General features: G+C 50.0%; 8 protein-coding genes across 11 annotated transcripts; all 8 read left to right on the forward strand.

Moving 5' to 3' along the window:
* Positions 1-7,797: 7,797 nt before the first annotated feature.
* Positions 7,798-9,430, forward strand: Hoxc12 (homeobox C12). Its single transcript, XM_006981815.3, has 2 exons — positions 7,798-8,401; positions 9,192-9,430. Exons 1-2 carry the CDS (start codon positions 7,798-7,800, stop codon positions 9,428-9,430), a joined length of 843 nt encoding a protein of 280 aa, XP_006981877.1.
* Positions 9,431-25,246: 15,816 nt separating this feature from the next.
* Hoxc11 (homeobox C11) lies at positions 25,247-28,592 on the forward strand. Of its 2 annotated transcripts, none has more exons than XM_006981814.4 (2): positions 25,247-26,119; positions 27,377-28,592. In XM_006981814.4, exons 1-2 carry the CDS (start codon positions 25,438-25,440, stop codon positions 27,607-27,609), a joined length of 915 nt encoding a protein of 304 aa, XP_006981876.1. In that variant the 5' UTR covers positions 25,247-25,437; the 3' UTR covers positions 27,610-28,592. The 2 variants fall into 2 exon arrangements, 1 of the variants encoding a protein (XP_006981876.1); XR_013046604.1 differs by lacking the exon at positions 25,247-26,119 and adding an exon at positions 26,592-26,993 and having other exon boundaries at positions 27,377-27,503.
* Positions 28,593-32,550: 3,958 nt separating this feature from the next.
* Hoxc10 (homeobox C10) lies at positions 32,551-42,421 on the forward strand. Its single transcript, XM_006981813.4, has 2 exons — positions 32,551-38,271; positions 41,318-42,421. The coding sequence occupies exons 1-2, from the start codon at positions 37,524-37,526 to the stop codon at positions 41,593-41,595; spliced, it is 1,026 nt and encodes a 341-aa protein (XP_006981875.1). The 5' UTR covers positions 32,551-37,523; the 3' UTR covers positions 41,596-42,421.
* A 9,592-nt stretch (positions 42,422-52,013) lies between these two features.
* Positions 52,014-55,372, forward strand: Hoxc9 (homeobox C9). Its single transcript, XM_016000372.3, has 2 exons — positions 52,014-52,740; positions 54,436-55,372. Exons 1-2 carry the CDS (start codon positions 52,203-52,205, stop codon positions 54,678-54,680), a joined length of 783 nt encoding a protein of 260 aa, XP_015855858.1. The 5' UTR covers positions 52,014-52,202; the 3' UTR covers positions 54,681-55,372.
* Positions 55,373-60,923: 5,551 nt separating this feature from the next.
* On the forward strand, positions 60,924-64,562 carry Hoxc8 (homeobox C8). Its single transcript, XM_006981811.4, has 2 exons — positions 60,924-61,590; positions 62,903-64,562. The coding sequence occupies exons 1-2, from the start codon at positions 61,155-61,157 to the stop codon at positions 63,193-63,195; spliced, it is 729 nt and encodes a 242-aa protein (XP_006981873.1). The 5' UTR covers positions 60,924-61,154; the 3' UTR covers positions 63,196-64,562.
* A 4,554-nt stretch (positions 64,563-69,116) lies between these two features.
* Hoxc6 (homeobox C6) lies at positions 69,117-82,017 on the forward strand. 2 transcript variants are annotated; one of them, XM_076556970.1, is made up of 2 exons: positions 69,117-80,116; positions 80,827-82,017. In XM_076556970.1, exons 1-2 carry the CDS (start codon positions 79,717-79,719, stop codon positions 81,156-81,158), a joined length of 732 nt encoding a protein of 243 aa, XP_076413085.1. In that variant the 5' UTR covers positions 69,117-79,716; the 3' UTR covers positions 81,159-82,017. The 2 variants fall into 2 exon arrangements, with proteins under 2 accessions (XP_076413085.1, XP_006981871.1); XM_006981809.4 differs by having other exon boundaries at positions 69,122-80,116; positions 80,851-82,017.
* A 1,278-nt stretch (positions 82,018-83,295) lies between these two features.
* Hoxc5 (homeobox C5) lies at positions 83,296-99,079 on the forward strand. The gene is made up of 2 exons (XM_006981808.4): positions 83,296-84,721; positions 85,404-99,079. Exons 1-2 carry the CDS (start codon positions 84,268-84,270, stop codon positions 85,616-85,618), a joined length of 669 nt encoding a protein of 222 aa, XP_006981870.1. The 5' UTR covers positions 83,296-84,267; the 3' UTR covers positions 85,619-99,079.
* An 879-nt stretch (positions 99,080-99,958) lies between these two features.
* On the forward strand, positions 99,959-106,261 carry Hoxc4 (homeobox C4). 2 transcript variants are annotated; one of them, XM_076556971.1, is made up of 3 exons: positions 99,959-103,925; positions 104,177-104,621; positions 105,101-106,261. In XM_076556971.1, exons 1-3 carry the CDS (start codon positions 103,452-103,454, stop codon positions 105,454-105,456), a joined length of 1,275 nt encoding a protein of 424 aa, XP_076413086.1. In that variant the 5' UTR covers positions 99,959-103,451; the 3' UTR covers positions 105,457-106,261. The 2 variants fall into 2 exon arrangements, with proteins under 2 accessions (XP_076413086.1, XP_076413087.1); XM_076556972.1 differs by having other exon boundaries at positions 99,959-103,541; positions 103,690-104,621.
* Positions 106,262-138,619: the final 32,358 nt, after the last annotated feature.

Genomic DNA, 138,619 nt, shown 5'->3' on the forward strand with positions numbered 1-138,619 from the left:
CATCACCTACAACAGTAGATCCTCAACCTATAGTTCTCTCCAGGAAAATTTCATAGCCATTTGGATTTTCTATTCTATTTAGATAAGAGAACGTCACATCTTAATACCCAACTTAGATGAATTTGTATTGGGAAAAGGAAAGATGGGGGTCTGCCACTGAAAAGGTCTGAAAGCAGGTAAGTGAGAAAAGTTCGTTAGTGAATAATTTGTAGTTAGCTTGGTGGTAGAGCTAACTAGCATGTTCAAGGCCCTGGATTTGCTCGCTAATAATGGGGGAGGGAGTCTGTTTCTAGAGTGTTAGGAAGGTAGAGAAATGACTGGCGCACTGGTAGCAAGAGTAGAGGAGGCAGGAAGCTCAGCTTAGGCTCCCATCGTCCTTGTCCTCCTACCCCAGGGGTTCACAGCCAGCTCAGGCCTGGGATTGCAGTTGGGGTGGTCTTGGCACAGTTTGACAGAGCAGCTTGGAGCTCGGCTTTCCCAGGATGTGCTCTTTTCTTTGTCCCATCGACCTAAAGCGAGAAGGCTGAATGCCCAGGACTCTTGAGCTCCAGTTTGTCAGACCAGCTCCATTTTTATTCTCTAGAAATCCTAAGAGCCCCTGTCTTCCAGGAGGTCTGGGGCCTGTGTGGATGCTGCCACTAATTTGTTTTCCTTGTCGCGTCTGTGCCTATCTCCCTATCTGGTGGAGTTAATGAGATCGTTAAGTTGTCAGGTTAAGAGACTTTTAAAAAGCAATATAGCCTAAAACAATGTTATCTCAGATTAAATCTTTACTGCAGCAATTTTTATTTATATATAATTTTTTTTCCTCTTCTGAGACACAGAAAGACTGGAGGCATCAGGTTGGAAATCAGAGTCCTCCCGGCTCCCTTTGCCTGATGGAGCTGAAGCTTTTAAATTTCAATGTAAATAAATGTTTTTTGGGAGGTAACAGCACACACACACACACACACACACACACACACACACAAACACACACACACACATGAAGCCTGAGAGACAAAGGACCTGAAGAATTCACCCTCCTGGAGTCTATGCTACTGAAGTGACTGCTAGTCCTATTCTATACTCAACTCTGGGCTGACCATAGAGAACCACACACTCGGCAGTGGAGATTTGAAAGGGAATAGGTGAATGTCCCAGGAACAAGAGTCACTGTTAATTTTATTTCCCTTTCTCTCCCCACCAACAACCTGACTCTCTCTTCAAAAGCCCCTAGACCTCTCCTAAGACAAAAAGAGTTGTTTAGACAGAGAAAGGAAACAAATGGAGAAGAAACTTGGGGCTCTTCTGGTATGAGTCCTCAGATCTCTTGGTTATCCTGATATTCCTATAACACTTTGTAGACATAATGAAAGCTGAGGACTTCGTGCATAAAGATAAGTTTAGAGTTCTCCAAGATAGACCTCCACTTCTGCACAAAACCTACACTTAATCAAAGGGTCAAATCTTAGCTGGTAAGGTAGCACACCTGAAGTCCAACTCTGCCTTGGTGTTGAGGTAGGAGGGTTGATTGAGCCTAGGAGTTCAGGGTCCACCTAGGCAACATAACCAGATGACCTTTTCACACAGGAAGATAAAAACCTTCCTATGAGGAAAAAACCACTCTAAGGTCCCAGAAGCAGTTAAAAAGAGAAGAAGCCTTGTATGGGCTCCTGAGGACACACTGGACACTGGAAAGGCAAGCCAAGTTTGCGGGCATACTCTGTGCCCAGTGTGCCCCGGTGTGTCCAGGGTTCTTTGTATTTTCAAACTCTCAACCAAATATATCAGCTTGGTTTTTGAGGATTATCATACCTGGATTAATTCTGGAGATGCACCTCTAATCAGAGTAAATAAATGTTGTATAAAGCTGTGTGATCTTGTGTTCTAGGGAGGTAACGATGGGAAATGTATTCTTTCCCTGGTTGAACTGGCTCTTTCCTTCTTTCAATAGATAATACCATCATTGGAGAACCATGTGTACACCAGTGCCTTTGAGCAGTGGAGATGGTCCTCCTGCTTGCATGTATGTGAGTGTTGTTAGCACACTCAACTCAAGCTGTAGAGTCCTTTTGTCTTTATTTACACCCATCAAAGAAAATCTTTCTCTTCAAGAACAGTCTCCTAAGATTTGGTTGGAGTAAGGTTTTTGTAAGCGAATGTAAGGGCACCTCAGCGAGGTAGCAAAGGGCTAAGAACACAGAAGTTTCCTCCTTGGCAACAGAGGCTCCAGTTTTCATAATTCCACGGTACCCCCAGCTTCTCCAAGTCCCAAGGCCAAAGGCTGCGGGTACTCTCCTTTCAGGGTCACTTTGCTATGATGCCAGGTTGAACTTGGGATGAGTGAGGGGAGAAAGCTCTTCTCTGCCCACAATAATCCCATCTAGTGCTAGAAGATGGGCCTTCCCGGCAAAAGTCTCAGAGTGAGGAACCCACCTGAGAAAACAAGGCCAGCAACTCTCTCGGCAGATCCCTCCATGACTGCTCTGAAGACCATCTTCTCCGGAGTTTGATCCACAGGCGTCTAAGTCAGCAATCGGGACCCATGTAGATGCATAGCACTTTCATCTCTGTAAAAGGTCCTCTTATTGGAGCTGGGGTCCCTGCAGCAGCCCCCTCTGAGCACCCATCATTTTCAAATGAAAATTTTCCCACCCAGAATCCTCCTGAGTCCTGGCATGGTACCAGAGCTCACCTTCAAGAGATCTCCAAGAGCAGATGTACGGTGGTGGGGAGTTGAGGGGCCCTGGGGAACGAGGGGCTTCTGGGAGGAGGGGGAGGAGGAGGGGGCCAGAGCTTTTTCACAACCAACCAGACTCTTCCTCTTTTAGCCTTGACCGTGACTAGGTCCTTCTGACCTTGACATCACAGAATCACCGGGATAGGGGGGAGGGTGGAAAAGGCCTTGATCTTCCGGTGGCCAGAAAAAGGGAGGGCCGCTTGCCCCCTAGACGCGCCACCCTTCTTCCCGCCGGAGCCCTCCGCCTCTGTTTACACACGGAGGAGGTGTCGTCTCCAGTCTAGACAGGGGCGCTAATAACGCCCATAAAAGGCGGCCTCTCCAGAGAGGCTCTGGTAACTCCGCTCCTGAACGCCTGCCGCTGACTGCTCCCTCCGCCTCTGGCGCCCCGCCTCTCAGATACCTTGGCCGAGCCCGTGGGCAGCAGTGTGTGTGGGGGGAGGTGTTTCAGAAGGTTTCTAGAGGATGGTAACCCCTACCCCTCGCCCTTCTGAGCCTCCTCAGTCTCCAAAGGTAAGTGGACCCCTGCACTTCCAGCCCAACCAGTATATGTGGGGGGTGTGGTAACAGAACATTCTCTCACCCCCAACAACCTCCTGGGCTACTCCCACCTGAAACATACCCCTCTCTCCGCACTGGGACGATGGGTTTTTGGAAACAGCCGAGTAGCTGTGTTTGGCAGAACCTAAGCATATCTCTGTCCTCTCCAGGCCTGGGCCTGGCCAGTGGGCACTATCACGGACAAAGGGCTAGGCTGAGGAAGGAGGGTTACTGAGAGCAGTTCTGCCCCTTCCCCAGCCCAGCTTCGAGGTGCATGAAACCAGGCCTGGGGCTCTCCCCTGGTTACAGTAGCGGTGGGTGTGGCATTTATAGGCGTGTTTTGGTTTTTGGTTTGGTTTTTTTTTTTTTTTAACTCGGTCCCCACACCTTTCCTGACACTCAGTAATTCACTAGGCGAGGAGATCCTCTGCTGGCGGAGGGGGAAAATGTCAGAGCTGACAGTCTAGTTAATTGTTAGCACTACAGGAAAACCTCGGAGAATATAAGAGGAGATGTCTCTCATAGAGGTGCACATGATGGGGAGTCTTCCAAATGTTCACTCCTAGGGGTCTCACCACCTCCCAGTTTTCTGAGTGGAAAGTGAAAACTGAGCTGGGGTATTTTGATGGAAGGGGACCCAGAGGAGCCTGAGCCTGAAAGACTGCTTGAGCTTCCAGGGTTAGTCCAAGCCTCCACTTCCAGGCTGTAGATCCCTAGAAAGCAGCCACGGAGCAGGCGATCTCCCAATTTGATGCTTTGGTTTCGGGCACTTGCAGGAATGGTGGAGGCCAGATGGACTCCATCCCCTAGAGGAACCAGTGAAGAGTCCAATTAGGAGAGAGGGAGAGCCCTCCCTCTACCCTATCCCGTAGCCTTATCTGAATGTGAAAAAGGTCCATCCCAAGCCTGAATAGTCCCAAAGGGATCAGATAGGGGGCATCGAGTGAAGAGAGCCCTCCCCCCCCCATCATTTTTCTTTTCCTTCGTAGAGCTCCTGCTTACGTCCCTACAGGAGCCGGTCCCTGCCTCATTTGCATATGCAGCGACCCCCTTTCTGCAAACTAGGCAGTGACCTTGAACCGGGTCTCCACGGCCTCAGCTCCCTCAGCTCACCGAAGAGAACGCAAAAGAGAACCCAATTCTCAGTTTAGGATTAGCAGAAGAGCCCAAATGCAGCCTCATCACAGCCGCTTTGCCTGGACCACTAGAGCCTGTGGAGATTTTATAATTAACTTCTGTCTACCCCACAGCTGTAGAGGCCGAAGATGCGGGAGGGATGGAGGCATAGAGAGGTATGGGGAGGTAGAGGGACATCCTGCTGGTAAATGATCCTGAAGGAGGCTAGCTGCCTTTCTTGGGTCTTCAGGGGAAGCCTTGGACTATATCCTTGCCTTCAGCTTTAATTAACCCCTGAGTTAATGAACAGGGCATGCCTGAGTCTGGCCAGCTGTGACGGAAGCCAGACATGCCACCCCTTCGAGCCCCGAGATTTGATGAATGTAAGGGAGAGTTCCGAAGCATCAATTGTTCCTCTGTTGACCGATGGTGATGATTTTGCGTGTGGGCGGCGGAGTGGCAGCGGATTAAACCAGACTAAACACAGCTACCGAAAGCCTTGGACTGCCATAACCTTCCTGGTCCCTCACTTAGCCTCAGCCGGCTCTTGGGGAACAGCTTTTGATGAGCTGGATTTAGAGTTGAAGCGCACCCTAGCCTCCCGCCGGGCCTGGGGATCCAGATTGGGAGTGGTGTTTTTGTCCGAGCCCGGTTCAGAAACTGGTCCGCTAAGCTGCGCGTGCTGCCAGGTTACCTAGAGGCATACAGAGCTATCGTGATGCTCAGGGAAACTGGACGCTTAGGTCGCCAGGGTCCTCAGGGTCGCCTGAAAACCCTTAAATTTACAAAGTCTTGAAGAGCAGGACTCTGGTAACAGGGATTTTGCTGAGGACAGTAGTCAGCTTTCCTTGACAGAAATTAGCATGTGTTCCTCGGAAGGAAGCCTGTGCCAAGTCTGAAACCTGGAGAAAATGGTTCTGTCAGGGTCAAATCATGCTGGGAGAAATGCGTCTCTGAAGAAGGAACCCCTCTCCTCCCGTTCTCATTTCCCCTGGCGTTGCCTCTGCCGCCCTGTGGCCGCAGCTCGAGTGCTCAGCAGTGGTGACCCAGTAGAGCAGCGAGAAAAGCTCCTGGCCTGAGATTTTTGAGCTGTAGAAAGATGTGGAGAAGCTAAGACCTTCTTCTTGAGGTCCCTTTTCACGGAGATTAGGCGGTTAGCATTGTCCGAAGGGAAACCAGAATGGAGAGAAGACTCCACCCAACAAAGGCTAGTGGCTAACGGCAAAGCCAGCATCCCTCACACCAACAATAGCGGCAGAGCGCCGAGGCCTGGAGAGCCTGGGCGGAGACCTCGCTGCCAAGCGTAGTGTTCTGATTGAAATCTGTAATATTGAGATCACATCCTCTTTATCTTTATGATCAAAATGACCTTTAGATAATTTTTTTAAACTAGATGTTCATGTGCACGCAAGGAGTCTTGAAAACGGAGAAATAAATGAAATTTGGGGATGCCGTGACGTGAGATCTGTGGCTGAGGTATAGATACTCCTCTCTGCAGCCTTACAGCCCCTTAATCAATTACGCACAAAAAGACCACTGCAGGCCGGATCTCCTTCTGATTCTGAGTGAAGGTTGACTGCAGAGGCTGGCATCCCACCGGCTGGACCTCGGTGCTTCCAGCTTGTGGGCCAGGCGCTGGGCGGGCTCCTGGGGACGGGTGGGGCCAAGCAGGCTGCCAGGAAGGCTCGGGCGGGGGAAGGAAAACCGGCCAAGCGGGGCGAGGGGCGGGCGCCAAGCTGCGGGCTGCTAGCTGCGCGGGGCAGGGCGGCGCCCGCGGGGACACATTTCTGTCGGAGTGAGCAGCTATGGTTTGGGATATGAAATCGCTCCGGGAACAGTGGAATTCAAAGAATCTGCGTTTCTTTCTGCCGCGTCCTGCACAGGAGAGAGGGGCAGGAGAGAGAAAAGAGGGCGATGAGAATCTTCTGCGATTCGGTCTGCGTTTTGTAGCTTTGGCTAATTCCCAGATATTTCACTTTTACCTGCATTCCTTCATATTCTCTCTCTCTCTCTCTCTCTCCAATTCTCTGAAAAAAAAAAATCGCCATGATCTTTTTAACGTGTATACGTTGCCAAACTATTTATTCAACCTTGAACAACTGAAGCTCAAAATAATCAAAAATGGGAGTTTCTCTGCTATGACACTAATAAAATGCATCTGATTTGAACTGTTTTTTCTCTTGCTGAGCTGCTCGGTGCCCCAGCTGAAATCTCAGTGTGGATTTGCAGATGTTCATTGTCGTCAACAGCGAGCGCTAGCTTCTCAGCCTTCTCTGGACCTTCTTTGCACCATAAATGGAATTCTGAACCCCCAACAGGACGCTTCTCCAAGATTTCCCCCCACTCTTGTCCCACCTCAGAACGCAAGCCACCCCTGGCCTCTGCGCTGCTCCACAATGGCCCCAGCAGCCAGCCAGCAGGTTGTGGGGTGACCTCCTTGGCTGTAGGAATATGCAATCTTTCAGGCCAGCGGGTTTCTGCTGAGCGCTGACAGCCTCTGTCACAAAGACCGGGAGACTCCTAGAAGCTCCTCAGTCCCTAGAAGTCACACCGGAAAAGTAGTTCAAGCCGCCCCCCAGATTTTCAAGAGCAGGCAAACGGGTCCACACTGGCTCAGCACCTTCATTTGTTCTTCTTCTCTCTGCCTCCGCTTTCTTCCTCTTCCGGTGAGGGGAGGCTAAGGTGGCTCCAGGCTGGGGTTGGGGTTGGAGAAGAGATAGCATTATCATTTTCCCCTAAACAGCTCTTCATACCCTAAGAAGGAAAAGGCGACGGAGGGAACGCAGCAGCGCGGCAGGACTGAGAGATAGCTGTAGGGAAACCTGTTCTCACCCCCACTTCGCCTCTACTGTAAATAAACCCCGAGCCAAAGGGCTCATCCGTCTCCTTAAACAGCCAGTAAACTTTATATGACACAATATCTAATAGTAATTTATTGGGGGAGATATTGTAAATTCCAACGGTTTTAGTTAATAAAGGAGCTAATTAAAGAGGGACGGGCTGTACTCGGCCAGCTGTTGGTGATAAGATAATACATCTGGGGGGGGGGTGTGCGTTGCAGGGTGCAGAGGTGTGTATGTGCGGATATTTTGGGTGTCGCTTTTTTTGGTTTCGCCCCGCGTCAGACGATCGCTTCCCAGTCTGCGTTAAGGTTTTATATGATTTTTAAAAAACCAGAATCCAACGAATAAATCTGCTCCTGTCTGTCTCTCCTCCCCCCCACCCCACCCCTAGGATTGGGGAAGGGGGAAGTTGGAGTTAGTGCGGGGAATGTGGGTGGGGGGTTCGGTTGTCCCCACCCCTCCCCCTGGCGGTAGCGCCCACGTGAGTAAGGCGGCCAATGGGTGGCTTGTGCAGGTTTAACTATGTTTAATGTCAGATAGCAATAAAGTAGAAGCTGCCGGTCGGGCCCCGCGGAAATGGGCGAGCATAATCTCCTGAATCCTGGGTTTGTGGGACCGCTGGTGAACATCCACACAGGAGACACCTTTTACTTCCCCAACTTCCGCGCGTCAGGGGCGCAACTCCCCGGGCTGCCTTCGCTGTCCTACCCACGTCGCGACAACGTGTGCTCGCTGCCCTGGCCGTCCGCCGAGCCGTGCAATGGCTACCCGCAGCCCTATCTCGGCAGCCCGGTGTCGCTCAACCCGCCTTTCGGCCGCACGTGCGAGCTGGCTCGCGTGGAAGATAGCAAGGGGTACTACCGCGAGCCGTGCGCTGAGAGCGGCGGCGGGGGCCTAAAGCGGGAGGAGCGCGGGCGCGAACCCGGAGCAGGGCCCGGAGCAGCGCTGCTGCAGCTGGAGCCGTCGGGGCCGCCTGCTCTCGGCTTCAAGTACGACTACACGGCGGGCGGCGGTGGTGGTGACGGCGGCACGGGACCCCCTCACGACCCACCCTCGTGCCAGTCACTGGAATCCGACTCCAGTTCGTCCCTACTCAACGAGGGCAACAAGGGCGCCAGCGCGGGCGACCCTGGCCCTCTGGTATCGCCGTTGAACCCAGGCGGCGGGCTCTCAGCCAGCGGTAAGGACCCCAGCCCACTTGTGCGGCTTACTCTGACAGGACCTATTGCCAGTGTTGGCAGGGGAGACCTGAGCTGGGGCTGCCTGGGGTGACAGAATGCATGGTGAGCTAGCGCTTCTTTTAAAAAGAAGTCGGGAGGGGGGGGGAACCCTATAAACATGTAAATATCCCCATAAAAGAACTGGAGAGATTTCCTTTTTCGCTCCCAGTGGCTGTAGGGGGCAGGGAGCTCCAGAGAACGGGGATCCTGACTGGGACTTCCCCAGCCTAAGGGTAAAGAAGTGGAGGAGAGTCCATTCCTATTTTCCAGAGCGCCTTCCCTCCTGCTTTCCCATAGGCCTCCACTACTCCTATTTCTTATTTTAAGAAACACACCCAACACAATTTATTCTTTACCGCTCGCCCACGTCTTTTCTAACTGATGGGGATCTGGTAGTCCCTGATGATGTAAGGAGACCAGGCCAGGAAATTTAAATAGTAATAATAACAATAATAATGGAAGAAGAAAATGGACAGGAGATGTTGGAAGAAGTGAGGAGATAGAAAAGCTGTGGATACTACTGTGGGAGGTAGAGTTGAGGCACAGAGTGAAAGTGGCGGAGGGACTGATGAGGTGATGGATTGCTGAAGATGGTCTGGGTAAAGGCTCAGGATGCCTAGAGAAGAGAAGGGAAAGGAATGGTCTGGTCCGGGTGTGGGAACAGGGTGAAAGGGTCAGGGAAATGGCCCAGGGCACTGAGCTAGTCACCCCCTGATCCTCTGGCCAACCCTGCGGTTCATCTCCACCCAGGCGCGCCCTGGTACCCGATCCACAGCCGCTCGCGAAAGAAGCGTAAGCCGTATTCGAAGTTGCAGTTGGCGGAGCTGGAGGGCGAGTTTCTGGTCAACGAGTTCATCACACGCCAGCGTCGGAGGGAACTCTCGGACCGCTTGAATCTTAGTGACCAGCAGGTCAAGATTTGGTTCCAGAATCGGAGAATGAAAAAGAAAAGACTTCTGCTGAGGGAGCAAGCTCTCTCCTTCTTCTAGGAGACAGGACACGCGTGCTAGCCCCAGACTGAGCTTGCCTTGGTGAAGCAAGAGGGGCGCAGCCTGGGACACAGTCCCGCTTACAACGCCAGGCCTCTGGCAGGCTCTCCCTGGACGTCTCTTGTCTGTTTTGTTCGTGGTTCCCTCCCACACACCCCCACCCCCAGCAGGCCCTGCGGGTCCCGAGAGAAGGGAATAAACCTAGCCTGAGAAGGCAGAAGCCCAGAGGGGCAAGGGCAAGCTGGGACACTGTGGAGGGGTGGTGCATTTGAGGCCGGACTGGAGTGCCGGGCCTCCCGCTGAGGTAGTGGGAAAGTAGCAGCTCAGACACACAGACACACACACACACACACACACACACACACACACACACACACACAACCTTCCTCCACTTCCCTTTCTGGTCTTAAGTCTGTATACTTGGAGGACCAGACAAGGTTGGTGGTAGTGGAATCAAGGTGCCCAAACTCAAACTCATAATTGATGGAGTTGAGAGGTGGGAGCTAGAACAGAGAGGATCAGTGGACAGAGTTGGGGGCGGGGGTAGAGAACTGTGGCAGAGTTAGAGGAAGCTGGGGACCGACCAAGGAGGAAATGTGGTATGAGAGAATGGTCCGGGGTCTGCACGTCTGAGTCCTCCAGGCCTGAGCACTGGGTTGGCTGAAGTGTCTGCATTTGGCAGACTACCTTGAAGGAAGTAAATTAATCAGCTTTAGGTCCTCTCCCGGAGGGATCTAGAAAAGTCTCAAGGACCTCAGCTGGCTGCTAAGTTCCCCCAGCTTGTCCCAGGCAAACACAGCTCACAGGTGTGCTAGCCACTCTTTCCTTCACTTATGCGGCTGCGGCTGCGGCTGCGTGCGGATTGGAAGCGGCAAAGCGGGAACTGAGAACCAAACTCACACGGAGGGGGGTTCTGTAGCCACCCCCAGAGACCCCCACCTGGCCCTCCAGGAAGCCCAAAGAGGTGGTGGAAGGGGTTGAGGAGAGCGGCATTGATTGGCAGGGAGTGTTTCCGGCAACTACAGCAGCGGCCCGCTGATTCTCTCTTCCCGCTGGCGTTCACGGTCACGGCCGGCCGGCCGGAGGCTGGACCGGCGTAATTTACGAGGCGGGAGGAGAATCTGCCCTTAAAGGGGCTACGGACAGCAGAGGCCCAGCTCAACCCGATTCCCAGGCTGGTGACAATGCAGGAGGGAGAGCTGCAATTCCCCACCCAACTCCTTTCTCTCTGTCCCCTACCCGCCCCCAACATCGCCCTTTGTCTCAGGATCCGCTGCCTCCGCCTCCCGCCCAGCTAGCCACCGAGTACAGGGGCCAGAGCTGAAGAAGGAGGGGCGCATCTCCAGGTCCAGTTGGAGACCAAAAAGGAAGGCTTTTTATGCATAGATCCTTTCAGCCTCCAGCCCCAGACCCAAAGTTCCGAGGCTAGCCAGCCGGCTCTGGAAAGAACAGTCGAGATAACCCACCAGCCCTCCTGCACCCTGTTTTTACTCTTCCCATCTGCTGTCTTACTCCAGTGGAAACACAGGGCTGAGAAGCAGGAGACTGACAGAGCTAAGTGCAGCTTGGGCAGGGTGAAACTGCCCACTGAGGTGAGGGGAGTCTTCCCACTCTCCAAGGGCAAGCCACAGAATGTTGGGTTCCCCCAGTAGCACATGGCTTCAAGTTTGTTTACAGGGTTGTTCAGAGACACAAGCAAATGTATATACACACAGATGAGCCCAACAAACCATTGGGTCCAAACCCTCTCCCCTCTACACTTGCAAGCAGGCAGCTTCTTGGTCTCCATTTGGCTCAATAGAGAGGAGATACAATCACATGCCTTGATCCTCCATTGGGCACCTGACACATCTTGCCATCCACTACACATGTTCATCTATGTACAAGTTCCCAGAAAACATCTCACTCCAGCTGTCCACACAATCTCTGTGGGCTAGCTGTAGGGATGAAGTGCTATTTCCCCCCCCCATCTGTATCCCCTTGTGCAGCTCTCCAGTGACTGGTGGGCTCTAGAGTGTTGGATTCAAGCTCCACAACTCCGATTTGATTCCTAAAGCCTGGTAGGAAAGAGACTAGAAGACTCCAAAAGGAAGGGGGCAAAGTAATGCAATATTCTCTTTCCTTTGCTTTAAACTTGACTTCTGTGAACTTCTTTGTCGGTATCTGTCCTGTTGATTGTGTCTCTAGTACCTACTGTAGTTCCTTGGTAGTCAGCATCCTCTACCTCTGTCCCCAGATCTGTGTAGTGTACCCCCCTATTCAAGCATCTGTCTTTAGCACGTTTTCCCTTTATATAGTCCTTGTACAGAGCTGCTTCATCATGTTAATATTAATAATTAAAACATGGATGTATGACGATGTGATGTTTTGAAAACCATTTCTAAAACCATACTCTCTTCTTCCTAGAAGGAACAGGAGCCCTGGGCCCTTAGCTATTTATTTTATTTTTCTCCAGTTCAGGTGAATGACAAAAATAACACATGTATAATAATAAAGAAAGAGCAGTTGCATGGGTAACAAAAATATATGACCAACCAAGATCTGTTGATGAGCTACCATATCTAGTCCCAAGCAATTACTGACAGAGAAAATTGGGGGGCGGTAGACTGGGGAAGGAGAGGAAGTTCTGAAGAGTCACTGGGCTGTAAAAATTAATGTGGACAGCCTGGGGGGGGTGGCTTCAGAAAGAAGATCTGCATGGCAGGAACTGAAAAAAAGCAAAGCCAGGATAAGGGGGCAGTGAGAGTTTCCTGGGGACTGGCATGTGGTGATTGGTGGACCTAGAGCTGCAGCTCTGTGGTTCGAATCTGGTAACTTCACTCTGAGAAGATAGTTTGTGTGCTGTGAAACAAGCAGGCTAGGGACAAGAGAAATAGTCTAGAGCTGGTGAAGCAGTCTCCAGTTCTTGAAGCCAGCAACCTCCTCAGGGCCTCTCCAGAGCCAGCGCTTTCTCAAAGCTGGGGTGGGATGCATTGTTCCCCTGAAGAAGCAGCACCTCCACCCAATTCTTCTTCCTCTAGGAGATGCCTTCCGCCTGCCAGGACACTTGAGCCTCCCTCTTGCTCTCCCCTCAATTACCCTTTCTAAATCGTCTGACTCCAGTCTTAGGAGTCTCCTTCAAATTTTTCCACCTTCTTTCCAGGCATGGAATAGCAGGGTCGCCCAGTGGAGTCAGCTATTCCTCCAGCACTGGAATCTCTCTCTTCCTTCCTTATGGCCCTAACCAGAGAGAGCAACACATTTACACCAAATCCTATCCTCCCTTTACGCCAAATTCCCAACTCCCTTGTAGAGCCTGGGCGCAGGTAGGAAGGAGACCTAAAGCCTTGGGGAGCTCATATAAAAATCCCGTCAGAGGGAAGGAGGAAACAAAAGCTGGAGGAGGGGCTGGTGGCTGCTTCTGGATCTGAATAAAGGGGAAGGGATCTGAAGCCTAGAGAATCCAGGCAAATGACTATTCATTTCTTGTGATATATACATAGGAAGGGCCAACAGTGGGAGAATTTCTGGCCTAAAACGGGAGGTAGGGGTGTTAAGGAGACCATGAGTAGTAACGTGTCTTTAATTTATTCCCTTGACATATTCCCAGACACTTCCATTATGAAATAGAGGGCACCTTGTTGGATGGTGTCTATGCCGGCTCTCAGATTCAATAAACTGAGGAAGTTAATTAAGAAAAAACACTACAGCCCTCTTCTCAAACTAAGAAGCAATACTTGGGTCTCTGTCTAGGTGGGCATTGCATCAATGTTACAACTGTTTGTCTAATTTAAGCTCCAAAGTCTAATTTACTCCAATTTTAAGACAAAGTATCTTGTGCCTGTAACTGGGTCTTAAAAGAACAAGAAAACAGAATTACTTGAATAACCTAGGTAGAAAAATAATTGCTCTACTGCGTGTATGTAAACGTCTATCATCCCAAATGAGATCTGTATTGGATCTGATCATTCACGATCTTCTGCACGCTGATCTGCATTGCCGAAGCCACTATCTATCTAGCGGACAGGAGATGGGCTCCGGCAGGAGACGGGCCCGGCAGTCCGGGTTCCGTGGATGCTAATGCAGCCGGAAAGCCAGCTCCTTGGATCGATGGCTCAAACCCAGAGTTAAGCAGGGACCCGCCGGCCCAGATCCGCAAACAAAGCAAACCCCCGAGACCTTGTCTTCCGGCCAGGCCGAGCCCCCCGCCCTCCCGCGTCGCCCCGGAGAGCCCTCCCTTCGTGTGTAGGAAAGCAGGAAAGGGTTTGCAGAGCCCAGGCCGCTGGAGAAACGCACCCTGGAGCCGCCGAACCTCTGCAAAGTGGGCGCCTGGGGGCGCGGAAGGTGGTGCAGAGCGTGAGGCGAGTCACCCGCCCTCGGGCCACAGCCGCGCACACGCCCCGCCTCGGTCTAAAGCAGACGCCTCTCTGTAGCAGCCGGCGTCCAGACAGTTGCTGATTTTCCGCGCAAAGGTCTATCGCCGGACCCTTTCACGCTAGATCCGGGCCTCTTGAGCGGATGAGCGCTGCTGGCCTACTCTTGAGGTTGCCTCTCCCGAGAAGGCCCGAGACAAAGGCGCGTCGCCGCCCTTGGATGACGCGGGCTACTAGACCTCTCCCTACTCAAGCCTTCTCAACGCTCCGGCCTGGGGACAGGGGACTGAAGAGACGGCTCTGAGACCTCAGTCTAATCTTTCCCCTGATTCACCCTGGGAAGAAACCTAGCGCGTCCAAAGCCCTGGCTGACGCCGGTAGCTCCGCGCCCAACCGCGCCCGCCGCTCTGCCCGCTTCCCAGGGCTGCCGGGCCCCCAGGAAGGACGGGATGACCCCTGCTGGCCAGAGCGATGGAGACTTTCTTTCTGGGACCTGGTGCGGCCCAATCTCCAGTCCCTTGAGTTTGCAGGGGACCTTGAAGAACAGCCTGTGTCTGAGGTACTACCTGGTCTGCTGGAACTAAGGTTCTTAACCTTTTCTTAGCCAAGCTTGTCACTGGTGGTTCTCCGAAGGCCTATGTCCCAAGCTGAAGCTTGGCAAAGGAGTCAATAAATTGGGCCTCGAGGAGACCCAATCTTTAGCCAGTGGGAACTAGCCCGTTTCCAGTGTGTGGTTTCCCTGTTCAAGTCAAATCCTTCTTACTGAGAGGAATTGGAGACCAGTCTTCCAATGCCTGTTTCTGCTATCCCCAGTGGAGAACTTCCTTCAAGGACCGGTCTGTGTGGATGGAACCTTGATTGGAAAACTGTCTGTGGGATCATACAGTCCACTCGGGAGCATGGAAAGATGGTCCATAAAGTGTACACTTAGCTCTGTTGAGGCCGCAGCTGATATATGCAAAGAGCCTAAAATGTACAGATAAGATACTTCCCTATGAAATATACACACAGAGGCACTTTCATCTGCATGGCAAAGTGGTATACTGGAAAAAGATGAACGATAGCCTCTATATTTACAGGCAAAAATTTATTTACAAATGTAAAAAGACATGTGCATATATCCTATTTAGGGAATGTACTAGTCTGAGTTCATTCAGTTACATGCTTCTACAGTCCATAACATGAAGCACTATAGCATGAAAATTCATCCGGATATTAATATAGCAGTAAAAACTCAGTAAAAATTGTGTCATGTTCTTACATAAATACAAAGTGTATATGTACCCAGTATATGAAAAAAATCTGTAAATTATATTGGCACATTCTTTGGACTCATTTTTTATTATAAACATTTAAAAATAAATACTAGAATCAGAGTTGAGGGTCTGGGAAGGCAGGAAGCCTCTCTGCCATAGCTGAGTGTGGAGACTAGGGCCAGGTTTAAGAGCATCCTTGAAGGCCAGAAATAAGTGCTGGCATTGGTAATATTGGTAATGACAATCTCCATAGGCTTTTTTCTTCCTTCCTTCCTTCCTTCCTTCCTTCCTTCCTTCCTTCCTTCCTCCCTTCCTCCCTTCCTTCCTTTCTTTCTTTTTTTCCTTTTTTTGTCTAGTATTTCTGTCTTTGAAACAGCCATGTATGTCAACAAGCATTATTCTATAAGTGGTCACTTTTATCTCCCGCCTTGTGTCTCTTGTCTGAAGCTGTGGTCGGTTGAGAACATATTAACTCCTGTTTACAGCAGGATTCCGTATGGAATCATGCCTATATAGTGTTGTTATAGCTATCTGATTAGGTCACATCTTGTGTCACACCATGCACTCTTCTAGGCTAATGCAAACATGTCATAGTAATACTCTATGCAGCCAGGTAGGAAAAGAGTGGATTGTGATCTGGAGAGGTATGTTAAAGTGCTCATGGACTCTTTTAGGTTAAGGTTTGTCAATTAAAAAAAAAATTATAATCTCGAGCCTAGGCAGCATCATGAAGCAAGACCTGAACCTTGGCTCGTTCTGCTCCCAGGCAGGGCAGAGGCTTCAGGCCTTCTCAACTTGGCCTTGCTTTTGATCCTAACAGAGGCCAATCTCTGGGTCTACACAAGCAGCAGAGAAAACCTGTCCCATAACACAAACTTTTGCAGGTCCATTTTCCGACACTGAACTGGGTTGTGATTTGTGAAAAAACAATCTTATTTGAGTCTTTCAAACCTGGGACTCTAATACATATACCTATAGAAAGATTCTTTAAGAGACAGTACACTCGCACTCAGCAGAGAGATTGTTTATGAGCCCACAGGTTCCGTGTAGACGCGGCCATATTTTACAGTCCAAAGGAACCAATTAATTAGTGCCTCCCTGTCCCCCCGCCGCCGGCGACTGCTCGGCTGAGCGCGCGTGTGTGGTGGAGATAGATGTACATGGCCAGCTCGCTGGTCATGTTAACAAGCCTCGTCATAAAGATGAGAATGATAAGGAGAGCAAAGAAGCTCCGGAGGCCTCCAGGAGGTCTTCCAGGGCCCAGCCTCCAGAAGCGACTGCTTTGGCGCCCACTCGGGTTTGTCCGGAGTTCTTCCTTCTGGGCTGGTCACACGGTCCCAGATAACTCTTTCTGTCCTCTGGCCTGAAATTTGACTTTTCTTCAGTGAGCTCCAAATACAAATTTAAAAGACAACGCAAACAAACAAACAAACAAACAAACAAACAAACAAACAAAAAACATGAACCTTTCTTCGTGCGGGTGTGTCTATTTTCCTTCTGCCACTGTTGGGGACGTCCACCGGCTCCTTTCCCCACATTTCTGGGTGGTTCCCTTTGGTCTATGCCTGGCGCTCTCTTCCCTCCTTCGGCTCTTGCTCTCTCTGCCTGGGTTGGTGAGGGCTTCGGCTGGCTCCAACGAGCTTGTAAAAAATACAAATATACAAGTATGCTCCGGTTATCTTGCATGAGAGCGGAGAATGAACACCCCCCAGATAAGCCAGACTCGTGAAAAGAAGGGGGAAAAAAAACACTTTAGGTGTAATTGCTGGTTTGGGTTGTAGCACTTAATTCTGTTTATTCTCGCCGATGTGCATACTTAACAGAGAGATATTGATATTAAAGGGCAAGGGGGAATTAATTTTACTTTTATAGTCATCTATTAAGAGCAGAAGATGATCTGAGTCTCCTTTAAAGGGACCAAAAAAGGGGGGAGGGAGCAAGGAAGGGAGGAGGAGGGAGAAATATGACTGAAAGGGAACAAAGATCTTTGCCTGAAGAAACAATGTAACACTAGACAGAACTATAAAGTCTGGGAATGTAAGAACGCGGGACTCTCTCAGCTCCCCCTCCCTGTGTGGAATCCCGTCCCCTCTACTTCCGGCTGAAACCCCTACCCTGACTACACAGTGGTATTCAAGGAAGAATTCATGCAATTATCCGGATAATTGTAGGGAGAGAGAGAAAGTATTTCCTTTTTATTGTCTGACGCTCTCTGGTGTCTGTGTAAAGGAGAGGGAGGAGGGGGCAGGTGGTGTGTGGGATACAGGGGGGAAAAGGAGAAGGTAGAATCTCTCAGTATACCCTAAGTCCTGCAAAATAATTACCCTTAAATCAAGGAGGTCCCAGGCAAGAGCTTACAGATTTGAAAGTCGGTGGAGAAATGATGAGATCTGGTTGAAGTTCTCTGATCCAGTTTCATTTTCATTTTGGATATTAGCTTGGATTCACTTTGTCTGCATAGGTCTGCCTTCTTTAATACTGTAATCATCACAAGTAAGTGGATAATAGGTAATTATAGGGCGTCAATAATATTATTTTATAACCACGTAAGATATGATTAGAGTTAATGTTGAAGGCTTTGTTGGAAGCTGGAGGCGAGGTAGAGAGGCCCTAGAAATCTTTCTCTTTCCTATTTTTTATATGTGTGGGAATCTCCAGAAATCCCTAGGACTGTAAATTCCTCCCCTGGATGTTTTAAGGGAAATCTCTAGGATTTTAGGGGATATAAAGTCCAAAGACAAGATGATGAAACAATAATTTGATACTCAGCCCCCTCTTAGCCTAGGGGGCAATGGGTGTTGCTCTCACCTCAGTAGGTGGCTTAGTTCTCAGCACAAGGCCACTAGGGTTATGGAGACTTGGAGGGTGAGGTCCGTTAGAGCAAGACAGGAAGGAGCTTATCAAAATCAAGTTCATTGTCAACCCCAAATGGGAACTAGGCCCAGAGTGAAGCCTTCTTTTATCCTCAATTTGTCTTTCCTGGAGTCGACTCCTCAACAACACCCGAGTTGAGGTAAATACCCTGCTGGAGCTAGGGAGGTCAGTTAAAGGCAGGAATCGGGAAAATATACTAATTTTCTTATGGTTGGGAAGAGTTGAGCAATCTGAAGACTACAGGAGAAAGGACGAGATCGCCACAGAAACAGAGAGTGAGGCAATAGAGTGTTGAGAGAAACTGTGAGACCACGAGCAAGGTGGGGATGAACAAAGAGGGACAGCAACAAGAACCAGGAAATAAAACATCAGGAGATAAATAAAAGGAAAGGGCAGAAAAGGAGAAGACTGAAGGAGAAAAGAGGTGCCAGGAAGACGGAGGCGAGCGAGGGTCCGTAGCTGAGGCAGCGGCGAGGAGGGTCATAGCTGCTCTGCAACAGTCTGGGTGGGCGGGAGCACCGGGCAAAGTGAAGGTCAAGTTAGCAGGGTACCTTACAAGGAAGGAGTCGGTCCTCCGTTTCAGCTTTTCTCTCTAGAAGGATTTAGCCTTGGCATTTCTGGTGTTGTAAACGCAGGACTTAAAAAAAAGCCCCCTTCCTTTATTGGGGGTGAATTCTGCAGCCCCGGGAAGCTGTGGACAGGGAAGTCAGCGAATGAATACTCCAGGAAACTTTTCTCTTCTTTTCTGCCTCTGGTTCTGCTCTCTGCCTGCTGGGGCTGCCCCCACCTCTTTCTGCCTTCTGTATCTTTCCCCATTGTCTCTAAGCCTGGGCACGATCTCTTTACTCCCCATCGCCCCTGCGGACTTGTAAATCCCTTCCACTCTACAGCAGCGAGGTGAAGAAGGACTTTAAGAATTGGAGAGAAAATTAAGCATCATAAAGAAAAAACTTCATTTACAGCTTAAATGTCTGTCTGAATATTACAGTTTTGAGCTGAAAACAAAGGGAAATATTTGGTAAGTAGGAATGAGGTCACAGGGATGGGGAGGGCTGGTGTAGTGGTAAGCTTGCATTTGTTTATTTATCAGATCCTGAGGTGGAAGGAAAGGGAGAGAAGGAGAGAAATGAGAAAGGAGCATTTTAACCCGGCAATTACCAAAGAAGTGTGCAGCTGGTGAGATTGGAAGCGAAGTTCCAGCTGCAAGGACCTGGTACTCACCTCGTCCCGGCCGGCTGGTGTGGAGAAGCTAGTTTATTCTGTCTTTCTTGGTTTCAAAGAGCTAGGAAGTAGGAATGAAGGAAGGCCAGGCGCAGGAGAGTAAGGCGGATCCTGAGACAGGCTTTGAGATACTGAGTAGCCCAGTCAGCAATCATGATCGGCAGGCAATCGGTGATGGGAACAGCTGGGAGGAAGGAGCCTAAACCTGGATCCTTGATTCTTTCCTTCCTTCTAGAGGTATCTATGGAGAACTCACCTCCTTTTCCCTGAATCTCATCACTTGTTTTTGGCTCCTCTGTGCTCATGGAGCAATCTTAAAGCCTAATTATTTCTTTCCAAATTGGAATTCTATAGAAAGGGGGAGAGGAGGTGTCTGGATGCTTCAAGAGTGATGATGGCTGAACCCAGGGCTCTCACGCCTCTGCCGCCATCATTTGTGGTCACCTCTACTTTGCCAACTGGAAAACTGACCTCTAGAACCAGCTCCACTCCACTCTACCTACCTGGTTGGGAATGTCTCTAGTCTTGTCTATAAGATACCTGAGGTGGGTCTGAGGCCTGGGTGGCAGCAGCCAGGAGCTGCAGACAGGATCAGTTGATAGAACAATCAGGTTCCTTACCTTAATATCTTCCTACCCAGTATCTTATATGAAAAACAAAAGGGCTTGATCTCATTGTTTCTGGTGGTGTTAGGGATCCTGATTTTTCCACACAATGTCTGTCCCTGGGACCCGAAGAGATAAATGTTTCACCCACAGGCAACCACTGTGTCTTGGAGTGCCTGGATTCTTTGGATATGGGCTGAGGGCGGCCAAGATGGGGACATCTGCTGTCAGGAATCCTCACAGAGGGGGTGGCAGGCTTTCTTTGCATGGCCTAGAATTCTGCTCACAGTATTCCAAATGGTTGAAATGGACTGAGAAGGTCCCTTCTGATGGTCCTTCAGCTTGTGAAGGGGAGCTCCAGGAAGTCAGGGGGTTAGTTATTAGCTGAGATGCTTCCCCCTAGTGTGAGAAAGACAGTCATACCCAGAGGTCACCCTGCAACAGTGTTTTCCATGCCTGTGACAGAAAACTGCCAGACTCTTTGGAGATTTTGAGGAACTTGAAAAAGAGTGAGACAGAGCCAGACATTCTGTGAAGGACAAAGCTGTGACTGGGGTGGGGAGGAGAACCTGAGAGGGGCTGAGAAGGTGTCACCCCAAACCGTTTCCCCAGAGAAGCCAAACACACACAATAGACTCTAATACTGAAAAACACCAGATGATCTGCTTGGAAGGGACATAAACCAGCCAAGCGGATGCGGGTTAATAAAACCCGAAAAAGCCCAGACAGGAACACTTAAAATGCCCAGAACAAAGCACACCATGACAAATTCTCACCCAACACACAAGTACACGCTCCAGAATATTCCCAGGCAGAGAGAGAAAGAGACCTTCCCCATCCCAGGCTTCCTTCCGTGAATACTTAGGTATACCTGCACAGCTCCAAGAACAAATTTGTTTTTGCTTCTAAACTGACCCAAACAAACCCCCAGTGATCGCCGGCAGGCACGGGCTGCACTGCACACACCGCGGAGACAGTCGGTATCCCCAGAGCCTCACTAATGCAAGATCCAGATCCATACCCGGAGATAAAAGTCTAGACAATAGACGGCTGTTTATGACAACGAGGCTCTCCAAGTTTGGGGCCAGGCGATAAATCTCTGGCGAATCTTCCTGTAACTCAACTTCTGGCTGTAGTGAAGAGAGAACCACGGAGAACGACCGCGGAGGAAAGCAGCGAGAGGGGGAGACTTAAAACGAGCAGAAGGCGGCTTCCTTGTGCTGTTCTAGGCCGTAACCTCGCCCACGCGAGGAGGTTCCACTGTGGAAGCTTCAGATGGAGTTTCCTAACACAGGCGAGTCAGGGCTCCTCTCTGTCCGCCCTGGCATTAGGGCTCAGAAGTCGGGCCAATGTGCTGGCAGAAGGCAGGGCCTGGAAGCTGGGACAGATCCACAAACCGTTGTTGCTGGGGGCAAAGGGTCTTTTTCGTAGGTGACTGGGATCTTCTGTGTCACCTTATTTTTTATTCTCTCTCTTTCTCTCTCTCTCTCTCTCTCTCTCTCTCTCTCTCTCTCTCTCTCTCTCTCTCTCTCTCTCTCTCCTCTCCCTCTCCTCCCCCTCCCTCCCTCCCTCCTTTTCCATTTTGGATTGACGAGCTGTTCCCTTTTGCATTTTCGACCCAGGCGTCTGATTACAAGTAAAGAGCCACTGAAGTTGATCTCATAAAAATGCCGCGAGCTCACTTTGATCAACGGAGACTGGGTCCGAGCCTAAGTAGGCGCTAAAGCCGGGGAATGGCCCCTCGGCCAACCCAACCCGGCCTGTGCTCCGCCGCAGCAGCGAGGCGGGAGATCTCCCACAGAAAAGGTATTTTCTGTGGAGTCGCAACTAGCTTTGGAAACTAAGGCCCAATAGCAGCGGCTCCGACTGCTTTTAAGATAGGTTCTTCATGGTGAAGCTGGCTCATAAAACGGGGCTTTTATGGGAGAAATGGGTTTGCATTGCTAGTCCCCGGGGACAACCCCTCGGGGAGGAAGCTGAGTGGGGCAAAGGTTGGCTTTGCTCCTTGCTCCCCTACCTTGTCCATGGTCTGGAGGTTCCTCCAGCGGGTCCACCCGCTTTGGTGGCCTAACCTGAAACCTTGGGCTTGCCGCGCTGACCTGGGCTGAGGAGAAAACAGGCAGTCCTGTGCGTTCTGGATCTCTAAGGACTGGGTGAGATGTGGGTGTCCCGGGTTCAAAATAAACCTCTGGCTTGAAAATCCCCAAACACGCTAAAGGTTTATTCTATGCCTCCTTGTTGCTGCTAAGTGAAAGAAAAATGAGCAAGAAGAGACGCAAGCTGTTCTATCTGGGCTCTTCTTCGCCAGTCTAGCCTGGGGACAAGTGAGGATGCGTATGTGCAGGACTTCTTCCTTCTTTTTATTGACTCCACAAGAGACTGGATTTAAGGCCTCCTTTTTTCCTTCCAGGGTTTTCTTCCTACCTCTATGGGGTGGTCTCTTTCCCTTATCAAGATCTGTACTCCAGAATTCAGGGAAAGGCTGCTCAGAGCTGTTGGGGGAGGCTGCCCTAGGAGCTGCCCAGGACAGAAGTCAGTAGACAGTGCCCCCTTCTGAATCCGACCCTGTTGTTCCCTACGTGGGAGGGAAGGCCGCTGCAGTCTGTGCTAGCTCTAGCCAGACCACCGAGGCAGCGGCAGCCCAGACCGCAGTGGCCTTCCAGCCGCCAAGCTAGCAGGGACTGAGGCCACCAGGAACCCTGAAGGAGGTAGGGTGGATTTGGGTGAAAGCCGGTACTGTAGGCAGATGGAGGGATGGCCGGCACCAACCAGGTGAGGAATTAAAACAAAAACAAACAACAAGGAAAACAGCTGCCTTCAGGAGTGCCTGCAAGTGATGGGTTTAGTGGCCATAGACGGCTCCCTCCAACCAAATGTAAAGGATGCTGTGACTAGAAGCCCAGACTGAGAAGGCACAAACCCAGTGGAGGCTTCCAGGTGGTCTGGACCCAAAGCCAGGCAAGCAGGCCACTACCCCTCCCAAAACATTTTTTTTTTCTAATCAACAGCTTACTGACCACAGAAACCAGGGCCTTCTTTCCTTGACCCCAGCAGCAATTACCAGTTGCTGAGGTTTTTTTTTTTTTTTTAAGTTGTTTTAAATTTTTTGAAAGACCAACACCAGAAAAAAAAATAAACCTCATACTTTGCTTTAATGGAGAAGAATATTCCTTTCCACACATCTGTGGGAGGACCCCGAAGATTCCTAGACATCATCTCCTTAACACCCTTCTTGGGGTTTCAAGAAAATCAGACGGCTCTCTGCAGCCGCCCGCCTCACTTTTATGGTGGCCCAGGAATAAACTTTGGTGGTCAAATTCAAGTGCTCAGGCCCACAGCTGTCTTCTCACAGGAAGCAACCCCCACCCCTTCTTCCAGGCTGTGCAAAACAGGACTTAGGGGATTGGGCCCCACACTGCCCAGGAGATCCAGAGGAAGAAGGAGGTAGAACCTGGTGGGAACATGGGGAAAGCTGGAGCCCAGACTGCCCTCATCTCTGCAAGAGATGGGGTACCTCTGGCCTTCCTCTTTCTGGCTTCTATCACTGTTTGGGGAGCATTTTGCCTCCAGTAAACTCAAGTTTAATGAGGTCAGTGCAAACCCCATAAAAGCCACAGTCCATAGTTCCCCCACCATTATAATTAAAAATGTTGCCCCCAGCTCCTCCTATAAAAAAAGACTAAAGGGAAGGAAAGTGCAACAGATTCTTCTGTTTCTGGCCCCCTCTCTACGGAGATAACCCAGTCTAGTTATCTGCCTTCAGTTAAGATCTGGCCAAGACTATTAAGTCCAAGAAGCAATGCCTAGCACTAAGAGCATTGACACTGGAGGTCTCTTCTGCAGTATTTCAGGACACACTCCCCCCATACACACACCAGAATGAGACCCATTGTAGTGGAGGCAGATTCCACCAAGTGGACAGGTAGAAGAGTTAAGGAGGAGAGAGTTTGGGGGGATATATTTGGAAATAAGCTAACTATTTTTGTATTTTCCCTGTCTGGTTAAGGATTTCAGTGCCTCGCCCTTCAACAAAGAAAATCAAATCAAACACTTTAAAGAGGAAAGCCTATTTGAAGCCAGCCTTAAGGATGCAAAGATAGTTTGAACAACCTTTGATTTTCCCTAAGAGTACAGAGCTGAGTTGCTGGGGGGTGGGGGGCTTCACTCTTCTCCGTTAGCAGTTCTGTCCTGATAGCTCCTTCTTAGGACCAAAGTTACCATTACTTTCTGCTTCTGCCAGCTGTTCTGGCCCCATGGACCCAGTCCAGAACCTTTCAATAAAGTTATTTTCAGCTGCCCAGATGTGTGCTGTAATGGCCAAAGGGATGGGAGGCTAGGGAGGGCAGAGTCACTGAGTATTCCCCTCTGGACACAGCAGTCCAGGAAGGAGGCTTACAGACTTGAGGGAGGGCAGGGTTGGACTGAGAAGCAGGAGGAGGCAGAGAAAAGAAGCAATGAGGGGCGCTGGGGACTTCTGGCCCCACCCTGCCCACAGTGGGACCACAGTTTTATTCCACTGTCTTGTTGATTGATATTAGAGATAGACACCCAGCCTCTCTGCCCCCCTAAGCTCCCAAAATCATTTTTTTAAAAAAAGGACCCCCAATTTAGTTGCCTTAACAGTGGACCCTAATGCCAGGCTTCTTTTCAGCCCATTAGCTGAAGCTGAGCTCCCAACTCGAAGGGCCCCAGATAGAGAAGATAGATGACTCTCATTCTAATCTTTTTCTTTGGGGTTTGGGATTTTAAAATCCACAGTGGATGTAGCTTTCTGCACATTGATTGACAATAAAGTCAGGCATGAAATATTCACCCAGGGCCACTCTCTCATACTAAATATTTAACACAACATTAGAGAAGGTTTTTCCCAGACTTCGCCAGGCACCGGCTGGGCGGCTGGCTCGCTGCTCACCACTGGTTTATGACTAATAGGAGTCCCTAGCCAGCGGCAGCACAGCAAGCTAGGCAAAGTTGGGACATTGGCTCACAGCCTGGCTGCCTCACCTTTGGGAAACTTCAGATACTCTTCTTGGGAACCTGTCCTATAAGGGAGCTCACCTGGCTCTGGCCAGGAAAATAATCTAAAGGACTTCTTCAAACTCTTGTAAACAGGAGCTGATTCTTCAGGTAGAGGGGATAAGAGTCCCTGAGACTTGAGGAGAAGGATTCAATATTCCTGGGGAAATCAGGTAGGAAAAAGTCCTTCCTCTTCACCCAGCGGATCATAAGGAGGAGGCCAGACCCCTAAACGGAAAGCTCTCCTCCTTCCCCCAATCCTGGGGGGTGGGGGGAGCAACAGCTAGGAAAAAAATACAATTACCCCCTCCCAGCCACCGCCCCCGCCCATCCCACCGCCCACCCCACCCCAACCCTCTCTCTCTCTCCTCCTTTGCTCGCTCTATGGAATGGAGAGGAGGGGAGTGACGAGAGAAAAACGAATACAAATCTGCAATTGATTTTCATAATGTTTCTGCGGTGTTTGCAAACCAATCGCCTGAACGTCCCCGATCTTACCTAAGAGAGAACCCCTCCTACGTCTGCGAAGTGCTCCGAACTGATATATGACAATATCTACTTTGGATCACGTGCTCGGGGAGAGAGACTAAGACGGATAACGCGTCATCTCGCCTTCCCAAAATTTCCCCCCTCGCTAGACCGGGTCCAAAACCTCCATCCGGAGCAGTCAGGAGAAGAGAACGATGTTTAACTCGGTCAACCTGGGCAACTTCTGCTCGCCTTCGCGCAAGGAGAGGGGTGCTGACTTCGGCGAGCGAGGGAGCTGCGCCTCCAACCTCTATCTGCCCAGTTGCACTTACTACGTGCCAGAGTTCTCCACCGTCTCCTCCTTCCTGCCCCAGGCCCCCTCTCGTCAGATCTCCTATCCCTACTCAGCCCAGGTGCCCCCAGTCCGGGAGGTCTCCTATGGCCTGGAGCCGTCCGGCAAGTGGCACCATCGGAACAGCTACTCGTCTTGCTATGCGGCGGCCGACGAGCTTATGCACCGGGAGTGCCTGCCTCCTTCCACAGTCACTGAGATCCTCATGAAAAATGAAGGCTCCTACGGCGGCCACCACCACCCCAGCGCCCCGCACGCGGCCCCCGCAGGCTTCTACTCCTCAGTCAACAAGAACAGCGTCTTGCCCCAAGCCTTCGACCGCTTCTTCGACAACGCCTACTGCGGTGGCGGAGACGCGCCCGCCGAGCCCCCCTGCTCCGGCAAGGGCGAGGCCAAGGGGGAGCCTGAGGCGCCCCCGGCCTCGGGACTAGCGTCCCGGGCAGAGGCCGGTGCTGAGGCCGAGGCCGAGGAGGAGAACACGAATCCCAGCTCGTCTGGTTCTGCCCACTCAGCGACCAAGGAGCCGGCCAAGGGAGCCGCCCCCAGTAGGTAGCAGCGGCCGGGAACCCGAGGGCAGCGAGGGAGGGAGCGGAGAGGGAGGGCTGGAGTAGGGGGGGAGGCCAGGGGAGCGCGGACAGCCTCGTGTTTTGGGTCAGTCCGATTTTATGTGGAGTTTTATAAGCATTCAAAGGATTTTATTATAACCTACAAAGCCCTCTCTCCCAACGACTCGACTTTTTACGATGGAGAAGGGGTGGGGAGGGAGGGAAAGGGGCTCTTTGGAAAAGCCGGGTGAGCCCCCCTCCTCCGTTATCTCCTTCGGTCTGTGAAATTTTTAAAAGTGCCACCATTGCGGGCGATATTAACTTTGATCGTGAACTTAGAGGAGCGTTTAAGAAAGGATGGGGAGACGGGCCGCCGGGGGGTTGGGAGGGAGGGGAGGGGTGGAGGGGGGAAGGGGAGGGCGAGGGACAGACCGGGAGAAACCCAGAGAGGGGGAGAGGTAAGGGACAGAAGCGACAGCGGCAGGACTGGAACCCAGAGAGGCGCTCTAAGGCCGCTCCGCTTCTTTTTAAAACGACTTTTTAAAAAATGCTCAAATTACGTGCTCTTTTGGGTCTAAATCCTGGCAAACCGGGGTCTGGCGGTGATAGGGGAGTGGGGGAAAGATCGGAGTTCCTCTGCGCTGAGGGTGTCAATGGCTCTCCAGGGTCTCTGGCCTCTGGGCAGGCCCAGCCAGTGTGCTTAGCCCGGCAGGCAGACGGCGGGGCGTCCCGGGGCGCCAGGGCCTGGCGGGAGGCTCCGGGGTGTCCAGCTGCCTCTCCTGGCTGGTTTCCTGCCTGGATTCTCCACTGCTCTCGCCTGAACTCGCTCCTTCGCGCCGATTCTCCGCGGTTCTCTTGGATTTCTGGAGGAGGGGTATCATGGATTTGCAGAAGCATTAGGAGGGCCACTGGGAAGGGGCAAGGGCAGCACCGAGGAGCAGGCAGAGCACCCCCAGGGAAAGCACGTGGCCCAGGCAGGCTTTCCTCCACCCGCAGACCCTGTCAGCTAGGGCTCTGCCTGAGGGGCAGGGGGCACCAGACTCTCAGTGGTCTAAGCCAGACCTGGCAGTGGGATCGAGGCTTGCCCCAGCGAAGCGGCTACGGAAGAAGAGCCGCCGGCCTAGGGGGAGGGTTGCCCGGCGGCGGGACTGGTAGCAGTGCGGCTGAGCGATCAGCGGCTGGGGTCCGCTGGGGTCGCCTGGGGTCTCACGTGTCTCTCTCCCCTCTCCTCGCACTTGCCCCCTCCCTTCCCTCCAGACGCCCCCCGCACCCGCAAGAAGCGCTGCCCTTATTCGAAATTCCAGATCCGGGAACTGGAGCGAGAGTTTTTCTTCAACGTGTACATCAACAAAGAGAAGCGGCTGCAGCTGTCCCGGATGCTGAACCTGACTGACCGACAAGTGAAAATTTGGTTTCAGAACAGAAGGATGAAAGAAAAAAAACTGAGCAGAGACCGGCTGCAGTATTTTTCAGGAAATCCGCTGCTGTAACTGCAGACCTAGCCCTTTGGGGTGGGGGGAGGGGGAAAGGGGAAAATTTATTTTATTTTATTTTTATTTTATTTTCTAAGTCGTCTTTTTTCCGCGGGTGGAAAACTGGACTGTGGCCAGGGCTGGCCCCCCACTGCCGTTACTGGCACTTCCTCCCAGAACCTCCTTCGCCTCGGGTCTAATTCACTGTAGGGACAGAGACCCCGCGTGGAAAAAGGAGCGAGGGAAGTGTCTGACCCGTGGCTAGTGGACCCTGTTGGCGCCAAGGCCCCAAGACTGTTTATTTAAAAGAAAATACACCTTGCAACAAAGTCTTGCTGCTCCGACTGGGTGAGGGGAGGGGCGAGCACAGGGGCGCCAGAGCCGAACAATCCTTGAACTCCAAGCCTTCCCTAGCCCAAGTGAAAAGATCCGCTGAGCCACCTTGTCTGCGAGACCTCCCGGGCTCCCCGCCCCCACCCCACCTTACCCCTCGGTTAGGGGACTGCTAAATGTGATCCTGCCTTGCTGTGAAATTCCTGTACCTTTGCCCTGGTGTTAGGTGTGCAAAGTCCAAATCCTACCTCCGTCTGAGCCTGGCCCCGCCTGAGCCTAGTTGTTCTCACCCTAAACGTGTAGAGCCCTCTTTTGAAAACTCCTAACTGGTGCATTGAGGTGTCCTAACCTTTTCCCAAGCAGTGTCCCCCCAGATTTATTGCCAGTCTATGCAGTTGTTACCTCCTTAAAAAGAAACAAGACTGGGGTGGAGGAGGCATAGGAAAATGAGGTTGGGCACCTCTCCCTAGCTGGGGCCTGAACTTTTGTAAATAAATTTCATAAGCCTCTCTACCTGGAGAGGAAGGGGGAGGCTGAACCGGAGTGAGATTCTAACCGTCCATGTGCGTGAGTGCGTGTGTAAATGTGCGATCCCCACCCTACTCCTGTCTCAGAGGGATTGCTGTGAATTCTTTTGGTGGCAAATAAAGATATTTCATTCTGTTCAATATTATGATTTTATTTGACCTTTTTATTAACCCCTCTCCTCTTAAAACCCCCTGCGCTCCTAAGACAGCAGAGGTGGTGGTGGTGGTGGTGGTGGTGGAGGAGGAGGAGGAGGAGGAGGAGGAGGAGGAGGAGGAGGAGGAGGAGGAGGCTGCTACAGTTAGGACAGTCTGCTGGTGAGAGCCAGGCATTCTGAGGTGAGGCAGGCCAGTGCTTGGGACACTGGTGCTCAGCTCCACGGGCAGGAGCATGAGGTGGCCAAAGACTGCTCCAGCTCTGGAGCAGGGGACAGTCTATGGTTAGTCCTAAGCTCCTTTTCTCACGTGCAACTCGAGCTGCGTCCAAATGCCCAGCAACGCTTTCTGTTTAAGTACACGTTTGTTGTGGAGTTAATTGTAACCATCATCAAATTTAAATTTATAGGAATTTTCTTGGCTCCACCGCCCTCCTGCCAGATGTCTCCGTCTGTCGTGGTCAAATATGTAGGGCTTAGGGTAGGGCTCTCTCTCTCTCTCTCTCTCTCTCTCTCTCTCTCTCTCTCTCTCTCTCTCTCACTGGAATTTAAATATACAGTTTTAAAGGAAGGAGGGAGAGGGGGGACAAACCAGCCCCTCCCTATCTTTTTCACAGCCTCTAGGGGTGGGAAGGTGAGGCCCATCCCCTTCCTCTTCCCCTTCCCCTTTGGCCCAAATGGTCAAGCTCCTCCGGACAGAACCAGATGCCTAGGCTGGGGCCACCCTGACTTTTATACATTGGGTGTCCCCGAGTTAAATGCCCAAGAGATGTGTTTTGTAGGGATCAGCAATGAGAAGGTCACTGGGGAAGGAGGTGACTTATGGGGGCAGTCTACCCCAATCTGTACTTTCTGCATGTGTTTCTTCTGTGGAAAGTTAACTAATCCCTTTAGTTCTTTCAGTAAGGACATTCATCCATCTCTTCAGAATTTGTTATTTGAGGTAAGAGATTCAGGACCAACTCTCATCTTCCTTCTGTCTTTCTGTCCTATGGAATTCCAAGAAAATGTTTTCATTCATGATGCATTGTTGGATGGAAGGAGAGAGCACCCTGGGTCTCAAGTACAGACACTGCTCTCTGGATGACAGGGATTCCTGTAGCTTAGGTATCTGAATCTCTCCTTTTTAAGTGTGGCTCTTTGAGATTTGCCAACTTAGGTGTATTGTGGCTCACAGTCTTTCATGTGCTCACCCACAAAAATTTTATCATTCAAGGCAGTGTCTTTATATGTGCACATGAGGAGTAAGTAGTGTGGTTGTGCACTTTTGTCTGCATGGAACAAATGTGACCTGATGCACATAGCTTATGTCCTCCTGGTGTGTGAACACTGTCAGTATTTAATGAATGTAGACAGGAATACAACAGAGGGTCCTCTGTGTGTGCATGAGAGGAGGGAATTTCTTGAGATGTGATGTTTATCCACTATATCCAGCTATACCAGGGACTGTTAGCATGCCGGCCATATTTGTGCTTAACAATAGTCAGCCACAGAACAAACCGGTTTTAAAAGGAAACTACTAGCATCCAAGGACTCCTGATTTTAGAGAAAAATATTTAAAACTTGCAGTTATTACTTTCCCACAAATACACAGCCCAGAAAAGAATCTCTCCTCCAAAAGAGATTTCTAAAGGATGAGAGGGGAGTTATCATGAAAGAAAAACAAAGGCTTGTGTGATCTGAACCCAAGAACCTGACATTCTGTGGAGACGTTTTTTTTTTTTTTTAAAAAAAAAGAGGTTCTCTGGCCCCCAAGCAAACCCACCTTCAAACTCCTGGGATGTCCAACCCCCCTTGCTGGCAGGGGCACTCTGGGCTCAGCCCCTTGGGGTAATCCCCTCCAGCCGCAACGCTGCCCTGGAACAAAAGATCGCAGTCTAGACGCCGCCATAAAGCGTCCGCGAGCCTCTAAACCCAGTTTCATTTCGCCCTTAACGACCCAGTCTGGCCTGTGTTAGAAAATGCTTCCGTCCTAAACAGTAAACAAACCCCCAGTGGATGGTCTTGGCTCTCCCAACACACCCCAGACCCCCCACCCCATCATCCCTTTGCCCCACGTTTTCCCTCTTTTCCTCCAGCCTTTCTCAGCTCCCAACTCCCCACCCCCCAAGTAAATAAACCAGAGGCCGAGTTCAAAGTTTCCTGGAGCTAAAGGAGGAATGTTGGTTGTAAAAATCCAAGTTTATAGCGCACGTGGGAGTTTACAAGGGTATTAAGTGGTGTGGGCTGAGAGAGCTCTCTGGGCCCCACCCCCTTTCCACTATGGGCTTTTGGGGGTGCAAGGGGAGTCAGGGGTGTTTGAAATGAGAAATGGGCTGGAGGTAGCTTTGGATTTGGAGTTTCCTTGTCACTCAGACCCTAGGTGGCTGGGGAAAATGCAAAGCAGAGGAGCCATGAAGGTGGCCCTACCACCCCAACTCTGAGAGCAAGCCCCTGGGTTCTAGGTCTCCCAGACACAAAGACTGGAAAGCTTTGCTAGGGGGTGGGGTGGCGATAAAAGGTGCAGACCAGGTGGCTGAAAGTGAAGAGAGCTGGAGTTACTCATAATCAGTTAACCAGAAGGGAAGGAACTACCCGGAGCTCATTTCTTGAGAGGGCTGACAGAAGAGAGGCCTTTCCTCAAGAAGGCAAAGGAGAACTTTGAACTTCAAGGGAGTCAAGGGCACTACCCCAACCCTCCCGCCCCTCGCCCCCGTAGGAATCTGTAGGACAATTCCTCTCCAGGCCAATATTCCCTGAAGTGGGTAGCCCTGAGGTTTTCCTGGTGCCTTAAGGATGGATAATGCTGTTTAGTAAGCCTTCCCTGCCCAGAGCTGGCCAGTATAGTGTGCACGCGACTGCACTCTTTATTATTCATATAAACCTGTAGAAAAGGCAACGCCCTGGAAGTTTTTATAACTTTGTTTGGCATAAAAGTTTTACAAGATTCCCCCTCCTTGAAGAAAAAAAAAAAAAAAAGCTTAGTTTAGGTCTTGACACAGGATGGAATCCTTGAGAAGAAGGAGAGAAAGATGAGCCCTGGGGCTTCATCATATATGTCGGGGTAGTTTTCTTTGCTGAAGACAAAAAGGCTTGAAAGTCAGGTCAATCCTTTCTGGGGTCTACCCTGGACCTGGCTTTGGGGAACTACCCGCAAACAGAAGCTGCAGGTATTCAGGAGAGAGCCCTTTCCGCCATGCATGAGATGCACTATTTATAGATCCACAGAATTTGTAAAATGTCAGCAGTATGACAAGCCTTCCCCCATTTTAGCCTGTTTTGTTGTAGGCTCTATTTTCTCTGTGTCTGTCTGTCTGTCTGTCTGTCTGTCTGTCTGTCTCTCTCTCTCTCTCTCTCTCTCTCTCTCTCCCCCCCCCTCTCTCTCTCACACACACACCCCTTCTACCCACTTCTTGGAGTAGAGAAGTCATATAATCCTGGTTCAAACCCCTAATTTGGGGGTTGGAGCTTTTGCATACACAGCCCTTTGGGGCTTAAGGAAAAAAAAATTCAAACTACCAGGAAATTCTTGCCTAGAGGTTGCAGTTGTTACAGAATCCAAGTAGACAGCGGCCCAGAGGGCTCCAGTTCTCCTGAGTCCTCTACCTAGAACAAAAGTACTTATGTAGGGACATGGCCTTGAATGCCAACTTACATATGACCCTTTGGACCTGCCTTCTACCTGTAACTGGCAGACAGACACTGCTCACTCTCTCACTTCTAACTATAGTGCTGAGAGCACACACAGGCTCAACTTTAGTTATTGCTCAGTTCTGGAGTCAGAACAAAGATAAGGGAACTTTTCTGTAATTATGAGTCTTGAGGACCAAGTTTCTTTTTAGTGGGGTGGAAATGAAGATGGGACCCCTGGAGCCTGGCATTTCAAGGAACCTTTGGTATTGGTGGGGAGGTGCCGACTCCCTTCCCTCTAATGGCGACTCTGAGGCCTGGCCGCCTCTGCTGGCTGACTGTTGTACACTTCGCCTTGTGAGGAGCTGGGCTGAGGCTGAAGGCAGAAGGTCAACTTCAAACTGGAGCAACTAGAATGGGGAGGCATGGATCCAGCCCATCATTTTCCTACTCACAAAACCCAGCGTAACAGAGAAAAATTAAGTAAGCCGGGGTGTGTGTGTGTGGGGGGGATTAAAAGTTGAGGGGCAGGACGGAATTGAAGAAAGCAAAGGATAAAGTTATAGTAAAGAAAGAAGAAAAAAGGGAAGGAAACAAGATAACAAATTAGTCTTGGGGAAAAAATAAAGGAAAATTACAGAGGGGAAAAAGGAGAAGAAAATAATGAAGAGAAAGAGGGAAGATGGAAAAGAAAGAGAGAAAGGAAGGAAGAAAAGAAAACAGAAGGAACAAAAACTTCAAAAAGAAATTTAGCTGGTGAAGGAGGATCCTGTTTTTTTACCCTCAGGAGCAAAGCAGCCCAACCAGTCTACACTGACTGGAAATCTGACCTATGGAGGCAACTCAGAAACAAACCATTAAAGTGGGGACCAGGGCCTTCCCCCCAAGACCTCCTCCCTTTGGGCTCCTCCTCCCAAGGCTTCTCTCTGAGGTCTGTGCGGTCTGGTTTCGATTCCATAGGCCAGGTTAAATAACTGGTTTCAGAAGGGCCGGGGAGCAGTCGGTCTGACGCGGGATAGCGAACTTCAGGATTCAAGGATCGCAGGAAGCACTTTGGGTAGAAGTGAATATTTGAGGCTGTGTACATGCAATTAAGTGCAAGCTGGACATGCGGATAGACGCTATACTCGACAGCCTCTGGGTGCAAGTGTGGGTACAGTGTCTAGATCTGAGAACGAGTCCGCGGCCGGCGCTGCCCGCCCGGGTGACTGCAAAATCCGAAGTAGAACAGAAGCCCTTTCTTTATCCGTCCTCAGCCTCTCACCTCCTTTACCTGCTTGAAACCTTTTCCCTCTGAGCCTCTGAGCATTCCACATTTTGCTTGGAGTTTCCCTGCTCTCAATTCAAGTGGGGCAGAGCTTGGTGCTCTAGAAGAAAAGCGAATTGTTCCTTCAAGATTTGGGAAAAGAACCATTAATCGCGGCCTCCAAAACAAGAAGAAAATCCCAGCAGCCAATGGTGTGATTTTGTTTTCTGTTTTTGCTTGAAGAGATTTCAGTATGCACATTTAAAAAAAAAACTGTATTTAATTATTTTTATTCCAAAAGGAAATACACTCTTCCTCCTTTCTCATCATCTTCAGAATTTCCAAGATCATCCTTAATCTCTCTGGGAAACTCCGTCAATTTTCAGAGGAGAAAACAGGGTGCTTCTGGGGCGATTTGAGGGCTTCAGCCTCATTCCTATCCATGCACAGGGACCCTTAGGGTATCTGCCCCAGAAGAACTGCCGGGCCCTTCTGGAGCCAGCCAGGAACCCCTGAATCCTCTTCTCCTTTGCACACCGACCCAAAGACCGCAGGAGGCCCGGGCGGCCCAGTCCAGCTCTGCAGGGCTGTCCTTCAGTGTCTGGATACCCGGCGGGAAGAGCAAAAGGGGCCTGGTCCTTTCTCTTAGGGCGGGTGGGATTATTGAGACCTAAGAACAGCCTGAGCCCCGCTTTGACCTGCAGCCCCCGGAATTTTCACTTCCTTGTGAGGTAAGAAAAGGGGGAGACCCAGAGTGAGGCTTAGGTGCAGGGCTCTCTGCATGGGGGAACTTCAGGAGATAACCTAAAAAAGGAACGTATAGGGGTGACTTCAGCAACACAGACTTCCCCTGGGACCCAATCCAGTGGCCAAGGGTGCCCTTTGGGTAAGGCCAGTGGGCGCCTGGCAGTGGCAGCAGACTGGGTGGCTGAGGCGGCACACATGCCTTTGAACGCCAGGCCCGGACAATAGGACGGAAGCTGCCTTTGCTCGTGGCCTCAGGAAAGGCGAGCCCAAGGGGGCAGGGCTTGGGACCCAGGCTAGACAAGACTTTCCTGGACTCACACAAATGCTCTCTATCCGGGCCCTCGCTTTCACTTTTTTTTTTTTTATTTTATCTTTTACCTCCTTCAAGACAGATCCCAAAGTCTTGGAAAAGCAAACAAGTTATTCACGTCTGCGTCCGAGAAAGCCAGCGGGTTCTTGCTTAACAGCGCTGGGTTTTCGTTTATCTTGAGTAATTAGAGGCAAACATTTGTCCCAACGGGGGTCCCACTTAGGCTGATGAATTTGATTTCTTGTTTCATTAATGGGCCGTGTTTATCATACTTCTAATTATTTCAACTTTAAACACTATTTGTTCTTGTGAGGAGGTGGGAGTTGAAGCAGGAAGCTTGTCTCCTGAGGGTATTATTTCCACTAATAATGGTAAGAATCCTGAATCAACTCCCTTCCCTCTCATGGCTGAGGTTGGAGGTGAGCTTGGGATGGGGGGGGTGTCTAGCTGGTAGGGGAGAGAGGCCTAGAAGCTGAATGACTTTGCTTCTCTCTTGATAGCTACCCAGTTTCTGTCTGGGGGTGTGTTGTTTGAAGATTATTCTAGAATTTGTCGACTTGATCCTTTTCTGACTCTCACTATTTCCTCTCAGGCGGGGTTCCAATCCCACTGTCCCCTGCAAAGCTCTTCCCTCCCTCGAAACCTTCTATCCAGCCAGCACAGTGTCCTAGATGGAGACACTGTCCCTTCCCAGCTGCTATCACTGGGATAAAAGCTAGGAAGAGCTGAGGTAGTCTAGCCTCACCTGGCTGTTGGAGAAAAGGGCCCTACCAGACTCCAAAACAAGGGACAAGGGCAGGGTTTTGAGAGGACAGACTCCAGGGACAGGCACACCATGGAGGAAAATAAAAGAGACGTGAGAGAGGGGGAGGGAACCCCCCAAAGCCATATAATTCTCAATTGCTTTGGTCTTTAATTTCATCGTCCCATAAATGAGGAAATATCAGTTCCCATACTAAATTTTTATCCCCAGCTGATAAATATGACGGGAAATTTTCTTTGGGTCCTCGTAAAAGGGAACGGTTTCGATCAAACTCGTGGGGAAAGACTTATGCAGATAATACAAACAGAGTGGCCATAAAGTCTCGGCTGTTTCCCGCGGGATGGGCAGTGGGACAAATGGCTCCCAAGATTGACTGCTGCTGGGGACTGTCCCAAGTCTGATCTGGGGCCTAAACAGCCTAACCTTGCCCTGGATAACCCCCAGGCTGAAGCCAGGGCGACCCCTGCAAATGAAAACAAAATTATTCCAAGTCTCCCTTGCCGGCCTGCAAACAAGTCGCACGCTCCATGGATCTTTTGATTTTTTCCCCCCTGGAATAAAGGGACCCCTGGATCTTCTTCTCCATCCCTGGTTGTGGGAATTCGGAGCACAATTCTTTCCTTAGTCCTTTTCCATCATAGCTGGCTGTGGCCTCCAGGAATCGGTCCGGCTTCTTCACTCATCCACGCCGGTGCGCTCGGCCCTGGAATCCTTTCCCAGCTAGGCTCTGGTCCTTCGGAAAATGGAAAACCCACAGCCTCTGCCCAGGGAAAAATGCGGGACTACCGGAAAGACAAGTTATTCTCCGGATTCCGTTTCCTGAGGAAGGGGTGGAGAGTTTAGTTCGCTTTGGAAGAAAGGTGATGGAGAAATCGAACGAACTATTTTAAACACACATTTCCCTCTGTTTCTTCCCTTTAGTAAAACACACACACACACACACACACACACACACACACACACACACACACACACACACACACACAAAATAGACCGCTCCCTCTTCTTTAAAAAATACTTCCGGACCAATCGCTTAAAAAGAACTCTGCTCAGATGAGGTTTAGTTGAATCTTGTGCTCCTTTCCCGCATGCATACGCCACTCCTCCAATCCAACCAAGGCCTGCAGGTTCGGACTTTCTCTCCAGGAATATTCCTTGTTTTAGTAGGGGCAAGGTCAAGCAGAAAAAGAGAGCCACCCGCCGTGGCATGGAGCAAAATACCCTGCCAAACCAGCTCCAAGGCCAAACAAAGCCCAGAGGCCGGAGCTGTTCACCAGTAGGGCCTAGGCTGCAACTCCAGGGTTGGGGAGAGGGTACCTCTAGTCTTCAGCTTCCTCATCCAGTGGTGCCTAACTCCACTGGAATCCTCCTTTGCCCAGAATCCCTTAAATGGCCGTGACCCGTTCCAGGGCCCACTCCAGACACTGAAGATTCCCAGTTAGTCCCCACAAGGAACTTGCAGCTCAACCAACCTCCAAGACTGGTGGTCCGGAGCTCCCAGGCCCAAGGGCCAATCCGGAGGAACCGGAGGCAGGAGAGCAGAAACTTTAGTCCTGCTTTTGATTCTTTAACTTTCTCTTCCACCCTAAGCCCACTGGAGATCCCTCCCCCAAAGCATCACCAGGCTCCCAACCCAAGAGAAGAAGCAGGGGTACGAGTTGAGGAAAGTGGAAGGTGAAGAGATGGGAAGGAATACCTGAATCTTGTCTTGACCTTTTAATTTGAATTTGACTGTTTTGAGCCCTGGTTGCCTCACTCTCTCCTGCGTTTCCCCCCTCCATCCCCCTCTCCCCTGGAGCTACAGGCTGGTTCTCTAGTAAACAAGCCCCACTCTTCCCAGAACAGGCCCACGTCCCTCCACCCACTCCACCACCGCTCCATCACCACCCCACCGCCCCTGCAGCCCGGGGGGCACTTTCTTTGTTCACTAGGAAGGGCTCCCGTGCCCCTACCCCGAGGCAGCTGCTAGGTGGCGCTGTTACTCCACGCTGCGCGCTCCGCCTGCCGACAACTTGACCCCGCTGACGTCACGGCCGTCTGAATCATCAAGGCCATTTTCAAATCCCATTGGTCTAGCCGTCACATGGTGAGGACCGAATGCACGGATAATTATGGAGCTGATATTTCCCCCCTCCCCTTCTTTTTCCTCCCACCCCTCCAACCGCCCCCCCCTTCCCGGATGGGGGAAAAAAGATGTCAGCTCCTCCGCTGTAGTATTGCTCCTTAAAAACCCCTCTCTCTGAAAATGACATGCCCTCGCAATGTAACTCCGAACTCGTACGCGGAGCCCTTGGCTGCGCCGGGAGGAGGAGAGCGCTATAACCGGAGCGCAGGAATGTATATGCAATCTGGGGGTGACTTCAACTGCGGAGTGATGAGGGGCTGCGGGCTCGCGCCCTCGCTTTCCAAGAGGGACGAGGGCAGCAGCCCCAACCTGGCCCTCAACACCTACCCGTACCTCTCTCAGCTGGACTCCTGGGGCGACCCCAAAGCCGCCTACCGCCTGGAACAACCTGTTGGCAGGCCTCTGTCCTCCTGCTCCTACCCACCTAGTGTCAAGGAGGAGAATGTCTGCTGCATGTACAGTGCAGAGAAGCGGGCGAAAAGTGGCCCCGAGGCAGCGCTCTACTCCCACCCCCTGCCGGAGTCCTGCCTTGGGGAGCACGAGGTACCTGTACCCAGCTACTACCGCGCCAGCCCGAGCTACTCTGCGCTGGACAAAACGCCCCACTGTGCCGGGGCCAACGACTTCGAAGCCCCCTTTGAGCAGCGGGCCAGTCTCAACCCGCGCGCTGAACATCTGGAATCGCCTCAGCTTGGGGGCAAAGTGAGTTTTCCTGAGACCCCCAAGTCCGACAGCCAGACCCCCAGTCCCAATGAGATCAAGACGGAGCAAAGTCTGGCTGGCCCAAAAGGCAGCCCCTCAGAGAGCGAAAAGGAACGGGCCAAGACGGCAGACTCCAGCCCAGACACCTCGGATAACGAAGCTAAAGGTAAGGCCGCCTGGGCCGCGGTCCGGCTGGGACGCTGGGGGCACTGGTCTTCATGGTCAGGACTGGGGGCAGGAAGATGAGAGAGGGTTGAGGAGAGGCCTAGGGAACTCGAGGATTCTGAATTGACCCGGGTTTGAGGGTCCTGTTTGCTGAGCGCCACGCTGGTGGCGTGTCATTTAGCAGAGGAAGGTAAAAGGCGACGTGGAGGTGCAAGGCCAGCCCGGCCTTTGCGTGCATAGGCGGAGGAGGTGAGCATTACAGGCAGCCTGCGGGTACCTTTTGCTGCATGAGACCCGTGGCCATTCCTTGGCGTGTGATGGCTTTGGTTTTGCTTTTTCAGTGAGGGTGTCCTGGGGGCTCATGTCCCCAGCTCAGGTCAAAGCGCACAAAAAGCTTAAAATGGCGATCTTTGGGCCAGGGACCAGAGAAGGCTTAGAGATGAGTAATTTCTCTTCAGTGCATTTTCCTAGTTGGAAAAATGTTTCCTATGAAACACAATTTGTTGTTTGTGGGTCCGATTTATGCGTACAGTTTGCGCCCCTGCGATTTCTGTCTCGGCAGGGGCCTTGGGCAGCGAGGCTGAGGCCGGAAGAGGTGGAGGTGGAGGGCTGCCCGCCACATCCCTCCCTCCTCCAGATGCTTGGCTTGAAGATGGCTTTGGATCAGGACATTGGAAATGTTTCTTTCCTTCCTTCCTTCCTTCCTTTTCTTTTCTTTTTTCTTTTCTTCTTTTTTAATCTTTTGAATTTTTTTCTTTTCTCTATGTTTTTCTACTTATGTTTTTCTAGTTACGTTTTTCTCGTTGGTTTTCGAAAGCAGCTTTCAAATGAGTGGTTGGAAATTTTCTGTGTGCGTGGCAAGCAGTTTACTCCTGAAAAGGAGTGAGGCATTGGTTGAATTTCTTTGTGGTTTTTGGTTCAAGAAAGAATATTCAGCCAGAGTTCAAGCTCAGGGTTCAAGATTCATTTCTTCTATAACTGGGGGGCTTTCGGGACCCTTCACTGCTATCTGGGGGGGGGTGTAGAGTTTGAAACAGGAACAGGATTGGGATGCTGAGGGTAATGACTTTCCCTGAAAAGTTGGAGCAAAAAACACCAGAAAAGACCCAATGGGGAGGAATAAACCCGCTCCCCAAGACACTGGCTCCTGGTGGTGGTGTATGAGGCTCATTGGTGTAGAAGTAGGTGAAATATTGAGAATGAATCAGTCTGGGGTGCCCTGAACCTGGTGTGTGGTGCTTTGTATATGTCTGCCGGCGACCTGTGTCTTTCTCTCTCTCTCTCTCACACACACACACCTCTTGTGTTCCTCACACACTCACACATACACATGCACTCTTTTGGCATGAGACGGCAGGCAAAGCCTTGCCCTCTTGGGTCTGCTGTACAAAGATAGCCTTGGTAAATCAGTCCTTAGAGACTTTGAGGGAGTGAGGCACCCATATCACACACATGTCGTTATGTCACATATAGAATGCAAAGGTTTAATTTTATTCCCTTTCTGTAAATCCTGAGCTGGACTGGAGTAGAAAAAAACTTAATCCTAGCTATACCAAGAAGCAAAGTCAAGGTTAACAAGTCCACCTCCTAAGCCCAAACTATACCCACTTTGATAGACTCTCCCTTCTCTCCTTGTCCCCCCTCCCAATAATCTAAGCCCTTCTATCCCAAACTAACACCCAGAGGTTGCACTTTGTGCTCGCCTTTTCCTTCACCCCTTTTGGTGTTTCCACCAGGCCAGAGGCAAAGAGAGCTTTGGGCTAAGGTCCATTTGTAATTTCTTTCCTCCTCTTAAAACCCAACAACCCCAATAAAAAAAATAAACAGGACAGAGTTAGATGTGGAGAGCCTGTAAACAGTTTGGCAAGAAGTTGCAGGTGCAGAGATTGGAGAATAATTAAAGACATTGACATTTTCTAGACTATAACTTCAAGTTTGCATTTCCCCCCCCCCTGCTGTGTCCTGGTTGCCCTAGGGGACTCTCCTCACCACTAATCCAGACAAAATCCAGGACCCAGAATCCCCACTTGACATAAGGAAGAGAGGAAGCAGGGTGCACATAGAGCTGTCAGCAAAGTTATTTGCTAGGTACCAAGTGCTCCCTAGTCTTTGGACTCTATATTCCCCCACTTTAAAAGGTGGCTAGGTTCTCTTCTATTATCTGAAGAGCAAGGCTGTTCCATTTCAGCAGGAATATCTACTAGGAAGAGAAGCTAACAATAAGACAATGGAAACACACACATTATGGCATCTTTTCATATATTCAGGCATAGTTATCCATATCCCTCCTGTGTATACAGATGTATATGCATGTGTATTTGAAAACATACACATCTACCTACACATAGACTCTAGGGGACAGGAATACCTTAGGGAGTCTCCCTTCCTTGACCTTAAGTCCTCTGGTCAGGGGAAATTGTCTGAGGATCCCTCAGCATGCCCCAAAATTGTTGCCCCTGATCCCTGCTACTCAGACTTCTCTGTCTCAGTTATACCTGAAGCTGAGGGCCAGGAGAGAAGGAGGTAGCAAAAAGAAGCTCAAATAAGACAGCAATCCTGTGGCAATTCAGGTAGGAATAAGAGTTGGGGGCCTAGTACAGGGACTCCTGAGATGCCTTTGACTGCAGGGACAGGGGCAGAATCCCTCCACAGAGTTGAAAGGAGTCAAAGCTCTCCAGGAAATGACTCCAAGCTGTGGGGTAGACCGCATTGAAGACGCCTTTTCTGTCTGCCTGGATTTTTTGAGATCTGGAGCAGAATAGAGTTGAAGAAAAGTCTGGAGAGGTTTCAGACAACCATCAGGATCAGGAGAGGCATTCAGAATCTGTTAGGTTAAGGTGGGCTTGACTAATTTAAATTTAGTAAACACTTTGAGGGTAAGAGCCTCTTCTCTTTCTTCCCTATAAGTCTACACCCCAGGCCTGTGAGGGTAGAGTAGTTCCTCCGTGCTTACTCATCCACCCTCTCCCCAAGCAGGCTTCCAAAAGCTGCATCGGAGGGCTTGCTTCTTCCAGGGATACTTATGTAAATAATGTTATTTTTAACAGAGGAGATAAAAGCAGAAAACACCACAGGAAATTGGCTGACAGCAAAGAGCGGAAGGAAGAAGAGGTGCCCCTATACTAAACACCAGACGCTGGAATTGGAGAAAGAATTTCTGTTCAATATGTATTTGACGCGAGAGCGCCGCCTGGAGATTAGCAAGACCATTAACCTTACAGACAGACAAGTCAAAATCTGGTTTCAAAATCGCAGAATGAAACTCAAGAAAATGAACCGAGAGAATCGGATCCGGGAACTGACCTCCAATTTTAATTTCACCTGAGCCAGCGTCATCTCCTCCCCCTCCCCGTCTCTCCTTTCCCCGCCCCTCCTCCCTTTGTGCCTGGTGATATTTTTTTTTCCCTCCCTGAGTATAAATGCAACGCGCCTGCAAAAAAAAAGGCAAAGACCTCAGACTCTCCTTCCAAGGGACCTATGGTTCGTGCTGTGAGGATGCTTCCACCTAAAGCATGAGAAACGGGGTGCTGGGTTTTGGGGTGTTGTGTGTGCCCTCAAAGATGGGGTGGGAGTGTGGCTGGTGTGTGTGTCAACCCCTCACTCACCCACGCACTCACACGCAGCATTCTGTTCTCCATGCAAAGTTAAGATTGAATCTACCCGAGTATAGGGGAAAGAAAGGGGGAAAAATCAACCAGAGAGGGTCTGTAACCTGTAACCTCGGAGAGCATAGTCAGAATTGCTCCTCCTTGCTGCATTTCCCCCCTTAGAATAATAGACAGTCTTGAAAGTTCGCCTAGTATTTGTGTGTTTGTCATAGCACCCAGCGTCTAGACTCAACCCTCCCTGTGTCTCTCCCTCCCAGTGGCTCTGAGAATCTGCTTGAAGTATTTGTACTGCTTTCTGCTTTTCTCCCCCCTCCCAGCACTCTGTATCTCCCATCTACTAACATCTCAGAAATTCCATCCAGAAGAACAAAAAAATTAAAAATAGAACATAGCAAAGTAAAGACACCCCCCCCCCCAAGTTGTCCTGTCCCTGTCTGGGAGTTGTGTTATTTAAAGATATTCTGTATGTTGTATCTTTTGCATGTAGCTTCCTTAATGGAGAAAAAAAAATCCTAATAAATTTCCGGAATCTTAATCCTCAAATGGGTGGTTTTTTTGTTTTTAGTGGCTTTTTTTTTTAAGCGACACCCCCTCCCCCAAAAACACTGAGTGTGTGGATATGTGTGTGTTTTGTGTTTGACTCATCCCTACAGCCTTTCCAGAACGTCTCTTGGCGGGTTTAATGTAAGTGAGAGACCATAACGTTGATTTAAATATTATCCAGGTGACCACAATAAGTCAAGGTCATAAAACAGTAATGTCAGGACGGTCTTGGTGCGCGCGAGAGGTGGATTTTATGATCTGCAAATATAATGTGGTACTGCAGTAAAAGATGCATTTAAAGGTGACTGGAGGAGGGAAAAGAGGCAGAGAGCAAACTGCAATCTTGAGGAGCAGACGGATCTGATTGCCTTCGGTACTGGGGCTGGGTGCACCCCACCACTGCTGGGGGGCACCTCAGGAACCCCCACCCATCTAAACAGAGGAATAAACTTAACCACCGGAGGGGCACGAGGAGCTCAGCCCCCCCTCACCCTCCCTCGACAGCAGCTAACAGAAGCGCCAGCGGCAGCAGGAGGAGGAGGCGGCGACAAGGTAAGAGAATCGGTTTCTTGTTCTTCTCTTGGCGGTGGACTGAGGGACTAGCGGCGTCCCCAGGTGCCCGGCGAGCAGCGGGTAGAGCAAGGAGGAAGGTGTTTGGGGCATCTGTGTTTGCTGGGAGCTCCGGATTTGCCTTTGGCCGCCGGCAGTGGAGGGCAGCGGCTCTGAGCGCCCTCTCCTCCCCTCCCCGGCCCACTGCCGCCGTGGGGTTCGGTGGTTAACGGGGTAAATTGGTGGTTTTGGCTTCTGTATCTTTGCAGGCACTAAGGGATGTTTGGAGGTCCACCCATCAGTTTAGGTGTCTCTCGGTCTGCTTGTATGTTGGGGAAGGATTGGAGCTTGAAGCTTAGGTTTTCTTGTTTTGGCTGGTGTAGGCGTGAGCCTTGTTCATGTTCTTGGTCCTTGCGTTTCCCAGCTGTGGGGCTTTGCCCGGCAAGTGGCCTGACTGAAAGTGGCTCCAGAGCATAGGCGCTGTGGTCCAGGCACCCATGTTTGCTGAGAAGCCTGAGACAGAGAGAGTCTGGGAGGAGAGTACAGGAGAGCCAGATGGACAAGACAGGGGACCTAGCTCAAGAGTGGAAGAATGATCCAGCTCCCCCCAGGGCCAGGGCCAGGGCCAGATGCAGGGGGATAGCTCTACTGCAGTGCTGGGGGTGGGGCAGGTATTTGGCGGCCAGAGGTCCCATCTCACCAGATTTTCCAAACGCAATTTGCTTATACCAGAAACTAATGGAGGCAATCAGATCCTTTGCCCACCCAGCCACCCAAAATCTGCTCTTTAGTCCTTAGGGAGACTGTAAGGGCGGAAAGGGAATCGGGCTGAATTTCTTCCTTCCCCAAGCCCCTTCCCTTCTCCTTTGGATAGATGCAAAGCCAAAACTCCGGCCCTGCTTGCTCAGCTGATCTGTGGCTTAGGTAGTTTCATGTTGTTGGGATTGAGTTTTGAACTCGGCAACAAGAAACTGCCTGAGTTACATCAGTCGGTTTTCGTCGAGGGCCCCAATCCACCTCTCCTAACCCTTCCCTCCCCTGTGGGACTGCCCCACCATCCCCATTCCAGACAGGACAAAGTGGGTGCAGACTGAGGAGGTCAGGCTGTGAGTGGAGGCCATGGGACAGATTCTGGACAGCCTGCTTTGCAGCCATCTCCTTCCCAGCCTGCCCCAATGTCTGCAACCGAGGGAGAGGGTTTTTCTCCCCACCCTGTAGCTATTGTCTCCTGAGTCCAGCTGATAGACAAAGAAGGTCCAGCCAATTCCAAGGAAATGCTGGAGTTTGAGTTTGGCCTGGTGGGCCAGTTCAGTTGGGCAGAAGGGTGGGGCAGAGTCAATAAAGGAGAGGAAAGCTCCCAGAAAGAGGAGGGAGTCCCTGAAATGGTTACTGTCTCTTCCTGCTACCTCTAGAGAGAGAGAGCAGTGCTCCTTAGGAAAGTGGGGATGTTGTTCCAAGAGTTAGGGAACTCTGAGAACAGTGGCTTCTCCTTCCCTCCACAGCTCCATCTCCAGGGAAAAGACACATATGGGAAGTGAGTATGTTAGTGGAGAAACACCAAGTCCAAGTAGAAGCCTTCCCAAACACACCCTGTTGAGGGCAAAAGCCCAGCTCTGGTCTGTCTGGCTGTCTGTTACCGGTAGGCCTTGGTCTGTGCGGCTGCTAGTCTGTGGCTGTTAGGCATTTTGCCTGTCCTTGTGTTCTGTGGAAATGTCTGGGTAAAGAGAAGCTGCCAGCGCCCACCGTTACCATATTGTTGAGAAGGCTGTTGGCGATGATGCTAGGGGGTGGAGGGGAGAAGAATGGGGAAGAGGGAGATCTGAGCAATGAGAAACTTTACAGACCTCTCCCCTGTATTACCCCTCGGCTTTCTTAATTCTGGCCTTGGTTTCTACAGAGAAGGATCTCAAAAAAGGTTTCTTGGTCTTCAAAGGGGAAAAGGGAGACAGATGGCTGTTTTCAGAGACACTGGAAAGGAGAGACCCAAAGGAGGTCAGGTTCTAGGGACTCTGTCCATAATTATGATTATGAAAGCAGGGAATGCAATATACAATCATGTCTCTAACAAACTATCATGGAGAATTTTGTATTCTCAACATGGTGTCCTGGAAGAAAATGGTGTGACCTTACATGTGTGTAGGTCTCTTTTCTATCTGTCCCTCCTAGGCTTTCTGATATCTCAATCTCTCTCTGAGATCAATCTGTGTGCATATCAGTCTGCCTGTCTGTCTCTCAAATTTATTTTGACTTCCATGGACATTGGAGGTGAAAATGGGCATAGATTCTCTCTTTCCCAGCTGAATTGTCAGTCTGTCTATCCTCCATCCTTTGTGGGAGGAAAATTATTCAAATTTCTATGGCTCCCAGGGAAATGGGGAGATTTCCAGAAAAAATAGGCCAATTGATAGTAGAAGATATATAAGGGGATCCCTTCGTTTAGGGGCCCATACAGTCTTTAACACCGAGTCCCCAGGCACATGGACTATTTGGGTAAAGAGATCCTCAGGCTGGAGCAAGGTGCTGAAGAGCACTTGGCTTAGAGAAATCTCCCTGATGGGCCGAAATTTATCAATATAGGGCTTCTGTGCCTCGAGTTCCTTTGCCCCCATTTCCATTTCAAAGATGATAGGCTTAAAGGAGGTGGCCAAAGAGTCAGGGGTCAGGGCGTCTCCTCCCTAGATCCGGAGAAAGGGAGCAAGGTCTCATATGGCCAAGGTGAGGGCCAGTCTGATGGTCAGAGTCCACCCCGGGGGCTCTGGGGCTGTGGATCATGGCTAAGGCGACGGTAATTATTTATTCGCTTCGCTGGAAGGGAGTCTTCAGAAGGAACAGCGTGAAGAGGAGGGAAAAAATTATCTCTCTCGTCTGAGGATATTAAGATGGATTTTTATTTCTTAAAGGACCCTCCCCGCCGAGAGCACATAAGCGTAAACTTAATATATGCTCCGCAGCCCAACTCTAGAAATCGCAATAAAAGTTAAAACCTCCCCTACTGGTTTTTTTTAATTATGATATGGGAAAGGGGAGCAGGATTTATAGAGCTGAACTCTCGGCGTGTGTTTGAGACTTGCGGGAGCTGGAGGAAAAGGCAAGAGCTCGCCAAGGAGAGCCTTGGTCTCTGAGACGTCTCGCCCGCCGCCCGACGGTGGAGGCTCAGCTCAGCCCAGCTAATCCTCTGGTCTCCCTGGGACCTCACCCCGGCAGTCGGCCTTGCCTCGGCTCACTCGCTGGGAGATGCAGCCCTTCTTGGGAACAGGTGACGTGAAGGCGGCAAGCGGGGACAGGGGGAGTATAAACGGGAAGACTAGCGAAAGAGCTTTCTGTGGGTCCCTTGCTGGGGACGAGGTTTGCCCAAGTGTAGCCCAGCAGATGGCTGGATTCGGAGGGGTGTCCGGGCAGGGTGCGAGAGCAGGGACAAGGTGGACTGTGTGTGGACTTCGGCTGCAGACTGAGCAGAGCAGACTCCTGGGCTGTGGTCAGCGGCGAGCTGGGCAACCGGATGTTGAGTCTGTAGGAAGGACCTTGAGGTCTGTTGGGTGTTTGGGCTGCCGGGGGGCGGCAGCCCAGAGTACGGAGGGAGCGTGCAGTGCGCCGGGCGCTGTGGTCAGTGTGGGCGAGGCTGTAGGCCCCGCACACCTCTGCGGTTTCTGGGCTGTGTCCCGGACAACTAAACTAAGATCAGACCAATGATTAGAGCATGAAAATAAATGCAGTTATGGTCTTTTTCCCCCCTCCCTATATAAGCAGTCCTTTCTTTTTTCTTTCGGAGATACCTGGATTTGGTCCAGAGCAGGTTGCCCGCGGGAGGGCCCCGCCAGCGGCAGCGTGCGAGGGAGGGAGGGAGGGCGACGGAGGGAGGGAGGGAAGGAGGGCGGGTGGCGGCGGCTGCGGTGGCCAGGGCTTCCCTCCCTGGGCAGGAGGCGGCTGCCCTGCGTCTGTGGCCGTGGGGAGCCGAGGAACAGGTAACGGAGGCTTCCCAAGGCGGGATTGGACCAAGCCTAATGTACCGAGTCTTCGGGGCCTTTGCCTGAGGTCCTGGCGGGAGAGAAGGTAGGGAAATCGGCGTCAGCCGGGCCTGGCAAGGAGGCCTCGGGATATTCAACCTGTGTATGATTTCAGTCTCACACTCATGTTGTGAGTCTGTCTGCTTTGGGAGACGCCGCTTGCCTGTCTGTCTGAGACTTCTCAAACCCGGGCACTCCTTCCAAAGGCTGAGAAAAATTCGTCGTCGGAATGTATACTTTCATTCATTGGATTCTCTGCAACTCGGCGGGGCTGGTACCCGCAAGTTGGAAGGGAGCTTTCTTCCTGTTTTCTGGACACGGAGTTCTCTGGCTCCCTCCGCCACAGGCTAAGTTTTCCGGTTCTAGGTTCGCGAGTCGCCCTGATGTTTGAAACTAGACAGCTCCCAGTCGGGCAGGGAGGGCGGGGGAGAGACCCGCGGCTCTGGCTCCTTAATTGTACTTCGAGCCTGTATTGTCTCTCATTTCGCCACCTACGCTTCCTCAGTCTGGGCTCCAAAGTCACTGCAAATTTCCTTGCGGTACATACATCACACAAAAGATCAGGTAACAACGTGCTCGGAGCCATTGAGAGTCAGAGCGCGGGGCAGCCCTTGCTCTGGGGCGGCTCCCCCTCCAGCCACTCCCCAGGCTGGAAAACCAGACTGTGTTGGGGGAGCCGGAAATAACCCCGTTTGCTACGGAGAGGCAGGGCGGGGGCGCCGGCGCGAAGGCAGGCCGGGCAGGCCATGGCGTTGGGAGGGCCACGTTCACAGGCCCTGGGGGTTTCACGCTTTCTGAGCTTGGGTGCCTAGCTCCTGGTGTGGTGTGCAGGGATCCCAGATACCCACCTTGCGTGGGGGTAGCACGCGGATCTCCTCGCGGCAGGCAGGAGAGCTCAGTTTCTGCTTCCAGTGCAGGCCTTAGCTAGGAGGAGTTGTGTGTGGGTGTGTTTTTCCCAACAAAGAGGGATCAGGAGAGATGGGGGGGGGGAGTAGAAGGGGAATCAGGGAGGGGGCGGGGAAGGGGAGAGGGCAGCGGAGGGATGAAATGAGCCCATTTCAGGGGAGAAGGAAAATGAAAGCAAACGGTACAAGGCCTCCTCGGTTCAGGGCGGGTGCTGAGGAGCAGTAAGCGGGCTCCCTGCCTGCGGCGGCCCGGATGGCCCGCTGGGGGCACAGGAGAAAGCCTGTTTTAAATTTAATCCGAACTTGACGGTGTGGATTGAACCGGAGGGAGTTTAAATCATTAAAAGGGAGACACCCGGCAGGGGGAGGGGGATGATGACTCTAACCTATCTGTTTGTCTGTCCTTCCCAAGGTGCTAGCTTGATTGTGGTCTCAGTTGCCCAGGTTTGAGGTGATATAGGAAGTGTGCCCCTTCCCCCTCAGGGAACTCCTCTCCTGTGCCCACTGAGATCTGCTGGGGGTGTAAGGTGAACCATAAGAACTCCAGTGGATACAGAACAGCCAGCTAGAACTGGGCTTCCCCTCCCCAACAGTTAGCCCAGCTCCCTCAGGTCTCTCAGGTTGCCCCAGTGGTGCAAAGAAAAATTGAAAGGCGTGGTGTAGATGAGAGAAAGTCCTAGAATAGAATAGAAGATTCAGCAGGAGTAATTGAGCCCCAAGATGAGGCCCTACTTTTGGGCATCCCCACATCTCTGCCCCCCACATTGACAAACCTAGATGTAGAGGAAACCTGAAAGGCCACTTTCCGTCCCTGACCTGCTAGCTTTTAAATGTGAAACATGGGAGTGACAGCCGCACGCAGGACCTGGGCCTAGTGGTCCCTGAACTCCCGGGTCTCTACCAAAGCCCTCCTTAAGGTTACTTCTTTCTGGGAGGCATAGACAGAATGGGGCATTGGTGAGGAGGGGCTGTGGGCGAGGCCTGCTTCCTAGTTCACAGCTGTGTCTGCTTCTGAGTGGGGAGGGTCTGAAGTTCTTGATCCCAAAAGGATGGAAAGGCACCAGTCTCTCTTCTGCTTCCTGGGGGATTTGATGGCAGCAGGGATCTCTGGATGGTGCTCCTGACTGCCCAGCTGCAGCAGCCTCTGCAAGGTTGTCAGGCTGGGTTTGCAGGCTGCTCAGGAGTTGAAAAGAAGGCGCTGTGCAAAGCGAGCAGGAGAGAAGGGAGAGAGGGGAGCCTCTCCTTGCAGTCAAGACGTCTATAAGAAGGGCTCTCTCAAATAGAAGAGGCCCATAATAGAGGGTTCTTAAGGACTTCTGTTTAGGAACGCTGAGGTAGAAGCAGGCCGGCCCTGTGGCTTAGTGAAGAGGCAGAGGAAGAGCAGGCATGATGTCTTTTCCCCCTTCTATTTCTTCCTCTTTGACTAGAATGTGGCTTAGCCCCCAGCAGCTGGAGTGACTGCTGGGCTAATGTCAGATTCTGTGTCCCGGAGGCCTAATATACCCACCGGAGCAGGTCTCCCAGAGGGGCAGGAAAGGAGGCCTCTTACTCCTTTGTGTCCAGACAGAAGTGGCCGCCGCGCCGGGAGCGGTCCCGCGGCAAAGCCCCGGCAAGCAAGGGAACTGCACAATGCCACGGCTGCCACGGCTGCTCCGCCAGCCCGCGCCCTGCCCTGTCCTGCCTGCGCCTCTTTGCCCTTCCTTTCCTTGTGTTTTGAGAGCCTTCCTTTCCTTGCTCTTAGGTCTCTTCATCTTGCCTGCCTTCTTTCCCTTAATTCTCTCTCTCTCTCTCTCTCTCTCTCTCTCTCTCTCTCTCTCTCTCTCTCTCTCTCATCTCTCACATTATCCTAACCCTCCGGTTCTATTTTTCCTCCCTCCAGCCTGGAGACCTGTTTAAATAGGTCTGTCAGGCTCTGACTCTCTTAGGCTCTGTCCCTTGATGTCCTCTTGGCCACAGTCTGGCCCGGGGCCCCACTGAAGACTAAATGTCTGTGCTGAAGCCTGCCAGCAACCGCCAAAGAGCCAGGCAGGGTCCCCAGTCACCCATGGCTGGGGGAGGTGCTGAATATGCTGGGGATTTGGAGAAAGCCTCTGCAGAGGAACTGGAACCTCCTGTCTGTTCCTTGAACTAGTGAACAAGATTTTTTGATTGACAGCTAACATGATTACATCAAGGCCAAAGAGATACTCTGTTTCTTCTTGTAATTTGGATTTTCCAGCCAGTCCAGCCCAAAGAAAAAGACAGTGAAAGCTGAGGAGAATTAATCTGAAGCTCCGAGTGCCTTTCCCTAACCAGACACTTCCCTGCACAGCCACCCCATGCCAAAAAACAACAAACAAGCAAACAAACAAAAAACCCAGCCCTGGTATACCGAAAAGGGAAGAACCAGAGGAGGGGGCCCACAGGTATTAGGGAGGGCTCCTGAGATTCTTGAGTCTCTCCTAAGAGCTGCAGTTGTACCATCTCCCCAACTTTCTTGCCCCCTAACACACATACCATCCTCTAGCACTTCTCCACCTTGGAAGAGATATAGGGAGAGAAATGTAAGAGAAAACCAGCCCCCACTCCCACACTTAGAGTCTGGACTGGTCTTGGGGACTGGAGAGAGGAAGAAGGTAGACTTGGCTGGGTCTAAGAAGCCACATAACCTGCTTCCTTCAGATCTTGCATCCTAGTCTCAGCTTCTATCTATTTCCCTTCCTATAGACGCTCCCCTCTGACCCTGAGACTGTACCCTGATCCTTCAGATTCATTCTGCTCTGCCTTGGTGCATTATGTCTCTAGGGATATCACCTGTCCCTCCATCCCCACAACCAACCTCTGCCCCCTCTTCTGAACCCATACTGAGGATTTTTCTGTCTCTCCAAAGCCCTCCATTTGCTAAACCACCATGGGAGGTCCTGCTGAAAGGCTAGGCTGTGCATGCAACAAACCCCAAATTCAAGGGGGAGGATAGCAGTCAACTTATGGAGGGGGGGTGGAATCCAAGTTGTGTGGTAATTCCTTTCAATCACACAGCCACCTCCTAGATTCTCCCCTCCGACCCCATAGAAATCGCCTTCTCCCATCCCTCTGCTGCTTTTTTCTGTTCCAAAAACAGCCTACAATTTTATTTAATGAAAGACACATTTATGAACAATCAAATGATCCTCATAAAAATTTTATTGAAGGACGTAAAAACAAGCTACTTGCCCACGACCGAGGTCGCTCTCTCGCTTTGCCTGTTCTCACCCTGGCTTTCTGCAGACAGAACCTCCGAGTGACTTCTCTTTTTTGCGGGGCGTGGGGGGGTGAAGGTGTCACAGAGATGGACCTGGGGGCAAAGGAGGGTGAGCAGGCAGATAGGATGGGGATGCTGCCCCACTTAAGCGTGTAGTTCTCTCCTTCACTTCTTCAAGCTGGCAAAGAAACAGAGACAATAAATTTGAATAAAGGCTTATATATCTGTGCCAAAGCAAGAGGAGACTTGTGAAGCTGATGATAAAGGTGTGTGAGATCCTCAAGTTCTACCCCTCCCACCCCACAGACCACCTTTCCCAAGCTTCCCATACCTAGATTTGGGGAGCTGAGCTGGCCAGTGGCAGAACTCTCCCCTTCCACTCCTTCCCTCCCTCCATCCCAGATCGTTCAGTCCCCTCCCACCCTCCCTCCCTCGCTGCTGGTGCTGCTGTTCCTGAAAGAAATACATACATACACCGTATTTAAAAACGCATTTTTAAAAGCCACGTTCCGAACTGACAATCGCAGATCTTCGCTCACTCAGAGACTGCAGGAGCATCGGAGACGACAGAGATAGATTACGTCAAGAAATAGTTCCTCCACCTACCTCGTTCGGCCTCCCCGCCCCTGTGGGGCTCCCCGAGCCCAGCTCAGCCCTGGGGGTCCAAGAACCCTGGCTTCTAAAACTGGCATTTTCACCTTTTTTTTTTTTTTTTTTTTAAATCCTCATGGTAGGGGGAGCCATCTGCTTTTGGCTGCACATGGTCAAGGGGGGGGGGTGTTCCCTGATGAGATATGAGTCGTCCGGGGTGGGGTGTCCAGCGCCTTGGGTCCAGAGTTGCAGATCGCCAGGAGAACACAGGTCGCGGGGATCAGCAGAGAGAAGGGGGTGGTAAAGGGGGGAAAAAGCAAGGGGGAAAAAAGCCCCTGCGCATTGATCCGCGCCGTATTTTTGGGTAAATACGATCACGTGGGGGCTAGGGAACCAATGAGCTGCCGGGAAAAGGCTGGAAAAATAATTACCTGCCTTGATTGTTCTGTGAGCAGATAAAAAGTACATATACAGTTCATACAATAATCTTATGTATGTAAAACCCTGTTACGATGTCGGCGACGGGGCCCATCAGTAACTATTACGTGGACTCGCTCATCTCTCACGACAATGAAGACCTCCTAGCGTCCAGGTTTCCGGCCACCGGGGCTCACCCTGCCGCCGCCAGACCCAGCGGCTTGGTGCCGGACTGTAGCGATTTTCCGTCCTGTAGCTTCGCGCCCAAGCCGGCCGTGTTCAGCACGTCGTGGGCGCCCGTGCCCTCACAGTCGTCCGTGGTCTATCACCCGTACGGCCCCCAGCCCCACCTCGGCGCCGACACGCGCTACATGCGGACTTGGCTCGAGCCGCTGTCCGGCGCCGTCTCCTTCCCCAGCTTCCCGGCCGGGGGCCGTCACTACGCCCTCAAGCCCGACGCCTACCCCGGGCGCCGAGCGGACTGCGGCCCAGGCGACGGCCGCAGCTACCCGGACTACATGTACGGCTCGCCCGGGGAGCTGCGCGACCGCGCCCCGCAGACGCTGCCCTCGCCCGAGGCGGACGCGCTGGCCGGCAGCAAGCACAAAGAGGAGAAGGCCGACCTGGACCCTAGTAAGTTGGGAGCAATTTTCCTTTACAACCGGCACAGGAGGGGAGGGGAGGCCAGGCGGGCGCAGCCGGATTACAGCCTGTCCGAGCGGCGCGGGCAGCGCGGGAGAGGGGCGAGGGCGAGGGGGCGAGACTCAATAAAAGCGAATTACCTTGGGGAGCTCTCAGGGGCAGGAAGGTCTGAGAAGGGGGCCCAGGCAGCCAGGTTGGGAGAGGGCCGGCCAGGGGGACTCCTCTGCCAGAGGCTGGCTTTGAAGGAAGACCCCTGAGTCGCCCTGTTAGCTCAGGCTTTTTGACTCAGTGGTCACTTTCAAAAAATAAAATGCAAACAGGGACAGGGGCTCGGCTGGGGGTGCTGAGGTTCATTTTGTGGTTTGAGAAGGGACAGGGCAGGACGCTTGGAGCAAAAGGAGAGAACTTATCCCTACCTCTCAGCCAGCGTGGGGGTCTTCATCCCACTAGAGGTTTATAAAACAGAAGGTCCATTGAGTTCTCCCCCGGGAGAAGGATCTGGGGGTACGCAGCCTAGGAACTTAGGCCAGGACTTCCAGACATAAGTGGGAGAGAAGTAAGGTCCGAGTCTCCTTAAACTTGAAAACCCACTTTTAAGTGTCCACAGGAGAAAGAGTTGTGAATGGGGATCAGGAATATGGAATGGGGAAGGTTCTTCATATTAAAGAACTACACACACACACACACACACACACACACACACACACACACGAGAGAGAGAGAGAGAGAGAGAGAGAGAGAGAGAGAGAGAGAGAGAGAGAGAGAGATTCTGAGTGTTGCATAGAAGGAGGCTGAGTAGAGTAGGTGAAGAGGTGGGGGGCAGGTGTAGGCTGCAGGGTCGGAGGAAGAAGGAGGAAATCAGGGGAGGGTAGCAGCCCCCAGGGTGTGAGGAAGTGTCTGGGGGGCACCCAGGAGAAGACTTCAGGAAATCTTTTCCTCTAGCTCCATAAGGGGCCAGGGCCTAATTACACCCCTCTGCAGGATTCCCTCCTGCCCTCAGCTACTCCCATAAACCTGAAATTGGAGGCTTGTCTCCTGCAGAGCCTGTCCTGGAGCTGGCAGGGGGGGGGGCAGTGGAGACCAGCAGTGGGGCTAAGATATGGGGGAGCCTTTCTCCAAGGCCAGCAGCTCTCTGAGGAGAGAGGAAGGTTTAACCCTGATAATTCGCCTCAGCAGGGTTGAATTCTGAGCGGGAAATGGACACTGGAAAGAGGTGAGGGTTTAGGGACTCTCAGGGTCAGGAAAAAGACTATGAAATTTCAGGACTTGGTCGTGGGCTGTGAGGATGGGAGGGGGCAGAGGAGGAGGGAAGTAGGGAGGAGAGGGACCTTGCTATAAAAATAAAAAACAAGAGAGAGAAGCGTTTATGGGCCTATGAAACAGTTGGGAATTTGGACTTTTTATGAGGATATTCTCGAATTACTACTCTCGAAGCTGAGGACTGGACTGTGGGGGCTTTGGTAGCCTCAAATTTACTACAGTTTTAGGTGCTGGAAACTGAAGAGGGAGGGGACATGGGGAGGGGAAAGAGTGAAAAAGAAAGGAGGAAAATGCCCAAAGCAAAACGTGTCCAAATTCAGGTTCAATTATTGAGTTTGGGGAGTTTGTAAGCCCGGGGGTGTGATGACAGAGGCCCCAGGCTGGAAGGGGACTCGACTGACCCTTTGCCTATGTTTGGCCCTGCAGGCAACCCCGTGGCCAACTGGATCCACGCCCGTTCCACAAGGAAGAAGCGCTGCCCCTACACCAAGTACCAGACGCTGGAACTGGAGAAGGAGTTTCTCTTCAATATGTATTTAACCAGGGACCGACGATACGAGGTGGCCCGTGTTCTCAATCTCACTGAGCGGCAGGTCAAAATCTGGTTTCAGAATCGGAGGATGAAGATGAAAAAGATGAATAAAGAGAAAACCGACAAGGAGCAATCCTAAGCCTTGCCTCAGCCTGCTGCCTCCGCACAGCCAAGGGAAACACAAAAACCCCACAAAAATGCCCCAACCCAGGCGGGAGAAAACACGAAAAGAAAAGGAAAGAGCAAGATAGAGAAAAGCCCACCGTCTTAAAAAGGAAAAAAGGAAGGAGAAAATGCAAACTCTTGCGATGTGGGAGGGTTAAGTGTTGAGAAATTGGTGTTTAGAGTTAGTTCTATCCAGCAAGGAGGAGGCAGGAAAAACCGCGGTCTCTTCCCCCCAGCGCAACCGAAATAAATGACACACACAAATGTGATTTTTTTCCTTCTTTCTTCAGAGAAGCCAGTATTTGAATTTCTCTCTGTCTCTGTCTTTCTCTGTCTCTGTCTCTCTCTGTCTCTCTCTCTCTCTATGGTATTTGGTTTGGGCCATTCCTTCCTGGGCCTTGGGAGCTCTGCGGGCAGATTTCATACAAAAAAAAAAAAGACACACACAATGATGATTCCCAGCCCAGAGCTGAGGGATGAGGGCCGGACCGTGCTGCCGGCTGGGTCAGGCTGCACAGGCAGGCTGGTGCCTCAAGCTTATACAGAGCAGTGTCCTTCTCACCCCAGTGTCCCCCTCCAGCGTCTGTCCTGTAACGTGCTTCTGTTTGTTACAGTAGAACAACTCTGTTAATATATCGGAGTCACTTAAAAAAAAAAAAATAGAAACCCAACTGCATCTAGTTCTCGTCATTATTTCTCTTCCCCCGTGGTTCTGTGGAGGAGGCAAGGGCTTAAATCCTCTAAGAGAAGCTGGAGCCAGAGAAGAGGCTCCCCCTACCTCAGAAGGGCAAGTGCCTGCAGTTTCTATCCAGGCAGGGCAGAAAGGGGGTGGGGGTTCCAGGGGAGGGGTGGAGGCTGCTGAGGCAGAGGCCTAGCTTGTGCTTGCCCCGGCTGACTGCCTATGAGTTTCCTAGTGGCTTGATGGAGCGTGTGGGGAACACTGCTTGAACGGTTTTGCTGGCTGTAATTAATTGTAGTAATTTATGAGTACATGAGATCGGAAAGAAGAGATAGGTGAAGATGAAAGTTGGGTGCTGGGTGAAGGCCCAGGCTGGCTTCCTGCCTGGTTGCTTTGGTGCTGTGGTGCTTTCAGCATTGGCTGAGAAAGAAGGTTAGCAGGGATGCTCAGCGAGGAGAAGAGGCCACGCAGGCCTCAAGGAACACTGGGGGACAGGCACTGAGTACTGAATGGGGGGAGGATGAAAATACAAGAAAAAGAAGACAGGAGGAGGGAGAAGAAGGAAGGGAAGAAGGAAGGCAAGAGAACATAATGAAGAGGGAGAGGGGAAAGCAGAGAGCAGAGTCGATACAATAAGAATTAATTTCTTCTCAATGAATTCATTGCCAGCTCTTGTCTCCCCTTCTACCCCTCCCCGCCCACCCCATGTTTAGTTTGAATGTTGATAAGAGTGACTAAGGTCATGCTAAGTAGTAGTCCCAGGGGTTGGTGAGGCCAGGCTCCAAGGGAGCTGGTTAGGGATTAGCCAGGAATGGGGTGCTCTCTGGTGGCTCTTGGACCCCAGAGGTGTGATGATATGTAAATAACAGCCTGGTGGGGCTGGGTGGCTGCACTGCACCCTTCTCTAGAACCTTCTCTCTGGAGCTAGCAGTTTTCACGAGCTAATCAGAAGCAGACAGAGCTGCTGGGTTTGCCTCAGCCCAGCACCCCTTTTCTTGGAAATCCCCCAATCTGGAAACTATTAAAATTAGACTGTTTGAAATATAGACCTTTAATATCTCAGGCTGCCCACTCTGCCAAAGATGCTACTCGGAGGACACTACCTAAAGAATACAATTGGGGGGTCCCATTTGTTGCTACCTCCAAAGCATCTCCTGGCAGGACTGGTGGACACTTGTAGGGACAGCCTCTAACCCATCATTTGAGTCTTCTACCTCTTCTTCCAATTTGGAGGGTGGGAGGAAGGTGAGAAGGATTGAAATTTTTGGGTTTTTTTAGTATTGGGGGACCAGCAGCCAAGTGACAACAACAGACTTAGTCTTGAATGCAGTCACCATTTCCTGCTTAGTAGACTTCACTCCCCCTCCTGAGCGTTGATTCCTTGGTCTTTTGGGAAGATGCTTCGCCTTTATTTTTCTCACTACCTTTCTCTTTCCCTTTGGCCTTTTTGCTGTTCTGCAACCCTGGCCTAAGATTCGCACTTGGTAGGAGCCAAGACACCCTTCTCTCCCTTAGTCTGGACCATCAAGAGCCAGGATGCGGGCTTCTCTCTCTGCCTGAGCTCAGCGCTGTTTCCGGGCTTCCACCCCGCCCCTGCTCCAAGGCCCTGAAGCCTCCTCTCCGAGTCCAGCGTGGCCTGCTTCCTGAAGCCTGCCCTCTGGAAAGGGGGCCTCAGGGCTTGTAGGACCCAGGAGAAGGTAGGATTTAGAGTAGGCCCACTCTTTAATCCCGGTTTCCAGCCTCCAGATCGGGATTAGATTCTATTTTATTCATTACCATTTGTGAATTAAAACAACACACATCTGGGGAGAGAAATGAAAGCAGGCCAGGAGAGGGGCTGGCAAACACCCTCTTCCCCTCATGTTCCCTCCCACCTCTCCTCTGCTCCTTTGTCAGAATCACAAAACCCTAAAGGTTGTCCCACTTGGGAAGGCAGCGGATAGGTACATTTCCGTAGCCCAGAAATGCCACTTTTATGGCCCTGTTTGTCTCCCTGCTCTGGGTTCTGAATGGGGCCGAACAAAACAGCAGCGCGGAGCTGGCTAGACGTCTGGGCTTAATTGTTTTATGGTTTAAATAAGGTGGACACTCTTTCCTTTGAAATCGGATTATAGGAATGTTTTGTCTATAGCCCACGGAGATCAGGATCTCTCTGGCTGAGAGGGAGAGGTGAAGAGCGCGCTAGGGACGGGCTACAAACCCGAGGGTGGGGGCAGCCTAGGACAGCCAGAGTCCCACCCTCAAGTCCGGCAGGCAGCGGCAGAATAGGCGGTGCATCCTGCATCTGGATAAGAGGGACCGAGAGTGCTGGGAGCAGAAGGTCCTGAGAGCTTCGGATGGGGTGGTGCATTCGAGCGCGCAAAGGGGTTTTTAGACTAGAAAACGTCTGAATGGAGGAGATGGCAGCTATTCCTTTGCAATGTCTCTTTATTCCAGAAAGGAGGGTTACAAAAAGAGGACAGTGTGGAACCCTTCACAAGGTTTATTTCAAGAATTTAGAAAACCAAAGAACAGAGGCAACTATCTGCCGGGGAATCCCTCTCCTTTGCACCGATTTAGAGGCTTCTTCCTCTCAACTTGCCACCTTTCAGCTCGGCCTGGGACCTCTGTTGGCTTTTCCTCAGTCAGAGTGCATTGGAGAAAGTGGACACGAGGTGGCGCTGTTGCTCAATGTTAGAGGCAGAGGTGCCCCCAGACAGGCCTGGCCTACTGACATTTGAGGCCAGATTGGAAGCTTCAGCCAGAAAGCCCCTAGCTTCTGCCGGCTTGGGCCCCACTGCCTCTGAACAAATCAACTCTCTCACCTGCGAGGTGTAAATAATTCTTGAGTGGCAGCAGGTGACGGGCCCTCACTCTACCGGAGAGTTCGGGAGGCGAAAGAGGGCAGACATCAAAAATAATCGCTGGTGGAGATAAGTGAGGAGCAGGTAATTAACACAAAAAGGCAGAATGACCCGAACAAACGAACATAAATCCGTAGTACCTAAGAGGGTGGTGCAGGCCTCGGGCAGAGGGACAGAGTGGCCCGGCGAGGATGGCTGCTTGCAGTTCCTTTATTTCCAGGCTCAGAGAGCAAAAATAAACCAGTACGTGTAAAAGAAAAATAAATAAATAAAGGAAAGATGAGAGAAGCCTCCAAAGGGGAAACCAAGTCCGACCAAGGCTTACAGGACTGATGGGTTCTCCGGACAGGCGGTGGTAACGGCACACTCAGGACAGTCACATTCCAAGACACAAAGGCCCAGAAGAATAGCTCTGTAGCGGGGTTTTTTGCTGGACCATAAAATCTGGAAATAGATTCCCCCACCCCCTAAAAGATAAGGCACAGGCCCCAGAGAGGATCCGGACCCTCTGAGCCTCTTCTTTCCAGTCAGAGAAGAGAAAGTATTTATGACAGCCCCCATGGTCAGACGCTAGGAACCCAGAATCCACCCCGTTCAGCTCTGCACTGAGCAGACTCTCTCAGATCGGCAAGGCTGGAAGCCAAAGATGCAGCAAGCTCTGCTCCGGGTGGAGCCGCTCTGGGGTGCCCCCCACTGCTCTGGACCCTAGTGAGAGCCGCAGCCCTGACACAGCACTTCTGGACCCTTCCTTCCTGCTGCTTCAGAACTAGAGTTCTGTGTCTAAGAGTTTGGGCAGTTCCTAAGTTCAATAGCGGTGAGTTCCCTAAATGCAAAAGACCCCAGTAGGCTCTCTTGCCAGGACACCAGTGACTCTCCTTTAAGAATCTGGCTGAGAGTAATCATTTCCCTAATAAGTATTTAAATAATAAAAGGACGGGGGAGATGCTGTTTCTATACTGTCTTGCCTTGCTATTCTTTCCTCTATGCCCAGAGCCAGTACAGAGTTGCTTCCAGATGGGAATGGGAAAGGAAGAGATCTAGTTTTCTAACCACGTCCTTCCTTGCCCAACCCTGAAACCCCAGGGTGAGGAAGAAAAACAGGTAGATTTTGTTTTCTTGATGCAAAAACCTGCAAATGTATATATTTATCAAGCATTCTGTGCGCGTGCCTAATGTACACATGTATGTGCAGGTCTGTAAGTCAGGAAGGCCACTTCCAGGAATGTGTATGGCTAGTGTAAAATGAACATACATTTAATATGTCTCTGGGTAAGAGGATAGATAGTACAGTCTATACTCGTGTGTGTGTGTGTGTGTGTGTGTGTGTGTGTGTGTGTGTGTCCCCGAGGTGGCCTTGTAACAACCTCACATACTGTAGAGGAAGAAGACAGGAAAAATCATTCTTATTCATCTTCATTCATGAGCACAATAGCACACACGCACACACGCGCACACACAAACACACACACACATACACACACACACACACATTGCTCTCATGCTTCCTTCTCTTTTCTCCTTGTATTAAGCCCATGTAACTGTAGACACTATGCCTAGGGAAGGGTGTTGATGGACCAACGTTATTTTTTTCCATTAGAATTAACTTGAATTTGTTCAGTCTTGGGCATAGGGATATGTGCCCCCCTCCCCGAAAGTGTGGGTAAATATTTAAAGAGTGTCTGTTGACAGTTCCCATCCACATCCTGGCCCGGGCAGCCTGCCTGGAGAAGAGGAGGGTTCAGGGAAGCCTGAGGGCTCCTCTAGGTTGAGCTGGCATTTCCTATGGGGTGGTGGTTTATGAGAACCAGCAAGAGGCCTACTCTTACTCCCTGCAGCCCAGCTATAGTCTCCTAAACAGAAATGTCTTGGGTTCAACTAGGCAGAAGCCTGGGCACACGAGCTATTCCTCTCAGTCCCCATAAACAGCTTTGCTCTCGTAGTCTCCCAGCCAAGCTTGCTTGGGGTTCCTACTCCTTGGAGGAGCTGCTTTCTGCAAGGGTATTGTGGTCTTTCTGGGGTACATGGTGTGCCCCCCTTCTCTACCCATAGTAGTCGAAGGGACACGAGTCTCCAGGGTGTAAAGAAGACAGGGCAGCTCCAGACCCTGGGGTGAGGCCAGAGGCTGGAGGGTCTGCAGCCTGAAGGGTCTGGGGTACATGCTGTGCTTCTTCTTAAAGTCCCCAGACTTCAGAAAGCCCCAGCGCATCTTTCGGGTTAAAGGCTCAGCCTTGACTTACTAAGGCTCACCCCCTGGGGTCTTCTACTTGTTGAGGTAACCTGAGTTGACCTGCTGGCTCAGGTATATGTCAAAAAGGAAAGAAAAGGGGGTGCACCTTCAAACTAGAGTGCGCACCTTGGAAAAGCTGGCCTCGGCCATTAGCTGGGGCTGGCTCGCCACCCCCTACACACACACCACACCCCCATCCCTCCCCTCTCCTCCCTCCCTCTCCTCCAGGTCCCCCCAGCCCTGAACCCCTCAACCCTCTCCCCCCTCCTCTCTCTCTCTCTCTCTCTCTCTCTCTCTCTCTCTCTCTCTCTCTCTCTCTCTCTCTCTCACTCTCCCTCTCTCTCTCTCCTCTCTCTCTCTTGCTCGCTCGCTCGCTCGCCTGTCTTCATGTCGTGGATTGATGAACGCGAATCGCGTGTAAGCGCCGCCACCGCCGGGAGTCTGAGGAATTCGCCTGGGCTGTTAGAGGGAAGAGCTAAGTGAGAGCGCGCGCTCTACCTACCGACAGTGAGCAGAGCCGCCGCCGCCTGAGCCCTCAGCCGGCACCGCGCCCCCACCTGCCCAGCCCCCAGCCCAGCAGCCCAGCCCGGGGGAGCCGGCCAGCTTGGGGTTCGGTCCCGGGGGGAGGGGAGTTTCGGGGATACCGGGCGGGGGAGCGTGAGCCAAGGGGAGGGGGCCGCGGGTTTTCATGTGCCCAGCATGAGCTCCTACTTCGTCAACCCCCTGTTCTCAAAATACAAAGGCGGCGAGTCCCTGGAACCGGCCTATTACGACTGCCGGTTCCCTCAGAGCGTGGGCAGGAGCCATGCGCTGGTGTACGGGCCCGGCGGCTCGGCGCCCGGCTTCCAGCACGCCTCGCACCACGTCCAAGACTTCTTCCACCACGGCACCTCCGGCATCTCCAACTCGGGCTACCAGCAGAACCCGTGCTCTCTGAGCTGCCACGGAGACGCCTCCAAATTCTATGGCTACGAGGCGCTCCCCAGACAGTCCCTTTATGGGGCTCAGCAAGAGACGAGCGTGGTGCAATATCCCGACTGTAAATCCTCCGCCAACACTAACAGTAGCGAAGGACAAGGCCACTTAAATCAGAACTCGTCTCCCAGCCTCATGTTTCCATGGATGAGACCCCACGGTGAGAAGCCTTTTCTCTTTCCCCCTTGGTCTCCCGCGCTCCGGGGTCTTCCCCCTCCCTCGCCTCCTTTTTGTCTGCCCTTGCTTTCCTTCCTGGCTTTGGGGGTCTCTCCCACTCCACTTCCGTGCCTGGGTGGGTTCCTAGAGCTTGAAAAGACTTGGCTGGGGGTTGGGAGGGGGCACCTGAGACATTGTGAGTGTTGGGGTGAAGGTGGGGGAAAGGTGATGTGTGGGCGCAAAGGGTTAAAAACCATTTCCTCCATTCCTTCTCTCTCTCCTTCTCCCTACCTCTAAAAGTCAAAGTTGGGGAGGTGGCTGACAAGGGCACCCTGAGTAAAGTCTTTGGGGTCCGTAGCCTGTTTTCCCAAAGACAGCGAGCCAGCCATTCCAAGACAGTGGCCAGAAGGTGGGGTGAAAAGACCCTTTGCTGTCTCCCCCTAGCCAAGAGAGGGGCAAGACCCTAAGGACAGGCACTCTGACTCTCTGGGGTCTCCACTTCTTCCCCATCAGGGAAGCAACCTGAAGGCCACTACCCCAACTTTTCTTTACTTCCTCCAGTTGGAGAGAAGACTGAAAGCCTGAGAAGAAAATCAGTGCTCAAAAAGAGAGAAGGCTATACAAAGTAGGGCCTCTGAGGTTCAGGAGACTAGTCAGGCTATCCTCCAATCAAGAGCTATGGAGTCTTTTGGAAAGCTGCTCAGGTCATGAGCCCCTCCAAGGGTGGCCCTTCATGGCCCAATTTCGAAGTACAGGGGAAGCTAAGGACAAGTTCCGGCAGGGATGGCCCTTGATTTATCTTTTGGTCTCCAGTTAGCAATCAGGCAGAACTGTGATACAGTCCAGGAGATCAATTATTTTTCTTATTAGAAAAGCATTAGGCAGAGATAGGCAGGGGGGGCAGTGGGCAGAGACCCCTCTCCTTTAATGCCAGCCCTTTTCCTTTCTCTTGGAAGCAGATTGTGTCCCTAGGCCAGCTTACTAAATGCCACTTTGCACTTGTAAACAAAGCTGTAAGGGCCAGGCTGTAGGCCTGAAGGACCCTGCAAGGCTCCCTTGCCGACCCCCCCCCCCCACCAAGCCCTTACTTTTCAGACAGCCACATCCCTGCCCCTCACCTTCACCCATCTCCCAAGGTGAAGGAAATCAAACCAAAACATCTATGGAAACTTTTCCTGCCCTTGCTTGCCTTCTGCTGGCAGCCTCACTGTCAGGGAAGGGCGGAGGGGGACTTTGTGGGAGGCAGAGTAGCTGTGTAGGGGGGGGAATGGAGCCCCCACCCAGATGTAACCAGACTGGGGTTCTGTTCTGTCCAGCTCCTGGGCGGCGCAGTGGACGACAAACTTACAGCCGGTATCAGACCTTGGAACTAGAGAAGGAGTTTCTCTTTAATCCTTATTTGACACGAAAGCGCCGGATTGAAGTCTCTCACGCCCTGGGACTGACCGAAAGACAAGTGAAGATCTGGTTCCAGAACCGGAGGATGAAGTGGAAAAAAGAAAACAACAAGGATAAACTGCCTGGAGCCCGAGATGAGGAGAAGGTGGAGGAAGAAGGGAACGAGGAAGAGGAGAAAGAAGAAGAGGAGAAGGAAGAAAATAAGGACTAGGAAAAAGAACAACCCCCCCCCAGCAACTCCCTTGAAGTTTCGTTTTATGGTAGCAGATAAATTGAGAAGTTTACGACTGTCATTTGCTTTTATAGAGAATAGAATGACACTCACAACTCTAACTACCTGTCAGATACTTGCAGCTCGGCTTTTATTACCTTTGGACTTCCCCCGCTCTTTATTTGTTTGGAGGCTGGGGGGGGGGGCGGGGAGACCGAGACACAGGGAAAAGTTCTGTTCCACTTCACGCCCAGCACACACTCACTTGTGCTTGCTTCTGAGCCCTTCCTGAATTTTAAGGTCTAAGCCTACTCACACATCCCAGTCCTCTCCACATCCCCACCTCACTGCTTCTCTGGTATTTATTTTAAGGGGGATCCCCCTGAAGATGTAGAAGATGGTTCTAGGCTTTGCTTGTATGCTAGGAATTAGAATACTGGATTAACTTTTTTTAATGAAAAAAAAGGGGGGGAGAGGAGAAAAAACAGAAGAAAGGGGAATGAAAGGGAAAAAAATTTAAAAGAAATAAAAGATAGCAAAGAAGTGTCCCCTCCCCCTCTGAGGCTCCTTCCTTGGAAAACCCCCTTGACTTTCTCCAGGAACCTGAGAATCTATCCACCTCCTTCCTGAGGAGTAAATAGGGGCCTGCCATGGTCTCTAAAATCCTACCTATCCATGTCATAGTCCCTTGGGCCCAAGCCCTTCTTGCCTTGTCCTTGCTGTTAGATCTCTGTTCTTTTGGGCCCGGCTTCCTCTGAGCTGTGTTAAGTGTTTGTGCTCAGAAAGCACCATAATCATGAAAATAATATACTGATAAAAAACTTTAATATACTACCTAAAGGGAACCTGCAATAATCTTGGGAGGGGGGAAGAGAGAGAGAAAAAAAAATCCTATTACAGGAGGAAAAAAAAGAGGGAAAAAAAAAGAAAAAAGAAAAAAAAAGAAAGAAACCTGCAACGTATTTTATCACTACCTATAGAAAGAAATCCTGCTTCGAGAGTATTTGTAATGCGGTTTTGTTGTCGTTTGTTGCTGCTTTATTTCACTAAGGAAAAAAAAAAAAAACCCAACAACTGAGACTGCCTAGCCCGCTGTCTTGTGCGCCTTTATTGTGCTTCTAACCCCAGTAGAGTAGAGCTGAACTGCACTGAATGTATAGTTACTCTGTCTTGAATTCTCTGTTTATGCAACGTGCTCGAAAGGAAAAAAAAAACGTTAAAATATATCTATAATAATAATTTTTGGTCATTTGTCTTTATGTCCAGCTATGAATGTAGATTTTGTGTCCTGAAAGCCCTGTTCCTGGTCCAAGTACTTTGTATTGTATACGTGAGTCATAATAAAAAATGAAAGAAAAGAAATTGAAGCTGGAATGACTTGCTGTTTCTCCACAGTTCTCCCCTGCTTTCTACCCTTCCCTCCTCATTCCCTTTCCCAGCTCTGCAAAAGGCCTGCACTGGTCTGGCTTTGGGTGGTGGAACTTGGAACTCACATGGAGAGAAGCTTGGGAGTGGGGTGGAGAGGGCAGGCAGAGCTGGGGGGCCAGGTGACCAGTGGGGGTTAAGAGGAGGAAGGGGGAAGTCTACTGGAAGGAAGGATTACTTACACCAGTACCAATGCCAGACAAGAAGGTTTTGTAGGTGCTGGGATTCCAGTGGGAAGACGGCAGCCCCTGCTTTAGCCCTTTATCTCTGGGCTGGATGCATACAAAGAGTCTGTCCCATGCTCCTCCTGTGACTATGGCCTTTCTCCCAGGGGGTTGGGCTAAGGGTGAGCTGGTGGGGTTCTTTCCTGATGTTTGCATGTCTCTTGCTTGTGGCCACCCCTTAGCACCCAGTACATCATACTAAAGCAGTGGAGAGAATGGGGATGGAGGCAGCGTGAAGCTAAATGAAGCTGAGTCGTCAGGAGAGTTTGGCTGAAAAAAATGCCAAAGTGTGGGGTGAGGAAGCTTCTGTCTGGGGCAGAGGAGAAGGAAAGGGCAAATGAGTAAGCTGGTAGACCAGCCAGGGTCCACATCCTGGGATTCAAATTCAACCAACATGAGGCCATCACTGCCACTCAGCCCCCTGGTGTCCACTTAGCCCCTGTTCTGGCTGTTTCCAGCCAGCTAGCTCCTGACCAGCTTCACTTTGATAATTGGGCAGCTCGCCTGGCCACCACAGTGAGGACCACTGATTTGGGAGAATGGGCCTGTTGAGTGGACAGTCCCCAACCCCAGCCACAGCAGGGTAAAGGGAATCTTTACATTTTCTAAAATAAAGAGTTCAATGCTGGGGACCCAGCTAGTAAAGGGATCATTCTGGAGGGTCCTAGGCAGACAAATCTGTTTATGCCAATAAAATTCTGTCCAAACCATTCCAAATTCCAGAGATACAAGACGTCTGGCCAGAGGGAGAGGGGAGGGGAGGACTCCTGGTCTTCAAAAACAGATCCCCAAAGACAGATATTTTTGAGACCAGATCTCTGGGTCAATGATTTTTAACCTAGGCCCAGGCCAAGTGTTTCACCAGGGTCCCAATTTCTGGCTTCTATAAAAGGGGTTCAAAATTTGTCAGGCGACTTTCCTAGGGGCTGAGAAGCTGCCCGGTATAAGGACAGGCTGCAGATAACTTCAAGTAGGAGCTGCAGGGCGGGGGGATCTGTGCTGTGAAATTTGGGGTCCCTGCCGACAACCAACTGATCCCTTTGACTTCAGAAGCATAGGCTGTTGCCCAGGAAGGCCTGAAAACAACATTTCACTTCCTATCAGACCCTGGGTGATCACAGAGGGAGAGCCGGTTCATTTTTAATCGTGAGATTATGATTGCTATTGGTAAAAATAATCTGCCCTGAAGCAGAGAGAGATGAACCCCTCCTCAAATGGCTCTGAGGGGCCTCGCAGCCTTCCCCTCCCATACACACACCAATCCCCCATTCATCCCGGGCCCTGCTCAGCGATGTCCGTGGCCCTAAGCCGTCGCGTCGCGTCGGAGGGCGGGTGCGTCTGGCGCCCGGCTTCTCTGGAAATGTCGGGCAGCGGGAGGGTCAGACCTAAGAAGCCCCAGCTCCCCCTCGTGCGTGAGGTACCCGCTCCCCACTTCCCCTGCCCACCACTTCTGTTTTCTCGTTTGGAAAGAAAAGGAGGTTAAAAACCCGTTTTATGGGAGAATGTAATTGCAAGAGCGGGATGCGCTCTTTAGAAATGCGTGCTCCTAAATGTTGCTGCCGTCCCATTACCGAAATGGGTACCATTCGGCTGCTGCAGATACGACTTTCTCCCATTCTTTACTTTTTTATTAGCCAATCAAAGTGGCTTCCGAAAGCTATTCGTGATTTGTGAAAAATAGTATCTTTCAAAATGCTGAGTTGAAGCATCTCGCTCATTTCGCCTTGGATTTATTATTCTAATCTCAACGGTAGAGACAGGATGATGCAGCTATTAAGTTGGGGGGCAAATTCGTTTTTCGGTATTAAAAAATATCTCCGCATTTTCTCTCCCCATTCTTCCACTGAATGCCCAAGGGAGATGGGGATCTTGGAGAAATTTGGGGCGCCAAAGGAAGTCGTGTGCCCCTGAGGGGCTCCTAGGGGACGCCTTGAAGGAGAGGGTGGGTTGGCCTCCACAGTCTCATATCCCTGGTATGAGATGCCCTCAGAGAATGCCTGAAGGTTGAAAAGTTATCCCTAGTCCCAATTAAAGAAGATTCAGGACAGGTTGTGTGTGCCATAATTTGGAAGTAAAATTTCCGGTGAGCTGCCCGGCAGTGCTGCCCCATTCTTCCCGCTGCCCATTGTGAAAAGCTGGGCCAGCGCTTCCTCGTCGTAATTTTTAACTACCTGTTATAAAATTTATGGGTGGGTTTGTAAAAGAAACGAGGTCTCTGCATCCGGCCGAGGGAACTGTTTTACTTACTATGGAGGAAGTTTGGGGAGGGGGCCGAAGGGTCTCCTGTTGGCTGGCTGAGCACTCAGCCCTTGAGGTTCCCTTGCCAGCTCAATGCCGACCAAGGAGAGAGCTGCCCGCCTTTAGATCTCCAGCCAGTGGGGAGTGGCTGGGCTACAGCCTAGCAAACAGTTTCTATGAGGTAATTTATTCTGGCCTCCCCACACTGCACTTACTACCAAAATTGGAGGTCTGGGAAATGGGGTGCATAGACTTTTAGAGCAGAAGACAGAATCTGAAAGCAGTAAATAGCTCTCTTATGGGGCCTGCGAACTCTGATGCCAGATCCCAGCTGCCCGGATACTGAAGGAGATTTTTTTTTTTTTCCTGAAAAAAGACAGGTGTGTGAGCAACCTGAGAGGGTGAAAAGATTTCAAAACTGCCTTGCTCCTCAATTTTAAAAAAAGAAGAAGAAGAAGCTGGACCAAGATCTTAAACCTTAACATTATTTTTAATTATTTGAGACTTGCAAGTTGCCGTTAGAAGCTAGAAAACAAGAGGGCCTGAAGCTAGGCATGGTCTTGGGGGCTAGGAAAGTCATCCTGTCTGAGAAAGGGACCACCTGGGGAGTGAAAGTCATTTTAAGGATCCTTGAGGCTGCTAGGAACTCCCCCCCTCTGCTGCCTCCAAAGGACTGCCAGATCCTGGTCCAGCCCTCGGTCCTTTAGACTCCATCTATGATAGGTAGGCTTGGTTGGGAGGGCTGCCAGCGTCCTGAGACTGCAATCCTTGTCTGGTGGGTGGGGAGTGGGGGTTTGCCCGGGGCACTGCGGTAGGAAAGATGTGTTCTCTTTCTAGAAAACAAAGGTGGAGTGGGCACGGTATTAATTTTCAGTTCCTTCATCTCGCCAGCCTTCATTGCCCCAAGGCTGCAGAGCTCTGCAAAGCTTTGATTTTCATCAGATCCAGTATTATTACCTTCATTTATTAAGAAAAGTATTTAAAATTTGAAACAGCAAGAGGAGGCAGCCGACCTTCAGCATCTGTACCCTCTTTCCTCCCTTCCCTACAACCCGTCTGCTCTTGCAGTGTTAGTCTAGAGCAGCCGGCCCGTGGGGAGTGGGCGGTGGGTGAGGGTGGGGTGGGGGGTCGGGGGATGCTCCCTTTCTGAGAGAATTGGGTAAACATGGCGACCGTGGCGCCCATTTGCACACGCTACACAAATGCATCGCATTCCCGGTTGTTTGCAGAAAATTTACAGCTGAGTAATAAAAGTTTACGATCGACTCACAAGTTGGATTGGCCACAAGAAGTCATGTGGATTCCATCCATGAACGTGAACTTTTTATTGTGGTTTGTCCGTTCCGAGCGCTCCGCAGAACAGTCCTCCCTGTAAGAGCCTAACCATTGCCAGGGAAACCTGCGCTGGGCGCTCCGTTCATTATCAGTAATTTTTTTATTAATCTGATTAATAATTATTTTTCCCTATTTAATTTTTTTTTCCTTCCAGGTGGAGTTGCCGGAAGCTGGGGGCACCTGAGGAGGGCGGGGTGGAAGGGGAGAGGCAGGAGTTGAGAGCACCTCTCTCTCTCTCCCTATACCCGACCCTCTGGCCCCCAAGGGGCAGGAGGTACGCGGGTGTGGGAGCTGAGATCCAGAGCTGCAGACACCTCCACCCCTCCCCTCTCCCAGGCTTTCCCTCCTGCCCCTTCCCTGCAACTCTCCTTAATTTTATTTGCTTTTTTATTATTAGGATTTTTCTTTTTTTCTTTTTAAATTTATATAAAGTATATATATGTGTGTGTGTATGGAGCTGAGACAGGCTCGTCAACGGCACAGAATGAGGAAAGACAGAGAGTGGGAGAGAGAGAGAGACAGAAAGAGAGAGAGGGAGAGAGGGAGAGACAGCAGCGCCCGGTAAGTGTTTCCTTATTGGTTCAAATATGTAACTAATGGTCCGTAGCTGGGTGGCGGTTTCAAGATGAGGGCAGCAACGGCTTGTCTTGGTTAGAGAGGCGAGGGGACTGGTGAGATGGGGTGGGGGCCTGGGTAATTAAGGGGAGGTAAAATGGAGGGACGGGGTTAACGCTGAAATACTGGTAACTGGTAGTGGGGAGAATGTGTTGTCCTGATGTCGCCGTGCGCCGAAGTTGGGGGTCCAGGGCCAGAGAATATCGGCCCGCGGGGCTCAAGTCCTAGTCTGGGGCACGGGGCCCTCTGCCTGATGCCCACAGTGTCTGTACCTGATCGTTAGAGGGCTTGGCTATGGAACTGGGACGTGGTGGCCTGGAAGCTCAAACTTCGAGGCAGTAGAAAGAATCTGTAGCCTGGGCCCATTGCTCCCTAAGCAACGTCAGCCCCCTCAACCCCCAAACAAACTTTCCAGCGCCCCCTCCCAGTCCTGCAGCCCCCTCCTTCCCGGAGAGCGAGAAGTCAGACCTCACACATGCGCAGTGTGAGCCCAGGGCCGGGCCGCGGAGCAGGAAGCCGGCGCAGCTAGGCGGGCGGCAGAGCCTGTTAATTGGCAATTAGGAGGGAGGCTGGTGGCTGGTGCGCGTCAGCCAAGGGGAGAGAGTCTGCCCACCCCTGCTCCCGCCCCCACCCTGGCGCATAGAAGGGTGGGAGGCGCCCTGCACCGCGGGTGGAAGGGGTGGGGGTGGGGATGCAGCGATCAAAAGCCATCTTGTGCTCCTAGAAAAGCGGCCTATCCGCTCCCCCCACCCCCAACCCGCGCAAGTCCGGCGCCCCCAACTCCCACTTGCGGCCACTCCACTTGGGATTCCACACTAACTTCCTCGTGCACCTCGCAGAGCTGCTCTAGAGTAGGACCTGCCTTGTCCCGGTGGAGGTGGGAATGAGAGAGGCCTCAAGCTGGGCGGGGATAGACCAGGCCTTGCCCGCGGGGCCTCCAGGGTGCTGCAAGGCCGCGAGCATTTTATGGGTGGGGTGGGTGGGGTTTCCTTGGTAAGGGCGTCAGACTAAGGTGGTCGGCAGAATGCTGGATCTTCCTAATAATTGGTGCTAATGGCGTGTTGTATAGTCTTAACTTGACACATATGGTTTCATAACACAGTGGCTTAATTTCTTCCAAATGTACGTGGCCCTGACTGTGTTGCAGTTTGATATATGACCCCGCCCTGCTCTCAGGCCTGGGTCCCAGGCGACCCCGTCAAGTCTGAGATTGTGTTTATAAAGAGCGGCGTGCACACAAAATGCTTACACACTCAGACACACCTTAGAGATGGGAAGGCGGCATTTTCCTGGCGAAGGCCCAGACACTGGGAGCCAGACTCACCTTCAGTCTGCGTCAATTCCCCCTCATCTTCTCCCAGAAGCTGAGTCTGAGCCTAGCAGTGTGGGGGAGGGGATAGCTCGATTTCCTGTTTAAACCCAGACCCATCGCCTGCGCGCGGGGGTGGGGTGGGGGACAGTGGGTAGAGAACCCGTTTTTATCAAATTGTTAAAAATACAGTTCGACTTCATTCAAATCAAACCCCCTGAGTTGAACCGATGGTGAATCCTGTCTCCCTTCCCCCCACAACCACCTTCCCTTCCCCAGCCCCCCCAAAATTCCCCTTTTGCAGTCGACATAAAGGCCTCTGAGGTATTCTCCCGGGGGAAGAAATGGCATTTTCTCTCCCCTTTCCCACCCCACCCCCCAATAGGACTGGTGTGTCGGCAGAGGCGTCTGCCGAGGGGCTAATTTCGCGTTCCTTGTTTACGACCAAGAAAAGCGCTTGGCTCTCCCCAAACGGGCCCAGCCTGCTGCTTGCTCCGGCTGCCGCGCACTCTCCCTCCGCCCGAGCCTGGCCCGGAGGCGGATGGCCGGGGAACTAGGCTAGGGCAGACCAGGACCGGAGTCTGTGGGACCTGAAAATGGCCAGGGGAGTGCGTTGAGACAGTGGAGGGGCCCTGGAGGCCCGAATGTGAGCCTTTCTACAGTGGGAACCGTCGATCGGTGAGGCCGCTATTTCTCTCTTCCGCCTGTATTTTTGTCGGACCCTGTCCCTGCGAATGGCCGCAATTACGTGGGAGGGGATGTTCAGGGGGCACAAATCTCCTTTGTTCCACCCCAAAAGAAAACCGTTTTGGGAGAAGGCTATTCAGGCCAGTGTGGATTCATTCACCTGGGATGTTAGAGGCCCCCTCCCATCCAAGGGGCGGGCCTGGGCTAGGCTGGGATATTTCTCTAGGCCTACAGGGGATCTAGCTGGATGTGCCAATAGCCATATCGAGGTGCTAGGGTGCGAGAGTTCCCGTCAAAAACACCAGCTTGAGGTGTCTTTGTATTTTTATTGATTTCCTGTTCCTTCTTGGCTACAACCCTGCAGCTCCCCCACACACACCCTTTATCTTATACCCTTCACCCCTAGACCCCTCCTTGGCAGGCCGAGAAGCAGGCCGACCGCCAGGGACTGGCCCTGGTTTTCCAGTTTTCCGATCTGACCAGGGGATAAATCAGACCTCAACACAGCACTCTGCTCGCCAGTTACTTTCGCTTTTCTGCTTCTTGGTTCTTTCTCGTTCTGGCTCCAACGAAAGCACAAGAGGGGCCACCAGTGGCAATCCTTAACCTCCTTGCAGGTCAAATTCTGTGTGGATATGGTTCCTCACTGAAGGAGAGCTCTTTTGATTGTCTAATAATAGCCAGGGGGCCAAGAATAGAATTTTGCTCAAGGACTGCTCACTCAACGCTGAGGCTAGGGAGTCACTGGATTTTGTGGATCAAAGCTTGGCAACCTCCCCGGAGCCTGTGACCTAGTAGCATTCCTTCTGAGCTCACTTTTTGGGCACCCTCAGGTCTGCCCCTTAAGAGGTGTTGTATGTCCTGCTGCCTGTTGTATTTCATGCCAGGTTCCTAGCAGGATTGGGCAGAACAAACCCTTTCTCATCTCTGACAGTCGTGATCTCTACAGAATTCGACCTTGGTTGGAGTAGGCAATGTTAAGCTGGCTGCTGTGTTCTGAAACCAGGCTTGGTGGAATTATATGTTTATTAAATAGTTTCAAATATACAGATTCATACTCAGAGAGGAATATATAGAGACTCATATTTCCTCATGGTTAATTGTATATTGCCATGGCTATATTTGATCAACACTGTTTTATGTGCATGTGAAATTTTGTTAGCCTTCGCTGGCTGAGAGTGGGCTCAGAGAGAGATGGGCCCAAGGAGGAGGCCCTCTGTGCATCTCTGCTGAAAATATGTGTTCTGGAATCGGAGTATGTGGCTTCCAAAAATCCAAAGAAGCCACAAGGGCTTTGTCCTGTTGCTTTTGCTATCCAAGCCTCTGGCCTGAGAAATACTACACCCTTCTGCTGTCTTTCTTCATCTCCCTAAGAAGTCTGCCAACTCACAGGCTGTCTTCCAAGGAGAACCCAGTCATCTTGAAAGTGAAGTCTTTGGGCTCTTTCATAGTTGTTGTGAGCCTGTGAGCAATTCTGAGCCACCAGGACTGGGCCCTGGAGACTAGAAGCCTCCATGGGAGGATGGCAAAAGGGATTGTAGTAGCAATGATTTCTGGGCAGGGGTCTGGGTGGCTGCAGTCCAAGGCACTTGAAGGGGCTTGTGAAGAAGTCAAACCTGGAGGGACAAGGATACTTGTGACTAGCTCTCCTTCCCTTTGCCTCCCTGGCTCATTGCCTCACCCTGGATTTGACTGTCTGAAGGGCTTATTAGTTCTGGAAGGCCCTAGATCTGGAGTCTGATGGGGGTACATTTTAATCTTGTCAGTGACCTGAACCAGAGTGAGACTCACCAGTAGAGAAGGCTGGAGGAGGCCCCTCTAGAATACAAGCCAGGCCCTTTGGCCTGTGGGCCTGGAGCCCTGAGTATGGGCCACAGTTGGGGATTAATTGGCTTCCTTTTGCAACTTTTCCAGGGCCACGAAAAGACAGAGCTGAGAGGAAATATAAATGTCAGTGGACAGCCCTGTAACTTGAGGACAGAAGCGGGCTGGATGGGGTTTTTGTGGCACTCCCAAGGCACTCAGGTTCCTCTCAAGAATCTCGTGCCCAGACTTGTGGCACCAGGAGGTTCCCAGCCTTTCTTCCTTGTTTCTTCCTCAGTAACAGAGGGTGACCTCAGGCCTTGCTGCCCTGGCTACACTGACTTGGGGTGACATGACCCCAGGATCATGCCCCTTAAGTAGCCCACCGGCCTCGCCTGTGCTGCCAGACGTCCGTTTATTGTGTCTGTGCCTTGTTTACTTGTTTTGTCTGCTGCCACCCTGCGTCAGAAACCCGCCAAACCGGCAAATTCGCCCTGAGAACAAAGTGCAGGGCTCTTTCTAACTCCCTCCCCCTTTCACACCCCTTCCTCCAGCCCTGTGCGTCCCCTCATTTTCCCTTTCCAAAGGGAGGAAGCAGGGATTGTCCTAAAATAGGGCCGATGTTTATGGGACAGGGGAATTATGGAGACACCATAAACCTCCGGGTGTCCTGGTGTTGGATGGATTTCCAAACCTCCCTTCTCTTTCCTACAGCGTTTCTTCCTTCACCTTGGTAACTGGTTGGGTAAGGGGGCCACAGACTCTGAGACTATTTCGGGCCCCTGTCCTCCTCTTCCATTGCTTTCTTCTGTAGCTTCTCTCAGACATAGATGGCTGGGTTTCCAGTCAGGGTAATGTTGGTAGATTCATAAAACTAGATAAAGCATGTCGCCTCTCCCCCTTCCCTCAGCCCCCCAAAATATTAGTGAACTTAGGCAAATCCTACACAATTAAATTGTCCCTTCTGTGAGGGTCCTATAAATCCCCAATCCTGCCAGGTGTAGAGTCAAAGAGGTCGATGTTTGCCTATATTTTGCTCCTGGCTATCAAATCTGAAAGAGTATCATTACAGTAAGTAATATTTCTGAAATTAATTCCCCTCTCCCCATCCCTTTCCCTCTTTTACCAGTGTGAATTAAATGGCTCTTTCAGATCTGCTGACAATAAAGGATAAACTTGTTTGTGGAGAAATGACGATGATGTTTCATTGTTGGCTTATTGTTGTAGAACATAGTAACATTTTATTTCCAAGTGGGAGAAGTTAGGCCAGGAGAAGAAAGCGGGGTGAGAGGAGGCTTGGTATTCATATATACAACTCTTGCCATACTTTTATGACTTCCACAATTTCCATATGACAACTCACTGTGATATCATAAATGCCAAGTTCTCCAATTTTAAATTCTCATTATCCTCCAAAATGTTCCCAAGTAATGGTCTACGTTCAGAAGCTGAGGAGAAGCCAGAGAGCTGGGGGCTCCTTTGGACTAGCACAGAACAGCACATTCCTTCTTGTTCTCCTTCCTCACCTGACAGTCTCTGGAGGCTCTATTTGGGCAGTGCAAAGTACTCTAAATATTCTGGGTCTTGATTTTTATTTCCAGGCCAAATAGGGCTACCTACTTTGTCCTCCTGAAGTATCCCAAGTCAATTGAACTCTCCATTCTCAGTAGGGATGAGATGCTCTCCACAAGCCCCCTCCTCAGCTGATATTTCTGCTACTTTGGTATCAAGGTGGAAGGTTTGAGGGCCTGGCCTCCAAAAGCCAGAAATTATTTTTTCCAGATGAAGCCTGAAGAGGGTCTCAGGGCAAAGTGTGATGGGATCTATTTTACTTTTGAAGTTAAGTCCAAGTTGGAGAAGCCAGACATGCAAAAGTGGGGGTTTGTGTCTGCTGATGGTAGTAGCAGTAGCTGAAGTGTAAGTTAGGAGAGGTCAGGCAGAGATTCACAAAAACATAGGAAGGAGAGAAAACATGCCATCAATTAGCAGAGTCGCTCTGTAGACCTTTTTCCAATGCTGAATTGCAGTAAAGACACATCAGCTCCAGCAGACTCAGAACCTCTTCTTAGCTCAAAAGAAGGAATCACAGCACAGGCCTGAGAGCTGTTTGGGCCAGTTCTCAGCAAATGAACATACCCCTTCTGGTCCTGTTCTCCTTCCTTACGACACCCCAACTCCCTTCAGCTGGTCAGCCTAAGCCTTGTCACAAAATATCAAGTACCCACAAATCGGATCTATTTTCCGGTTGGGTATGTCAAATTTCACTTTTCTCCCAGTGTGTCTAAGCTTGACTTTCGAAAGCAGCATTCTTTTTTTGGAATGCACTGTATGTACGGAGGGAAGGTGTATATGTTAGGAAATCTTTTCCTTCCGCGTCGAGGGAAAACTGGGAGCCCCTTGGGTGAGCCATGCTTTGGCATTCCCAAGCAGACCAGACTTTGCAGTTCAGGTTCTTTGGCGGCCTGCACCGCTGTTTTTGCAGTTCTTTTCCTCCGAGGTCCACAGAGATCAAAGGGACTTGTTCACAAAAACACCAGACATTCAGAATAGGGCTTCTTTTCAAATGTTTTTTTTTTTTTTTAAATTTAGCTATAAGCCGGTAGAACTAGGTGAACTCTAGAACAGCAAAGCCTTAACCAAATAGTGCAATTGTGAGGTGAGCTGAATAATTATTGAACTCAGCTTTCTCTGCAAGAGGGATTTCAGCTCGCGCCCAGTGGCACAAAAGGGGCGGACGGGGTAACAGTTCTGTGTCGCTGGAAATCAAGAACGGGAGGTGGTGAAGCGGCAGAGTCCTGCAGCTGCGGTGTCTTTTAGGCTTCCAAGAACGCAGGCAGGCAAGGGAGCTTGGAATCGCACGGGCTCCGGCTCCGGCTCCGGCTCCATCGTTGGAGTGAGCTGTAGTTAGCCTCGGCGGCCAGGAATGGAGTACGTGCGTCAGTCAGTGCTGGAGTCAGTTACAAACATCTTCGCAGAGGTGGGGGGATCTAGAGAGAGAGGAGTCCTGCAGAACACAAAGGAGGACATTCCCCGAAGAATATCCCCGAATAAAAAGTCCAGATCTCACCGGGCTCATTTCAAATGTCTGTAGGCACAAAATTACTTTATTTGCCAGATCAGAGAAGAAAGCAAAGGCAGGCAAGGTAAGGCCCGCCCATGACATCATCCTAGAAGCTGGAGTCCAGTCGCCCCTTTTTTTCTTCCAGTTCAGAGCCATAAGGACTCCCTAGCCTTCCCCTGGCCTTAGACTCGGCAAGACTGAAATCCGGAGAAACCCCTAAGTGCCCAAGCTCCAGTGCAGCCCTTAGCCTCCAGGCCAGTGCTACATCCACTCAGGCCCAAGAAGCAGGCAGTAAATTCCTCTCCTATAATTAGTGCTCCTGGAAGGCATGTGTTTTGGATGAGGCAGGGGTGCAACTGGAGTGGCCAGTGGCAACTTTTCCCCCTTTATTCCTTTTTCTGAGATTTTTATATTGTTTTTGAATCCAGTAATTACAGCTCCCAAAGCAAAAATCTGCTCTTGACACCAAGTCTCCTCTCAATGCCTAATTCAGAAGGCTGAAAGCCCAAGGCACAGCCTAGACCAGGGCGGGCCTGATTGGGGGCTTCTCTGATTTCTCTAGGCTTGTTTTGATGGAAACAAAGAACTGGAGCCTCCCTCCTTCCCAAGACTTGTGCATATTTACAGAGCTGCATTGCAGTTTTAATAAAACATCTGTTCTTGCTTCTGCTGATGAGCTTCCATAATTGTTTTCAGACAAATTTAACAGGAAAATATAAATATATTTAGAAAAATTCAATCCCAGCCCCTCCCCAATAGACAGCCAGTTGTTTGCCAAGGGAGAAAAGAGCACAAGATGGGAAAAGGGAAAAAATATTATCCAATGGAGGGAAGATCCAACTCATCTGACCTGCTCTCCCCCTTGGAACGAATCCTCCCAGTAAATTTCAGCTGCATAATTAAAGGTCTAACTAAAAGAAATGGGATCTCCCCCCCTTTAGGAATAGAAAGGATTGCAGGAGAGTGTTTAAGAAGTTAATTTCCCCCAGTCTTTAGGTAGCGGGAAGATATTTGTGTTTCTGCTTCCTCTGGTCTCCCCCTTCCAGCATTTCTGCCCCCCACCCTCAGCAGCTGGTTTCTGTTCATTATAAATCGGCGAGACCTTTCAGTCTCTGCCCTCTGTTTAGGGACGTAATAAAACACTTAACTTTTCCGGGCCTGAGACTTACATTCTGCTCCTCAGGTCGCCCACCCCTGAGCCTACCACCTTTAGGCCCCAAAAGAGAATCTCCCCAACTTTGGGGCTCCTTTCATCTCTGGATATGATTGAGGGAGGGGCTCCAGGAAACTCAGACGTTCTTGTCAGGGGGCTGTAGCACATGCTTCCCTCAAAGCTTCTTCTTTCTCTTAAGGTCCCTCCCTCCCCCACACATCCATAAAAAAAGATTTTAAAATACACAAAAATCCACACTCATGGAAAGCAGAACTTCATTAAGACATCCTATCTTCCATCATTCAATTTGTTTTACATTGCAACAATTTAATATCTTGAAGGAAGTACCACTGACATGATTTATCCCTCTAGCAATCTCATTCTGAAATAGGGGGGAAATTTACTCTTTCTTGCCATGGCTTCTACTTGTTCCACTGCTACCCTCAGGGCAGACAGGAGGCTGGGAACTTTGAAAGAGGCTACTGGTGTCCAGGGGTGCACTGACTTGTTCCCTAGCTCAGCCTCAGAATTACCCTCCCCTCTGTAAGCTCTCCCCCTACCTCTTGCCCTGCAGGGGGACCGGAGCCCCAGCCAGCTGTTGGAAACCTCTGCCCAGGCATGCCATGAATTCAAGTACAGATGGATTGGAAAGCAAAATGCAACACACTATTGTCTGTGTTTGGGGGAGCAACTGCTATGTCACCCCCAAATGAGACAGCTTTTTAAAATCTCTCTCTTAGCCAAAGCCTCCTCCTCTACCTTCTTCATCTTGAAAAGAAAATGGTGTAGTCCAAGGGATAGAAACTTCCACAATTACCAGGATCTTTCTTCTACTCTCCTAGATTCCAGCCAGTTTCCCTCCTTGTCAAAGACAGGGGCAGGATCTTTAAAAGCCAACACAAATTGTCTGGCAGGAAGACTCCTCAACCCCCTGAAGAGGTTCATGTATTAACTAACATTTTGTCTGTAGTAGCTCCTACACACTGTCTGCTTTTGGGTTCTAAACTTTATCCCCCCCCCCCCCCCCAGTGACACTCCAGGGAAACCTTAACGTTACAGAAGATGAATAAACGAGGTTTTTTTTTCCCAGCGTAGTCCCGTTTATGGCTTTATTGCTACCCATTGATTACTCCGCTTTGTTACACAGAAGGAAAAGATCATAAAACCCGGCGACATCCGGGTTCTTGTTATAGTCAATCTCAAAAAAAAAAAATTAGTGAGGGGAAAATATGAGTTTTCACTGCTTCCTGCTTGTACCCTGCCACCCTCTCTTTGTCAGCTCCAAGTATTTCCAGCCTATGTCCATATCAAATTCAGTTTGGATTAATCAGAGGGAAACCCCAGCTGCACACCTTCTGCGGTTTCAGTTCACTCACTGCAGCTCTCTGAAGCCCCTTCAAAACTGGTCTTTTCTAATCTTCTCCTCCCTTTTCCCAGCCTCAAGGTAGGGGAGAAAATGGAGGTAAGGGCTGCTGAGAATCCGGAGGTGACTGGCTGGGTGACAGCCCAAGAACTCCCCAGGAATCCTGTGCTAGGGTCTTCTAGCCTTAAAGCTCAGGTCCAGGGGCACCACTCCTGGCAGGGCAGTAAATCCAGAGCAGATAGGGTCTTCTGACCTGGGCAGGGGCTTGAACCTGTTGGAAGGTAGCTGTTCATTGGAGTCTCACCAGTTTTGTCGTTCAGACTCCTCTTATGTGAATTACCCCACTGGCCTGAGCTGGTTCCAAATCATAAATTCTCACCAACATAAACAGGAGTTGATGTCTTTAGAAGAATCTTAGTCTCTCTCTCTCTCTCTCTCTCTCTCTCTCTCTCTCTCTCTCTCTCTCTCAATGTATTATTATTATACATGCTTTCTTTTAGGTAAAAATGTTGCAAGAGTTTCCTCAAAAGAGAGGTCCTGGGGAGGGGCAGTAGGCTAGGAGGAAAAGGAGAGCAGATGCTTACTCAGGACCTCCACTGTACCGTGGTCTCACCCTCACCCTTCTTTAGATCGACATATCCTATCCTCTAACCCAAGGCTCTCAGCTGCACTGCCTTCCTCTGTGCACCGTGTTCCAGGAAATTTCCCCTTCCTTTTGATTTTTTTTTAATTATTGGAAAAATATGCTGTCTAGTAATGGAGACTCACTTCATGGGTGTCAAGCCAGAGTGTCTTGTAGAATTTCTGGGAACTTCCTCCCACTGGGAAGGATCTCCTCAAATGAAGCAACCAGGATGTAATTTTAGAAAAGGGGCAAATACAAAAGATGAAATCGGACTGAAAACACAAGGATTTCTCCCGCCCTGCATTTGGCTACAGCACAACAAAGTTAGCTGGGGCTGAGAGATTTCCTGGGACTAGACCTTTCCTTCCACAGGGTACAAGGCCCCGCTCGTGGACCTGCACCCCACCAGCAGCAGCTCCTTACATATATATTCTTAAAAGAAAACCAAGTCTTACTTTCAAAGCACACACTTAGTCTCAACTAGGGAATCAACAGAAGCAGAAGCGATTTTTTTCCCCCTTCTTGACATCTGGCTTGCGATTGGCTGGAAGGGGGTCAGCTGACTTTGTCATTTTGTCTGTCCTGGATTGGAGCCGTCCCTATAACCATCTAGTTCCGAGTACAAACTGGAGACAGAAATAAATATTAAAGAAATCATAGCCCGACCAGGTAAAGGCAAAGGGATGAATTCCTACTTCACTAACCCTTCCTTATCCTGCCACCTCGCCGGGGGCCAGGACGTCCTCCCCAACGTCGCCCTCAATTCCACCGCCTATGATCCAGTGAGGCATTTCTCGACCTATGGAGCAGCCGTAGCTCAGAACCGGATCTACTCGACTCCCTTTTATTCGCCACAGGAGAATGTCGTGTTCAGTTCCAGCCGGGGGCCGTATGACTATGGATCTAATTCCTTTTACCAGGAGAAAGACATGCTCTCAAACTGCAGACAAAACAGCTTAGCTCATAACACACAGACCTCAATCGCTCAGGATTTTAGTTCTGAGCAGGGCAGGACTGCGCCCCAGGACCAGAAAGCCAGTATCCAGATTTACCCCTGGATGCAGCGAATGAATTCGCACAGTGGTGAGTTTTACAGCTCCGAGATATAAATTAAATAAACTGAACTGGCTTTATGACCGGCTTCCCTAGAAGAACGGGCGGAGAGAGTTTTTTATGGCCCCATAAAAACAATCACGCTCGTCTCCTCGCCGACACCGAGACAGGGCCCCCTCTTCAGCCCCCTCGGCTCACCTCCCGCGCTGGCTCGCAGGGGCCTGGCCCCCTCGGTCCCTGACAGATTGGAGGGCTCCAAGAAGAGCTGAGGGGGCAGGAACAGGGCAGGGGGTGAGGGGAGGAGACAGAGGGTGGGGGAGCCCCCAAAGTCTAGTTAGGCTGGAGAGAAGGGAGGGAGTTAGGAGAGGGCAGAGAAGTGGGGAGAACTTTCCAGGGAACTAGGATTTGGGGAAAGATGGGGAAACCCAGTCCTTGGGAGATGGGGCCCTTATCCCCAGTAGTTGGGATTTTTTTTTTTTCCAAATCAGCTTTTAGACATTCAGCTTTCTGCCTGTTTTTTTCTTTGCCCCGCCCCCAGCTTTCTTTGGGACACACGTCTCCCACCTCGTGGGAAAGACTGAATGAAGTTGGGGTCCTGGCTGTACCCCAGTGGGGGTGGGGTAAAGCAAAGGGGAGAAGGCTAGAGCCCGGAGGGGCCGAGAGCTGTGGGCCAAGTTGAGAGTGTCTGGACTTTGCTAGGCGAAAATGTCTTCAGAGGACGCCTTGCTGATTATTTTTAGTGTGTTTTGTGCCCGGATCTCTAGGGGTCGGTTACGGAGCGGACCGGAGGCGCGGCCGCCAGATCTACTCTCGGTACCAGACCCTGGAACTGGAGAAGGAATTTCACTTCAACCGCTACCTAACTCGGCGCCGGCGCATCGAGATCGCCAATGCTCTGTGCCTGACCGAGCGACAGATCAAAATCTGGTTCCAGAACCGCCGGATGAAGTGGAAAAAAGAATCTAATCTCACGTCCACGCTTTCGGGGGGCGGCGGAGGGGCAGCCGCTGACAGCCTGGGAGGAAAAGAGGAAAAGCGGGAAGACACAGAAGAGGAGAAGCAGAAAGAGTGACCAGAACTGCCCTTGCACCCCTCTCTCTGCCCTGGCGCATCCCAGCTCCCGAATCACACACTCTGTATTTATCACTGGCACAATTGATGTGTTGTGACTTCCTAAAACAAGATAGGGAGTCAGACGTGGACCTGAAAGTCAGCTCTGGATCCCCTCCCTCACTGCACAACTCTTCCGAGCCTCCTCCTCCTCTAGCTCCCTCGCTAGCTCCTTCTCGGCTTGTCTGCAGGCCCCTTCCCTCGCCCAGGCCTTGGGGACGCGGTCCCCAACCTCGCTTCAGACTCCACTGATGTCCCTCCAAGTGAGCCCTAGGCTCCTTCCCCCCCTCCCCCGACGCCCTTAACCCCCGCCCCCGTGCAGAAAGCCGGCTCCCCGGACCTGGGGCCTCCACTCCAGGGCCTCAGGGCCGGGCCTGGCAGCCGGAGGGCGGGAGGCCTCAGGAGGGCTCGCCTTGGCCCCACAACACCCCCACCCCCACCCAGGGCTTTTCCCCAGTCCCTGCCCGGCCTTTCTGCCCCAGCAAATGCCCAGTCCGGGCAAATTGTATTTAAAGATTCCTGGGGGTCATTATGGCATATTACGAACTGTGACCGTTTCTGTGTGAATATTTCTAGCTGTATTTGTGGTCTCTGTATTTATATTTATGTTTAGCACCGTCAGTGTTCTGATTTCATTTTAAAAAGGATTAAAAAAAGAGAGAAAATAACAAAAAGAGAAAAAAAGTGAATGACGTTTGTTTAGTCAGTAGGAGAAAATAAAGAAAGAAAGAAATAAACCCCCTCTCGTGTTATCCTCCTGTATAAATCCGACCTCTGGATCCGTTCTCGAATATTTAATAAAACTGATATTATTTTTAAAAGTTTATAATCCGCCTGTCTGTTCATTCGCCCGCCGGCCTGCAACAGAGCTCCCGCCCAGCCTGCCGCCTGCAAAGCCCTCAGCCCTCCGCACTCGCCTGTCCCGCAGCCGGGCGCAAAGCCTCGGTCTCCGGGTTGTCCTGACCGTGCTGGGGTGCTGAGAGGCCTCTGGGACCTCCCCTACGCCGAGCAACACACACCCCGGAAAAGAAAAGGAGGAAAAAGGGCCGCTTGGACTTTCGCTGGGGGCGGGGAAGCCTGAGTGAGGCGGGTTGGGCTGCAAGCCCCACGCGGGCCTTTCTTCCTGCTTGTAGGAGCCTGGAATCCTGGGCTTCTGAGCCTGAGCCCAAAAAGCGAGAAAAGGAGCTTGATCCGATTACCAGGGTCGCCTCCCCCCTACCCCGCGCCCACTGCCAGCAGCGTCGGAAGGAGGACCAGAGAGCAAGCCCCCCGGCCCGCCAGGCCGGCTGTTGCGAAACGTGGCTGAAGCGCCCTGGCAATCCAAGGACGGCGGGATTTGAGTCAGTCCGCAGGGACTGAGCGATCCAAGGACAACTCCAAAGAGAAAGACTGGAAACTGAGCTCTGGCCTGTGCTGGGACTCCTGACCCGCCAGACAAAATTCCTTCTTCATTACAGTCCTAGCCTGTGTCGTTCTTGCCTCTTTTCTCCTCAAATCTAATGTGTGAGGGGTGCAGCAGGACCCTGTTTCTAGGCTCCAGCCTTCTTTCCCCAAGCCTCGCCAGAGAAACCTGAGTGGGCCTAGGGGAGAAGTGGGGGTGGGAGGTCTCCCGGGGGGCAAAAAAAATCCTCCTGAGTTTTCCAGACTCTCCAGGTTCCTGCCGCCCCCCACCCCCCACCTCCAGAGCCTCCGCCAGCCAGGAGGGGGACTTCTGGCAGAAGCAGAGAGATCCTGGGGAAAGGCAGGCAGCAAAGAGTAGGATTTGGAACTAAGAAAGAAGGCGAAGGGACCCAAAGGCTGAACAAACCCTGGCCAAAGACTGTCTAGGTTGCTCAGTCGCCTGGCTTCCCGGCGCCCCCATACCTCTGAAGAGCCCAGAAAATGTTCTATGGGCCTTCTAGATTGAGGTTGCTGAGAAGCCTGGTCTAAGGGCCTACCCCAAAAAGAGTACAAGCAGGCCATTATCTCTGCCTTGCTCATAATATTTGTGGAGGTTTGAATCTTGCCCCTCCATGCCCTGGAGGGTCATTTGTTTGCTATGTGAAATACTGGGCATCAGTACCCCAGGAGGATCACGAACACAGCTGTAGGAGTGTAGGAGGGTCCTCCACCCATTGTGTCTGGTTACACACGTGGGAATGTTGCCTCTTGCCCCTCTGGGGCTCCTAACTTAGTGAGGTCAACCCAAATCCACCTGGCCCCTCCAGTCACATCCCAGAGAGCTCCCAGGACTCTCAGCCTCAGGACTTCTCTGCCTGCTTCTGCCTGCTCAGGAACCTTCCTTCCTCTTGGGTAGCCCGCCTACCTCCCAGAGGTTGAGTTCGTTTTTTCCAAGCTGACAAGACAAGCACCTCTTCAGCAGAGCTGAGTCCAACCCTCCCAAGCAAGAGGCCTTGATCTTGAGTTTAGGTAACCTAAGTACACCCTTTTGGATCTCTAGCCTGGACTTTAGCTACCCCAACCCTCTTTCTCAATCATCTTTGAAGTTTGGAAGGCTCTGGAGGTAGGGAACTGGCAGTATCCATTATAAAAAACCACCCGTGTAAATCCTAAATAAAGCCTCATCTTTTCTCAAATTTAAACAGAATTTTAAGGCCAGCTTAAAGGTTAGTTTGTCCAACAAGCAACTTCTCTACCATACAGCCGCCACAAGGCCGAGATGCTTCAGGATGCATTTCCTCCAAGTAGGCACCAGGTGTCGCTGTGAGCTCGTTGTCCCGACTACCCCCCAATTCCAAGAACCATTTTTTTCTCCCCCTGGCTCCTCTTTCTCTCTCCCTCTCCCTCCCCCCCCCACCCCGGGTTGGGCTTTGCCAACATATCAAGATGCGTTTCGCCCGCTTCCATCACTAACCTCCCGGAGGTCATCAAGCCAAATTTATGAGTGGCCGCTCCAGTCACGTGACTCTATTTAAGGCTCCCTTATTTGGGAAGAGCGCATAGGATAAAGAAAGAGATATCTCCACCTATAAATTGTGCACTTTGGAGAACAAAAAACCCCTCAACTTCAAAGAGTCACAAATCACCCTTAATCAAAAAGGGTGCAGAAATTTTTTTGGGCCCTCCCCGCCATGAGCTCCTACGTAGCCAATTCATTCTATAAGCAGAGCCCCAATATCCCTGCCTATAACATGCAAACTTGTGGGAACTATGGATCGGCCTCAGAGGTGCAGGCATCCAGGTACTGCTACGGCGGATTGGACTTAAGCATCACTTTCCCACCGCCTGCGCCTTCCAACTCTCTCCACGGGGTAGACATGGCTGCCAACCCCCGGGCTCACCCCGACCGCCCCGCCTGCAGCGCTGCGGCCGCTCCGGGACACGCTCTGAGCAGAGACGAAGCGGCTCCTCTGAACCCCGGGATGTACAGTCAGAAGGCGGCTCGCCCGGCGCTGGAGGAGCGAGCTAAGAGCGGTGGGGAGATCAAAGAGGAGCAGGCGCAGACAGGGCAGCCCGCCGGACTGAGCCAGCCACCGGCCCCGCCACAGATTTACCCGTGGATGACCAAACTGCACATGAGCCACGGTAAACTTTAGGACTTCATTTTGCGCGCTCGGGTCCGCCTGGGTTTTATAGGCCATGCGGGGCAAATAAAGAAAAAAAACCTGCGGCCATAAATTTTACGATCCAGGCATCAATGGCTCGTAAAACTGTCCACTAAAAGGCTTAGAGGCTGTGTGCGCCCAAATTTACGACGACATAATTGGATCATAGGAACAAAACGTGTATAAAAGGCAATATTCAATTTTTGGGGGAGAGGGAGGGAGTTAAAAAAATAGAGGGATCTAAAGGGTGAGGAGCACGGGGCTCCAGAGTGGGGATCCCCCCGCGGGCTCCCTCCCTCCCCTGCGGAGCCTGCTCGGCCGGTGCTCGCGGCTCCGGAGGATTCCAGCGACTCGGGAGGGGCGGGAGGGGGGTCCCCGGTGCTCGGATCTCGAGGGTGCTTATTGTTCGGTCCGAGCCTGGGTCTCCCTCTTCCCCCCATCCCCCCTCAGCCCCTCCGGCCGCAGAGTGAAGGCGGCGGTGGAAAGTTTCCTGCCCAGGCGGAGGCGCTTCTCCCGGGGTCGGGCCTGCCCGCCTGCGGCCCTTCTGGCCTGTCCTCACCTCCACTCCCTCCGACCACGGGTGGGGGCCTGGGACTGGGGTGGGACGCTGAGGTGCTGCACGGTATTCACCCCTTCCTGGCTTGGGGGGATTTATGTTCCAGAGACAGATGGCAAGCGGTCCCGAACCAGTTACACGCGCTACCAGACCCTGGAACTCGAGAAAGAATTCCACTTTAACCGCTACCTCACTCGCCGCAGGCGCATAGAAATCGCCAACAACTTGTGTCTCAACGAGAGACAGATCAAGATCTGGTTCCAGAACCGCAGGATGAAGTGGAAGAAAGATTCCAAAATGAAGAGCAAAGAGGCTCTTTAGAGGAAGCGGGGAGCCTGCAGAGAGCACCCCAGTCGGCTTTGGTCCCTGCGCCCTTCCTTTTCGGTTTTCCTCCTTCTAGATTTTGGGGCGAAGGCTGGAGCACTGGCTTCAGGCCTCCCAGACAAAAGCGCATTTCCTTGGCATTCCGAATCCCCATCGACCCAGGGTTCCGCAGGACCGCCTGCACTGCCCATCTCGCCTCAGCTCAGCTGAGCACCCCAGGCCCAGGACACACTCTTATAGGGTTTGCCCGCAGGGCTGCGGTGTACTACCGGCCGGTGCTGGATGAGCCTCAACCTGGGCTGCCTCTCCGGCTCCTAGCCAAAGCTAGGCCAGCCTGAGTTAAGGTGAGACAGACCGGCCGCAACCCCTTAGCCCCGACCTCCACCTCACCCTCTCCTTTGTTCCTGCCTAGGCTGGCCAGGCCGCTGAAGGCTGGTGGTGCCAGGCAGAGGGTATGACCAGACTCGGGGTGCTTTCCTAGAGCAACTAACCTTTATAGCTTCTAAACTCGTCTTTACTTATTAATGATTTGCATATGAAAGAGAGGTGAGTGAAAGTGGGCCTGTATCCCTGGAGGTTGTCCTCTGCTCTCCAAACCTTCTAACCCCCTCCCCAAAGCCCGGGAACCTCCCCAGCCTGGCCTGCTGCATGCCCTCTCAGGTTCACAGCCCCAGCCTGCTACCTAGCTCAACTATTGGGGTCTCTTGCCTCTGGACCCCAGAAAGTGGTTCTTGAGGCTCTTTTGCTATCCTATATATCTTACCATGACTTTCCCACCCTCCTGCCCCACTGCAGTCACCCAACTATTTATTGACTCCAGATCCTTCCTGAAACTATATTTTGTCATAACAAATAAAGACGAAGAAAGAACAAGACTAAAGACGCAATGGCTTCTGTCTGTTTAGGGCATGCATTAAGTAGACGTGTCTAAATAGGCTCTGAAGTGTATGGGGGGCTGTTTTTAAGCCATCCTTTTAAAAATATTTTTAAACTGCAGCAAGAATAGGGAAATGTAACTGAGTTCCAAGAAGGACCTCTGGGGTGAAGGGGAGGGGTACTTGAGGGCTCCTGTGCTGGTGTTTCCCCATGCTGTGGGTGTCTAAGGCACCCGGTATTCTCACCTTGACTAAAAAGACTTGAGGCTTCTAGACTGTCTGTAGTCTGTACTTAATGCCAGAACATCCCAGTGGCTCCGCCAGGTGAGACTCAGGCTCTTCTGGGTCTCAATATCTCTACTGGGTCTGGGTCATCCCTGAGGGGCCTTACGGGACATAGAAGGAAGGCTGAGTCCTCACTCAAGGGACCCCAGAGGGACTCCCAGCAATAGTTGGTGCTGCTTGGTAGAGAGATGGGGGGAAAGGGAGTTGGCCAAGGTTTGAGATGCACTTCAGCTTTCTAAGATATGGACTGGGGTGGGGGCTAGGAGGACAGCGAATGCAGCCTGCTCTGTGTTCAGTCCTGCCTCACCTCTGAGAAAACAAACAAACTGCTCTCTCTTCTAGGTCTAAGCCAATGAAGGACAGTTAACTGGATTAAGAGCTGCATAGACCAGTGTGGGAGTCATGTCTGTTTGCTATCATTTATCACAGTCTCTGAGATTTTGTATGGAGGGGGAGGGGGCACCGCTAATTCAGGTGGGGCTGGCCTAGGCTTATGCTCTGCTCAGCTCTACTCCAGGCTCCTGGGATGGGCTGGAGGAGGAAGTACTTTACAGGAGAAACAAATGTGGGATGGGTCCATAAAACTTTACTGCATTTCCTTTCCAGCCTCCCCAACGGGGTGATTTCCTGGAGCCAAGCCTAGGCCCCCCACACTGGAGGTGTGGGGATCTGAAACTGGACTAGGGACTGCTCTATACTAGGACAGAAAGGGAACAGAGTGGCTCTGGGGAGGGTCAGGGAGAGTTCTTTTTATGATTATTAATGCTGATGCTCCTTATATTCTTAAAGGACTGACTTCACTGCATCCCCCTATCTAAGCTATTGTGTCTGTCATTTTTGGATGCAAGAGCCTGTCCTCACTCCACGCTCAGCATGTAGGAGGTCTCAGTGAGTGTTTGTTGAACTGTACCCATTGCCTCCCCTCCCTTCCTTCTGTGCTCAGGAAGGTCAGAGCACACTGATGGAGTCCCCTTCAACCTGAAGACTGGGCAGCCCAGCCCCAACCAGCTCTCTTCCTCTCCTCTTTCTCTTCCTCTCTCCCTTTCTCTCCCCCCCCCCCCACACACACACAGAGAGAGAGAGAGAGAGAGAGAGAGAGAGAGAGAGAGAGAGAGAGAGAGAATGTGTGATTTTCTTCAGGGAGTTATTTTAATTTTTTCTACATGCTGAGTTAAACCATTGGATGAGCACTGAAGCGTGAACTAGTGCAGGCGGCTCAGATGGGTAACAGTTAAGTAAGGAAGAGGCTATGGCGCACACTCACCGGTTCCAGCCTCCCAGGCTTCAGGAGGCCCTGTGCTTCCTCCCCAGGGAAACACATCAGGGCTTGATGAACCAAGGGCTTGATGGGGAGGGAACGGGGTGATATTGATCAGACCTGCCTGACAAAGTTCACCAGCCCTTCTGTGGGTTGTTTGCCTCCTCCAGGCAGGCCCCAACGAACTTCTTATTCCCTGGAGGAGCTAGCTGAAGGACTGACCATCTTAGCTTGCCCAGGCTTGGGGGGACAAGCGTGCCTACCAGCTCTCCTTCTTTCTGTCACAGGCCTGAGCCCTTGTCCAGCCACAGCTCCACAGTGCTGGTGGCAGAGGCAACCAAGACGGAAGACACAAAGCCAGAGGCCTCAGACCACTCGTGCACTGGGGTCGGTGAGGCCTAGAAATGTTCTCTCTCTTTGACCAGAAGCTGCTTAGAGTCTACCCCACCAAGCTGGCCCTGAACCAACTTTCTAGTTCCAGGACTTAACATTGCTCTGGGAGATTAAATGGAGGGGCTCCTTGGTCCCACAAGGTGATATTAGAGCCAGAGCCCATCTGTCTACTTTGCCCTAGAACCCACCCACTCTGGCAGCAGGAAAGAAGGGGAAGAATCATGACTTACCTTCCGGGGGAGTGGGGAGAGGGGACACGGCCCACTCTGAGCAATTAGAGAGGAGAACAAAATAGGAAGAAAAATGTCAACACGACCTCGAAGGCATCAGGTCCTTCTAGAAATAAGTAAGTAAATAAATAAATAAGGATCCACCTTCTCCCCCCTCCCCACCCTGCAAGGGGGTGCAGGGAGGGGCAAGGAGCAGCTCTAGGGCTTTTTAGTGTAACTGAGCATTAGAGAAATAGGAAAGGCTTCTATGTGAATTTAGGAGTTTGAAACTTTTGGAGGTTATTTATGTGAATGGCCTGAAGGCAAGCCCGTGAGTGGCTCTTGGGGGACCACGTGATGTCATTAAACCAAGTTTTATGGTGTAGGGAGAGCTGACAAACCCACAATATATTTACATCATATATAATCTTAACTGTCCAGCCACGCAGCTGCTGGTGAGGTTTAATGCTAGGACAGAGGGCCTGGCAGTTAGAGGGGATTACGGCGCTGGGGATGATGGTGAGAGAGGTTACATCTTCGCAAATGAATCCCAGGCGATCGCTGTAAGTTAATTCTCTCCCCCCTTTCTCTCTTTCAGGCCCTTTCTCTCATTTACCTAACTCCCTCCCCGATTTGAAAGAAGAGGATTCTCACTCATTAAGGGGAAAAAGAAAAAGGCCTCCCTAGACTTCCTCAGGCCTGGGTGGGAGACTGGGAAGGGGAGCTGGGGGACATAGGAAGATGGAAGACCTTGCCTCCCTAGATCAGGCCTCCCTCTGCAGCCTCTGTTTCTGCCTGTCTGCTAGTCAGCTGGGTTAGAAAGAGGCCTTGCCTCTTCAGAGTTTTGCAAGGTCTTCCTGATCCTCTGTGGGTTGGGAAGAAAGCCAAGCCAGAGCCAGAAACTCGGTTTCTGGTTGCAGAGGCTCTACAAACCCTGAACACGAGGGCAAAGTGCCTCTGGGGTCCCCTGTTCCACGGAGAGGCCAGTTCATCTCTTGGTCAGTAGCCAAGAGTACATGCAGGGTAAGAAGCTGGGGAGGAAGACGGGGAAGGAGAGCTGCATTGCTTCTGAACTCACAGACTGCTGCTTGGACTGATCTCAAAGTCTTACTAGTAGGCCTGGGTGGGCAGCTACCCCAGACTCTGAAGTCCAGGGCCTGAGTGTGTCTTGGACCCTTAAGGCTCATATCTTCCCCCAATCCTAGCTACTGGGTCCCTTCCAGCACCTTCAGCCTTGCCCAGATAAAGCTAGGCCCTGGAGACCTAGAGGTCTCTGCTTAGTGTGCAGCCAATGTGTGTTGGATGTGGTTAAGCATGGAGGGAACATATTTGCTAGGCTCTGGAAAGCCCCCTACCTGGGGGCGGGGAGAGAAGAGAATATGGCTCCCTAGGGATGGAACTAGCAGGACCCCAATTGTGCAAGGTATCTGTGGCTCCCTTCAGGTTTATTTCAAGAAGAATCAAAGAAAGCAAAAGCAGGAGGCATGTGTCCACCACACCTGTGAGGTGCACCTCCCTGGGTGTTACAGGAGCTAATCCAGAAGTAACTTGTGAACTCGGGGTACTTGCTGCACTGGCTGGTTTCAGGAACTGGGGGGGGGGAGTGGAGGAGGCCACCTTCCAGAAGAGAGGACTGCAGTGAAAGAGAGGGATCTGTGCACCTGCTTTGCGGAGTGATGCAATTGTGGGAAGGAGATGGCATGCTGTTAGCACAGTCCAGGGTGCCCTGCTACAAGCAGCACAGCAAGGATGGAGTAGAGATCAACAACTGGGCAGATTTGGGCAGGGCGGAGGTCCAAAGGCAGGAGAAGGCTAAGCCAAGCCCCAACTTCGTTACATCCCGCCGCTGCCTGTGCTTAAACTCTCAAGCACTAAAAGCTAGGGGCCCCAACACTCTCTCAGGACCGGGTCTTGCCTCCACCCCCTTACCCCGACCTTAGACTGTCCTCCAGGAGAGCTTTCGGAAAGTTTCCTCCTTAGACTCTTTGCCGGCTCTCTCTTCCACGCTCTGCTCCCCCACCATCAATCTGTGATTTTGAGGGTTTCTGGAAACGTTCTGACCCAAGCATCAGGAAGATGGGCGTTTCTCTCGATCTCTTACGGGACTGTTTCCCTCTCGGGTCTCCCCCAGGATCTTAGTGGAATCCAAGGATCTTTAACCAAGAATTTAGTCTGAGCCAAAGCCGCACTCTCTGGTAACATTCCAGCGCCCTCCCTGCCCCACCAATCTCAGTCCTTTCTCTTTTTCTCTGAGTAGAGGGCGAGGGAGAGGTATGGATTTACACAGCATCTCTTGGGGGCATTCAATACTTTCTACCCCCCTTTTGATTTCCAGGTTCAAAAGTTCCATTTCAATATCTTTCCTTCTTTCTTTAACAATAGCCCCTCTCTCCCTTCCCATGCCTAGGTCGATATACGTGTGTGTGTGTGTGTGTGTGTGTGTGTGTGTTTAATGTTTTTCTGGTCTCACCTGGAAACGAGCAAACACAAAAGGGAACCGAGAGTCTTGGGTTTTCCACCCTCTTTTGTAGATGAATTTGAGATGGGGGATGGGTAAACAATCGGATACCAAAGATGCCCTAGCCTACCCAGAAAGCTTTTAATTTTGTTCCTAGGTCTTTAACCCCAGAAGAAGCAAAACAACCAATCAGGAAAGTGTTTCAGCAGAGTCACATGCCCCCACCAACCAATCAGCAAAAAAGTGCTTGGACCGGTGTCTGGATCTGGCCCCCTCCATTCTTCCCTTCTTCCCCCTGAACACTGACTTAAGGACCGGAGTCCGCCCTAATTCAGTCGGGTGAGCGGAAGAGTGGAGGGGAGGAGCTACATTAAGCAGCTTGCAGTCCCCGCCTTCAGTATAGAAGCTGTTCTGAGGAATCTCCTGTGTCTCTAGTTTCTAACAAAGTTGTTTGTGGAGTCCCAGTTTTTCGGGGATCTGAAGTTGTCCTGGCATCTGGAACCAGCCTTGTTTACTGGTGTGACCCTGTTCGATACTCTGGCTTTCAGGAGGTGACTCTGAATTAGGCTACAGAGGAAAAACGAGTGGAGCTACAGCCCCAATCCAAATTCTGAGTTACTTCCTACACACTCGCCTTTCTTAGCTTTTGGAGTTTTCATTCTCCTACGATCCTCTTAGGGACAGGTAGGGCGGTTAGAAGATTAACTTTATGGAAATGCTCCAGGAACAATTAGCTTTATCGGACTGCCTCAAGCATGCATAGTTGGACATGGTAGCAAAAGTGGAAATGGTTTTTGAAAGTTATGTTTGGTACCTCTAGTTTGTCAAATGACTTTAACCCAGTTAAGGGGAATCTTTTTCTAAACAAATGAGTGAACTGAAAGAATCTTCTCCCTCCATATTCAACAGCTGATGGGTTTGTTTAAGCCACTTTCCATTCCTTTCTTTTTAACAGGATATAATAAAATTGACTGGAGAGTGTAGCTCAGTGGTAGAGCATGTGCTTAGCATGCTTAAGACCCTGGGTTCAAAATATACATATATTAATATACGTAATGATAAATTAGATGATGATCCTGTGTTTATGCTGCCAGAAGACACAGTTGCTGAAGGTGTGTGTATTTTGACATGGTATTTATGTGACTCAAATCGAATAAGCAAATCAGAATAACTTCTGGTCAATAGCTCTGGATGGCATAGTGTGTGTATCCAAAGGAAATACTTAGTTTGTGGGTACTTGGACACTGGTATGTTCAGCCTAGGCATCTCCAGGGTTTTGCTAGGGTTGGTGGGATTCTTCTGCCTCCCTTCAGCTCTGATCTTCTGCATTCCATGAACTAAATGGTAAGAGCTCTCCCTGGGCCTCTAAGCCCTCACTGCAGGTATTATGGATACCTACAAGAGTGGGAGGAACACCCCACCTGATTGTCTACTGGGTAGGGCTGATTTGGAAATAATGCCATAGGCTATGGGGGAAGATTAGGGTGAGAAGCCAGAAACAGGCACTCTTTTCTAAAGCACAGGGCTCCATTTGCCTCTTTCATGAACTAGTATTGAAGTATGTATGTCCCTAGTAGAGCCATGTCTGAGACCAACCTTCACCTTCAGTGTGTCACACTGGGCTCATCAGATCCCATGACAGACAAGGAAAGACAGCAGATCTGCTCTGTCCCCATAGGCCCTAGGAAGAGAGGTTTCTCAGAGTGACCCTTCCCTCTTCATGTCCAAGTATACTGTCTCTCTTAATCCTGTTGGAAGTTTTCAGTCGTTTTTGAAGGGAGAAATGCTGAGCTATCTTTGCTTTAGTTCTGTGTCTTTTTGTTTTGTTCTGTGTCATTTTTGTTGGGAGGACAGCACTCATTCTGAGCCTCCTCCAAAGTGCAGCTACAGCAGCTGAAGCTCTTAGAAAGTGAGAAGAAATTATGGGATTAGAATGCCAAGATGGGGTTTTGGGGCTAGCGATCTAATAGATGTGGCTGTTAGAAGGCTAAGAAAGTCAAATCCCCCCACCTTTGTGGGGTCCTTGTAATTCCTAGTGGTGTGCTGGTTCTGATAAAATCTCCCTGGGCTGTTTTGATGGTGTTTTAGGAGACCCCCCCAAAAAAAATTGCAGGTAGTGTGTAGGCCAAGTATCAAAGAGATAGATAACTTTGTTCTTGAGTCTCACAGAATCCTGAAATTCTTCTCCCACTCCTAAGGCTAAAGAATGAAAAGCTAGGGGAGATATTCTGCCTCCCCCCCCCCACCGCGTGTGTGTGCATGTGTCCAAAATATGAAACTTGGGAAGGTTGGACTAGAATATTTGTCTAGGACCTTGCTCAGCCTCTAACTGACCACATTAGAAGCTATGCTGAAGTCACATAAAAGGGTTCTGGGTACCCTGCAAGGTAGTACAGGAAGGAGGCCTATCTCTCTAGTTCTACCATGATATGAGAAAGATGGAATGTGGAATGTGTAGGATCACTTCCCTGGGATGCTTTCTTATTGCACAATAGGTCTCAGAGAGATAGAACAGACTAGTTAGTTCCTTCATCACCTGTCCCTGAACACTAGGGTACCTGAACATAGAAATATATGTATATACCTAAACTGTACTTTGATAGAGGTGAAAAGCTTGATTGGACACAGTGAACCAGCCTCCAACCCATTTCCCAGTCTTTCTTTCCTTTTCCATTCTTCCTACTAGCCCAGGATGGAAACCATTTGTCCACACTCCCACCCCTCAAGCCCTCAACCTTTGAGTTACTTTTCTTCTCCCACCTCTGGAAAACTCAGACTTTGGAATAGCCCCTAATGGGTGGCAGCCATGCTCTAGGTGACTCTCAGTACCCTGTTGTCCTAGATTGAGTTTTGAACTATGTGATGCTGGAGGGCCTGGGGTGGGGAGGGTCAGGTAAGAAACCAGACTCTTATGTAGTGGAAAACCTTTGCCTTCTTCTCCAGAAACTCAAAAGTTTCTTTGCTCAGACATTAAAGGAAATTTTTTTTAAAGAAAATACTTCTTTAACTTAAAAAAGTCAATGCTCTAGTTGGAAAACTCTCTTTGGCTCTGTCTCTCCGTCTCTCTCTGTCTCTGTTTCTGTCTCTCTCTGTCTCTGTCTCTGTTTCTCGTGTGTGTGTGTGTGTGTGTGTGTGTGTGTGTGTGTGTGTGTAACAAGGGGTCAGATCCTTCACATCAGATTGTGTATGTGTCCCCCTCCCCTTAGAGGATGGGGGTGGCTAAGGTTTTATTGGGGGAGCTTTTCCTGTTGGGAGCAGAGACGGGTCATAAACACCTAAGGAGGCTGTTTTGATCTGGTGAATTCTCAGGAAGCAGCATCTAAGGTTTTGCTTTGTAAATCACTCTTCTCCCAAGCTGCGTGCTAGATTGGATTGCACTTCCCCAAGCCACCTAAGGCCTCTCCTAACCTCCCTTCTCCAGTAAACCAAAGAAAAAAACTAAAAGGGCTTTCAGAGCCCCCCAAATCCTTTGCCTCCAATAAGAAAAGGGCCAGTTGGTGACTTCCCCCTGCCCCCAAGACACACAAAGTTCCAACTGTAAAAATCAAAACCTTCCTTTTTGTTTCCCCTAGGCAAGCCTAATCAGCAAACACCTTAATCACAAAGGAACTAATTCTGAAGACAAACAGCTTCAGAGCCTGAAAGGGAGCGATCCCAGGACTCCTGTATCTCTCTGTTGTCTCTTTACTTTGGTATGTAAGAGACAGAGATGGGAGTGAGGCGTGTAGAGATCTTACCTGGCATTATAACAATGACGGGAACTGCAAGGCTGTGTGGACAGTCCACAGCCTTCACACAGATCTTCCTACTGAATACATTTCACCTTAATGGTTCTATTTTGTAATGATAATTAATGACTATTCAGGTACCAACTACACCCCAGCCCCCACAGTTCTTTCCCCATCCTGAGCTTCTTCGGGTCTACTGAGCTAAAGAAAAAGAACAGCCCTCCACTTCTTTCTAAGTCTGAGCAATATCTTTTTATTTTCCTTTCTTTCTTTCTTTCTTTCTTTCTTTCTTTCTTTTCCCCTTTTCTTCCATAAAGACAGGGTTTCTCTGTGTAGCCTTGGCTGTCCTGGAACTTGCTCTGCAGACCAGGCTGACCTTAAACTCTGAGATCTGCTGATCTCTGCCTCCCAAGTGCTGGGATTAAAAGTGTTCACCAGCACTACTGGTTTAGAAGCAACATCTTATCTGGACACTTTCAGAGTTCCAGGCATCCACTGCCAGTGAAATGCCCTTACATATAGGAAATAAAGCCACACACTGTATAAATTCCTGGAGTCTTTCAGCTTTGCAAAGCTAGTTTGCCCTCATCCATTTCTCAGAGAAGTTTGGGTGGGACGCCCCAAACCTACAAGCACCAGAAAAACCTCCTCACTCCTACAACAGATACAATGCAACTCATGTGTCTTTATAGAGAGCAGACTACTCCTATAGCACACACAAAAATGTTCTTCTAGACTCTTCTGTGTCTGTATCAGAATGTATGTTTCATATCCTTCTCTGCTTCACATTTGTATGCAGGTTTATAGATCTTTAGATTTATAGATCCACAGTGAACCTAACAGTCCTCTGTCAGATTCTTGTGTGCACATGACCAATCTTTCTCAATAATCGTCGGAGGTATGTGCTGGGATGTGTTAGTACAGCTCTCTCTAAACATCTAAATGAATATTTGGAGTTTTTCCTCCTAAGTTAGAAAGAGTTGTGCATGTATGACTCAGTTTCTATTTTGAAAATTTTATCTAGATTTATTCAAGGTTCTCAGCCCATAAAATAGCTACACATTGAAGCTATGTACATGGAAATGTTTATTGGTGTTCCCTTTCTTTGCAAACTTAATATTTGAACATATGTTTAGAGATAGTTTCCGCACAACATCTAGGTGTAAGGGCATAGATTTCTCCCTTAAAAAAAAAAAAAGTAAATGTTCTACACCTGTCTGTCCCACCCCAAGCACCTTCTGACCTATAAAGATATCTAGTGAGTGGGAATGGGGACCCGGTATCACTTGAATGTATTTCCTATTATAGCAAATGATTTTGTCCCCTACCACCAAGATTATTGCCAATTCTAGTTCAGCTGAGTTATGCAGCTTGTGAAAACCCTCCATGGGGATCATAGCCTCCTTCTAGGCTGTAGCTGGGACCTAAGATCCCAGCTCCAGCTTTCCAATTTCAGTACCACCCGAGGAAGTGGCCCAGAAGAAATCCAGTGCAGTACCCCTGCACATAGGGATGAAGGGTTTGTAGGTACACACACACACACACACACACACACACACACACACACGCAGTATTTTTTAAACTTTGAAGAAAATGTGTTTAAGTCCTAAATATTTTTGTAGGTGCCCAAATGATGCCAGGGTCACTGTTCAACCCTAAGCTCCCCTCCCGCGTTGTTCTTGGTGCCCAGGGCCCAATTAAGCTGGCCGCCTGCTCGCAGCAGCCGCGCTCTTATCGGCGGGATTGATGCCTCCTCAGCTCCTGTATATCATTTCCAAGATTTTTTCTGTCCAACTCCTCGGCTGCTTTGGCTTCTGTGGCTTTGACTAATGATTGCTACAGATGCCAACGTCTCCAGAATCCTAATAGCCAGGCAGACGGACTCTTATTTACCCGGCGATGTTACTGTACAGAAGGAGTGGGGGGCGAGGAACTGGGGCGTCAGGGGGCAAGAAAAGGGCTGGGACCAACCCGAGCTTCACCGGACTTCCACATGATAGAGACGTCCCGACCCCCTCCTCTCTCTGTGGAAAAAATCACATAGTATGTATATAAAAACAACCTAGTATTAGTGACTCATCAAAGAATGAACATGACTATGGGAGAGGAAGCAGAGCAATGTTTATTAGTTGTAAATAAAGAGACTGAGCGGAAGCCCAGCAGTTTGGGGAGGTTGAAAGTTTCTCCTTTCGGATGGGAAAAGGGAGCAAGAGGTCAGCCGGCCTCCTCCTCGGAAGATGCAGAGTCCTTGACTCTAGTCCTCCACGTCCATCTCGACCCTAACCCAGCCTTTCTAAGGTTACACCCCTACCCCTTTCCCTCCTTGCCTCACCTGCAGAGGCTGCAGTGGAGGAGGCTGGACCGCGGTCCGGGGCTTGGGAGACCGAAGCCACGGGAAAGGATGCTTCTGGGGCGGCCAAGTAGAGGGGTCTCCTGGCTGTGGGGTAACAATAGGACCCCATCGCCTGATGCATGTTGGGGTCCGCAGCTGGGACCTCCGGGCCTGCGGTCCCAAGGACGCCTGGCGCGTGGAGTTGTAGTCGGATTTGCTTCCCTGGGTTGCTGGTCGCCCGCCAACGCTGAGCCCAGGTGTTCACCAGGCAAAGGGCTGCGAGTCCTCATCTTCATCCTGCTTCTCCCGGTCTCAGTCCAGACTTTTCCCACACTTTCTTGGGGGTAGATAGAAATACAAAAACCACAGAGTCCGGCTCCCAGGCCAGGCGCCAGGGGACAGCTCAAATGGGGAGGATCGCGCAGCACAACGTGACTCCGAGGCGGGTAGACAGGATCACACCGTCGCAGCCTCGGCCTGCCCAGGACCGTGTGGTCTGTCCATTTCCTTGGAGTGAAAGGCGAGGAGGCCTAGGGACCCGGATACGCGCCGGCTGCCGGCACGTCTCAGGAGGATTTGAGAATACAAAAAGGGAGCCGAAAGATTTAAACACTCGGAGATAGAGTCCTCCCGAAGCAGCCCTAGAGAAAATCAATCACGTAATTAAAACAGGGAGGGGTTAGGTTTGGGCCGGGGGTGGGGGGGCCCAGGGTTCTGTGGCCTAGGTGCTGGGGGCCGAGGTGGCGAGCGCGTGAGTGTGACTAGCCTGCCCGTCCCGGTGCGCCCAGCCGCCGCGGGAAGTTCAGAGCTCCTTGCTGCCGGTCTCTGCTGGGCTAGGAAGAGCGGCCTGGGACCCCTCCTAGGCGGATCTGGAGACTGCCACAGCCCTTTCCCAGGCTTCCCTGTTTTTACAGGGTTAAGTCGCCCAGTGGCAGTTGGGGCTGCTCCCTGATCCCAGTGGTACCACGGATCTGCCCAGGCAAGTTTGACAGAGAACCGGGGTGGCACCTAAATCCTTTGTGTTTAAGCTGAAGAAGGGAGGTAGCACCCCAGTTTTTAAGGCACTTACTCATCCCCTTTGGCCTTGTTTCCCCCAACCCAGGCATCCAAGGCATACCTTTAGGATGACTCCGGTGATAGACTGAGGCTTGGAAGGAGGCGTGAGGCCACAGGGCTTATAACAGGGGAGATTTTGGGCTGAGCGAACTGGGCTCCTTTGAGCAGGGTAAGAGAAGGAAAGGGACATAGAGGAGATAATAAGGCGCCGGGAGCTCCATTCTGTAAAAGGAAGATGCACGGTTATTACTGAGGTTAATAATGGTAATGATCTGGTATGGCTGGGTCAAGGACTGTGCAGCGCAGTCCCTTCTCACGGAGGATCTCTGGGGGTGCCAGGGATTCCCCACCTTGGTTGTGATCGGAAAGAATAAAATGAAGCCTTTCCTGTCTTACTGTGACCTTTCTTCTCCCACCTCTAGAGCACTCTAGGAAAAAAAAAAGGAATTCTTATAGTCTTTACCCCTTCATCAGCCCTGCTTTCTCCAGCTCACTAGTGCTGGGTATCTTTGGTTTTCCTGGAGGAGCACCTTTCCTGTGAAGGAGTCCAGTTCTTTGAGCAATTACCCAACCAAGTCCCCACGAGTCCTGCTGTGACCCTAGAGGAGACACAGGTCTCCCTTGCCCATCATGAAATATTCCCTCTATCCTTAGTCTTTGCTTGTCTTCTTGTCTTGGTCCCGGGTGCCTAATCTCGCATGTGGCTGGAAGCTCCGAGGTCAGGAACACATCAGAGCACCTTGAAACACCCTATCAACTCCCCCAAAGAGTTTCCACTATCCTCAACTGTGGGGGTCACTGAGCCCTCTCTCAACTATGGCCAGCCTAATCTCTAGATCTTTTCAAGATATATTTAGCCTCCTTTGAAAGTTCTCTTAACAAAAAGTTTAGGTTTCAAACCTCCAAAAAAAGCAAGCTTCCTGTGTCCATATGTCAGGGTTTACAACAATATTCACAAATAAGGTTTGCCTCAGAGAGAAAGGGATACCTCAGCACAAGCCTTATGGGAGATATAATCCAGCAGCTTTGAATGGGAGTGGGGATCACCCAAGCTGGGATGAAGAGAGGGTGGGGGAACCCAACCTCTAACTAACAATTTCTCCAGCATAAAAATGAAGCATCAAATTCGTTAGCCCAGGGCCTTCATTTTTCCCCTTCCACATTATAACTAGTTATTGAACTCGCTGGAAGATCTAAAGGCCATTTGCGAAGAGACAAATTTCAATGGAGTTTCCCCATCAATAACCCCATGGCAGTGACCTATTGGAACAAGTCAAACACCCGAGGTGAAATGCAGGTCACTCTGTCTAACCAATATTAAAATGCGGCCACTTTTTAAAAAGCCACTTTAAACGAGATTTGAGGAAAATTGAATTCCAAAGAAGGCAAGGCAGGGGGAGATCCACAAGAGGACCATGCCTATGGTCTCCAAACAAACAAGAAAAATCCATCTTTAATATTTTAAAGGGGGGCAAATTAACATTCCATGATTGCTTTTCTTTTCTTTCTCTCTCTCTCTCTTTTTATACTCTAAGCGATTCCAGGAAGGGAAAAAAGGTTGAGTATTTTCTAGTGACATGTCCAGGTTATTAAAATCATTTTAGACCAATTCATTACTTTTACTGACAAGAGATTTAAGGAAAAAATCAATTAAACATTTGCATATTCTTTTGCATACATTAGTCCTGCCTGCTTGCATTGGGAAAGGACAAAAACACACAGATACCCATGTACACACACAGAGATACACAAAAGGAAAAAATAGTATAAGAATCTTGTTTTAGTTTGGGGTTTTCAAGTTGCCCGGGGGAGAAAAAAAATCAAAATGAAATGAATTGCTTGATTGCATACCTTCTAAAAGTCTATTTATTTGAGGAAAAGGAAAGAAGCATGCTGTAATTTTTAATCCCTAAAACAATAACAAAGCACATACATTTTTTTAAAAAAAAAAAAGCACTGTACTTCAGAAAGTGGGAAAGAGTGACACTTACTATCCTTTTTATAGTTAAATCCTGAATTGTTTCTCCCATTTGTTTAACTTAACTTATTTATTTATTTTGCCCCTCAGAAAATCCAGGGAGTATGAGATGGGATTTTTACTGCAGCACAGAATCTGTGGAGCCGCTAGGGTATCTCAGCCAGCATCTTGTTACTGGGGAGGGGAGGAATATGGGTTAGCCAACGGTCAGTATGGTAATCCAGGCACAATAAGGCCTCTCACAACAATGGACACATATTTTTCTTCAGTGGTGTCAGAAGGGAAGCGCTTTGTACTGAAACCTGTTTCCGAGAGAGAAACCAGATCGAGATTTAGAAAGGAGATGGGGTGTGGGGCAGCATGCAGAGAGCATTGGATGCTGGCAAAAGGTGGTCAGAAAACATAAAGAATAAACACTGGGACCAAGCGAAGTAGAGGGCAGAGCCTTTGGGGAGTGGGAGGCAGGAGAGGAAACACAAAGGAAGAGAAGACCAAATACAAAGACTCATCACTGGGGAGGGCCTCCTTAGAAACCCCCCAGGAGTTAAGCCCCCGCTGAGTGCAAGAGCCCTCTACAGGAAAAGATTTCCTGGTTTGTAACAATGTTCAGGCAAACATGCTGTATGGGTATGTGTACTGAGGTATTTAACCCATGTGATAGTCAATGTCCTTTTCCTAAGCTACAGGAACACCCAGAGAGGTTTTGTTTGTTATTTGGCTTTATTTATTATTTTTATAAGTTATGTAGATGAGACTGGACACATTTGGGGGGATTTCATAGATTTTTACTTTCTGGTTATTCATGCTGAATTAGCTGAACAAACCTGAAATGAGAACTCCATTTATTAATGGCTGCATAAAAGGCATTTAGCATTTTAACAAATATTAATAGCATGTATAGATGTGTATTTGTGAACCATAATAACCAAAGATAAACTTGGCATCCAGTGTGAGGCATCTGAACCCATGTCTATTCATTTATACTGACCCAAAGAGAGTCTCTTGGACTCACCTGCAGGAGCTAAGAAGTCTAGGAAATGTAGGGGCATGTATGATAGTGGGTAATGTCTTGGGAAGGATATTTTAGCAAGTTCAATCTAGAGGGTTAGAAGTGAGGAAAAAGGAGGTTGAGGTGGGAGACAGGGTTGAAGGTGAAGGAGTGGGACTGGGAGAAGGGGCAGACAGCTCACCTTTGAAGGAGAGGAAGAGAATAATGTCAGTTGGGGCCCAGTGAGGCAGCGAGGCAGGTGCAGACCCTAGACAGGACCTCAGGCTGAAGGGCTGAAGAACTCTCTGCTTTCCCTTACCCTTCCCACCCTACCACTGCTCTCTGGGGCTTTGGATTCCCAGATGGGGCAATTTGGAGTTGTTGCTCAGATCATTCCCTTTACCCACTTCCAGCAACTTGTAGTTTGCCCCCATGAGTGAGAGAGAGAGAGAGAGAGAGAGAGAGAGAGAGAGAGAGAGAGAGAGAGAGAGAGAGAGAATAAAAGAAAATTTAAAATCTTCACACAACTCCCGGCCACCACCAACAACGTAGCTGCTTTCCCCTCACTCACAGCCTTGAGCTCCTCTTCCAAGAATACAGCCAGTCCTCATATTCAGGGTCAGATCCAAGTGAGCAAGGATTCTCCAAAAGCTTTGGGAGTTTGAGAGTCTCCTGTAAGAGGTGGTTGACCTCTAGGGAATTCGGTTCCCTTATCCAGCTGATTGGGGGGGGGGGTCTCTTGGGGAGAAGGTCTCTAGGACTTTGAAGCTCCAAGTCATGGGGGCCAAGCCCTGGTGAGCTTGGGCTGGGGCTGAGGCCCTAAGCATTGGAACCTGGATGGCAGCCAGGGGCTCAGGCCCAATCTGTCTCTTTGGGCTTTGCTTGTGGCTCCCTCCTATTCCAGCCCTCAAAGCGAACCCTAATTTGGAAATGGGGACCCTCTCCCACATCCCAAAGGTGGTGAAAAAGAATGTTAGGAATCTTCTCTTTCCGTGTCTCTCTCACGGGGCTTTATTTTTTTTCTCTTCCCCCTCCTCATTCCCTTAATTGCAGATGTTCTAATTAAACCCTCAAATAGTTGTTATGCTGTTTTAAAAGGTACTTATTCAAGTGTCAACCAGGCTGGGCTGGGAGGAGGCAGCATAGGGCGGCGAATTAAAGGTAGATTGACTAATCACGGCGGCGATCATAATAATAAAATCAGAGGGAAAAAAATCACATTACGACTTTTCGTGGAAAGCAGGGAGCAGGCAGCCAGCGGCCGCCAGCCCTGTGCCGCCGACACAAAGAGTGCGGGCGATTCCGCGAGACTGATTTATGACGTTTTACAGCCCTATAAAAGCTGTAGCGACGAGGCAAGCGCTCCTACCACCGCTGGCAGATTTAGTCTAATAAATAAAACATAAACAGTTAACTTTATGTGTCACTTTTATTGTTATCAAGTAAAATATAGCCGAGCCCCGGCAAGCTATGATTTTAAACTATAATTGTTATCAAGCACAACACGGGGACCTGGCTCCCTCCCTGGGCTTTTCCCCTCTGCTGCCCCCCACCAACTCTGAGTTATAGAAGATCAGTTAATTGGAGTCCGATGACGAGGCCACCCCTAGCTAAGGAACCAGAGGCTGGAAAAAATAGCTCTTCCTTGCCCCCTCTATTCCCCCTGACTCTGCCACTTCTCCTGGGGGTATTCTGTGAGTGGGTGACAGAGGGAGGAGACAGGGTGAGAAGAGGCTGCAGACCCCTGCCCTGCCTCCAAAGCTCGGGGACTTCACCTCTTCTTTTTGGAAGGCAGCCTGGAGCTGGCCCTGGGGAATATGTGTTTACATGTAAACACACGTGTTACACGGATACAGTGCCTGACTGGAAGCAAGCAGGCTCTACCCACACAGGCCTGGAGTGTAAGGCATGGAGGGAAAACTCCCAGGGCTTTAGTTGGGCCCCACTTCAGAGCACTGACTCCTGGCAGATCTCTCTCTCTCTCTCTCTCTCTCTCTCTCTCTCTCTCTCTCTCTCTCTCTCTCTCTCTCTCTCTCTTTCTCTTTTTATTTTACCAGAGCGGTTCGGAGCCAGTCTGGGAGGTGCTGTGAGAAGTCACCAGGCCGGGGAGCAGGAGTCACACATGGGTCATCAGTAGGAGATATCCTCTGCTCTGGGGCCTGGGCTGGGAAGGACAGTGGGTAGCAGGGAGATCAAGGTTTCTGAAATCTGCTTTTGCCAACCACTTCCTGTCTCTCTTCAGCGGGGGCTCAAGCCCTAGACCTCCAGAAATGACGTCAGGATCATTTGCATCCCGCTGCCTCAACCTGCCTAGTACTGCTGGGACCCTGTCTCGACGGTCCCTTGGCCAAGAGGGTTGGGTGAGTGTGTATGGGGAGGGGAGCTGGACTTCAGGATCCTTGGATGGGTTGAGGTACCTCAGGCTCCCTAGCATTCTAAGCTCAGCCTGGGCCCCTCCCCATCCAACCTCCTCTGAAGCCCTCATTGAACTTCCTCTTCCTGCGAAAGAGGGGCGCTGCCCTGTGACCTACACAAGACTGCAACAGGATTACTATAATGGAGACCACTGGAAAGGCACTGGAGCCTGGGCCCACCGGGCGCCCTGGAGGCCGGAGAGGAGACCCTGGGCCGGGGCTGAATCACAGCCTCCCGACAGCCCTCAATGCCCAGGCATTGGAGCCAAACTGGGAGCCTCCCATCTCCTTTTGCAGGGGAGGATTGTCAGTCTGGCGGGGTGTGCAATGGTGAGCACCCCAGCTTCTGCCAGCCATCCCCCCCACCCCACCCCACCCCCAGCAGCAGCAGCACCACACACACAAAAAATTGGATACATTTTGAATAAAGCGATTCGGTTCCTTATCCGGGGACTGGGTTGCTCGGTGTGATTGGCCGGCGGAGTCACATGGTGAAAGTAACTTTACAGGGTCGCTAGCTAGTAGGAGGGCTTTATGGAGCAGAAAAACGACAAAGCGAGAAAAATTATTTTCCACTCCAGAAATTAATGATCATGAGCTCGTATTTGATGGACTCTAACTACATCGATCCGAAATTTCCTCCATGCGAAGAATATTCGCAAAATAGCTACATCCCTGAACACAGTCCGGAATATTACGGCCGGACCAGGGAATCGGGATTCCAGCATCACCACCAGGAGCTGTACCCACCACCGCCTCCGCGCCCTAGCTACCCTGAGCGTCAGTATAGCTGCACCAGTCTCCAGGGGCCCGGCAATTCGCGAGCCCACGGGCCGGCCCAGGCGGGCCACCACCACCCTGAGAAATCGCAGCCGCTCTGCGAGCCGGCGCCTCTCTCAGGCGCCTCTGCCTCCCCATCCCCAGCCCCGCCAGCCTGCAGCCAGCCAGCCCCCGACCATCCCTCCAGCGCCGCCAGCAAGCAGCCCATAGTCTACCCTTGGATGAAAAAAATTCACGTTAGCACGGGTAGGCAACTTTGCTTTTTGCCCCCCTCCCCTCTTCCCGGCGCTCCCCACCCTCCCTGGCCCCCTCCGGCCCCGTCCTCCTTTCTCTCCTTCCCCCCTCTCTCTCCAGGAGCGACTCTGGGTTAGCACAATTGAACTGGATTTACGAGCGAGAATGGGTAATTACATCCCCCATAAATTTTATGGCTTAGCTACTCTGGGCAGTCCGAGCCATGTGCTACGATCTGTTATGTATGTGTGAAAACTATGCTCGCTTTCTAAGGGCGCATAAATAATTCAGTGTCGTTACAATGAGGATTCCCCTCTTATTACACTACAAAGTCTCCAGCTCCCTTCAACTTCTTTATAACCCATTTAGCTTGATGACTTTATTCCCACCACTCCCTCCTGCTCCTCAAAGCTGAGGATGGGGTGTGGGTGGGGGCGGGGAGCCTGCTGCCTCTGAACCCCACTATTTGCTTCCCCTCCCCTCCCCCCCAGTGAACCCCAATTATAACGGAGGGGAGCCCAAGCGCTCGAGGACAGCCTACACCCGGCAGCAGGTCCTGGAATTAGAGAAAGAGTTTCATTACAACCGCTACCTGACCCGAAGGAGAAGGATCGAGATCGCCCATTCGCTGTGCCTCTCTGAGAGGCAGATCAAAATCTGGTTCCAAAACCGTCGCATGAAATGGAAGAAGGACCACCGACTCCCCAACACCAAAGTGAGGTCAGCGCCCCCGGCCGGCGCTGCGCCCAGCACCCTCTCGGCAGCCACCCCCGGTACTTCTGAAGACCACTCCCAGAGCGCCACGCCGCCGGAGCAGCAACGGGCAGAGGACATTACCAGGTTATAAAACGTAACTTACACCCCTGCCCCCACCCTGTGCTCCGTGACCCCCTCACACACAAATTGACTCTTATTTATAGAATTTAATATATATATATATTTTGGTTCTTTTTCCTCTTCCTCCTGCCTCCTCCCTTGTCAGTTCTAAACAGACAAAACAGATAAACAAGCCCCCTGCCCTTCTCCCTTCACTGTTGAGGACCCCTTTAAGCATGTGGTGTTATCTTAGCATGGTACCTGCTGGGTTTTGTTTTTGTTTTGTTTTTGTTTTTTAAGGCCATTGGGGGGGGTATTTATTTTTTAAGAAAAAAAGCTGCAAAAATTATATATTGCAAGGTGCGATGGTCTGGTTTGGGTGAATTTCAGGAAAAATGAGGAAAAGAAGAAGGAAAGGGAGATTTTTTAAGTGGATTCTCATCCTCTCTCCTCCTCCCCCCCACTTTCCTTAGGCCTTTTGCATTGAAAATGCACCAGGGGAGGTTAGTGAGGGGGAAGTCATTTTAAGGAGAACAAAGCTATGAAGTTCTTTTGTATTCTTGTGGGGGGGTGGGAGGAGGGGGGGACAGCAGACAAAGCTAAAGCATCTGGAGAGCCTCTGGGAGCTGTTTAGTTTGAGGAGCCAAAAGAACATAAAAATGAACTTTCAGTTCAGAGAGGCGGCAGTCTGTAGGTAGATGCTCCCTACCCCATCGTGGTTGTTGTGTTTTTGGACTGAATTTACTTGATTATTGTAAACTTGCAATAAAGAATTTTAGTGTTGATGTGAAATGCCCCGTGATCAATAATAAACCAGTGGCTGTGAATTAGTTTTACGTCAATGTCTGATGGTTTCTTTTTAATCCCCCTCCTTCTGGCCTGGTGACATCTCACCCTCTCTATAGTCGCCTAAGTTCACTCTGAACAAACACACAAACCTTAACATTTGACCTCAGGTGTTCAGGGCTTATGGAAAAAACTGTGAGGGGTCTGGGGTAAGGGATGTGCGGACTGTGGAGGGTTCCTCTGCCCCTTCTCTCCGACTTCTCAGCGAGACTAGGCCTGGGATCCTTACAGTGAAGCTGAGCGTGGGGTGCTGAGCGTGGGTGGGAGTCCTCGCTTTTCCACTGGCTCGGTCCCCTCTTTTCGACCATTCCTTTTTCATACCCCACCCTCCCTGTCCTTTAAGCTGGCCAAATCTGCAGACCAGAAGGCAAGTTTAGAGAAAGGTAGGAAAAAAAGTTTCGCTCTTTCAAGACTTCTTGGGGTAAGACTTTGAGGATGATGTCCCTTCCTCTTGTCACATTCTCCCAAAGGGATGAAGGGTTTAGAGCTGGTGATTCTGAAGCTGCAAAGTGACCTGTCAGGATAGAATATCTGTTTGTTTAGCCTTAGGGGAAAGGGTGAAGTAGAGGCCAGAGAGGCCTGTAAGGCCCCTTGCATGTGTAGGCCTCAAAGGCTGATGCCTGGAGGTAGCTAGTGAAGGAAAGAAGGAAGGACTTTTACATTTTTCTGGAACTTTTGATCATGATCTGCCAGGTGTTAGGGAAAAATCTTAGAGGTTTAGTGACTACCCTTCTCCTGCAACTTTCCATGTCCTGGCAGAGTGTAGGTATCTGAGCCAGGCTCTGTGGTGGTAAGATAGATAATAGTTTTCTTGGGTATGAGGAGAAAAACTATCTTAGATTATCCAAAGAACTAATTCAACTGAAAGGACCCCAGGTGGGTCTCTCTGGTCCTGGAGATCAGGCCTTAAGTTTAGCCCGCCCATCTTTCTTTCTTTCTTTCTTTCTTTCTTTCTTTCTTTCTTTCTTTCTCTCTTTCTTTCTTTTTTTGTGGGGGGGGGAGGGGAGCAGTTGGGAGCTTTTCCTTAGGTGATTTATCTAAACTTTGGGATGGAGGGCACTCAGGATTGGGAGCAGGAGAGGCTAACTGAACCACCTTCCCCTACTCTGAATCCTGGAGTGAGAGGCAACAGCAGGCAGCAAAGACACCAAGTTGTGAAAAATCTATTTGATGTGTTTTAAATTTCTTTTCTCTTGAACCACTTGCTGACTGTGATCATGGGAGCAAAGTCTGTATTGTGCTCTGGAGTTTGGCTATGTGTTGGGGGTGGGGTGGGTCTCTTAGTCCTTGAGGTCTACTTTCTCTCCCTCAATAGTACTCTGGAGACAGCAAAACATGCTGTCTACAATGTGAGGAAGCAGAGCTAACAATTATCTGGAGTTATTTTATGTAATCAAGCAAATTAGGGGCCTGATCTGACTGTAGCCCCAATCATCTAGAAGCTATTGCCTTGCGAGGGCTGGGAGGGGTGTGAACTGTGGAAGAGAGAAGGAAGAAGGTCTGAGGGATAGGCCAGGGTGTCTTTCTGAGCCTGGGAAGAAGATGAGGTGGGAAGCAGTGGGGTTATCTTCAGAGCCACAGCTTTTTGCCTGGCTTTGACCTTTGGAGAGTTATGGGGAGAGGGCTGCCACTACGTGTTACTTCTGAAGTTTGTCCTGGCACTTTGTGAAGGGACACTCTGAACTCAGGGAAAGCAGCTTACAAAGGGCTGGGACATCTATTTCCTTTTCTTTGAAGGTTTCTATTTTCTTTCTTCTTGTGGCACACAAAGTGATTAACTCTGTCCTTCTTGATCTGGAAAGGGAGGAACATCCCAAATCCACACATTCTTGACAAATGTAGCAAAATTAAAATCTTTTACACTTGGATTTTTGAAGAGTTGGGCCTTTGACCTCCAGCAATCTCCCTCTTCTTTCTCCTTTGACTGGGCCCTGACCACCCAGAAAGCCTGCAGCCTTGCTGAGCAGGGATGGAGCATGGACTAACCTGGGCTTGGGCTCCAAGCTCTAGCAGCCCTGGCCTCAATGCTCCTGATGCTTCCTGGCCTCACTGGGAAGTGGAGGACAAGGCTTTTATTGGAGTTGAGTAGAGCAGTGGGGAAAGGCTTGGGGGGAGGACACAGCCCAGGTTCACAGGAAGGACACAGCATTTTCTCTCCCATTGCTTTTATATTCAGAGGAGCCTCTGACCTCTCCCCCACCCCCATCTCCGACCCTCCTAAGGCCAGTCCTTGCTTAGCCCCAGATAGGATGCCACAGCTTTTGTAGGACTGGAGTTTCTTGCCCAGACTCATGGGAGAGGAAGGTGCATGAATGCCTGCTAGTCCAGCATTATATCATCTTCAATGGCCAAGTTAAATGAAGACCTGTGAACTGGGGGACACCAGTCTTCCAGGGTCCTTCTTTCCAAGCATCGGGAGATACCCACAAGTCCCAAATCCCTTCGCTGTGTAAGTAGCTAGCACTCAATCTTCCCTCGGGTAAGGAGCACAAGTCTGAACTCTGTCTTCCACTGAATTTTTGTTTCAACTCCAGTTGTTTGAGAGAGAAGGTGGGAAATCAAATGTGGAGAGAGAGAGTCTGCTTGGGGAAAAAATGGGAGTTCACACATGGAAGGCAGGCTGTGAGAAAACAGCTCAAAAAATGGAGAGATAACCTGGAGAAAGTAAGGCTGAGGTGGGGAGGTGGGACGGGACTGGGCCACTTTGTTTCTCTGAGGATCTCTTGCAGTTTGTGTGAAGTTTCCTACGGCTCTGAATGTCTCCGTTTTCTTCTGTGGAATTTCATATTGAAACCCAAAGTGTGTGTGTGTGTGTGTGTGTGTGTGTGTGTGTGTGTGTGTGTGTGTGTGTAAACGTGTGGGTGCGGGTGCGTGTGTAAGAGGTTTGCCAAAGTGTGGGCTAGGATGCCTTCTATTAGGGAGGGTTTCTCTGTTTTCCCAAAATTCAGGTCTAACCCAGAAAGGGCCCTGAAGAGGGCACCATGACAAGGAGGAGCAGCATACTGGGCACTTCAATCCTTTGCTCGGCTTTTTGCCAGGCCCTGGGGTAGCATGGTGCTGTATTCACAAAGCCACTTCTCCAGGCTTTCCTCAGCTTTTATCTGGCACCCCACCTTTGGACAGCTAATTCAAATTAAAATGCCTCCTTTCCTAGAGGCCTCTCCTAGGCTTGGTAAAAAGAGATGGAAGATCCCCTAACTCCAGCGGCCACCAAAGCAGATGGAATATTTATTGCCTCTCTGGATGTCATTACCTAAGAATACAATTTTATGAACCTCCTAATCTGTTAGCTTGATTTATCTGGATGGGCAGAAGCCCAAAATAAACATTTGGAGAATTTAGGTGGGAAAAAAAATGTCTTTGCCTCTGACCGAGCTTCCTCATAGAACTGACTGCCCTTCTTAGAGTGCTTTTTCTGCACCCGGAACCTCTCACCCCATTTTAATATCTCTCTCTCTCTCTCTCTCTCTCTCTCTCTCTCTCTCTCTCTCTCTCTCTCTAATGCGGTGTGTGGCAGTTTTGGAGTATGCCTCTTGAGAATTAAAAAGATGGGATTCACTATTTGATAGAGACTTTCGAAGCCTTGCACACCTTTCAACCTGCCTGTCAGGGAGTGCTATTCCCTTTGAGGCTTAGAAACCAGGCAAAAACTAAGGCCAACGGGAAGGAGGTTTGCTATAGGCTTCCCGAGGCCCGGAGTCTCCCTCCATTTCTCAGGTAGGGTGGGCGCCCCCTTATCCTATCCGGCTCTCTTTGGTGTCAGCCAGCTCTGCATCTTCTCACCGTGACACGGGATCCAAGGAAACACACATCCATGCAAGCTGTGAGAAAGGCCGAAGCGGCTCCCCTTCCCGCCAGGCCCTGAGAAAGATGCCGAAGGAAAGCAGGGGAAGGATCAGGGAGGAAGAGAGTGTTACAGAGTCCAGTAAAAGGGAAGATTCATTTTAAATGTGCAGTTCCCCTAATCGGCTGCCAGACTCTCTAATTTGTAGCGTCCTCAGGGCTCTGCTCCTCCTGCCCCAGGGGTAAGGGGGGAGCAAAGGCTGGTCGGCTCACTTCCTTCTCCCGCATTTCCCAGTCCCAGTTTAGAGACTGAGAGAGGAAAGTATATTTGAATCTGGTGGTGGTGGGGTGCAGACACCCTGAAACAGAGTGTGTGCATGTCAAACCACCAACCAGACCCTAGCTTCTCGCTCCCAGCCTCTGGCTGCCTGGGAAGCCCTGGGCAAAAGAATCTGGCAAAAAAGCGACTGTTTCGGTTGGGGATGGCGGGAGAGGGTAGCTTCTTTTCTCTGGACCGCCGGAGGGCAGGGGTCTTAGGTTGGGGAAATGGGGCCATGCTGGACAAGGGCTGCTCTGGGCTGCAGGCCGCGTCTGCCCTGGGCACTGTGTTGCCTTCGCCTAGGTCACGACCCCCGAGGAGCTCTGGCTGCGGACAATAGGGGTGGGGAGCGAGCGCGGGCTGCGGGGCGGGTTGGGCGGGTTCACTGCACGGTGAACTCCGAAGCCTGGAGGTCTCACCCTGCCGATCCCAATCTCCTTTTCTTTCCCTATCACACCTTCTTTCCCAGCTATCCCGCTACCTCATGGAGAATTGAGCGGACTCTCAATTACTCCTCGACCCAATATGCCACTACTTAACTACTACCAAATAAGGATATTTCCTTTTTTCATTAGAAATGATAGTTTTCCCCGAGTTAACCAGCAGAAAATAGGACCCTTTGGAGATCTTTGTGGGCATGGAGAGGGCGGAAGGGCTCATTCGAGCGGCACCCAGGGCCGCCAGAAAGATCATAGGCCGTCAAACCAACCGTCGTCAGAACGGCAGGTCAGAAAGCCTTTCTGCAGGAGCTGGCTGCTTACATGTTGTGGGCTTTGTCTCCGTGCCAGATTAGGATTTGGCTTTTTATTAAAAAGGGAAGCTTTCTCAAAGCCCATGGGCTGTTGATAAGGGACTGGAAGGTGAGTCACTTAGGACAAGTCCCCCAAACCGGTTTGTTCTTGTTGGGGGTGGTGTCTCCCCACCAAGGTAATAAGCCAAGCTCTTAGTATGACTCTGCTCCTCCGAGCAACAATGTGTCTGTCAGTTTGTACATGTGGTGTCTTTCTGTTCAGATGGAACAGATTTCAGGAGATGAGATTGCAGACTGGGGTTTGGGTTCTAGCTGGAGGAATGAAGTCAGCGCTTTTGGGAAAGGGGGATTGGGAAGGTATGACTGGGTGTGCTTTCCCCAGCTTGGGCCTCGTGACTGTCTGTTGCACCTGGCTCAGGTACGGTAGGGTGTCACCCTCTCACCTGAGAACCTCCTGGGGGCTTGGGGTGGGGCTCAGTCTCAGAGAGTGTCAATCCATTTTGGAATGTGACTGCCTCCAGCCGCCTCCAGCTCTCTTTTCTCGACTGTCTTCTGCCTTCCTAGCCCAGCCTGCGGTCTACCTTTCCCTATATTCTTACCCCTCTCTTCTCCTGCAGTAATCCTCTGGGACAATCACCAGCCCTAGACTCTCTCCTAGGAACCCTGCCCCCAACTGCAAAAGTAGAGGAAGAAGAACCAAAAGGTGACAGTTTTGGAGGGACAGCTGAGGTTCAAAGGTTCCTGGATAGGCCTCCAGGCCTGGCCACCTCAGACCGGATCTGAGCACTCTGGCATGTCCCTGAGCCAGCAGCAAAGAGAACGAGGTTTTACAGCAGGGCGGATGTTGTCTCAGCCATCTCACGGATCTCCCTTTATCCTTCTCCCCCATACCTTTGTTCTTCTTCCTGTTCTCCCCCACTTCTGTTTGATCCTCTCCACCACCCCTCCCCAAATTGTTTCTTTAGATCTGGAAGCATCTGTTCCTGCCCCTCCCCCCACACTCCCCTCTTCATTTTCTTCCTCCCTCCACCTCAAACAGTTGCAAAAAGGTCAGACACACCACCATTCAGATCCTCTGAGGCCAGAACTTGTGCCCCTCCGTTCTCCCAGCTAGAGAGGGTCCTGAATGTGCACAGTTTGAGTGTTGGTTGTCAGGACCCAATCCTTCTCTTACTGGGACAATTATTCATTGAATTAAGGTAAAAAATAGGAATCTATCCTGTTCTCTGCTGGGCTTTTGTGAGCTCAGCCTTGGGCACTTCTTCACATTCTGGTCCTAGACAGTACATGGCCTTTCTAACCTCTCTACCTGGCCATGCATTTCTTCCTGTCTTTCTTCAAATCGCAATTCTTTCTTTCTTCTAATTACTTCCTCTTCATCCCTTCCCTTTGCTGCAAAGTAATTTTCCTAGCAATTAGAAAGCCCCAGTCCCATTCAGAATTCTTCAATCTAAAGTGAAGAAGCCAAGGCATGGCTCACAGTCTGCACACTGCACACCTCCTCTTTGTCTTCCAGAAAAATTAAAAAGTATTTTAAAATGACTCCCTTTTACAGCCTCCTTCCTGACTTGCATCCTCAGAGAAGATCTGATCTCAGAAGTTTGGAGGAGATCATAATAGCCCTAGTCGGGTATCAGTAGCCAGTCTCTCCTCTCTTGCTCAATCTAGTTGTGTGTAGGTCTAGATAACTCAGGTGTAAGCTCCTGAGCACTGGTAGACCTGCCTCTAGCAAAACCAACTGTGTAGCCCCAGGGCACCTGAGTAGAATAATACCAAGGTCCTTGTCCTAATGCCTGATGGAAATGAGTAACTTTCCTCCCTCCTTTCAGCTCTGTCCTGAGGTTCAGCCCTGATGGAGTTTTGTCTCCTTTATACACTGGAAGAGCAGCAGCTGGTCAAGAGCCCCAGATTTGTGCACCTAGTGGCTTACTTCAGTTTCCATGGTGACAAGATAGCTGAACTACCTACCAACACACAACACACACACACACACACACACACACACACACACACACACACACACACAATGATTAGGTAGACCTTGATGGCAAAAAGGCCTTTGTTGTTCTGAAGAGGGATGGCAGTGGAGGGGTCTTGTCTGATTAATTATCCCATAGTCCTTTCTCCCAGCACACATATTTATGTACAGGCACACCTTCAAACATGTGATTCATAGTTGCAAAGCCCAATCTACACTTATGTCTCTGTTTTTGTATGCATGGGTCATAACTTTGCTGGAGGCGGCATATGGGTCTGTGTGTATGTGTTTACAGAACCTTGAGTGACATAGAGTAACATCTCACCAGGCACCTAGGAAGTGAATTCTTTCACTTACCACTGATGTCCTGGTAACAGAGGCTTGTGTTGCCTGTATGCTGTGAACCATGTGGCCTAAGGACTCAGCTTTGTGTCCGACTTGACTCCTTAGGCCTGGGGTGGCTGTGAGGAAGGAGGCAGGAGTCAAAAGACTGTCTAGGAGATCAGTTAAAATTAAATAAAAAACACAAATGCTTATTTAGCCCTCTAATCCCCATATTATACCCCTGGGTCAGACCTTAAAAACAGTTACCACTGGGGGTTAGAGACATGGCTCAGCAGTTAAGAACACTGACCTTTCTTCCAGAGGACCCAGGTTCAATTCCCAACACCCACATGGCGGTCTGTGATTACAGTTCCAGGGGACTGGACGCCCCCTACACAGGCCAAAACACCAATGTACATAAAAATAAACAAATATTCAAAAAATATAAAAACAATCACTACCACAGCAACACAGCAGGGACCATATAACTATGTGCTAGGCCTGTTAGCTATGTTATTATGGTGTTGCAGAAATCAATGGATTAATGCTCCAGAAACAGTTGGATTATACTCGGCATATAGTAAGCATCCAGGAGTGTTGTCTGTTATTACATTAACAGGTGCCTACCTAAGTAACTGCTGTGGACCAGGCACTGTATTAGATTCACTATCTCATTTAAGCCTTAACATGGTAAGAAGGCGATTAATTTCCATTTGACAAAAGAGATGCTGAAGCTGGGCTTGCCTTTCATCCCAGCACTTGGGTGGCAGAGGCAGGAGGATCTGTGTGAATTTGAGGCCAGCCTGGTCTACACAGTGAGTTCCAGAATAGCCAAGGCTATGTAGAAAGGCTCTGTCTGGGGCAGGGTGGGGGGCAAACAAGTCTCAGGAGGCCAAGGGTGTGCTTCACTGGGAGGGGCCAGAATCCACTTGGATTTGCTTGACCTCCGATTGAATGTTCAGACTGTTTCATTTATTTGCTTATGAGGGACATAGAATCTGGTTGTTAAAAGTGTTGCAAGAAGTAATGGTGAGGCAATGGGAGCCTCAACCGGATGCAAGAAGGACCCAGAGTAGCCTGGGCTTTGCCATCTACTCTGGCTTGGCCTTGACGGGATCTTATCCTCATCAGCCTGGTAGTTCTCAATGTTTGATCCCAGTATTTGGTACAAGCTTATAAATTATTAGAAGTTCGGGTGGGGATGTAGCTCATTTCTGGTAGAGTGCTTGCCTAGTGTGTGTGAAGCCTTGGGTTCAGTCCCAATACCACATAAAACAGGCATGGTAGTGCACACTTGGAGATTCACACTTAAAAGGTGGAGGCAAGAGGATCAGGAGTTCAAGATAAACTCCTCCTCAGTTCTATAGTGAATTTGAGGTCAGTCTGGATTTAAGAGACCATCTCTAAAAATTGTGTGTGTGTGTGTGTGTGTGTGTGTGTGTGTGTGTGTGTGTGTGTGTGTGTGTTAGAAGTCCAGGGACCAGCTGGGTGGTGGTGGTGCCTACTTTTAATCCCAGCACTCAGGAGGCAGAGGCAGATGTATTTCAGTGAGTTTGAGGCCAGCCTGAGCTACAAAATGAGATCCAGGACAGTCAAGACTGTTACACAGAGAAACCCTGTCTTGAAAAGAAGGAGGAGGAGGAGGAGGAGGAGGAGGAGGAGGAGGAGGAGGAGGAGGAGGAGGAGGAGAAGAAGAAGAAGAAGAAGAAGAAGAAGAAGAAGAAGAAGAAGAAGAAGAAGAAGAAGAAGAAGAAGAAGAAGAAGAAGTCGTCTCTAGGGACTCCTGGGCAGGGCAGTGGTGGCACACATCTTTAATTCTAGCACTTGGGAGGCAGAGGCAGGTGGATCTCTGAGTTTGAGGCCAGCCTGGATTACAGAGTGAGTTCCAGGACAGCCAGGGCTACACAGGGAAACCTTATCCAGAGAGAGAGAGAGAATTTCAAGGAGCCATTTATTAATATAGATTATATCTTCTAAAATAATATATATACATCCAACAAATCTTTAATAAAAAATGACCATTTTCTAAAACAGAAACAATGTAAAGCAAATAATGCTGTCCTTCCCCATTTTTGCATATCCCTTTGGTTGAAGTGTCTGAGGAGTGAAGCCTGGTACAGATAGAGAAGTTCGAATGCTGCAGAGCTCCCTGAACCCCCAGGCATCCTGTACAATCAGCAGAACCCACACTATAATAACTACGCTGGGCACCTTTTTAGCTCTTTAAGGGTGCTTCTAACCTTCAAATTCAACACCATTTCACTATACCATATGGTATTCAATTTGAGCTGTTAGGCAAGTTTCTAAATTTTCTAGTTTATAGAATTATTTAGGTAATACATAGATGTATACATAGATGGTAGGTAGATTACTATGCAAACCACAATACATTTTTCATTATTTTTAATAGAACTGTATAGAGTAAAATATAAATTAATGGGTAAAGTAGCTTTCATATATTTGGGCTTGTTTGGGGTAGGTGGCTCAATAATTAATATCAACCTTGTTTCTCAGAAGGGGAAACTGAGACAAAGGAGAAGGATGCAACTTGTTGATGACTGAATGGTCAGCAGATGGCTAGAATAGGTTAGACCTCCAGTTCTCTGCCAGGCATGGTGGCAAAGGCCCTTAATCCCAGCACTTGGGAGGCAAAAGCAGGCAGATCTCTGTGAGTTTGAGGCCAGTCTGGTCTACAGTGCTAGTTCCAGGACAGCTAGGGCTACACAGAGAAACCTTGTCTCAAAAACAAAAACAAAAACAAAAACAAAACAACAACAAAGAACTCCAGTTCTCTAGCCCTAGATCTGTGCTCACCTCATCTCAGCCCTTTCTCTAGAGACACAGTTGTTCAGAATGTCTTGGCAAGGCAGATGGGCACAATGTGCAAACCATTTGTGGGAGTATGTGATGTTTGTATTATTTGAATATATCCATGAAAAGAGAGAACTATGTTTCCTACCCCTGCATGCTAAGTTACAGCTCTCCTGAGAGGCACAGGGCACCAGTCTGCTAATGTTTTTCCTTCCTCAACAAGTTCTCCATATGCCTATGGTCTCAGACTGATATGTGTGATCTCAGGGACACCTTTTTCTCCCAAGCTGTCCACTGACATATTCTCAACAACATTACATAGAAAGCTCAGCTTTTACATGAACACACAGAACAAGCTCACTTGGAGATAGCAATCTGATTCCCATAGTTTTTCCTGTCCATCGTGTTCGAGATACTTTTTCCACTTAAATGGCCTTCAAGTGCGCCACTCAGGCAATCATATCTGTGTGAATGGAACCCTCAAGTATCCATATACCTGCTTAGGTAAGCCCCATGCAAATGCATGAGCAACTGGAGTCTCTGTCCTTTCGTTAATCTGAGCGGTGTTTACGTTGTATCTTTTGCGCTGGCATGAAGCTCAGAAGCTCATGTTTTTGTACAATGAGAACAGCCCTCAGTAGAAGTCAGTCCTCCTGAATCCAGCCAAGCTTCCTGCTGCCAGTTGCCTTGAGCAAATCTCTTGCTGGGTAAGAGCTTCCACTTTCTCATCTACCTGAAGGGGCAGGAGTAATTATAGTTTCCATAGCTTCTCAAGATAGTAGGAGACTCCCGACTGAATATGATTCATTTCTCTTACAGAAGAGTCCAGACAAAATTGTAGGGAAAATAATATAATTAGACACTTGCCACCAACTCTTCATTTCAATAATGGCCTACCCACGACCAACCTAATCCTGTCTCTCCCTTACCTGACACTGCCACATAATATGAAGCAAATCCCAGACATCATATCAATTCTTTTGAAAGTACTTCTACTGAGTATCTCTAAAAGATTTTTTTTTTGCAACAGGATACAATGTGATTATAATATCTACCAAATTTTTTAGGAAAATTCTTTGACTTTAAAGAGTAAAAATGGTCTAAGAAATGCAGAGCAACTAGCTCCCCTGTGTGCCATGCTTAGAGCTGATAAATGTCAATAAGAGAAAATGAAAACAGTGGGGAAAGGATGACATTTCCATGTTTATTTCCATCTTTAAATCCCAGACAACCACCAGCTCCTCCCCTTTCCTCACTGGGTCTATTAAAAATGGGCTGAGAGGAGACCCTGGAGGTTCAGATATGGGGGCTGCCAAAAGGAGCTCTTGGAAGATTCTGCAGATCTCAACCTGGAAGAAAATAGTACTTGAGCCAACAAGAATCCGAGCAAAGGCCTTGCCCAGCCATTCTTCAGCATCAGATTTCTTCCTTGGTTTGCCAAAATGTCTTAAGTCACCTTGGTGTTAATGGCCCCTACATGTAATAACATCTTCACACCAATGCCCAAAAGGAGACAAGGCACAGAAAAGCTCACCTGCTCAAACGCATGCAAAGTCTGAGAGACTGATGCAAATATACACGTGTCCACCAGCAACTCAGTGAGATACAAACCCAAACACCCAGGGACAAACGTATATGTGAGGATACAAGCATACCAGTCCTGGAACCAAATGTGAAAACCGAAGACATGCACATACACTGGAGCCAAGCTCTATTCTCTCTTGTATCATGAAGTGGGCCTAATTTTGATCAAAGCTACACTCTGAGGCATGCATGAGTGTGTGAGCATGCACATGTGTGTGTGTGGTGGTGGTGGGGGTGAACAGTCTTTTAATACTCCTAACCGTGTAAGGGTTTCTATTCTCCATGATACCTAGTAATACGAGTTGTATTTCCCTGACCATAAGAAAACAGTATTTCTTTATGTTTCTGAGTCTTTTGAATTTGTTCTGCTATTCATGTTCCCCATGGCCTTCCCACTGCTCTTGACAGTACACATGCTTTATTCCTCAGGCTTCTCTCTGGAGGCAGAGATGAGAATGGCATGTGTGGTATGGTATGTGCCATGAGTACATGAGTACGTGTACATGGTATCTTTCAAAACGCAGTCAGCTGGGTGAAGGTAGGAAGGACACGATCCACACACAGGCTTCAAGTCAGTGAGGGAATGTTGTTTTGCCTGTACTGCGCTTCCGCTGTGGGCTAGACCGACTCTTCGTTGAACTCACCGACCCGAGAGGGTGCTTTGGCATCTTATAAATGTGCTTTCATTGGGTCCGAGTGAGGTGATGTCATTTGTCTGGGGTCAGTTTTTTGAAGTGAATGTACCAATCAATTAAAAGAATAAAGGTGACTGGGCGGTGGTGGCACACGCCTTTAATCCCAGCACTCGGGAGGCAGAGGCAGGAGGATCTCTGTGAGTTCGAGGCCAGCTTGGTCTATAAAGTGAGTTCCAAGACAGTCAGAGCTGTCACATAAAGAAATCCTGTCTTGAAGAGCCAGAGAGAGAGAGAGAGAGAGAGAGAGAGAGAGAGAGAGAGAGAGAGAGAGAGAGAGAGAGGGAGAGGGAGAGGGAGAGAGAGAGAGAGAGAGAGAGAGAGAGAGAGAGAGAGAGAGAGAGAATAAAGGTGATGGGATGGCTGGACTGGGTCATTGACCAGGCCTTGCATAGTCAGAGTGATTGATTCTCAGAAAGGTTAGACAGAAACCAACAGTGCTGACAAGACCCACAGACTGAAGAGTGCTGAACCAGTGAGACTAGCTGGCACTGTGTTGCACATCGGCCAACTATCTAAAAGGTTCTCTTCTCAGCCAGTCTTCATATTTTGTGCATATATACGTGGGTGTGTGCATGTATGTGGAGTCAGAGGACAACTTGAGAAAGGTGGTTCTGTCCTTCCCACCATGCAGATTCCGGGACCAGCCTTAGGTGGTCAGGCTTGGCAGCAAGCACCTCTTTACTCACCGAGCCCTCTTGCCAGCCCCTTTAAACCCATTTTTGAGAGATGCAACAACAGCATCTGATAGTTGCAGGACCTAAATGTGTTTGGACCCTGGACCTCTGCCAGCATCGGGAAAGGGGACGGTTGTGTCAGTGACTTGCATTTGGGAGGATAAAGCGGTGGCATAGGCTATGTCTGTGATCACATGAGTATGTGATCATGTGATCATTTAGTGTATCTGAAGCTAGCATCACAGAATAGAGAGTGTGAAAGGGCTTTGGAGACCTTGCAGAGAAGCTGAACTTGGCGAGTTCTAAGTGGCTCTTCCAAGATGTCAGAACAACCACAGGCTGAGGGACTGGAACAACAGAAATGTAGTTTCTCCAGTCCTGGAGGCTTGATGTCCAAGATCAAAGTGTTAACATTGTTGGTCTCTCCTAAAGTCCCTTTCCCTGGATCAGAGGTGACTGGCACACCCTTCAGTCACCACTCTGTATGTATGTGAACTCGCCTCTTCTAATAAGGACACAGTCCATCCTGAATGGAGAAGTCCACCTTTAGGATCTCATTTGAAATCAACGACCTCATCACAAACCACAGGCACATTTGAAAGCACTATAAATTAGGAATTTGGGCTGAAGAGATGGCTCAGCAGTTAAGAGCACTGGCTGTTCTTCCAGAGGTTCAATTCCCAGCAGCCACATGGCAGCTCATGGCTGTCTCCAGTTCCAGGGAATCTGGCACCCTCACATGGACACACATGCAGGTCAAACACCAATGCACATGAAATAAATAAATCTCTATAAAAAATTAGGAATTCGACATAGGAGTTTTGAAGGGATAGAGCTGATCCCATCACTGACGCCATGGCCTTGGGCTCCCAGTCACAATGCTAGTGTGCCCACAGTAAACGGATCACTCAGGTGAATGTGACTTCTGAAATAGTCAGTTCTTATTTGTTTCCTAGTTCTGGGGAATTTGTTGTTTATTCCTTAATTTTTAAATTAAGACAAGTGTGGTGGTGTGTGCCTTTAATCCCAGTACTTGGAAGGCAGAAGCAGGTGGATCTCTATTCAAGGTCAGCCTGATCTATATAGTAAGCTCAAGGGCAGCCAGAACTGCATAACAGGGAGACCCTGTCTCAAAAAAAATTTTTTTTAAATTTTTTTTATGTTGCTAGAGATTGGGGGATTGTACCTATGGCCTTGTGAGTGCTAGGCATGTGCTTTGCCACTAACCTGTATCCCCATCTCATTTTACTATTTGAGACAGGGATGAGAGCATGTGTGTGTCTCACTAAGTTGCCCAGGCTGGCTTTGAACTCACTCTGTAATCTAGGCAGACCTTGAACTTTCTGCTTCAGTCTCTCAAATAGCTGGGATTCCAAATCCGTTTAGCATCAACAAGAGATTAAAAAACATTAAAAAAAAAAAAATTTCTTGGTGTCAAGGGTCAGTGGAAGGCAGAACAAACCCCGAGGAAGACCATGTAGCTAGACAGGCTTTTTTAAGAACTATTTATTTTTATTTTTTACATGTATGAATGTTTTGCCTACGTGTATATATGTGTACTATGCACACACCTGGTACCCACACAGTTCAGAAGAAGTTGTTGGTTCTCCTGGAACTGGACTTAAGGATGGCCGTGAATCACCATGTCGGTGCTAAAAACTGAACCTGGAGTCCTCTGCAATTCCAACAAGTGCTCTTAACCACTGAGCCACCTCTCCATTAAAACATATAGGAGCCGGGCGGTGGTGGCGCACGCCTTTAATCCCAGCACTCGGGAGGCAGAGGCAGGCGGATCTCTGTGAGTTCGAGGCCAGCCTGGGCTACAGAGTGAGTTCCAGGAAAGGCGCAAAACTACACAGAGAAATCCTGTCTCAAAAAACCAAATATATATATGTGTGTGTGTGTGTGTGTGTGTGTGTGTGTGTGTGTGTGTGTGTGTGTGTTTTAAATCAGACTTATTTGACTGAAATAAACTCAGGAGAACCTATCTGAGATGCTTAGAGAGAACCCAGGTATCTAGCAACTGTCAAGGATGACAAGTTCTTTCTAAAATGTAACCAGAATTCCCTGTGCTGAGCTCAACCCTATCCCCTGCCTCCAGGCCTGAGCTGGAGGTCAGTTGTGTCCAGAGCCAGGTTCTTTTGTCTTAAAGCTTAAAGAGGCTCAGCAACTTTTTGTGTCTCCTTTCTTCTCCTCAGTCTGAGAGTGGGGAAGTCGGAACTTTAAGCAGCTCTAGGAAAGGGACTGTGCAGTGGCACACAGACGCAGTGGGAAAATGGCCTCTAGCGCCACAGAAATAAAAATGGACTCTGGCGGGATTATGGAGTATCCTGTATGATGTAGCATGTGACCTAAGGTGCACATACCAGGAATGAGAGCCCATGGACTTAGGATGGTGCCAGTTCCTCAGCCGTGGAAATCAAGTTTCTGTTTGGGGGTTTGAATGGGAACAACTCCAGAAGCTATGCAGCTGAAAAGCAAAGAAAAGCACCTTCAGGGGAGAGCTTTGAAGAGGACTTATTAGATCAGAGCACATGAATACTGGTCTTGGTCTGAGCCTCAGTTTCCCTTCCTTCACAGTGAGGTGGTTTGATTAGGCATTGTGAAGATCCTCCCAGCTCTGAGATTTAAGCAAAGACTGGAGGATGCTGGGGGGCAGGGAGAAGGAATACTCTTTGTAGCAAATCAAATGATGGACTATGTGTCTCTGTGAACCAAACCAGGCACAGAAAACTCTCCATCTTCATTCCAGAGTCGGTGGGGGGTTGGGGAGTAGGGTGTTTGCTGTGGTGTCTCCTCATGTGACGACTCAACCTTTTCTGCAGGGCTCCTGCGGACACACCATGGGGAGCTGTTTCCCTTAAGGACCCTACTCACTGGAGAGAGAGGCCAGGGAAGATAGGGTGGGCAGCTGGGGGTCAGTGTGTCTGTGTGATGCCAGCAACCAGGTGAAAACAGAAAGAGCAGTTCACTATCTGCTTAGCTTCAAATAGAAGAATAAAGGGATCCAATTTTGTTGCTTTCATCTGAAGTTCCTGGATAATGAGATACAGGATCAGCCTTATGAGCGATGCATTTAAAACCTCTGGGAAAGCTCTGCTTCCCCCTCCCCAATTATCCTGCCACTGAAATGCCTTAAGTTCCCCCATTACAGCACATGGTGTTAAGTACAGCTCTCTGCAGAACCACAGGGGTAGTTTATCAGACAAGGATAGAGTCAGAAAAGTAGTGCTGGGGTGGGGTGGGGGTGGGGGCGCAGAAGATCAATCGTTAGTTTCACCAGCTGACCCTTTGTGGGGAAGCCGAGTTCAGCGGAGGAAGTGAGAATTCAGGGACTCCCCTAGAAAACAGATGCCTGCAATTATGGGTGTATTCCATGTCTGAGGAAGGGGTGGGGGTGTATTCCATGTCTGAGGAAGGGGTGGGGGTGTATTCCATGTCTGAGGAAGGGGTGGGGGTGTATTCCATGTCTGAGGAAGGGGTGGGGGTGTATTCCATGTCTGAGGAAGGGGTGGGGGTGTATTCCATGTCTGAGGAAGGGGTGGGTTCAAAGTGGTTACGGTAGAGATCAGGCTGAAAAATGACAGTGGCTGGGGTAGGACGGGACTCGGGAGGAAAGAGTTCCACAGTAGACACGTGCCTGGGCAGCCACCAGAGAGGCCTGTGCACAAATGCCTCCTGGAGCCAGGTGGTGGTGGTGCACACCTTCAGTCTCAGCACTTAGGAGGCAGAGGCAGGGCAACTTCTGAGTTTGAGGCCGGCCTGGTCTGCAGAGGGAGTTCCAGGATGGCCAGGGCTGCACAGAGAAACCATAACTCAAAAAACAAAACAAAAAAGAAAAACATGGGGGAAAAAGCCTCCTAGAACCCTTTGGACATGCCCACAGAATGCAAAAGTATTTTTGGACAAAAGAAATCTATTGCATTCCCATGATTATTGGCATTTTATGTAATTCATAAGGCAAGATTTGTAAGTGTTAAAACACAGCAGATGGAGAAACACATAACCGGGGTTCAAGTCCCACCATGTGACCTTGAGCAGGTGAACTGACCTTCTGAGATTATATATCTTCATCAATATAGCATAAGGCATCTAGCACATAGCAGTCTTTGTAAATGGAAGCTATTACCGTCATAAGTGTTGAGGGAGCTGCAGGAACACTATCTGTAATCTGAAACTAGATTATAGAACAAATGACCGCTGTGAACAGAATAAAGTAGAATTCCTGGTCAAGTAATGTACAGTCTTTTTACCTGGATGAGTCTAGGCAGCTTAATTTTACCTTTTGAGATCTGGTAATCAAAGAAATAGAAAGTTCTGTACCTTTCCATGTAACCTGGAAATCTCTGAGTTGAGGCAACATTGTCTTAACTCACAGACAAGATGGGTGGCTTTGATTTAAGGAAAATCATAAACTACCCTCACTCAAATATAGTATATGAAAAAATTATTTTCAATTAAAAATCTTTTTAATAATGGCTTCTGCCATGTGGGTATGAAATTCCATCATTGTAGCCTCTCCCTCCTCCTGGGCAATAGCTTCTTAGGACTTTTAGCCAAAAAAAAAAAAGGAAAGAAAAAGAAAGAAAGAAAAAACTTGCCTAGGAGAATGTGTGTCAACACTTTAGTGAAGGTTTCCTAATCTGGCAATCTGGCTTTTAACCAGTGGAGAAGAGGAGGCTGGGACTCAGGACAAATAAGTTTGAGTAGGACTTGGGTTATTAAAGGGCCAGAGCACAGACTTCTGCCCAGGAAGCATGCAGTGAAATGCATGGGCAGCAGAAAGGTTTAGGGAAATAAAAAGGAAAAAAGACACCAAATGGGAATAGGACCCACCAAGAAAGCCAGGCATGCCATTCCCCTGTGATTTCGGGGGATGTGGATTTGATTCTAACTTGATATTGACTCCACCTGGCTCTTGTGCTTTTCAGCCTGGCCTGGCTTCTTCCCAGGGTATGCTTGTGTTCTTGGGTAGGTAGGGGTTGATCCTGGGGACCAGAAAGTCTCAGCAGCATCCAGGGGCTCAGGGACCTAGCTAGGTAGCACTGTTTCTGCTGAGAGGCTACAGTCTCAACCTGGCAGGAGTCAAGGAAATGAGTAAGAGAGTGTGCTTTGCCGACTGCTGGGACTCTAGGAGTTCCCTAGCTGGTCCAAAAGTCCAATCAGAATCCGTCTCCCAAAAGCATGTGTCTGCTCTGTGTCTTCATTATAATCTCTGAAAAGATACAAATTTATATTCTATGATGCAAATATATTAATGTTTTATTATGGGGGGTTGCTGAGACAGGGTCCCACTTTGTAGCCCATTCTGGCCTTAAAGTTTGACAATATCCCTGCCTCAGCCTTCTGAGTGCTGGGATTAGGAATATGAGCCACCATGCCTTGAAGAAATTAATATTCTAAAAGTATAACTTGGAGCAAAGGACAGAGCTTTGTGGGAGAGTACTTGTCTAACATATACGAGAACCTGGGCTTGGTCCCTCAGCATTGTGATGGGATAGACACTTTTGTGATCATGTACTCAGGAAAAATATTTATGTTGTGTCCCCGGCAAGGGAACGTACACATACACACACAGGATGGACACACACACACGCACACGCACACGCACACGCACATGCACACGCACGGGCACACACACACTCCCCTTTCTCTTTCCTGCTTTCTTCTTCCCTCTGCTCTTCCCTTCCTTCCTGTTACAAGAAGAAAACAACAAGGCATGTGGGATCTGGCAGGTCTGAGGTCTGACCTGAAAACCTGAAAGGCACTGAGTGGATGCTTCCTTTGTAGGACTGGTTATCTGCCCCCCCACCCCCCACCCCCCACCCCCGCCTTGCCACCAACTTCACATCATAGCAGCACAAGCCTTCTCTCTAAGAAGAGCATCCAGAGGGGCAAGGAATTGTTTCTTCTCCCAACCACTGTTGCAATAACAGGGAAACAATATTAATACAAAAAATAAAAACCATAGAAAAGTGGATGTCTCTGGGCCTCAACCTCTCCCCTTCCCAGCCCTTCCTCCTGAATTGTGGGAATGGCCCCCACCCCAAATGGGAGAGAGGAAATGGGAATGGGGAGAACGTGTTAGGCAGGGAGTTCTGCAGATGCTCTGAGAGGGCAACTTTGTGGAAGGAAAGAGAAGGAGCTGAAGGTGGTAATTAGCTTATTATTGGTTCCCCTGGGTGTTGTGAGAATTCCTTAGGAGACACTTGTGAAAAAGCAGAGAGAAAACAGTAAATACACATCTAATGATATGCTAAATAAATTATTATTGTTATTATTATGACTATTATTATAGCAATTGCAACTTGCCCCTGGCATCGGAGCTTCCACTAGAGATGGGAATTGGTTCCCCTACAGCTAGGGCCTCCACTGCTGCCAATATGCCCCCAGGCGCTCCTCCACCTCAGGAATCAGCTGAGTAATTGGACCATATAGACCAGTCGTCAGTTAACAGCTTCTCTCCGCGTTTCCACAGAAACTAGCAAGGCCTCTGCTAGGTGCCTGCTCTAGTAAAGAGAGAGGAAAAGGGCCTTGTCAGAAGGACAGGCTACACCAGGGAAGGAGAAGGAACTGTTGACACCAAAGACCGGAAGGGGAGAGGGGGGGTTACAGAAAGAAGGGACATTTTACTAGCTAGGGAGTTTTCAATCTAAAAGTCACAGCTTCTAGGAATCCATGTTATCCCAGCGATGGCCTAGGACACTGTGTGCTAGTGAGAGAGACAAATTATTTTTGTCAGTTTCCCAAAGAGTTCTGGGACCCAGATCCAGCGAATAGCCACTCCAGCCCAGGAAAAGGGACCAAGCACTCTCTGGATTCAATCACAGGACCACTGTTTCTTGGCATCTGGCTTTCAGGTTGAGGCAGTCCTTATTAACGCCTTATTAGAACCTCAGAGTTCTAATGTTTACAATGAATGTCCATCCATCCCACCCTGGGAACCCAGACAAACACACAAATGTGGCACTTCCCATTTCCCCCTCCCTGCACTTATTTATGGACAGATAGCCTTCTCTGGGGGGCTCTAGCAACCTAGGTTTGAGGATGGGGTGGGGAGAGCCAGAGATTTAGGCTGGGAGTTTGAGAATGGGATCCAGGCCCCACTCCAGGCCCTCAGTCCTTTGTTTAAACACAGGGTGGGTGCCTTCAAGGAGTTTTAAGAAGAAAAGGGAAGTCCCAGAGAGCCCCCCCCCCGCCCCTACTCTGAGCTTTGGTGGGAGAGGGGAAGGGTGGATGGCCCCTGAAGATGGCCCTTCACTAGACAGGTTAGATGGGTGACACCAAATCTACCCATCTCTTCCCATTCTCTGAGAGTGGCTCTCAGAAGGAACTACCTTACAGAACCAAAAAGGAAAAAAATGACAACCTAAAAAAAATAAATAAATACATGAAACAATACAAGTAGAAGACATTTCTGCATCAAAAGTGAGCATTTTAATGTTAAAAAAGGTATTTATCTTTTAACCATTAATATTTTTAAACACACACTTGATCTGCTCCGTATCCTTGGAGCAGGCTGAGGCATAAAGCAAGGCCTTTCCTTGAGCCAGCCTGTCTTGTACTGATTTATTTTGCTGTATTTGTGTATTTCTTAATGGATCAGTGGTGGCTCCCCATTGAGCCCCTCAGGACAGGCAGTTCCATCCCAGCCAGTGTCTTGCTTTATATTTATATTTTATGCATCTAGGCGTCTGTGGAGCCAGGAGGCCGAGGTTTAGGCGGAAAGGAGCACTGGAGAGACAGGCCTGCCTTGGTAACCCAATTTCCTGGCTCTGGATGCCTCATCCCTGATTCTGGGCTTGGGCCTCTCCCTCAGAAGCTACCCACTACTCCCCCCTCACCCAAGCAAGCCTAACTAGGCTGCCTCTGGCCTGGTGCTGGTTGCCGGCTAAGCCAGCATGGCCACAGTGGGGTGCGGAGCAATGATGAGCTTTTGGGTGGATTGCATTCTGTGTACCTCAGTGAGCATGTGTTGAACAGTAGGCCTGCCTTGGACCAGTTCCCAGTCCCGTGGGCAGAGTTGTGCCGAGGGTGCTCAGCCCAGGGAGCTCCACTTCTTCCCGGCACCCTAGAGATTTTGGACGCAAGACTGGCTGTCCCATTTTAGTTCAGGAAGACTCCTTCCACACCTTTGGGGAAGACATCTGTGACTATGGTTTAAAAAAAAAAATGAATTGGGGTATGAGCATCTTTTCCGCCTGGGATAGCTGGTGGCAGGAGAAGACTTGTGGAGTCTTGACTCAGTGGTACCTGGAAGGAGGCTGGCAGAAAGGCAGTGTGCCTGTGACCACATAAATGAAAAAAGTGAGGTCTAGAAGGCTTGCCTCTTCCAAAAAGGGCCAACACAGGGCTCTTAGGGAGCTGGAGGCCCCTCTGATCCCGGGGCAAGAAGATCCCCAGCACAAAGAATGCCAGAGACTGGAATGGCCAGGCAGAATTAGTCTGCTGAAGCCAAGGTGGGGAGCAGGGGGTATGGAGGCATTCTCCAGACCCTTCAGAGCAGGCCCATCCCTGAAAAGTTCACCCTAGAACTATGGGGGCTCCCGTCCCAGGAGACCCAGGAGACGGTGAAGTAAATTATCCTTTACTAGGTTTTCCTAGACCTCTGGCTTTGTTTCCAGAAATTAGGGTGGGAGTCACCTTCCTTCTGACTTAGTGCCTCCTCACACTTCTCAAGGCCACTCTGAGACCCAAAAATTAGAGTCCAGAAGAAAGGCTCTGAAGCCGAGGGGCAAGACAGTGGCCAGCGTTTAGTGTACCAGCAGCAGAGCCAAAGGAGCTTCCTGCTCCTTGGGTTAAAGGGCCACTGGGTGGGAAGGCAGGATGTTCGCTGCCCACCCCCCTGTAAGTCCTAGGCCACATCTGTCTACGCTAGTCCCCCACCAACCGGCTTTCACCTCCTGGTGAATGTTAGATGTTTACCTCTTTCCTCTCAGATTGTTTGAACCAGCCCCAAGTGCCCTCCATTTCCTCTCCTCCTGGGCACTTCTAGGCTGTTGACCCTTTTGTAACTCCAACCTCCCTCAGGAAAAAACTCTGCTAGCTAGGTCCCTAGCTTTCTAGTCAGCCCTCTGTAGTTATCTCAGCAAACAAGTGTCTCCAGCCTCTACACATAAATATGCCTGTTCAGAGATAGACTGGCCTAAGTCCCAATGCACACACATCATGAGATAATTACATCTTATATACATACACATATCTCTACAGAGTTATATTAAAAAATGTCTATAACTCTAGAGTCTAGACAGAGATAGCTGTATGTACATATAGGAGTATAATTACTTATGTCTATTTTTATAACTATGTGGTTATAAATAGATATGCCTATATATAGTGATAATAATATAGAAATATCCCCACAGCCATATACGGCTCTAAGTGGATGCTCTAACTACTCTGTATCACAATCAATAAGTATATATCTCCTGATACATAATTCTAACAATATACATTTATCTATATAGCTGCTCAGAGATATAAATCTGTCAGGATATCAAATGTCCATAAAGCTGGATGGCTATAAGAGAGTCATATATTTTCCCGTATATAAATCTGCTTCTGTAACTGTTGTATATGCACAAATACAATGGAAATAATTATATTTTCCTCAAGCATAAATCTGTAAACACAACTACAGCACATTTAGGTATGGTTAGAGGTAGAGCAATATTTTGTAGACATCCGTCTGTCAATAGAGCCATCGGTTCCTCCAAACAGAGAGAGTTATAGAGGGAGTTATAAATAAACTCTCCAGATGTGAATGGATCCGTAGAACTAGACGTAAACATGGCTCCAAGCTGTTCTTTCTTCTGTGTAAGACATTGCTGAAGAGAGCCACACCACACGGGGCAGAGGGCTAACGTGCTGGGGTAATGGTACCCGGCCATGGAGGGTCAGAAGTCTCTGGACTTTAGGGAGCCCAGCAGGAGTGGGTGGGAGGCCCTGGCGGCTCTCAACGCAGCACGCAGCACGGAAGCCCCTGGATCAATCTCCTGGGCAGGTGGAGAGGCCTGAGAGAAAAAATAAAAAAGCAAAAAGCTGGCTTGAGTCCGTTAGCCATCTCGTGGGCCCCAAACCCTTTCATTGGGGAATCCCCAAGTGGCCTGGGAGCTCCTTGAGCCTAAGGGTCCCCCAGGTTGAGGTTTGAGCAATCCGGGCTCCATCCTTGCTTGGCCGCCGCCGCCGCCGCCGCCGTCACTTCTGCAGCCGCTGCCTGCGATTTGAGATCTGGGCCTTTCTCTGAGCCCCCGCGCACAGTTCTGGCTTCAACCTGTTTTGTTTTTGTTTTATTTTGCTCCATAGCTACTTTGTTGGGTTGATTATCGCAGGATCCACTACTTGGTGTTGCTCAATTTCGAGGAAGGCAGGAAGGATTCTTTAGTCTTTGCGTGTGACTCAGTAGTTCGCGCATCTCTCCAGCTCTTTTCAGACCAAAGTGGTCACTGGCTGTTGAAAAAGAACCCAAACCTCTGGGCAGGTTTTGTGACTCCAGTCTTTGGGTTCTCCTGCTTCCTGGTTGCAGCCTCATGTTTTCTTTTTTGCCTTTTAAAAAGTTGACTAGTGTGTTGTTATAATTTTTCCTTTTGGATCCTTTTTCCTCGGCGCAGTTGTCTTTCGTTAGACCCGAAACTGTGGGGCGGCTTCCTTTCCCGCGAATTTCGTATCCCTACACCTCTGACTCCCACGTCCCCCTAATTAATTAATTATTAAAATGATCAGAAAGCTGTACCTGGAGAGAATGAGGTAGACATAGCAGGAATCCAGACTCGGTCTTCTCTTCCTTTATGGAAATCACTTGACTCCAAGTTCAGGGAAAGAAAAATTCAAGGCGCCTCAGCTCTCCGTACTTTTTGAAAAAGGCTCTAAGAAGAGAACTTTCCCGGGGAGCTGTCTGCGGGAGCTCCCTCCTCAGCAGCGGCTCTTCCCGGTCCCCGGCGGCCATAAATATTTTTCTGTTCCCCTCTCGGCTGCTCTTCCCCCGCACGTCTGCATCCCAACGGCCCCACCGACTTCGGCTAACGCCTCATCCATCTCTGCCCCTCGGACTGACCCTGCACGTTTGGCCTCCTCTTTAAAGCAGGGGCTCCTAGAGAGCCCCCAAAGCCACTAACCACCCGCATGTGTGTGAGGGTCCCCTTTCTGCTTGCACAAAGCAAGCTGGGGGGGGGGGGAGCAGAAGTGAGTGGCTTCCAGATCTTCCTCCAGTTCTCCAGCAAGACGACCCAGTCTGGAGAGAAGGGGTCCCAGACCCAGACCCTTCAGAGCATTTCAAAAAACTAACTTCCTGCCTTCCTTGTCTGTGGTGGTGATTCCTTCCTTCCCCTTCCCCCTCTTCAAACTATCCCCTTTGGTATTTTATTGCTATCCTACTAAAGAGGGGCTGTTAATTACTGTTTTTTATTATGTTATTCATTGTTATTATGATTGTTAGAGATTTGTTCACTGGGTTTAGGGGGCTGCAGCCTGGCCCAGAGAGAGGCCTGCCTGCCCCACATACCAGGGGTGGGGGCACACACATCACACAAGAGCGCGGCACACATACCTAACAGTGCACACATGTAGGTACCCACCAATGCCTGCTACCTTAAAGTCCCTGCATAACAATTCAAAGGAGTCAGGCCTCCTCCTACAGCAACGCAAACAACACGCTACACACACACACACACACACACACACACACACACACACACACACACACACACACAGCATTCTGGTGGAACACCACCCCCAGACCGATGCCCAATCCCACACGCACCGAGCTTGTAAAGCAAAGGAAAATACCTAAGAATCCCTTCTCTCCCACAATCTGGAGGGGCGAGTCAGGCCTCGGTCTCTTTCCCCTAGTCTCTCTCGCTTTCTCTTTTTTTTCTCCTTGTTTACAGCTTCAGAGAGCTCAAGGCCCATAAATCTTGAGGGGCCTACAGAGCGCAGAGCACATTTGTATGCATCGTTAGGACTCGCTAATACCTAAGCCCATTAACGAGCGTGTATGCGCGTGGTTTCCGGTGTGTATTAACTTATAGTTAAATTCTGGAGGAAAGGGCATTGTGAATTAACATATACTAAATCCATCACGGGTTTTTGTCAGATCAGATCAGTCAGCCAGGTCTTTGGGGGAGCAAGGTGCCTGGGTCAGGGTGTGCCCACCCTCCAAACTTTTGTGCAGCCAACCTGGAGGTCCTGCCCAGGCCCGGAGGTGGGTCTGGTCCCCAGGCCAAGCGGCTGAACACCTTGGGCAGAAAGTCGGGGTCCTGAGGCCTTGGCACAGAGAGGTGGGCGAGGGAGGCCCTTCAGCCCGTGATCGCCCTGCCGCTGGTTTCCGATTTCTGGGAGAAATTCGAGAAGCCAGGGGAGTCGCTGCACTTTAATTAAACCAAAGAGAGGACAGTGGAAGGAGAAGGGGTGGAGGCGGCGGTAAAAACCATCCGCGGAGGAGCGGGTTGGGAGGCCGAGGAAAGGAAGAGAGTCCCGGCTCAGAGGATCCTGGCGGTTTCTCCAGAGGCTGAACACTGCGTGCTTGTGCCCGCTTTTCATTCCCCTCCCAGCTACTCCGCCCATTCGGGCAGCTAATCGCTGCTCCCTTAAAAAATAAATGGATAGCGTGTAAGAAGGAAAACGCAAAGCAACAAGAAAATCTAATTGCATGGTGTGATTCAGCCAGGTGTTCCCAGTTCCAGTGACTCACACAGTCTTGGAACCCCAAGGATCTGGATAATTGGGCCTGCATAGACAGAGATGGAGGATGCCAGTTCTAGAGGGAGGACCGAGGCGTGGAAGGTCCATCTCTTGGGGTCCTGTAGAAAGCGCCAAAGACAAAACAAGCTAAATTATTGTGTCTGCGTGGATCAGTTTGCCTATTTAAATACTGCAGAGCAGGCGGGGAAAGAGGGGACGCTGACGGGCTGGTCTCCCCCAAATGGTGCTGTGCGGGGCCGGGAGGCCGAAGGGCGGAGGGGCGCAGGCCTGGCTGGGCCGGGCCGTGCTGGGCCGGGCCGGGCTGGGGGAGGGGAACGAGGCGGGCTCTCCCCAGGCGCTGTGAACTTTAGCTGGGCCGCCGCCTGTCAGCCCCAGAAAGCGTTAAAGGTGCAGCAGCCCGCGCCAGCCTCCGCAGCCGCCTTTGTACGCGTGATTTATGACTTCAATCTTGGTTCACCGAGAGTTCACACGGCTTTCGCTGCTGTTGAAGGTTAAAAGATGGTCTTCTCTTGACAAGTGGGACTATTGAAAATTCCTTCTTCTTCGGCTTTTTTTTTTTTTTTTTTTTTTTTTTTTTTTTTTTTTTTTTCGAAAAGCTGAGGCTCAGGAGAGAAAAAAAATTGGGGGGAAGGAGACAGGAGTTGCAGGTGGAGCATGTGCAAAGTGGTAGGTCAAGAAGGTTTGTCCCCCTGCATTTCGACTTTTTTTTTTTTAAGCCAAGATTTGAGTGTGTGTTTGTGAACAGAGTGGAGGGAGTCCTGATTAGGGGGATCTGAGAACGAGTTTAAAGATCTTAGAGGCCAAAGACACAGACACAGGAGGGGGCAATTTCGTGTTTCCTCAGTAAATTATTTAATAGCTTGGGTTACCATCCCCAAGCTCTTCTCTTGAGACCAAAGCGGGTCAGCTAAGGGCTGCCCATTGCCCAGTGACTGTGGATGCCTGAGTGAGACGCTTACCTGGGAAGCTCGGTGTCAAGTATACTCCTTCCTTACAGATGTGGGCAAAGGAGTTTCTGGACCCCTCCCTTGTTCCAAATGACTTTATCGTAAGCTCAGCCTGAGACATAGATTTAATACAAATGCAGAAAAACGATGTTTCGCGAGGGAGGTGGAAGGGAGACCAGAGTGTGGAGAGTTCAAGACCAATGCAGGCTACAAAAAGACCCCGACTCGAAAGATAAAGATGCTTTTCAGTTCCCTGGTATGGGAACTTGGGGTTAGGCTGCACACAATGTTTCTGTGACTGATAGGATTGGCGCTGGACCCTGCTCCCCATGTTTCTTATATCTCAGGCTGGCTTAGAACTCCTTATGTACCCAAGGATGATTCTGAGTTTCAAATCCTGTTGTGTCCACCTCTTGAGTGCTGGGATTATGGATGTGTGCCACCACACCTGGTTTAGTGTGGTACTGGGGACTGAACCCAGGGCTTCATGTGTGCTGGACAAGCTCTATATACTCAGGCTCGGAAATCCTTTCTAACCCCAGATCATCTTGTCTGGGATCCAGTCCCCATGACCTGGTTCCTCTTTCCTTCCAGCACTTTAGAGAAGGTGGCAGCGCCGTAAAATAGTGACATGGTGTCTTCTGATGGCCAGAAGACCCTTTAGGTCTGCTGCTCCTGGGAAGAGCAAGGGTTTCCCCCACTTTCTGACTCCCTCTTTCTCTGGGGGAGAAGGTCCTCTGCTGTGAGGGCCTGGTGGCTCTTTGATGTTCTTCAAAATTGGTTTAAACCTATCAGCTATCTATCTATCATCTAATCTATCTATCTAATGTGTATGTACACATGTGTTTGTATGTCTGTGTGTGTGTGTACGCACTATGTGCATGTGTATACATGCACGTGTGTATATGTGTATGTGGAGGCAAGAAATCAGTGAGAATGTGCATGTCTCTCTTTCCCCTGTGTGGTTCTCAGATCATTAGGCTTGGAGGTAAGTGCTCTGACCTGTTGAACCATCCCACTTGCCCCACTCTGAGGTTCTTTAAGATATTTGTTAACCCTGAGCCCAATGGCACTCCCCAATCCCAGCACTTGGGAAGCAGAGGAGGATCAGGAGTTAAAGATCAGCTACATGAGAGCTGCCATTCACATTATGTCTGCTGGTATGGGAATTTGGGAGGGCAGTAGAGAGTAGGGTTTTGTGTTGGTGTGCCTCACTACTCCTGAATAGACCCAGCTCTTATCAGTACTGGTACTTGGGATAGACTCTGGGTCTCGTGAATCCTAGGCAACCAGCCTATCCCCTAACCAGGCTCCCAACTCTGTAGATGTGTTCACAGGAGATCAGAAACAGCCCCTCAGATCCAGATTCTGGGAGCCAAGCCCTCCATATCACAAAAGACCTACCTTTTGTTGGAGAGCCTTTCACTATAGCTTCTTGCTGGCAATCCTTAGAAGAAGGGAGAGAAAGATAAACCAGAAGAATAGACACAGCTCTCAGGGACATCAGCCCCTCTTGTGAAGAACCCTGTATATAATAGCAGAGCAAGGAGCATAGAACAGAGAACCAAATGCCAGAAACTCGGAACTTAGGCTCTAAAGTCACCAAGAAGGATAACCCTTTGGCCTCAGTTGAGTACAGAAAAGCAGAGTGGCGTTGTGTTTAGAAGCTTAGGGGTGGGTAGCCTCTAGGTGGAAGGGCCAAGAAAAGTTATGAATCTTTTCCAGGTTCTGGTTGGGAAGCATAGAAGTTGAACTCAATGGTCTTCGGCAATAATCGCTGCTCTGGGGTCTGCTTCTTAACACCTCTGACTGTTCAACCTGGGAAATAATGTCAGCAGCCTGTGCCTCTCTGCAAATCTGAAATAATTATGAATTATTAATTCATAATTAAGAGTGTTGATTGTGACCATGGCTCTCCAGTGGATCTCTTTATTTTCTTCTCCTGTGTGGGGCAGAAGGCATCCTCTGTTAGCCCTTGCCCTCTGTAACGGCCACCTCATTTCTAAGCCAGGTCATGTCTCACCTCACTTAGTGTTTGTGCTCCATACATTCCACTAACCTCAGATTTCACCATGCTCCTGACTGGGCGTGAGATGGCAGCTGGAAGAGACGCTTGATGAAGCTCTGTGAGGAACTAGGGATGAAAGCCAGGTGGCAGGGCACCAGGTGCCAAGATATCTGGGTTGAGGGTGGGTGTTCTGCCTCCCCTACTTGAGGAAATCACACCCTCTAGGATCCCTGAATACACACCTTTCTCCTACCTCCCTTTCTGTGGGTTCACCCCTAACCATGACTTCCAATGGCTGGCATAAGGAGTGCCTAGAAAGAAATGCCTATGATAATTTTTATCTAAGTTCTTGCCTTTAGCTCACCTTCACTAGAATGAAAGAGTTTATTGATACTTTCTCTTCTCTCCTCTGGAAATGTGGACAAGGAGAGGTGGGTCCTAATAGATACACCCAGAGAAAGGGACAAGTGAGAAATAAGCAGGATACACACCTTTAATCCTAGCACTCAGAAGGCAGAGGCAGGCAGATGGGTCTCTGTGAGTTCAAGGCCAGCTTTTTCTGCATAGTGAGTTCCAGGACAGCCAGGACTGTATAAAGAGACCCTGTCTCAAAACAAAAACAGAAACAACAACAAAACCATAAATAAATAAATAAATAAATAAATAAATAGGCAGAGTGGCTCAGACCTGTCCCTCCATTCTTTAATCCTGAAATCAGGACCGGGGAAATCCTCTCATTGGGTTCCCCAACTCTTTCTTCTCTTCCACACAGAGTAGAGGAGATTTTCCTACATGCCTGAGACCAGGCTGGCTCCAAAGCCTTTGCTGTAAGAACAAGATGCTTTCCAAAGGTCACTTAGGGACTCAACCTCATGTGTCTCTCAGGGCCAATGTGGTCAGAGAGAAGTCAGTATTCCAGCCAGCCTGCGCCCCCAAACTCACCTGCTTTTCCCCAGAGCTACCCCAGCATCCCTTGGCCATGCCACTCCCCTGAAGAGACAGGTAGGAAGATGGCCCAGGTGGTTTCTTGGGGCTTGCTAGTTTATTTTAATGTGTACTGCGTGATTCTCAATAAAGAGATCTGGGGGAGAGGGAAAGCAGCAACTGTGCCTGGCGCCCTCCCGCTGCCCCGCCTCTGGACATTGGCTTTCCTGATGAAACAGTGCACTGTTGTTCCTGGACAACCATTCCCCACCATCTCTGTCCAAAGGGGTTGAGTTTCACCCTCCGTTCACCCCCATTAATCACCTCAGCGGCTAAACATCACCCAGCCCCCTCTAGCTCTTTCTCTTCTGCTTGCCCTTAGTATTCATGGCGGGAAGGGCATTCCTCACTGCTGCTTGCCTCACAAAGACCCCTCCTCCGACCAAGGTCCCTCCCCCTCTCTATCCACCAAGTCCATGATGGGCACTACTCACTGCTTAGAGTGTCCTGGCTACCAGCTCCACTCCTGGACCCCACTGCCCAGGTTTCTCCACAGCCTGTCCCATGCACAGTCCTGCTTATCACATCCTCCTCATCCTGCCCCATGTCTCACTCACCCTCTTCAGTCTTCCCCACTCACTACCATTTCTTTTCTTTTCTTTTTTTTCTTTCTTTCTTTCTTTTTTTTTTTTTTTTCCAGACAGGGTTTCTCTGTGTAGCTTTGGAGCCTGTCCTGGATCTCGCTCTGTAGACCAGGCTGGCCTTGAACTCACAGAGATCAACCTGGCTCTGCCTCCTGAGTGCTGGGATTAAAGGCGTGCACCACCACCGCCTGGCAGCCATATCTTTTTGTTACTCTATCTGCTTGTACCTCTACCCCACACCAACCCTTTCTATACCCCTGTTTGCTCTTCTTTCCCACTTCCAAGGCGTCCCCTGTGCCCTACAGACAGAGGCTTTGAAACCCTTCCCTCCCAGCTTTGAGAAAGAGAAAGGAAGAGAGGCTGAAACACAGTAGCTAAGAACACAATGGCTAAAACATAGGTTTTGGATTCAAATCCCAGAGCTGTCCCTTGCTAGTTGTACAACTGTGGGCAATTAGCTAACTTTTCTGAGGAATCCCTAAAATGGGCATACCCATTGGCCTTAGAGAGTTGTTGTACGGATTAAATTAAATTTTATTTGCATAGATCCGAGCATGCAGCAGGGGCTTGATAAATGGTGGTTATTAATATCAGAAGCTTCTCAGGAAAAGAGAAAGTGTTGCTCTTCGGATTCCAATAAGAGTTAAGGAATTGCCTCTTGTAGCACCTGAGAGCACCGGATAAAAATGACACAGCCTTACAGATAAGTAGGGCTCCTTTGCTAGAGGACCATAGTATTATTTTAGCTGTCCAGGGTCTCAACTTCGGCTATACATGGGAATACCTAGGGGAGTTTAAAAAAAAAAAAAAAAAAAAACCCTAGCGCCTAGGCCCCACTTCCTGAAATTCTAATTTGGTTGGCCTGGAGTAGGATTGGTACATCTGGGGAAAAGCTTTAAAAAACTACTCCCCCGGAGATGCTAATGTTTGGCCAGAAGTTGAAGTGTGTCCTAGGGAGGACTACAAGAAGATGAAGGCCTCTACTCTGGATTCTGGCTACAATGCTTCAGTGATGGCCCAGTCACTTAGGATCAGCTTTTCTTGAGATTCCAAAATTCCAGACATTCTCATCCTTTCATTTCCTGAAGTTCTTAGGGTTTAGAGAGGGGCCACTCCAAGAAGAATCAGAGGAATGGGCAAATTAACCTCTTAGAGTCCCTTGCTCATCAGAAAAGCATGTGGTTTCCAGACTACCAGTGGCAGAGACTGAGGCGGATACCTTCTGGATTAGGGAAAAATATGCAGTTGTGTAGTAAATGGAGTTTCTACCTGGTTGCTACAATAATAGGCTCAGCAATTAGGATACACATTTCCAGGGTCTTTTCCTATATTTCCAAAAAGATAAATCACTCCGTGGAACAGAATCTGCATATTGTAATTAACTGATAAATATTTCATGCCTGGCTCAAACTTTCTCCTCTTCTCTTTAACGGCCACAAACTTGAGCACTGAGAAACCAGGGAATGTGCAGAGTGGGACATGCAGAGGAGCCCCTGCTTTGGCCTTGGGGGAGGTGACTTGTCTTCTTTGCAGCCTTATCTATTTTCCCCTTGTCCTGTTAGGAAAACATTGCTCACCTGGAGAAAATCAGGTCACAGGTGGTAGATGATGTGATTTGGACTTGTTGGCCTCAGTCTTGACCTCACCAGGAGAGGCCGGTCCCTGGTGACCCCGGGGCACTAGGAGCAGCAGCTTTGGAATTCAAGAAGCCCTGTGTTTGGAAACACGTTCTGTTCTGCCATTCGTGAACACAATGGCTTTAGGCCATTTACTTCATTCACCTGAAATTTAGTTTTTTCACCGGTAAAACAGGCATAGCAATTTTTAGACTGTAGGCTTTGTGTGCCCCACAGGCTCTCCACACATGATACCTCATTATCAGTGGTAACAGTTCATAATTAGTGATGCTGCATCACACCCTTTCTGCACCCATTCCGATTCCATGCATAGGTACCTCTACTGAAGATACTGTGAGGATGGTGAAATGTCTTATGTCACCTTATCAACACAACAGCCCTATGCAGAGAATGTCTTATTCTCTCTGGTTATTATCAGTGCTTGGCAAATGAGGGAACTAGGGCATGTAGAAGGCATGTGCCTTGCCCAGGGTTATATGATGAAGTGGTTACGAACAGAGATTACAATCTAACTGTGTGGTTTCAAACATAGGCTCTGTCAGCTAATTAACAGCTCTGGGATGGAGTGTA

The sequence above is a fragment of the Peromyscus maniculatus genome, chromosome 20, assembly GCF_049852395.1.
Source record: "Peromyscus maniculatus bairdii isolate BWxNUB_F1_BW_parent chromosome 20, HU_Pman_BW_mat_3.1, whole genome shotgun sequence".
NCBI classification, from domain to species: Eukaryota; Metazoa; Chordata; class Mammalia; order Rodentia; family Cricetidae; genus Peromyscus; species Peromyscus maniculatus.

Coding starts and splice junctions, on each gene's coding strand:
- Hoxc8 (XM_006981811.4), top strand. CDS start 61,155: ATGAGCTCCTACTTCGTCAACCCCCTGTTCTCAAAATACAAAGGCGGC. Junction 61,591..62,902: donor TCCATGGATGAGACCCCACG/GTGAGAAGCCTT, acceptor TGTTCTGTCCAG/CTCCTGGGCGGCGCAGTGGA.
- Hoxc6 (XM_076556970.1), top strand. CDS start 79,717: ATGAATTCCTACTTCACTAACCCTTCCTTATCCTGCCACCTCGCCGGG. Junction 80,117..80,826: donor GCGAATGAATTCGCACAGTG/GTGAGTTTTACA, acceptor GATTATTTTTAG/TGTGTTTTGTGCCCGGATCT.
- Hoxc4 (XM_076556971.1), top strand. CDS start 103,452: ATGACGTCAGGATCATTTGCATCCCGCTGCCTCAACCTGCCTAGTACT. Junction 103,926..104,176: donor GTCTGGCGGGGTGTGCAATG/GTGAGCACCCCA, acceptor TTTCCACTCCAG/AAATTAATGATCATGAGCTC. Junction 104,622..105,100: donor AAAAATTCACGTTAGCACGG/GTAGGCAACTTT, acceptor CCTCCCCCCCAG/TGAACCCCAATTATAACGGA.
- Hoxc9 (XM_016000372.3), top strand. CDS start 52,203: ATGTCGGCGACGGGGCCCATCAGTAACTATTACGTGGACTCGCTCATC. Junction 52,741..54,435: donor GAAGGCCGACCTGGACCCTA/GTAAGTTGGGAG, acceptor TTGGCCCTGCAG/GCAACCCCGTGGCCAACTGG.
- Hoxc5 (XM_006981808.4), top strand. CDS start 84,268: ATGAGCTCCTACGTAGCCAATTCATTCTATAAGCAGAGCCCCAATATC. Junction 84,722..85,403: donor CAAACTGCACATGAGCCACG/GTAAACTTTAGG, acceptor TTTATGTTCCAG/AGACAGATGGCAAGCGGTCC.
- Hoxc10 (XM_006981813.4), top strand. CDS start 37,524: ATGACATGCCCTCGCAATGTAACTCCGAACTCGTACGCGGAGCCCTTG. Junction 38,272..41,317: donor CTCGGATAACGAAGCTAAAG/GTAAGGCCGCCT, acceptor TATTTTTAACAG/AGGAGATAAAAGCAGAAAAC.
- Hoxc12 (XM_006981815.3), top strand. CDS start 7,798: ATGGGCGAGCATAATCTCCTGAATCCTGGGTTTGTGGGACCGCTGGTG. Junction 8,402..9,191: donor CGGCGGGCTCTCAGCCAGCG/GTAAGGACCCCA, acceptor ATCTCCACCCAG/GCGCGCCCTGGTACCCGATC.
- Hoxc11 (XM_006981814.4), top strand. CDS start 25,438: ATGTTTAACTCGGTCAACCTGGGCAACTTCTGCTCGCCTTCGCGCAAG. Junction 26,120..27,376: donor GGCCAAGGGAGCCGCCCCCA/GTAGGTAGCAGC, acceptor CCTTCCCTCCAG/ACGCCCCCCGCACCCGCAAG.